The sequence below is a fragment of the Primulina eburnea genome, chromosome 11 (genome assembly GCF_022965805.1).
Source record: "Primulina eburnea isolate SZY01 chromosome 11, ASM2296580v1, whole genome shotgun sequence".
Classification (NCBI taxonomy): domain Eukaryota; kingdom Viridiplantae; phylum Streptophyta; class Magnoliopsida; order Lamiales; family Gesneriaceae; genus Primulina; species Primulina eburnea.
Genome location: NC_133111.1, coordinates 36,823,118 through 36,967,296, shown reverse-complemented (window position 1 = coordinate 36,967,296; position 144,179 = coordinate 36,823,118). Strand labels below are relative to the sequence as shown.

The 144,179-nt window shown below is 35.1% G+C and overlaps 8 protein-coding genes and 1 pseudogene across 18 annotated transcripts in view; 2 read left to right on the top strand and 7 right to left on the bottom strand.

Annotated features, from left to right (window-relative positions):
* LOC140805726 (protein LEO1 homolog) overlaps positions 1-11,343 on the top strand; it is a 17,139-nt gene extending 5,796 nt beyond the window's left edge. The window contains exons 3-6 of one of the 8 annotated variants that reach the window (XR_012112320.1): positions 5,484-5,932; positions 6,019-6,145; positions 6,274-6,438; positions 8,184-10,999. Coding sequence is in view for 2 of the 8 variants with exons in the window: in XM_073162005.1 (XP_073018106.1) it covers positions 5,553-5,648; positions 6,274-6,438; positions 8,184-8,420 (498 nt within the window). In the remaining 6 variants the exon portion in view is untranslated. The other 7 variants (XR_012112318.1, XM_073162006.1, XR_012112317.1 and 4 more) reach the window with 7 other exon arrangements.
* A 13,410-nt stretch (positions 11,344-24,753) lies between these two features.
* LOC140805597 (uncharacterized) lies at positions 24,754-29,238 on the bottom strand. The gene is made up of 4 exons (XM_073161859.1): positions 27,458-29,238; positions 26,578-27,109; positions 25,649-26,385; positions 24,754-25,459 (listed from the first exon to the last, which is right to left on the bottom strand). Exons 1-4 carry the CDS (start codon positions 29,236-29,238, stop codon positions 24,754-24,756), a joined length of 3,756 nt encoding a protein of 1,251 aa, XP_073017960.1.
* Positions 29,239-51,969: 22,731 nt separating this feature from the next.
* On the bottom strand, positions 51,970-72,584 carry LOC140805723 (uncharacterized). 4 transcript variants are annotated; one of them, XR_012112315.1, is made up of 19 exons: positions 72,385-72,584; positions 72,160-72,264; positions 71,020-71,106; positions 70,801-70,885; positions 70,622-70,708; positions 70,234-70,295; positions 69,930-70,111; positions 69,779-69,839; positions 69,263-69,440; positions 64,566-64,604; positions 64,400-64,461; positions 64,242-64,278; positions 63,122-63,171; positions 62,938-63,007; positions 52,928-53,003; positions 52,758-52,837; positions 52,605-52,673; positions 52,082-52,252; positions 51,970-52,051 (listed from the first exon to the last, which is right to left on the bottom strand). XR_012112315.1 is itself a non-coding variant. In XM_073162001.1 (18 exons), the coding sequence occupies exons 1-18, from the start codon at positions 72,448-72,450 to the stop codon at positions 52,193-52,195; spliced, it is 1,452 nt and encodes a 483-aa protein (XP_073018102.1). In that variant the 5' UTR covers positions 72,451-72,584; the 3' UTR covers positions 52,069-52,192. The 4 variants fall into 4 exon arrangements, 1 of the variants encoding a protein (XP_073018102.1); XR_012112314.1 differs by having other exon boundaries at positions 51,972-52,051; positions 71,024-71,106; XM_073162001.1 differs by lacking the exon at positions 51,970-52,051 and having other exon boundaries at positions 52,069-52,252; positions 71,024-71,106.
* Positions 72,585-77,436: 4,852 nt separating this feature from the next.
* On the bottom strand, positions 77,437-78,360 carry LOC140805596 (uncharacterized). Its single transcript, XM_073161858.1, has 2 exons — positions 78,136-78,360; positions 77,437-78,069 (listed from the first exon to the last, which is right to left on the bottom strand). The coding sequence occupies exons 1-2, from the start codon at positions 78,358-78,360 to the stop codon at positions 77,437-77,439; spliced, it is 858 nt and encodes a 285-aa protein (XP_073017959.1).
* A 20,155-nt stretch (positions 78,361-98,515) lies between these two features.
* LOC140805595 (uncharacterized) lies at positions 98,516-100,380 on the bottom strand. Its single transcript, XM_073161857.1, has 2 exons — positions 100,368-100,380; positions 98,516-99,054 (listed from the first exon to the last, which is right to left on the bottom strand). The coding sequence occupies exons 1-2, from the start codon at positions 100,378-100,380 to the stop codon at positions 98,516-98,518; spliced, it is 552 nt and encodes a 183-aa protein (XP_073017958.1).
* A 2,171-nt stretch (positions 100,381-102,551) lies between these two features.
* Positions 102,552-104,201, bottom strand: LOC140805722 (NAC domain-containing protein 100-like). Its single transcript, XM_073162000.1, has 3 exons — positions 103,769-104,201; positions 103,396-103,673; positions 102,552-103,309 (listed from the first exon to the last, which is right to left on the bottom strand). Exons 1-3 carry the CDS (start codon positions 103,953-103,955, stop codon positions 102,770-102,772), a joined length of 1,005 nt encoding a protein of 334 aa, XP_073018101.1. The 5' UTR covers positions 103,956-104,201; the 3' UTR covers positions 102,552-102,769.
* A 1,479-nt stretch (positions 104,202-105,680) lies between these two features.
* On the bottom strand, positions 105,681-106,737 carry LOC140804194 (uncharacterized; annotated as a pseudogene).
* A 15,036-nt stretch (positions 106,738-121,773) lies between these two features.
* On the bottom strand, positions 121,774-122,133 carry LOC140805594 (probable calcium-binding protein CML46). The gene has a single exon (XM_073161856.1). It carries the CDS (start codon positions 122,131-122,133, stop codon positions 121,774-121,776), a length of 360 nt encoding a protein of 119 aa, XP_073017957.1.
* Positions 122,134-136,119: 13,986 nt separating this feature from the next.
* On the top strand, positions 136,120-139,996 carry LOC140805721 (uncharacterized). Its single transcript, XM_073161999.1, has 4 exons — positions 136,120-136,575; positions 138,657-138,695; positions 139,372-139,456; positions 139,591-139,996. The coding sequence occupies exons 1-4, from the start codon at positions 136,180-136,182 to the stop codon at positions 139,671-139,673; spliced, it is 603 nt and encodes a 200-aa protein (XP_073018100.1). The 5' UTR covers positions 136,120-136,179; the 3' UTR covers positions 139,674-139,996.
* Positions 139,997-144,179: the final 4,183 nt, after the last annotated feature.

Here is a 144,179-nt window from a genome sequence, read left to right as displayed (position 1 = left end):
TATATTAGTTGGTATCATCGCATTTGACATATATTTCTCTATCCAACAATGATATCTTCTAACATCATTGGCTATCATCATGTAGATGCAAACTACGGACAATTTATCGTAAGACATGTTCAATTTATCTACATATGTAAATTTGGATGCCATCCTGTGAAAGCACTTTCGACCGTATGACCATCCACATAAAATTTTGAACTTTGTATTTTGGGCCTTCAAACCATGTATAGATGGTTTTCGACATTGTCGCAACATAATCAATGTAGACTGTACCCATATGTACACCAAGTATAAGCACAAACTACTCATAACAGTAACTTTGATGCCAATAACCAGGTTTTGCCTCTAGTATTTGCGCTTGTTGATGAAGAAAATTATGAGTCTTAGCATTGGTTCCTAGGTAATGTCGCACGACATGTTACAAGAGGGTGCAGAGGTGTGTGCCTTATATCTGATAGACACGCGGGTATAACAAGTGCAGTGCAAGATTTCCCTGACTTCAAGCCTCCCCGTGGTGTTCATCGTTTGTTTGAGGCATGTTTGCTATAATTTCAACAGTAAGTTCAAAAACATTCATTTGAAGGACTTATGTTGGGAAGCAGGGATGCAATACTAAAATAAGAAAATTTAGTGCCACAATGGAAACAACTAGAACAAATAATTCAGCAGCTTTCACTTATTTGTCACACCCCAAAGGAAAATTGTCATTGGCTCATGATGGTGGATGAAGACGAGGGATAATGACGACGAACATGTCTGAGTGTATTAATGGTGTGTTGAAAGGGGTTCGACATCTCCCAATAACTGCAATAGTGGAGTTGATCATACGACGATGCGTGCACTATTTCATGCAACGCCGAACACGAAGTAATAAAATGATAGAAAAAAATCAACTATGGACTGATTATGCATACTCTAATAACTCTGTCCACGACCTAACATCTCCTCAACACACAAAAAGGCCTTCTAATAACTCTATGTCCACGACTAACATCTCCTCAGCATCTCCATGTGTACGTGTTTGTGCTGCAGATGTACTGGTATCTGCAATGTTCCCACCAACTTCATATCCTTCTGTTTCTGAATATTCTTGAAATGGTATGGGAGACGTGTTTAATGTAGGGCGACTCTCATTCATAAACGGTCGAAAATCACTTTGTAGAAAATGTGTAAAACTACCGGCAAATGGGGTGTGGTAACCATACTCATATGATGGAAAGCTTGAAACTCCAGGCGAAGTGGTGTATGCAGTATTTGAAGTTGATGGTCCGGGGTCATACTCATTTTGTGTCCACGTTGGTGGAGGTTGCATATGATATGGGCGTGTCTATGACATAGATGCATATATTATGTCAGCTATATTTAATACAATTTATGTCTGGTCTAGAATTACACTTATTTGCCCTGATAGAGTGCAACAAGTATCTATGTCAGCAGAGCTGGCTGGAGATGTGCTTCAGGGTCTACCATCCCACAATACAGCGCACCGTTTATGAATGAGAGTCGCCCTACATTAAACACGTCTCCCATACCATTTTAAGAATATTCAGAAACAGAAGAACATGAGGTTGGTGAGAACATTGCTGATACCAGTACATCTGCAGCACAAACACGTACACATGGAGATGCTGAGGAGATGTTAGTCGTAGATATAGAGAGATGCTGAGGAGATGTTAGTCGTGGATATAGAGATATTAGAAGACATTCTTGTGTGTTGAGAAGATGTTAGGTTGTGGATATAGGGTTATTAGAATATGCATAATCAGTCCATGGTTGACTTTTTTCCATTAGTTTATTACTTCGTGTTCGGCGTTGAATGAAATAGTGCACGCATCGCTGTAAGATCAACTCCACTATTGCAGTTATTGGGAGACGTCGAACCCCTTTCAACACACCATTACTACACTCAGACATGTTCGTCCTCATTATCCCTCGTCTCCATCCACCATCATGAGCCAATGACCATTTTCCTTTGGGATGTTTGACAAATAAGTGAAAGATGCTGCATTATTTGTTCTAGTTGCTTCCATTGTGACATTAAATTTTCCTATTTTGGTGTTGCATCCCTGCTTCCCAACATAAGTCCTTCAAATAAATGTTTTCAAATGAATATTTTTTGAACTTATTGTTGAAATTATAGCAAACATGTCTCAAACAAAAACGATGAATACCACGGGGATGATTGAAGTCAGGGAAATCTTGCACTGCACTTGTTATACCCGCATGTCTATCAGATATAGGGCACACATCTTTGCACCCTCTTGTAGCATGTTGTGCAACATTACTTAGGAACAAATGCCAAGACTCATAATTTTCTTCATCAACAAGCGCAAATGCTAGAGGCAAAACCTGGTTATTGGCATCCAAAGTTACTGCTATGAGTAGTTTGTTCTTATACTTGATTTATATATGGGTACAGTCTACACTGATTATGTTGCGAAAACCATCTATACATGGTTTGAAGGCCCAAAATACAAAGTTCAAAATTTTATGTATATGGTCATACAGTCGAAGGTGCTTCCACAGGATGACATCCAAATTTACATATGTAGAGAAATTAAACATGTCTTACGATAAATTGTCGGTAGTTTGCATCTACAAGATGATAGCCAATGACGTTAGAAGGTACCACTGTTGGAGAGAGAAATATAACTGAAATGCAATGATACCAACCAATATAATCCATTGTGATGTCGGGTGTACCCGGTATGACATAATCCCCACCAATCACAAAATTATATCTATCGTTCCACATATCTACAAAATGTTTGTGATATGTCGCCCAATCACAATTGTTCCGCCCTTGTCGCGTCAATTTATGGAAATTATCGAAGTTAGTAGCAGGTGGCAGGATACCCGGACACATTCCAAATTGTCGAAGACACCGCTCTGGTCTATGCATCTCAAATGTATGAAAATTGATCAATGTACATGCCGAACGACATAGATGAATTCTATTTCCATCAAGAATTCTAGCAAACTCAGGTGACTCCATATCATAAACGGTCCATATAAACTGTAGCTAATAAAATAAAAAAAGGATTATCGACTTGTCAATATAACATTTAGATTATATTTTTAAAGCATTCAAAAATTTAAAGAACTAAATAATTTATCTTTCTACCCTCTGTCAAGCATATATCTCATGATACAGACCGAATGATGGACCATGTGTGTCGAACAGAATCCACGTCTCCACTTGCAATTTTAAAAAATACACAATATAGTCATTAAAAATACATAAAAAAAATAATATTACAAGTTAAGTATTTCTGATTAGTACTGTGCGCTGTATGGTGGGAATAGTAGATCCTGAAGCACATCTCCAACCTGCTCTGCTGACATAGATACTTGTTGCACTCTATCAAGGCAAAGAAGAGTGATTCTAGATCAGACTCAAATTTGCAATAACATACAACATAAATTGTCACATCATAAGAAAAATTAAGTATAATAAATATAATGAGCGTAGAAGTGCAAACATAACTGCAGTATCTGAACAGGCATACACAAATCGACCTTTAAACCCATTGATGTGTCGCACAACTCTCTGTAAAGATATGCCAATATAGCAGAACCCCAGCTTAACGTATTCACTATTTCAATGTTCTCGAGAAACTTCAAATACATAAGTTTCACAGCAGCACCTTCCGAGTCCGGAAACATACAACCACCAATGATCATTAATGCCACACAACGAGAATGTTGTGCCACGTCCTCTTTAGTGCTGTGATCATTAATCATATTATTTAGGCAATGGTCTCGCAAAGCGGTCAGATAAAGGTGTGCACCTTTAATCTGAGAAGATGTAGGCATAAAACCTAACCAAGTTGCGCAACGCTGTTGTAACGTATGTTTGTGGTACGCAGTATCTACACCAGTGATGGGTATGCCATCAATATTCAACCCCCAAATAAGTGCAACGTCCTGTAGGGTGATCGTTGCCTCGCCAACTGTAAGGTGAAATGTGTGTGTCCCGCGACGCAATCTCCTAACTATGACTGTAAGCAAGTGATTATCATAATTATTAATAGGACCACACTGAATGACATCTCATAAACCCATGCGTGCTAGACATAGGCGGACACGGAGGTGAATCTCACCGTTACGCAATCTCCCAAGTCATTTGTCAGACCGGCGTGGGGGTATGAGTGCATCCATGTTTTCAACGTTGATATTATTCAAAATGTGTTTACTCCACAAATACAACACATTATCCGTATTTTTAGCCATCCTGCAAACAAAAAATCAGGATATAACAAATATTATATTTTTTATTAACAAAATGTAATTACATATTTTATATTAAATAAAATTATTTTGTTTCTCGGTTGTAAATAATAAATGTAGATACTGATGATGAATTGATGTGATAAAGGTGAATATTTTATATAATTAATAATTCTTAATACGTAAATAAGTTAATTACTTTAAATGATTAACTTGTCTTTACTAAAGAATATTAGTATATAATATTTCTGTAGTGAGATGATATTATATGATAACAATATTATTTAACGAATAATAAATAAATACTTAAAAAACATTTAGTTATGTTATTATTATTACATTAAGCAAATATTAATTGGTTCAATAACATTTTTAAAAAATATATGAAACTAATAATTATTCCACTTTAAAGCATACTAATTTTAACTAATATTAATTAAAGAATATTATTTTAAAATATTTTTTTAGTATATCATACTAAAATTAACTAAAGAATAACAAAAAAAATATTAAAGAAATTTAATGTTGTTATTATAATTATCTTGTGAAAAATTTAATTCAGTCAATCAAAATTTTAAAATTGTATATTAGATAATAATATATTAAAAAATACTATAGATATTAAAATTAATCTCATTTATAAAAAAATATATATTTACGTTTATTCCTAATTATTATTGACAAATATAGTATGATTATTATACCTTATCTAAATATGCTATTTTAAAATTACTATTATTTCATAAATATTTCACGATACCACTTTCTATAATTAAAAATATGTATCTCTTCAATTTATGGTATTTTTTTAAATATAAAAAATATATATCAATTGTTTTAAATAAAAAAAAACTTCCCAAAAAAGTAAGAAAATTGGGATATATTAAAAAATATAAGAATTATTCATTTCAATAAAAATATTATAACGAAATTTCAAACAATTATAGTTTTAATTTGGTGTACCACAACATAACAAATAATTTATTTACTAATAGTGTAAAAATTAAAATCACGGGTGATAGAGCCATACCAGTATATTGGTTAATCCAAGTCAAATATTATTATGCTAGAATGATGACGATGGACATCCTGAGTCTGAGAAGGAAGGCAAAACCAAAAGTAATGGAGACACCAAGCTCGAGAATGAAGCTAGAAGCTCAAAGTGTTGCACTGAAACTTGTTTTGCACTTTTCGATTATTAAATTTGTTCCATGGTTCAAGATCTGACTACTCATATTTGGTTGAACCAGGTTGAGTTCTCATGCTAATGCACATGGCTCAAGAACTGACTACTTTCTTCTGAACCGGGTCGATTTCTCATGCTAATGCACATGGCTCAAGATCTGACTACTCATATTTGGTTGAATTCTCAAATAAATTTCTTACAGAGCATTTTCGGTGTGTTGCAGTCAAAGGTAACATAAGTTGTTATGCTTGATTTTCCCTTGTTGACACCAGAGGGCAGAGGCCATGTGCATCCTACTTTAATTTGTTATATTTGTGTTGCATTGTGCTAATGGAGGCATGATTTCTCCAATTATGCTCTCCATGTTTACAAGCATGAACATATTATTCAACTTGCTCTTGATGCTGAATAAATTTATTGGCAAAAAATCAGAAAATGCAAAATGCAAATCTTGTACAAGTGCAAATTTCCTGGTCCTGGGATCCATTTTTCCTGAAAATAAGATGATTTAAGGTATTCTTTTTCTCCTCGGGTTTATATGTCAATACCACGGTTTGTCTAAATTTACTTTTTGATTCTAATCTTTACTTTCTACATAGACTGCTTGGAACTGAGAAAGACGAGGATCTAGATCTACATCTTGCAGCTGTAATTCGTGATGTTTTTGGGGATTCAGAGGATGATGAACAAGCAGATTATGGAGTTCAGAATCAGATTACCCTAGGGGTAAATGCATAATGTTTAAATGATATGTTAAAAAAGAGCTACATTTTTGTTTTTGTTGTTTCTTATGATGTGGGTAAATTCAAATATATACCTCCTACTATCGGTTTCACATTCTGCTCATCTAATAGATTTGTTCTGAGAAAGAATTGAGGTCAGGGATTGTTGAAACTGATGGAGAAGTGCCTAAGAAGGCTGCAGAAGAACATGATGAGACTGAACTCAAGGGGAAGGAAGCTGGAAACCTGCTGGTGTTCGAGATTCCAAATTATCCTTCCCTCGCTCACCCAAATCAGGTATAAATATCATGTTTTCGTCACGCAGTATGTTTCTTTCCAGGTTTTTCATTTCGTCGTTTGGTTACATCGTCATCTAGCGTACACGATTATATCCTATAATCTAATATGAAATGATTTTTCATAACTAGAATTTCATGGCTGCTTAGAGCTTTTTGGAGTGGAACTTGAACAAGAGTAACATCTTTTGCGAGCATTGGATGTAAAACTGAATGAGTCCCAATTTTAGAGCTTGTATTCTTTTAGTTAATCTTTTATTTTGAGTGTATTTGGAAGTTCTTTTCTTATGAAGATTTTTCCTATTTTTTGTTTTTTCCATTACCTTAGGTTTTCTGTCTGTACTATAAGGGCCTTTGAATATTGAATTTGATATGGTAAATAAACCAGTATCAAATAATTCTTTCCATTTAGTCTCTGGTTTCTAAATGTTTTGACTTTTGTAAAGGCAAATTGAAAAAGATTGGTCACATGTGGATATTGACCAAGCGTGTTGCTTGGTGGAGTTTCTGTGCAATTGCATAATAAGTGTGTGAAGTAATATGGCCAACTGTGTTGATGTAAGATTACATTTCTTCGGAAGAACCAATGGAGGTCTATAGCCACAAATCACAATAGGTCAAACAACATTAGCATTGCTCGTAATCGCTAGAATAAAGTATTTTTGCATTGGCATAAACTTCATTAATTAGTGAAAACTAGGAAAACATTTTGTCTACAGTATTTGAGACCAAGATCATGAGAAACATACATTCTAACAAATTCTTTTTGAAGTCTGAGATCTCAAACTAGGAATTGTTTTTTATTCTCTAGGTTAAAGATGAGTAATGAAAAGTAGAATGATTTGCAAATTCCATTGCGTGATATCTACCGGCTAACAATTTATGGGTTTTGTGAGTTTCATAATTATCTTGTTTCCTTTATCTTATATTTTTGTTTTTATGATGGGGGCTATATGTTGTATTCAAATACGCTCAATAAAAAAAAGAAAGAATTAATTCTCTTTGATCTCAGGTTCCAGCGTCGCGTGTTTTTAAAAATTCAATGACATATTTGAAAATATGCAACAAATTGGGTCCTTTGCATTCTCTTAAACATCTATTTTGTTTCTCGCGGATAATGCAAAATTTTACATATCTTTGGGACCAGTGGAAATTGACAATTTCATTTAAGTGTGATCGCATCTAAAATTATTTAGGTCTTGTTGCTTGTGTGATATTTTAGTTTTCTACTTGAGTTTTTTTCTGAATGAGCTATTTTTGCACTAAAATATTAAGGCATGTAAAGCTTGTTTCTCCTCCATAATAAGTAGTGCACTATTGTGAAGTTTATTATCTGAATAGATTACAATATACATGTTCATTTTCTAATTTATGGTATGAGTACCCTCTCTTCGTTTCTTGTTTTTTCTTGCTTTTGACCTAGGAAAATACGCACTTGTGAAAATTTCAGTTACGTTGTGGTTGTGTCACTTATCTCACATCTGTTATATGGTTTATAGATGTTGATTCTCGTAAACAATCTTCTGTCCCTTTTTCTACTAATTCGCGTGCTTTTGTCCATTCTAAGAGTCTGTCTCGTCCAGATAGATCTTCCAGTTTTGTTGGTTGAATTTTAGTTCTGTTCCTGCTGTTAATGACTGACTTGCATACTTGATGTATGCGGGACTCATCCTTCTAGGCAGCTACAAAATATGTTTTTCAGGTTCCTATATATCTGGATATCATGCTTTTTTTAATACTTTGCAGATGGAAAATCTCGACTTTCCCAACTTAATTGCCATTGATCCTTTATCATTTGACCCCGCAACATATGTTGAACAAAATTTATATGGAGAAGATGCTTCTGGATTTAAAAGGTGTATCCCAGTCTCCAATGTCATTCGGTGGAGAGAAGTCAAAAACCCTGACGGAACTACTTCTGTAAGTGAATATGTGATGCTGTCTTACCAATTTAAAATAAAAAACAGGTATCTGATGAATTGATCTCAGCCTTTTGTAAAGTTTCTGTAAAACGAAGCTGAACGGAAGAAGAAAATGTTTTGCATGATAATCGAAACATATTTTGAGTAGATGTTTCGATCTATTAATTAAATGCCTGTGCTGAACGGATGCTGTCATCAATTTTGTCGGTTTTTCATCCTGTACTAAATTCATACCTTGTGGGTGCATGTGTGAGAGAATAGAGGGATCAACATGGTCCTTCTGGTAGCAATCGGAAATGAAAAAATTGTTTTTGTATTCGCAATACCAAAATCTAAATGTCAAAAACAAAATTAAGAACCAGGGAGAAGGAATTGATTCTGTAGAATGGGTTTAATGCGGTGACCTTTTTGATGAACTACTTCCTTTTGATACTTTGTTATCAAGATCCGGTTTTCTGGTCATTCGTGTGGTTTATTTAGTGTTAATCACGCTAGTAATTCTTTGTCAAAAAAATAATTGGTCCGACTTTAATGGCATGCCCATGCTTTTCTGCTAACAAATTAACTGCTGTATGTTTATGCTCAGTTGCCTCCATGATGTCAATCAAAAGATTGAACAGATGACAGAGGGAGCATTAAGTACAAATAATTAGGAGTTAGTTTAATATAATTGAGAAAAAACAGAGGGAATCATCTCTTGGGAGAAACAGTCAAATGTGACACCTCCATCATCAAAACTTGTGGATATGTGGAAAACTACCACTTTCATTCTCCTGTAAGGGATTTGACTTGGACCATATTTGGTGTCCTTTCTCATCCTGATGTTCCCAGTGCATTATCTTGTACTGATCTATAATTGTCTGGTTTTATCTAAAATAGAGTGGTTGATCAACTTCATTTCTTTCAGGTCCCAGTGGCCAGTTTTGCTTATAATTCCATGATTCTCTTCACTCACTATTTTGCATTTGATAATGCAAAGATATTATCCCATTCGGCTAAAATATTGTTTAATGTCATTGCTTCTCAATAATTATGCATACAGTTACGATGAAGAGGTCAACCTTTCTGTACTTGACCTCTCCAATATTTCAGCATGCAGCTACTTTAGAAGTAAGATGGATTTGCATGCCATTTAATAGAATGGAACAAATCGAAAATAGCTTTGTGCTGATCATTCAACCGATGTTACTTATGAAGCCTGAAGGAAATATAGTTCTCGTGAATGGAAGCTGTAGGATCAGAAACATAAATAAAATCTAGGAATCAGATTTAGGCATAAGGAAATGTATGCAGGATTTTTGTGAATTGAGCGAACTAGTAGAAGCTGGGAAAAGTTAATGAAAGGGGGATCTCCTGACGCATCAGTAATTCTCAATATAATCCCCTATCAGAGTGGAGTGTAAGTAGCAAATAAAGAACTCAACTTTTTGTGCTTTCAACTAATGTTTACTTTCCAGGTTTTAATTTTTGATTACACGATATATATGTGACATACAACAATTAAGTTTTAGTTATATTTTTGGTTTTTCTAGTTGCTGTGTGGCTCCTTGATGTTTAGAATTCCATGACCTTGTTTTGACCTCCAGATCTATTGAGTTTTTAGAATTGTAGGTTGAATCAGTAACGAATGCACGATATTGTTTTGACTAAATTCTTTCCAATCTATGACTCGGTAACAGATGCAAGATATTGGTTTGATCTGCTCAAATCTGGGCAATCATTCCCAATGTTGAAGAGCCACAGTTATTGCATATTTTTTGGCCACACATCGTGCATATATATGCACCCGCACATTTTTGCTTGTCCAATGCACGCTTAGTTACATGGTCTGATGAGAGTCTATATAAAATAGATTGCTTGACAGCTGTCAAGTTAGTTACAGTAACTAGACTAGAAGTTAGAGTTACACATCATCTCACGTATATATATTAATATAGACTCTCTGTATAAGTGGCTTGAGATATTTTTCTTCCATTAATCAATAATTGATATCTTCTTGAGCTCAAAGTTCATCAATGGCTGCCATGTATGCACATTCTAACAGTCTACAGTTATTAATTGGAAACAAAGCGGTTGTTGTGTCTGAGCATGACGTACATGAAATTCAATCACATTTGTTCCTTGAACATTGGAAGGTGCCTTTTAAGAAAACCGTCACATCCACATTGTCGTTAAACTAAGTGAAATTTAGATTGGAACCCATAAACCAGTGGCGGTTTTCATTTATAAATGGAACTTGTTGAATATATCCTATTAGAAATGTATCACATATGGGTAAGAAGATAGTTTCTCGATATTGTTCTCTTGCACAATCTGCATCAAGAATAATTGTTCTCTCTCTTTCTTTCTCTCTGAGCCCCCAAAAACAAATGAACTATAGATAAATAAACCAATAAATCAGTTGACGAAATAATGAGAAAAACCAATTGTCATATAAGCTTTTATTTCCTTTTATCATGTTATTTTTTCATCAGAATAGTGAACGACTTTACTTTGTATCCCCACAATCTGCTTCTCAGGTCTAGAGAAGGGAGCCAATGTTGAGAAGAGCATTATTAATGTGGGAAAAAGGGTCATGCTTCATGTTTTTTTTTTTTAAAATCTAAAAATTTAACCTCTTCTACGCGAATTAAATTTATAGCATTATTCTCAGGAGACAAAACATCATCTGATGCATCTCCTGAAGGATCATCTGGCTTTTCTCAAAACATGAACCTAGAGCGTATGAAGATAAAGATGCTCCATCTGATGGTAAGCCTGACGCAATAATGGAACAAGTAGAGGAAAAGTCGAAACTGAAGCTGAGGTAAGTGACAATTTCACAAAATAAATTTTGTGAAAACGACTTGCAGCTAGTTCTGCATTGGGATTCATGTTGGTTTTCGTAGAACTTCCCTATGAAGCCTCGTGAAATGGTTGTTTTTGGGTTGAACCTTAAATTTATCTAACATGATACTAAATCTACTAAAAATTTATGACCATGATATTTTATGACTACAGCGTGGGAGCTCTTGGACACCTTTTGAATTGGTCGTTTTATGATTGGATCATGATTATTCTCTTACAAACATAATCTTCTAATTATCCTAAGAACCCAACCAGCCTGGAATGAGCGGTAATATTATTACAAGTATCTCACTTTCCTTGAAAACAAAGTATTTTGATGGTATTTTTATTATATTTATTTAATTAAAATATCGATCATGTAAACAATCTATTAAACATAATTGGATTGTGTTCTAAATTTTAAAAACTTTATGAAGTGAATTATTTCCTGACGATATTAAGTTGTCGCTGAACCTTTTAAATTATCTTTTTAATTTTTTTTACATGATAAATTATATTTTTTTAAATGTTTTCGATTTAAGAAGAAATAATTTATATAAGGGATTTAGATGTAGGACAGTAGGAGATGTGGGATTTCAAATTTTACAACAAATCGCATTTCTTAAAATGTAAATTTGGAAATAAATCATCACTTCTATTATTTTTAATTAGAGTTCCTGTCGGTTGACCAAAATGAACTACGAGGCATCAACATCATATCAAGTCAGGTACATCATCCACCGGCTCTGCAAGAGAATCATATCTTCCAAGAGTATGTTGTTAATATCACAATTACTGTATATACATGCCACTCAATTACAAATCTCATATAGTTTTACCAACGATCATGGGCATTAGACTGAACCAACAAAGGCTTCGATTCATACCCATGCACCACTACTGGTCATGGGTCGTTAGGATGGTCCAGCATGGGCCTCGGCTCATGCCTATGCACCGCCACTCATAGAATATCTCACTCCCTGGAAAGTGGTTTCTTTCGCCTTCCCCAACACTTGAACTCAGGACCTCCAGGATAAGTACCTAGATTCCTACGTGTTGGTACCAGTTGACTATTCAATTTCTGTCTATACAATACTTTTATTGGCGAAAATCCTTACATGTAAGTAATTTACTGTACTAATCATCTATGCTCATTTTTTTATAAAAGGTATGTGATATAAGGATGATTAAGATATGTGATTAAAAAATGTGATATAAGGATTTTCGCCAATAAAAGTATTGTATAGACAGTAGCATCGGCGCACATGCGCGACCAGGTGCGCGCACATGCGCGAGAGGTCCAGAGAGGTTCGCGCACATGCGCGACTTGGATTTGCGCACATGCGCGAGGGTACCCGAGACTTGGCAAATTTGAGCAGTGGCCTCGCGCATATGCGTCGAATAGGGCGCGCATATGCGTGAGTCTCCGTGAAGCTACGCGCCGAGACATATGGTCTCGCGCTTATGCGCCGAGATAGGTCGTGCATATGCGCGAGACGTGTTTTACAAAGAATGCGCCACTTGCCCTTACATGCATGTTGTATATATAAATATATACATATAACATTCGTAACTAAAGGAAAAAGAAGAAGGAAACGGAAACTTGAGGAAAGAATTGCCTTCGATTTTAGATTTTGATTTACAATCAATCCGTCCGTCCAAACTTGAATCCGAGTACTGACACTGTGTTCCTAGCAACGACAGCTACAACAGGACGTAAGTTTTGTTACGTTTTGTTAAGATCTGAGATTATGCTATGTCCAGAATTAGATACGATTCATATATGGCGTTCTTGACATAGTAGACAGCGTAGAATCGAAGTCAGATTAAGAAACGGATATCATATAGAATTGTTATAAATTTCAGAGTTGAATTGACTGAGATGTGATGTCAGATTTATACGGTGGTCGATTATAAATTAATGGAATTGGTATAGACTGATATGATATTACCAGTATCGCAAGATTGTACTATTGTACTGTCAGAATTTGATAAAACAAAGATGTCGTGATTTGATTAGAATATTGATACAGTATATTTATATTGTCATTGCCAGATTGAAAAGTGACAGACTTTGAGTCAAGACTTCGATTGTAGTAGAGCGACATCAAGAAAGGTATAAATAAATGTTGATTCGAGATTGCACAACTCGAGTTAGGTTTGACTTGAGTTTTCCAAAATCACATACTTTATTTTATTGCATTGATATTTGCAAATTATCAGATTGATATGCTTAGTCTATTGAATTATAGCAGAGCCAGAGTTTGAGTCTAGGGCAGATCAGATTAGATAGGGCAGAACCGCCGAGTCTTTGTCAGAACCGCTGAGACTCTAGACTTACGGTGTATCGATGAGCTTAGATGTAGATCGACGTCTATTGTAGACATTCGATACATCATACCAAAGTCTAAATTAGATCGGGATCCCTAGATTAAAAATGAGTCTTAGATTTAGGTACAGATTTATATCGATTCATGTAGTCAGATTGGATGCATGTTGTTATGTTTGTTATGCTTTTATATATGTTTTATATGATTGCATTAATACATTGTTTATACTGGGATATTTGTATCTCACCGGAGTTATCCGACTGTTGTCTTGTCTGTATGTGTGCATGACAACAGGTGGGACATGTTCAGGGTCACAGAGGTGAAGAAAGATCGAGTAGAGTGGAGACTACGGACTTGGACTAGAGATAGGGTTTAAACACTTGATAGTTAGTTGTTGAACCTGAGATGTGTATGATTGTTTATTGTATCAGATTTATACTTTTATACTGATATGTATAGGAGTTTGATTCCATTACCTTCCGCATTAAAAAAATAAAAAATAAAAATTTTAGACCTTGTTTATTCTAATTGATTAATTTAGTCCCAATGACGATTAAGAAGATGATTAGCATCCGGGTCCCCACAACAGGTGGTATCAGAGCGATAGATCCTTTAGATTGAGATAGAAGAGGCTAGTGAGCGGGGTAGATTGAGGTTTTCTTTCCTGCTTTTGAATGCTAGCATGTCTTACTGCTTTAATACATGTTACTTTCTTATCTGATTTGATACAGTAATATGTTTTATTGAGATTGGATCAGCACCGATTCTAGATTAGCAGTAAGATGATCAGAGGAGGATTGAAACATAATTGGGGTATTTGTTACTAATCTATTTGACTATCAGATATGCCTCCGAGACGAGTACCAGAACAGGGAAGTACATCAAATCCTCCAATGGATGTCACCCCGACTCGAATGGAAATGTTACTGAAACGATTTCAATCGTTTCATACGCCAACCTTGAAAGGAACGGAGAACGCTGTGGAATGCGAGAGTTGGCTTGATGATATAGAGATGCTGTTCGAATCCTTGGAGTATACATATGAGAAGAGAGTGAAATTGATTGGAGACCAGTTACACGATGTTGCAAAGGACTGGTGGATTACGAGAAAGAGAGTCTGAGAGCATAGAGGTACGACTATTACCTGGAATATATTTAGAACTGAATTCTACAAACGTTTCTTTCAAGTGTCGTACCGAAAGGACAAGGGGGCGGAGTTTGCCAATTTAAAGCAGGGACAGATGAACATAGAAGAGTACGTGTCAAAGTTCTCCTCCTTGCTGAAATTTGCTCCACATGTGGCTGACAGCGAGGAAGCTACTGCTGACCAGTTCATCAATGGCCTGAACCCCGACATTTTTACATTGGTGAACACAGGGCGACCGAATAATTTTACTGACGCCCTGAACAGAGCTAAGGGAGCAGAAGCCGGTTTGATGAGACAGAAAGGGGCTTCGTTTGTCCCTCCAGCACCGGGACCACACCAACCATCTCCCAGATTTGAGAGTAGCAGCAGCAGTGGAGGTAAAAAGGAATTTTTGAAAGCCAAAGAAAAGCAATTTAAGAAATCGGGCAGCAGTTCTTCTAGCTCCGGTGGTTCCAGACAGAGCCAGAGTTACACTGGAGTTTATTGCAAGACTTGCGGAGGAAGACATGCAACTGAGAAATGCCAGGGACTGACTGATAGTTGCAACATCTGCAAACAGCCAGGACATTTTGCTAAAGTATGTCCACAGAGAGATTCCCAAAGATCTCAGGGAGTCGAGTCATCGGGATCAGCAGCACAGACTGAGAGACGATCAGCTGCTGTTCATACATTCCAGCCAGCGCCAGCTCAGTCACAACAGAGGCCAGGAGGAAGCCAGACGGGTAGCCAGCCTCCTAGACAGCAGGCCAGAGTATTTGCTTTGACAGAGGAGCAGGCCCAGGAAGCACCAGATGACGTTGTGGCAGGTAACTGTTCTTTATGTGGTTACTCTGCTTATGTATTGATTGATACCGGTGCTTCACATACATTTATTTCTGAACGATTTGCATTAAGTCATGCATTGCCTGTAGAGTCTTTCGCTACTGTAGTGTCTGTCTCTTCGCCTTTGGGAACGAGTTTGATATCCGTAAATTCTGTTAAGCATTGTGTACTACAGTATGACGGACATGAGATTGAATTAGATTGCATCGTACTTGGGTTATCCGATTTTGATTGTATTATCGGTATTGATATGCTGACCAAGTACAGAGCTACAGTTGATTGTTTCCACAAGATAGTGAGATTCAGACCAGATATGGCTGAAGAGTGGAAATTTTACGATAAGGGTTCTAGATCGAGAATTCCTTTGATATCTGTATTATCTATGACTCGATTGTTACAGACAGGAGCAGAGGGATTCCTTGTATATTCAGTAGATTTACTGAAGTCGAGTCCAGCATTGGCTGATTTGCCAGTGGTACGTGAGTTTGCTGACGTCTTCCCAGATGAGATCCCGGGATTACCTCCAGTCCGAGTGATAGACTTCAACATTGAATTGATGCCAGGTACAGTGCCGATTTCTAGAGCACCGTACAGAATGGTACCAGTTGAATTGAAAGAATTGAAGAATCAGCTGGAAGACTTACTGGCCAAGGGGTACATCAGACCGAGTGTTTCTCCTTGGGGTGCTACAGTACTGTTTGTAAGAAAGAAAAACGGTTCGATGAGACTCTGCATCGACTATCGGCAACTGAACAAGGCAACGATAAAGAATAAATATCCTTTGCTTCGTATTGATGATTTATTCGATCAGTTGCAGGGTTCTTCCGTATATTCCAAAATTGATTTAAGATGGGGATATCATCAACTGAGAGTCAGAGATTCTGATATCTCAAAGACGGCATTCAGAACCAGGTATGGACATTATGAATTTATTGTCATGCCATTTGGTTTAACGAATGCTCCAGCTTGTGTTTATGAGATTGATGAACCATGTCTTCCAGAAATATCTCGATGATTTTGTGATTATTTTCATCGATGATATTTTGATTTATTCAAAGAATATGAGTGAGCATGCTGAGTATTTAAGAACGGTGTTGCGAATTTTAAGGGCTGAGAAATTATATGCTAAACTGTCGAAATGTGAGTTTTGGTTAAGACATGTAGTATTTCTGGGTCATATTATATCCGGAGATGGGATATCAGTGGATCCCAGTAAAGTGGAAGCCGTGATTTCTTGGCCAAGACCGACGTCAGTGCCCGAAATTCGCAGTTTCATGGGTTTAGCGGGATATTACCGTCGTTTCATTAAAGATTTCTCGAGTATAGCTAAACCAATTACTCAGCTGACTCAGAATGCTCCATTTGTTTGGTCTGAAGAATGCGAGACCAGTTTTCTGGAGTTGAAGAAGAGGTTGAGCAGTGCCCCAATATTGACTATTCCATCCGGTACTGGTGATTTTGTGGTTTATTGCGACGCTTCTCATAGAGGGTTGGGATGTGTGCTAATGCAATGAGGGCATGTTATTGCTTATGCCTCAAGACAGCTTAAACCACATGAGACCCGTTATCCAATTCATGACCTAGAATTGGCAGCCATTGTCTTTGCATTAAAGATATGGTGACATTACCTTTACGGGGAGAAGTTTGAGATATATTCTGATCATAAGAGTTTAAAATATCTGTTTTCACAATCTGAATTGAATATGAGAGAGCGAATGGCTGGATTTGCTTAAAGACTTTGATTGTGAAATCAAATACTATCCAGGAAAGTCTAATGCAGCAGCTGATGCACTAAGTCGAAAGGTATGTTCCTTATCCTTGTCGACGATCAGGTGTTTCAAATTTTATAGAAGACTGCTGTTCATCTGGATTAGTATTTGAAATAGATTATAAACCGTTGAGACTTTATACGTTGCAAGTAGAACCAGAGCTGATTTTAAGAATTAAGGCAGCTCAGAAAGTTGATCAGAATGTACAGAAATCAATATCGATGGTTAGAACAGGACATCGATCGGAGTATCAGGTACGTGATAACGTCTTGTATGTGAATAATCGTCTGGTTGTGCCGAATGTTTCAGATTCGAGACGACAGATATTGTCAGAAGCGCACAACAGTCGATTCAGTATTCATCCTGGTGGCAGAAAGATGTATAATGATTTGAAAAGACAGTTCTGGTGGAAACAAATGAAGACTGACATTGTCGAATTTGTTTCCAAATGTCTGAATTGCCAGCAGGTGAAGGCAGAAAGAAAGAAACCATGAGGATTATTATAGAGTTTATCCATTCCTGAATGGAAATGAGATCACATCTCCATGGATTTTGTGACGCAGTTACCGCGTTCCTCCCGAGGTTGTGATGCGATTTGTGTCGTGATTGACAGATTGACCAAATCCGCATGTTTTATTCCGTACAAGATGACGTACAGATTTGACCAGATGGCAGAGATCTATGTCAGAGAAGTGGTCAGATTACACGAAGTGCCGAAGTCAATTGTATTAGACCGTGATCCTCGATTTACTTCGCACTTCTGGCAGAGTTTGCAGCAGGCTCTCGGTACGAAGTTACATCTGAGTACCACATATCATCTACAGACCGACGGACAGTCAGAGCGGACTATCCAAACACTGGAGGATATGCTGAGAGCAGTAGTGCTTGATTTTAGCACTAATTGGCAAGATGCATTGCCACTTTGTGAGTTTTCGTACAACAATAGCTATCAGACGAGTATTGAGATGTCACCATTTGAAGCGTTGTACGGAAAGAAGTGTCGATCCCCTCTTTATTGGGATGATATCTCTGAAGTGCCTGGGATTGGACCTGATATGATCAGAGATATGACAGAAAAAGTGAAGCTAATTCGAAAGAAAATGAAGGCAGCACAAGACAGACAGGCCAAATATGCCAATGTTCGACGCAGACCATTGGTATTTGAAGTAGGAGACCGAGTATTCTTGAAGATTTCACCTTTCAGAGGAGTTGTCAGATTTGGCAAGAAAGGGAAACTGTATCCACGATACATTGGGCCGTATGAGATTCTCGAGAAGATAGGAGATCGTGCCTATCGACTCGTTTTACTGCCTTCATTATCCGGGATACATGATGTCTTTCATGTATCGTTATTAAGGAAATACGTTCCTGATGCTTCACATGCTATTCAACCAGACGAGGCCGAACTGGATGAGACGTTGAGCTATGTTGAAAAACCGATTCAGATTATTGATCGTAAAGAAAAACAGCTCAGAACGAAGACTATTCCACTTGTAAAAGTTCAATGGACTCGTCATGGCACTGAAGAAGCCACCTGGGAAACTGAATCAGACATGAGACAAGAGTTCCCAGAGTTATTTCGATGATGTAAATTTCTTATACAGTTTTGTATATATACTCCTTATTGATACGATTGATGGGTTGTGATTTCGAGGACGAAATCGTATCTTAGGAGGGGAGAAATGTAATGTCCAAGAATTTGATCCTAATAATCTGTAATTATTGATTTATAATTTGACATGATTATAAGAGGATTAATCGGGACACGGTTTGAATTCGATATAAAGATATGTATGTGCGAGGACAGTAGCATCGAAGCACATGCGCGACCGGGTGCGCGCACATGCGCGAGAGGTCCAGAGAAGTTCGCGCACATGCGCAACTTGGATTCGCGCACATGCGCGAGGTACCCGAGACTTGGCAAATTTGAGCAGTGGCCTCGCGCATATGCGCCGAATAGGGCGTGCATATGCACGAGTCTCCGTGAAGCCACGTGCCGAGACATATGGTCTCGCGCATATGTGCCGAGATAGGTCGCGCATATGCGCGAGACGTGCTTTACAAAGAATGCGCCACTTGCCCTTACATGCATGTTGTATATATAAATATATACATATAACATTCGTAACTAAAGGAAAAAGAAGAAGGAAACGGAAACTTGAGGAATGAATTGCCTTCGATTTTAGATTTTGATTTACGATCAATCCGTCCGTCCAAACTTGAATCCGAGTACGACACCGTTTTCCTAGCAACGACAGCTACAACAGGACGTAAGTTTTGTTACGTTTTGTTAAGATCTGAGATTATGCTATGTCCAGAATTAGATACGATTCATATATGGCGTTCTTGACATAGTAGACTGCGTAGAATCGAAGTCAGATTAAGAAACGGTTATCATATAGAATTGTTATGAATTTCAGAATTGAATTGACTGAGATGTGATGTCAGATTTATACGGTGGTTGATTATAAATTAATGGAATTGGTATAGACTGATATGATATTAGCAGTATCGCAAGATTGTACTATTGTACTGTCAGAATTTGATAAAACAAAGATGTCGTGATTTGATTAGAATATTGATAAAGTATATTGATATTGTCATTGCCAGATTGAAAATTGACAGACTTTGAGTCAAGACTTCGATTGTATCAGAGCGACATCAAGAAAGGTATAAATAAATGTTGATTCGGGATTGCACAACTCGAGTTAGGTTTGACTTGAGTTTCTCAAAATCACATACTTTATTTTATTGCATTGATATTTGCAAATTATCAGATTGATATGCTTAGTCTATTGAATTATAGCAGAGCCAGAGTTTGAGTCTAGGGCAGATCAGTCCTAGATAGGACAGAACCGCCGAGTCTTTGTCAGAACCGCTGAGACTCTAGACTTACGGTGTATCGATGAGCTTAGATGTAGATCGACGTCTATTGTAGACATTCAATACAGCATACCAAAGTCTAAATTAGATCGGGATCCCTAGATTAGAAAATAGTCTTAGATTTAGGTACAGATTTGTATCGATCCATGTAGTCAGATTGGATGCATGTTGTTATGTTTGTTATGCTTTTATATATGTTTTATATGATTGCATTAATACATTATTTATACTGGGATATTTGTATCTCACCGGAGTTATCCGACTATTGTCTTGTCTGTATTTGTGCATGGCAACAGGTGGGACATGTTCAGGGTCACAGAGGTGAAGAAAGATCGAGTAGAGTGGAGACTACGGACTTGGACTAGAAATAGGGTTTAAACACTTGATAGTTAGTTGTTGAACCTGAGATGTGTATGATTGTTTATTGTATCAGATTTATACTTTTATACTGATATGTATAGGAGTTTGATTCCATTACCTTCCGCATTAAAAAAATAAAAAATAAAAATTTTAGACCTTGTTTATTCTAATTGATTAATTTAGTCCCAATGACGATTAAGAAGATGATAGCGTCCGGGTCCCCACATCATTTATCATTTAACAAAAAAATAAGTTAAGTTGATGTTAGACACAAATTAATAAACTCTAAAATTATCACGGCATTCAAGTTAAAAAAAACAAATTGTTAGGATCGTAAAAGATTTTATAGTAAACTATTTAATTTTTTTTTCTAATCTTGGGCTAGCAAAAATAGTTGTTAGATATTTGTATGTATTTGTCGACCAGCTAGACACAATTTGACCATTAAATTTGAGTTTTTCAAGTGCGGAAAGGTTCGAATGGACTAGTGAGTCAATATATACTTGTGTAAACAAACTTTAACAAGATAACAGACAAATAATATAATCAGACAAAAAGTAGGCAATTGGAAATAAATAACACAAAATATATGGAAGTTCGAAGGTGATATCCTTCTACATCTCACATTCTTCCACTTAAGGAAGAAATTCATTAAAAGACTTGGTTTTACAACACTTTGTCACAATCCGCACCAGTTAGAACCTATCCACTAACTACACTGAAACTCCTAGTATCTCTACAACACAATAATATAAACACCAATGTCTATTGAACTCTATGTTTAGACAGATATACAAAACACTCTAAACAAACATATTAAAAAACTTGAGTGAATGTGCAACACAAGATGATACTTAGTGATTAGATATGAACACTGTATATGTACTTTGGAGCATCTTGAAGATGGAAACAATGAAGTGTAGTCGAGATCTTTGATAAGGCATCTTATGATAGCTTTGGTGATCTTCTCAAGTCTTGAAACCACCTTTAAATACAAGAACTCCTTCAATAGTCAAATATTCAATAATCATATACTTGTACTGATATTCAACATAAAATCAAGATATCTTTTGTCTTCTTTCCCTTCATGGTATGTCAAATTAATGCTCCTTGACATGCATCCAAAAATAACAATAAATGACTTCTGAAAAGTTGATTCATAGGAGATAAAAGCTTGCACTATTTTATCTCATTAGGAAACATTCTTGGACAATTAGAGATGTGGTTAATTTGTATCGATTTCTTCACTCATCTTTTGAAATTTGTAACGGACGTGTGGATGTCAGTCTTCAGGTCGGGGTGCCCCACCAAATTTGAGGATCCATTCTGGAGAGTTAAGAAAGAAGCAATAAGATCCATCCATGGAGTTTAATTAGAAATCAGATCCATTCTGGGGAGTCAAGCCAGAAAATATGAGGATCAATTCCGAGGAGTTAAGCTAGAAGATTTACGACCTTAACAGAAAATGCATGAGCCACGTTTTGCATAAGAATTTGAAGTTTTGAGGTACATGTTAATTTTATGTGTCGTGTTATATTAAATGAGTTGAGCTGATGAGAATAATATTTTTATATGATGAGGTTTGAGGTATATGTTTAATGCATGTTGCCTTTATTTAGTATTATTTGTTAATTCACTTGATTTCATTGATGCAGGTGATAAAGACCGAGGAGATGCTAGATGGTGAGAAATGGCGGGCTGGGGCTAGGTCTGAGGAGGAACATTTATCCGAGCCTTGACGATTTCCGCAAGAAATTTTAGTTCGTATTTGTTTAATCTAGTCAATGAAACCTTAAGATTTGGGTCATTAACTTAAAGAATGTCGTTGTGGTCATGTTGAGTTTTTTATTTTCTTCCTATGTTGTTCAAAACAGTTGCATGATATGGTTAATGGTTGATATTTTTTTTTGTAACACAGTGTGTCCGACAATGTAGAAGTCTAAAGAAATTACAAAGCGACGTGCCTACGCATTGTGCTTAATGCAAGGTTGAAATTATCAAAAGAAAAGGCCACCCAATGGAATGCCCACGCCTTGTTCTTAGTGCATGAATGAAATTTTTGAAAGAAAAGGTCACCCAGTGATGTGCTCACGCCTTGTGCATAGTGTAGGGCTGGATTTTTTTTTAAAAGGAAAAGAAATGCACAGAGGGGTGCCCACGCCATAACTTTTGTGATGAAATGGAATTTTCCAAAAAAAAAAAACAAAAACAAAACTTTTCGTATTTCATACTTTTAATCAAACTTAAGACGTTCTTCTCTACTCAAATTTTAGGGCATCACATCATGGTATCAGACAATGTTCCTGAAAGATAAGTGCTCGATTCCAGTCTGTCGCAAACTCGCACAGCTTCGCCACTCAGTCTATAATTTTTTTTTATGAATGCTAAATAAGCTAATGTCTAAGTGATGCTTAAGGTTTTCTAAAGTTAAAGTTATGCTAGACGTAATGAATTAATTTTTTATTGCGTGTTGGTCATATGGTGGTCATGGGCTGTATATTAGAGGTGCTTAACGGTTCCAGGGTTCCAGTTCCGGTTCCGGTCCCCACCAGTTCCTGATTGGGTGATGCCAGAACCGGTCGGAGCCAGTTCCAATATTTAAATCTTGGAACCAATCCAATCTTGGACTAGTTTGATGATTTTTAGACCGCTTTTGTCACGTCCCGATACCGGGGTGAGTTGACATCCGGCGTTGTTTTACAATTATTCAATCGTAAATCAACAAGCCTCGTAGTACAGTATACAACCAAACCAGTCTTTTCATAAAACATACATTGTCTTTACAACATAATCAACTTAATAAATGAGTGCGGAAGCGAACAACGTAGAAATAAAAGATAGTCAAATTCCAAAGTATGTCTTGATCAACTGAAACCTCGTTACCATCCCCAGAAATGCATTTGCTCTTCTTCTTCAACTTGTTTTTCATTCTTATCTGGGAGTGAGAGGTGTAAGGGTGAGTATTTTGTGAAATACTCAGCAAGTGGGGGCCGATCGATCACAATAACACAAGGATATACATATATAGATCTTTAACCATTCGAAATTTTCCGTGTCTCAACAAACGTCGGAACAATAAAATGATAGATACGACATAACTTATATATATTTATGTAAATATTAAATGAATTTCATGTCACAATAATTATTCATATCAAGATATGATATTAACAATGAGCAAACATAACTTAGCATATGCATATAGACATAAATTATTCGTATTGCACTGTTATTTCATCTTATTATCCATGGTGTTACTGATCAGTCCCCTATATGTAATTCCTCTAAGGGGTGAGGCCATATATCGGTTATTATTACCCACCGCATCAGGGCCATAAACTTGTCATATCTTATCATGTTTTAGGAAAATTTTCCTTTTTACCATTTCTAACTTGAATCATAACAGTGCCTTTAAACATAATTCTTAGAATACACCAATTTGGTGTTTAAGAATATATATTAGAATATAACATGAAACAAAGACAACATAATTTTGAAACGAAAAGAACATTCACTTGAAATTGATTTAAACATGCTTAACAATATATTGAAACAAAATATTCATATATCAAATCGAAGGAATATATCATGTCGATCGAATTTTCGAAAACATACTTAAATACTTTAAAACATAAGCCCACTTACCGAAAGGTGCTCCTAAATTATGGAAGAAACAAGCTGGAATTTATCGTCCGAAAATCCGTAAATTAGCTAAACTCGTTTGAAATCCGAGCAGTTTTCTTGCCGAAGGGTTTCACAAAATTTGACCGTATGGATGAGGCTGAAATTTTGATATGATGTTTAAAACATATGAAAGTGTATTATGAACGGTGAAGATCGGATTCTGAGGTCGGAAGTGATGGAACGAATTTTCAGAAGTATAACAGAATTATTGCTCCTAAATTTCACTTCAAGAAAGATTGATGATTTCAAACTTCAAGCTTGCTCTAGATGGAAAGGTTTTGGTGTGATTTCTCTCAAACTCAATACATCTATTTATAGGCAAGATTTTAAAATAATTTCCACAATTTGATGCATACTTTAATATATTTTATTTATTTTAGTCAATTTTGGCACATTTGATTTTCAATGTTTTGCACTCATGTTTTGTCAATGTTTTGCACTCATGTTTTTTTTCAATGTTTTGCACTCATGTTTTTCAATGTTTTGCACTTCATGTTTTTCAATGTTTTGCACTTTATAATACCTAATAAATATAATACTAATACTAATAATTAATAATAATAAATCATATTCTTACATTCCTCCCTCCTTATTGGAAGTTTCGTCCCTGAAACTTGAGTTTTCTAGATTTTCGAACAGATAGGGATATTGCTCGAACATCTTCTCTTTTAGTTCCCAAGTAGCTTCTCTTTCGGTATGATTAGACCACTGTATCTTAACATAGGAAATGTTGCGTCGCCTTAATACTTGTTCTTTGGTGTCCAAAATTCGAATTGGAACTTCTTCATATCTTAGTTTTTCATTCAGATTATTTTCCATCAGGAGCGGTCCAGTTTCAAGAACATGACTTGGATCTGGAATGTATTTCCTCAATTGTGAAACATGAAATACATGATGAATTCTTGACATATCTGGTGGCAATGCTAGTCTGTATGCCAATGATCCGATTCTTTCTAAAATTTCAAAAGGTCCTATGTATCGAGGATGTAATTTCCCAGCTTTATTGAATCGAACAACTCCTTTCATGGGAGAAACTTTTACGTAGGCTTTTTCTCCAACTGTGAACTCCACTGGTCTCCTCTTTAGATCAGCCCAACTTTTCTGTCGATCTTGAGCAATTTTGAGTCTTTCTTTAATGATTGTTACTTTGTCCACGGTTTCTTGGACAAGTTCAGGCCCAGTTATGGATTTCTCTCCTACCTCATCCCAGTACAGAGGTGATCTACATTTTCGACCGTATAGAGCTTCGTATGGAGCCATTCCAATACTGCTATGATAACTGTTATTGTAAGCGAACTCAATTAAAGGTAGATGTTCACTCCAATTACCCCTGAATTCTAAAGCACATGCCCGTAGCATATCTTCAAGGGTTTGTATTGTTCTCTCTGTTTGGCCATCAGTTTGAGGGTGATAAGCTGTACTGAGAGTAACCTTAGTCCCCATAGCTTGTTGAAAACTTTTCCAGAACCGAGATACAAATCTTGGATCTCTATCAGACAGAATGCTTGCCGGAACTCCATGTAATCGCACAATATTGTCCATGTATATGGTAGCCAATTTTTCCAGATTATAATTCATGCGGACAGGTAGAAAATGTGCAGATTTTGTGAGTCTATCTACGATTACCCATATTCCATTATGACTTTGCCTAGACTTGGGTAAACCTACTACAAAATCCATAGAAATATGTTCCCATTTCCATTCTGGAATTTCCAAGGGTTGAAGAAGTCCTCCAGGCCGTTGATGTTCAGCTTTAACTTGTTGACAGACCTGGCATCTAGAGATGTATTCTGCTACATCCTTCTTCATTCCGCTCCACCAGAAATTTTTCTTTAAATCTCTGTACATTTTTGTACTGCCGGGGTGGACCGAAAATTTTGATTTATGTGCTTCAGACATTACTTCCTGTCGAAGATTCTCGATGTTTGGTACACACAATCGTCCTTTCATCCACAGAACTCCCCTCTCGTCTATATGAAGATCTTGTGACTTCTTTTCTTTGACTTGTTCTTTAAGTTTTGTCAAAGTAGGATCTTGATTTTGTCTTAATTTGATTGTTTCTTGAAGGCATGGTTGTGCAGAAAGTGAAGCTAGGATCACTTTACCCATGTTTTTCCTACTTAAAGCATCAGCTACCTTATTTGCCTTGCCCGGATGATAGCTTATTGTTAAATCATAATCTTTTAACAATTCAATCCATCTTCTCTGCCTCATGTTCAATTCTTTTTGTGTGAACAAATACTTAAGACTTTGATGATCTGTGAAGATCTCGCATTTGGCGCCGTAAAGATAATGCCTCCAAATTTTTAAGGCAAAAACTACCGCAGCTAGTTCGAGGTCGTGAGTAGGATAATTTTTCTCGTACGGCTTCAATTGTCTTGATGCATATGCGATTACTCTTCCTTCTTGCATGAGTACGCATCCTAAACCCTCTTTTGATGCGTCACTGTAAATGGTAAAGCTTTTGTCCTCAGTGGGTAGAACCAATACTGGTGTAGATGCAAGCTTTTCCTTGAGCGTTTGGAAGCTCTTTTCACATTCCTCACTCCAGTTAAATTTTGAGTTCTTTTGTGTAAGTTTTGTAAGAGGCGTAGCTATTGAAGAGAAACCTTCAACAAATTTTCGATAGTAACCTGCCAATCCTAGAAAGCTTCGAATTTCAGTTACTGTCTTAGGTATCGGCCAGCCAGTGATTGCTTCCACTTTTTTAGGGTCCACAGATACTCCTTCTTTTGAAATGATATGGCCTAAGAAAGTCACACTTTTTAGCCAGAATTCGCATTTCTTGAATTTCGCGTATAACTCTTTTTCTCTTAACATCTGAAGAGTCAGGTGAAGATGTTCTTTGTGATCCTCTTCACTTGGGGAATATACGAGAATGTCATCGATAAATACCACCACAAATTTGTCGAGAAATGGCTTGAATACTCTGTTCATGAGATCCATGAAAGCTGCTGGAGCATTTGTCAATCCAAATGGCATTACCGTAAACTCATAATGACCATATCTTGTTCTGAAAGCTGTCTTTGGAACGTCTTCTGGTTTGACCTTCAGTTGATGATATCCTGTCCTCAAATCAAGCTTGGAAAATATTGTGGCTCCTTTGAGTTGATCGAAAAGATCATCTATCCTTGGAAGAGGATATCTGTTTTTGATTGTGATCTTGTTGAGTTCTCTATAATCGATACACAATCTCATACTTCCATCCTTTTTCTTTACAAATAAGACTGGAGCTCCCCAAGGAGAGACACTTGGTCTGATTTGTTTCTTGTCTAACAACTCTTGAAGTTGTTCTTTTAGTTCATTGAGTTCTGCTGGAGCCATTCGATAGGGTGCCTTTGATATTGGTGTGGCACCTGGTACCAAGTTAATCTCGAATTCTATCTCACGGTCCGGAACCATTCCAGGTAGCTCTTCTGGAAAGACATCCGAAAATTCTTGTACCACTGGAATATCTTCTATCTTGAGCTCGACTCCTTCTTTTACTTCGTTTACCATTGCTAGATAAACTATTTCTCCAGACTTCATGGCTTTCCAGGTTTGAGATGCAGAAAGGAGGGATTTACGTTTCTTAGCCTTGCCATGGTATGTGATTTCTTTTTGGCTTGGAGTTCGGAGTTTGATAATCTTATGCCGACAATCTACTATTGCATGACTCTTGGATAACCAATCCATTCCCAGAATAACGTCGAACTCCACCATGTTAACTTGAATCAATTCAGCGTTGAATGTGTGTTCATTGATATATACTATGCAGTTCCGATGTATCTTATGTGTTTCAATTGTTTTACTGGTGGGAGTAGCAATTCTAAAAGGTTCAACAAGTATCTCTGGTATAAGCCCTAACTTCTTAGTGAATCTCTTAGAAATAAATGAATGAGTGGCACCACAGTCAAACAACACATAAGCTGAAATTTTATTGATTATAATGGTACCTGCCACGACATCGTTTGCATCATCTGCCTCTTCTTGAGTTATGGCAAACATACGAGCATTGGTCTTATTCTCCTTTGGCTTGTTGGGGGTATCATTAGTGTTTGACCATGTCATTTTCTTTAATGGTTCAGGACAATTAGCAATTCGATGTCCCATCTTCCCACAATTGAAGCAAGCACCAGTGTTCCTTCGACATTCTCCAATGTGTCGGTAGTTGCATAATGGACACGGTTTTATGCTTGAGAATGTCGTAGTTGAATTGGAAGGAGTTCCCTTGAATGGTCCACTTGATTGGTTTGACCTTTTAACTGGTTGTTTACCTTGAAAAGATTGTCCAGTGAGAGGTCGTTTATTTTTATTTTCATCTTCTCGGCGCTTGATATCAGTCTCAGCTCTAATGGCTGCTCCCATTAAATCATCAAAACCTGTGGGTTGGTAAACTGCCAGAGCTGATTGGATACGGCTGTTCAGACCACGTTTGAAACGATGCATCTTCAGGATATCATCTGCCATGATGGCAGGAGCATAGGTTCCAAGGGAGTTGAATTTAGAAGTGTACTCCACAACAGACATATCCGGGGTTTGAGTAAAATTCTCAAATTCACTCAACAATTTTAATCTCAACTCTGGTGGATAGTATTGTTTCAAGAATGCTTCTCGAAATCTTTGCCATGTGATTGGTCCGACTTCTGTCATATTTGCTGAGATTGTCTCCCACCATTTGGCCGCCTTTTCTTCTAGGAATGGTGTCACCACAGTCACTTTTAGTTCATTTGGCACTTCAAGCAATTGGAGTTGTGTCTCAATATTCTTGAGCCAGCCTTGACCAACTTCTGGGTCAGGGTTGCCGTCAAACGTTGGGACTCGATTCCTCCGAAGAGATTCATAATGGTGTTTGATTCCATTCGGTGGTGGAGGTGGTGGTGGCTGATTAGTGTTGGTATTTACATGGCTCATTCCTTGGATGGTTGTTGCCACAATGGTTGCTATGGCCATTAAATCTTCTCTGCTAAGGCCAACTCTTGCTGCTGGTGGTGTATCTTCGTTGTTATTGTTGTTGCAATCATTGTTGCGATTGGCATATCGCGGGTTGCGGTTGCTACGATAGGGTCTCTCTGCCATTTCCTACACGCATGAGAATTTCTAAGATGTTTGAATAATTATGTACAAAAATATTGAAGATTAACTCAAATATGAAATCAATCAAGGAATAGATCAAATAAACTTTTTATTGATTCCAATGAGAAGGAAAAGCAATACAAATCAAAGTTTTCAGAAGTGTAATGATAAGAAGTAAAAGAAAGGAAATGGATTATCAATCCTTATTACAAATAGTCACGACACTAAATACTCAATCATCTAAAACCTCGCCATCTCCTAATACTTCATCTTCCATCTGTTCTTCTACCGGTTCTACTTCCGGCTCCAATGCCATAATGATGGCATCCTCAAGATGATGAACATAATTCTGTAATTGTTCATTTTGCATAGTCAAATTGTGCACTGAATTCTGTAGTTCTTGAATGGTGGCCTCATCTTGCTGACGACGTTGATTTTCCATCAGTATACTTTGTTGAATTTGAGACTGGAGTGCTTGGGATTCTTCTAGCATTTGTTGGTGTTCTTTGTTCAATTCAAGGACTTTTGTTTGGGAAGCCTCTAGTTTATTTTTGGTCATTTCGTGATTTTTCTCTTCTGAGTTGAGATAGTAAGCAAACCTTTGTACGTCAGCCTGAAAATGGTCTTTGATCTCTTCTAACTCTTGTTTTTCCTTTTTCAAGTTTTCATATGCCAAATCTTTGGCCAACAATTGCTCTTGGTGTTTTTGTTGCTCTTCATAAAGTTGAGCTCTAAGGTTTGCCATCGCAATCTCGTGGTTACTAAGAGCGAGTTCACGCATACGTTTGGGTATTTCAGCACGAGTACGGGAAGCCATTTCCTGAAATAAAACCAATGGAAAGGCTTAGAACAAGGAGTTTATGATATTCACGATTATTACCAAAAACGGCAAAACGTGATTTTGGATGCTTCAACAATAGAATATGGTGATTTTCAGATGTCACGATAAGAACAGTGAATATTGTTCATTGGTAGGAAGTCGCTAGGGTCTTGCCAAAAACTGACTTTGTCAAATTTCCTATGGCAATTTCCCAGCCGGATTATGAACCTGGAGGGCTCTGATACCACTTAAATGTCACGTCCCGATACCGGGGTGAGTTGACATCCGGCGTTGTTTTACAATTATTCAATCGTAAATCAACAAGCCTCGTAGTACAGTATACAACCAAACCAGTCTTTTCATAAAACATACATTGTCTTTACAACATAATCAACTTAATAAATGAGTGCGGAAGCGAACAACGTAGAAATAAAAGATAGTCAAATTCCAAAGTATGTCTTGATCAACTGAAACCTCGTTACCATCCCCAGAAATGCATTTGCTCTTCTTCTTCAACTTGTTTTTCATTCTTATCTGGGAGTGAGAGGTGTAAGGGTGAGTATTTTGTGAAATACTCAGCAAGTGGGGGCCGATCGATCACAATAACACAAGGATATACATATATAGATCTTTAACCATTCGAAATTTTCCGTGTCTCAACAAACGTCGGAACAATAAAATGATAGATACGACATAACTTATATATATTTATGTAAATATTAAATGAATTTCATGTCACAATAATTATTCATATCAAGATATGATATTAACAATGAGCAAACATAACTTAGCATATGCATATAGACATAAATTATTCGTATTGCACTGTTATTTCATCTTATTATCCATGGTGTTACTGATCAGTCCCCTATATGTAATTCCTCTAAGGGGTGAGGCCATATATCGGTTATTATTACCCACCGCATCAGGGCCATAAACTTGTCATATCTTATCATGTTTTAGGAAAATTTTCCTTTTTACCATTTCTAACTTGAATCATAACAGTGCCTTTAAACATAATTCTTAGAATACACCAATTTGGTGTTTAAGAATATATATTAGAATATAACATGAAACAAAGACAACATAATTTTGAAACGAAAAGAACATTCACTTGAAATTGATTTAAACATGCTTAACAATATATTGAAACAAAATATTCATATATCAAATCGAAGGAATATATCATGTCGATCGAATTTTCGAAAACATACTTAAATACTTTAAAACATAAGCCCACTTACCGAAAGGTGCTCCTAAATTATGGAAGAAACAAGCTGGAATTTATCGTCCGAAAATCCGTAAATTAGCTAAACTCGTTTGAAATCCGAGCAGTTTTCTTGCCGAAGGGTTTCACAAAATTTGACCGTATGGATGAGGCTGAAATTTTGATATGATGTTTAAAACATATGAAAGTGTATTATGAACGGTGAAGATCGGATTCTGAGGTCGGAAGTGATGGAACGAATTTTCAGAAGTATAACAGAATTATTGCTCCTAAATTTCACTTCAAGAAAGATTGATGATTTCAAACTTCAAGCTTGCTCTAGATGGAAAGGTTTTGGTGTGATTTCTCTCAAACTCAATACATCTATTTATAGGCAAGATTTTAAAATAATTTCCACAATTTGATGCATACTTTAATATATTTTATTTATTTTAGTCAATTTTGGCACATTTGATTTTCAATGTTTTGCACTCATGTTTTGTCAATGTTTTGCACTCATGTTTTTTTTCAATGTTTTGCACTCATGTTTTTCAATGTTTTGCACTTCATGTTTTTCAATGTTTTGCACTTTATAATACCTAATAAATATAATACTAATACTAATAATTAATAATAATAAATCATATTCTTACAGCTTTCATAGAGCAGGATACTGGTATGAAGCGGAAAAAAGGCCGTAAGACCACTTTTCTGAATAGTAGCTGTATCCGGTTATGGAGCCATCATCGATTAGTATAGCATGTCTGAGTTTCATTTTATCACTCAGACGAAGCGACCATAGTGGTCCGATTCGGTTTGGACCAGTTCCAAGTTCCTTGTTCGAATATTATTATTTTTAATATATAATTACTTTTATTAATGAACATTTTTTTATTTAGTTTTTTTTTTTGAATTGAAACAATACCGATTAATCATAAAAATAAATAATTGAAATATTGATTTCACAATTGAAAATCTAAAATTCATCATGATTTATTAAAATATATTTTGAATATTCTGGATCTTCATCAGAACTTGAGCTTTGAAATTTGGTGTGCTGTCGTTGACCCACCAAAATTAAATTCCTACTCTCTAGATAAAATTAGTGTAATGATGAGCAGGGTCGAATCCACAGGGAACGGGAGATTTATTTCTTTCGAGTAAAATGCAAATAAAAGGGAGATTTTGGATATGAATTAAATAAAATACTAGAACTAATTTAACATGCAAGAAGAAATAACAAATCAAGATGAATAACTAATTAAATGTAAATTAATATTACCAAGCTAGATTCAAGGGATTTCTACTATTCAATTGTATCACTGTTCATCGGCTAACATATATTTATTCATGCAATTACAAGCAATTAACTTTAGAATTATAGGGATAGCCGCTAAAATTCTTGCGTTTTCCTAATTTAATTGACCAAACCCAGCATCCAGTCAAAACTTACCAATAATTAACTGGGCACGATAGCGTTCCATATTAATTAAAAATAGCATTTTGGTTTCGTGAAAACAGTTAATTCTAAAATCTAACAACCGAGATAGCTGCAATTGAAAGATTTAGTTCCGTCGATTTATTTAGATTAAATATATTATGATAGCACAATACATCTAATCTATGCTACTCATGTACCAATCATTCATGACAATTACGGATCAATGAATTTATGGTTAGCGGTAGAAAATTATATATCAAATTAAATTGTCAGATTAACCGAGATACAACTTTCATAGAATTAAATATAAATCAACAAATACTTGAATAAAACACGAATATTAAATTAAATCACAAAAGCCTCACAGTGATAAATTGAAATAGTAAAAATCCCCTGAATAGAAATAAAACTTAGCCTAAGTTGTGGAGAGAAGTTGAGAGAAAATCTTTGCACTTTCTTTTCTACTCTTCACGTGTGATGAGGGTGGAATTGGTTGGAGAAGATTTTTTATTGTGCCGCCTCCTTCTCACGTTAGTGGTTGGTGAGAGGTTTTCCAATTTTTGGGTCTAAATTTTGCTAAAAGCCCAATAATCTATTATTAACCCTAAACATAAAATATAAAATAATAGATACTATTTTATTTAGATTTCCCCTTCTTGTAATTTTTGACAGCTGAAGTATCGTCATAAAGCGTGGCCACGCCTTATTCCAAGACTTCTTCTGGTTTGGTCATTCACTTTCAACTCTATCTTGGAAACTTCAAATGTGATAAAACATCACCTTTTTAGCTCAAATTTGCTCCAAGACCGTAAAAGTTCCTCCTACAATAAAAATACACAAAAATGTGTCAATCAAACATATCGGAGGTTAAAAATAACGGGAAATATGAAAATAAAATATTAACTATTACTAGCCTATCAAAATCTCCCACACCTAAACGATGCTTGTCCTCAAGCATAAAATAGATCAACTCATTATCTCAATTTTTCGTCCTCCTTCCGCTTCCTCTACTTATCCAAAATTTTTTTTTTTTTCATGCAACAAGACATTTTAATTTCAGAGCATCTCACAAAATAACATCATGAACAATCACTGTAATCAGAATATGTAGAGATTAAAATGTGTGGGATTTAACAACTCCTCACAAGATTCGCTCATTCCGCTCATCAGTGTCTAGGATATATATCAACAAACTCTCATGTCAAATGCATTGAAAATTCTTACCATAGGCTTGCAAATATATCACATCCTTCCACTAAATGAATGAATTAAAATACACAAACAAAAAGGGCTATAAATGGGTTATAAAAAGAAACAATCAGCTAAGGAATTGGAGAAACCATATCAAACTTTTCTCACCAAAAATAAAAATGTATCCAAAAACTCTTATATCTCATTATAACAATCAAGAGCATTTTTTTTTTCTCTTTTTTTTTTTGTTTTGTGTATTTTTTTTGCTCTTTTTTTTTTCTTTCACTCCGTCTACTTTTCTTCTTTCTATTTTTTTTTCTGGTTTTTTTTTGTAGACGGCGACTATGAGGTTTCGAGATTGAATAAATCCCAACAATTCACACTATTTTGGATTGAATGATGCTATTTATGAAAATTTTATATGATTTTTCAATTCAAGGTTCAAAAAGGGGGATAACCAACAAAAAGGATTTGACACGGCTTGTAATGTGGCTATTTTCATTCAAAGAAAAAGGCTGAGGCTCAAACTTGGTTAACTAGGGGTCTAATAATCAGGGTAGGCTCAACGAACGGCTCAAATGATGCGAATGAAAATGGTTTGAACCTATTGCCCTTATCGTTTTGTTTATGCACCTAATCCACCACAAAGTGTTGACAAAGACATGTATAACAATGCAAGTTCTAGAAAAATTAACAATGCAATGACAACACACAATCAAAGAAAATGGAGCATGATATCATGATTGCTCATAGGCTCAAAGCTCAGCAAAGAAAAAATATAGCAATTGTGTTAAATCCCACACACTTGTCATCTCTAACTATCATCAAGAGCAACTTATTCATAATGCAAACGTGAGAATGCAAAAACATTTGCACACAAAGAAAACATCATTTTTTTTTTCGCATCGGAAGCAATCAGGATTCAGAAGAAAGAGATAACAAATGAACTAGATGCTAGGAACTAACAATGTCACTATTTATTTTTTTTTACTTTTATGCAAAAAATGAGAAGAAAAAAGAAATTAAAACGAGAAATAAGGCAATATACCCTCCCACACCTAAATGTGGCAATGTCCTCAATGACACAAAATTAGATGCACAACATAGACAGTAAAAGCAAGCAAGGGAAGTTAGAGAACTCCCCTGAAAATTTTTGGGCATCATAGAGCAAGGTGTCCTATTGCTGTGGTGGACGCTGCTGTGAGAGAGAGAGAAAAAAAAAATAGGTTAATTTTTTTTTTGAATTTTTTTTTTTTAAGGAAAAGGAAAAAAAAGAACCTCCCAGCAGTAGAGGTATTTGAATAAGGCGTGGCCACGCCTTATGTGAAAACCTCTACTGGAATTTTTTTTTTTTTTTTTTTTTTCAGTAGAGGTGTTTCAACAAGGCGTGGCCACGCCTTGTGTGAAAACCTCTGCTGGAATTTTCGTTTTTTTTTTTTGTTTTTTTTGCGCAGAAGTGTTATTCTTATAAGGCGTGGTCACGCCTTGTTAGAAGACATCTTCTGGACAAAGGTAATAAAAATTGTACTATTTTTAAAAAATAAAAATAAAAATAAAAATAAAAGAAATTAAATGTAATAAGGAAGGGGAAAAAAAAAATTGGGTTGCCTCCCAAAAGCGCTTGATTTTTAGTCGTCGGCTTGACCCTCAAAAGCACTCATTCAAAGAGCGGCTGCCGCCCAAAGTACGTGTCATATGACACCATATATGGGTCTTGGTTCCATGTGCCCTCAAGTTTGGCTTGATGTATGCAATATAAGCTCGTTTTCTCAACAGAACGTGACTTTAAATAATAGGCATGAGATGAGAGTATCATCGTTGGCTCTTGAAGAACAAAATCTGTTGAAATCGGCAATGGAGAAAAACAAGGATCCCCTAGATGTATGTACGATAATATTATCGACGAGCTCAAATCGATAGTCTCAGGAGCTTGTTCATCTCTCAACTTCATTGGTGCCTCATCTTTGTGTGATATTTCTTCCAAAACTTCTTCAGACTGAGGTTCAACAGTTTCCTCATTCAATGCCACGCGCTTGTTTACCATAGCATTCAATCGACTTATGATTATTTCAAGACTATATCCCTCATCTTCTTGATGCTCGAAAGGTTGGTCTGTAAAATCAGATCGGCTAATTTCTGGAGGGTATTGGTGGCTCCAACTCTGCAGCGAAGGATTCCAATATTGATGGTAGTCAAAGTCGGCCATATCATTTTAGCAAATATATCACACCGTCTTCATGTCGACTAAGTAATGGACTACCAGTTGTCAGTGCTCCATTAAATACCCATCTTCGTGTAACTGCATCCAAACCTTTAAGAAAAAGTCGAATAAGAACATAGTTAGAAAAATCATGATTCCTGAATGTTGTTATTAAATTATTGAATCTCTCCCATGCTACGTAGAATGGCTCTCCGTTTTGTTGAGCAAAAGTTGTGAATACTTGTCGATGAAACATCTCAAAGTATTTCACAACAAAAATTGTCAAATTCTTGTTTTCTTGATGAATCACCTGTACAAGAAGAATGAGACGTAAAACAAAAAAAAAAAACAAAACTCGAAAAAACTAACCTTGCACCGTTCCCCGGCAACGGCGCCAAAATTTGGTGTGCTGTCGTTGACCCACCAAAATTAAATTCCTACTCTCTAGATAAAATTAGTGTAATGATGAGCAGGGTCGAATCCACAGGGAACGGGAGATTTATTTCTTTCGAGTAAAATGCAAATAAAAGGGAGATTTTGGATATGAATTAAATAAAATACTAGAACTAATTTAACATGCAAGAAGAAATAACAAATCAAGATGAATAACTAATTAAATGTAAATTAATATTACCAAGCTCGATCAAGGGATTTCTACTATTCAATTGTATCACTGTTCATCGGCTAACATATATTTATTCATGCAATTACAAACAATTAACTTTAGAATTATAGGGATAGCCGCTAAAATTCTTGCGTTTTCCTAATTTAATTGACCAAACCCAGCATCCAGTCAAAACTTACCAATAATTAACTGGGCACGATAGCGTTCCATATTAATTAAAAATAGCATTTTGGTTTCGTGAAAACAGTTAATTCTAAAATCTAACAACCGAGATAGCTGCAATTGAAAGATTTAGTTCCGTCGATTTATTTAGATTAAATATATTATGATAGCACAATACATCTAATCTATGCTACTCATGTACCAATCATTCATGACAATTACGGATCAATGAATTTATGGTTAGCGGTAGAAAATTATATATCAAATTAAATTGTCAGATTAACCGAGATACAACTTTCATAGAATTAAATATAAATCAACAAATACTTGAATAAAACACGAATATTAAATTAAATCACAAAAGCCTCACAGTGATAAATTGAAATAGTAAAAATCCCCTGAATAGAAATAAAACTTAGCCTAAGTTGTGGAGAGAAGTTGAGGGAAAATCTTTGCACTTTCTTTTCTACTCTTCACGTGTGATGAGGGTGGAATTGGTTGGAGAAGATTTTTTATTGTGCCGCCTCCTTCTCACGTTAGTGGTTGGTGAGAGGTTTTCCAATTTTTGGGTCTAAATTTTGCTAAAAGCCCAATAATCTATTATTAACCCTAAACATAAAATATAAAATAATAGATACTATTTTATTTAGATTTCCCCTTCTTGTAATTTTTGACAGCTGAAGTATCGTCATAAAGCGTGGCCACGCCTTATTCCAAGACTTCTTCTGGTTTGGTCATTCACTTTCAACTCTATCTTGGAAACTTCAAATGTGATAAAACATCACCTTTTTAGCTCAAATTTGCTCCAAGACCGTAAAAGTTCCTCCTACAATAAAAATACACAAAAATGTGTCAATCAAACATATCGGAGGTTAAAAATAACGGGAAATATGAAAATAAAATATTAACTATTACTAGCCTATCAAAATTCATCAATCGAGCCAACAGTCATATTCTTTTTCTCGGCTGCAAACCAATCTTGTAGGCATGTAAAGTGTTTCTGGCTTTAATTAGTTCTTTGTTCACCAATGATCCTTCCACATATTGAAAATGGTGATTCCGAAGTAACACTTGAACTTTGAATGTGTAGGACTTCTCTTGCAATTGCAGCTAACACGGGATAAATTTTAGAATTTACTTTCCACCAATCGAGAACATCGAAATTCTCCGTAGTCTCAATATAATGGCTTAAATTTGGATCTCATTGTAATTAGTTGTTGTCATCGATTTTTCTTTGAACTTTTGTCGTTTCAAACTCTGAAAAAAATTCAGTCTCCACTTTTGCTTTTATATGTCGGCATCTCCTCTTGCTGCGCACTCGGTTATCACATTGTTCACTAACATACAAATCAAACACTTCTTGGAGAGAATGCATGATTGAATTCTTTTGATCGTCAACGTTATTTCGAAGAATTTAGCATAATATTAAAAAAAAACACGTCTAATCCTCCTTGATTTTGAGTAGGATCAAATAATGTTTCCAAACCACGCACAATTGGATGGTTTCCCAATTATTTTAAAATTTTGTTTTTCACATTTGAAACAAAATCACGCATAACAGAATCATCACGATATACAATAAATTTATAAAACATATTGAAAAGCAAATGTAGAAACATGGTTGAAGTAGGGTAGTAATGCCCGAAAATTTATCGGTTTCTTCTTTAAAATTTCTAATAAAGAAACACATTTACTCAAAATATTCCAACTATCATCAGGTAGCATTAAAGATTCTACCGCAATATTATTGTAATAGGGAGTAACTAAATCTTGAAAACGTAATAAAGTATGAAGCAAGTGATATAAAGAATCCCATCTAGTTTCAACAGGAAGATGAAATTTTTTAAATTTAATTCTGTTTGATTCGACTACTGTTTTCCAGTCACGTCCATATTTTCTTTCACGTAATAATTTCCCACATAATTTGAATTTTTCAGTTACAGTGGACATATACTCATCACATGCACATTTAACATATAAATTGATAATATGACATGCACATCTAAAATGAAGCAATTACCATCTAAAATTGGTTTTAGTGAATCTTTAAGATATTAATTGCAAGAGTATTGACACTCGTATTATCTAACGTGATCAACATTATTTATTTTGTATGCCATAAATCTTAACTACATTTTATCATATCTAACTATAGTGTATGCATTGTATGACGATTCTAAATAATTATTTTTTGAATAGTCTAAGTTTCGTCAATCCAATGACATATAACAACAAGATAAGATTCATATTTTAAATTAATTCAAATATCAGTTGTCAAACTAACTTTACAAGAAATATTTGAAAGATGCGATTTTAGTGTTTCTTTATATTCTTTAAAATTATCAAAACAATATTTCTTAATTGTGTGCCTAGAAATATTGTGAAAATCATGTTGAATAATACTAGTAAATTCAACAAAACCTTCTTGTTCAGCTATTATAAAAGGTTGACAACATTTGGTAACAAAATTTACGATAGCTTTTCGAGACATTTCTTTTTTAATTATGAAAGCTTTACCACTTGAAGGATTAATTTGTTGTTGTGTTGGTTCTCTACCGAATGGTAATAGCGTATCAGGGTCAAGTTTATATACGTAACTAGTTTTTGTCAAAGTGTTGGTACCACCGGAACCATCGGAATCACCACCTGTTTTGTAAAAATATCTCGTTTTGAAAATTTTACATAAGGAAAAAGAGTTATTCGTACCTTGTTGTTCAATATCGAAGTGATCCCAAACTTTGCTTCGCTTGGGTTGTCGTCGTGCTCGTTGAAATTGAGTTGCTTGCTCGGGTAGACGATGACGTCTTTACATCTTTATTGGGGAGTTCTATGGCTTCTTCTTCCTCGTGGCCAGGTTCGACTTCATCAAAGTCGGGATGTAGCCAAAATGTTCACCAAAGTCAAAACATATTCTCCTCCACCACCACCACGGTTTGACGATGATGTCATTGAAATTCGAATTATTTATGTGAGTAAATTGCGAAATAGTAAATAAATAACAATAAAAAATATTGATTATAGATAAAATTATAGCACAATTATTGAATATATTTGGAGAAATTATAGCAAAAAAATGTATTGATAGTAGAGAAATGTAAAATTTAGAGAAAATTTATGTTTGAAATATTAAAAATGACATGTATTTATAGGTGATTTTGGGTGGGAAAAAATTATATATTTGCAATAAGGAACCCAAAATTGGGGCCAAATTGCAAAACACAAATTTGTAGATTTCAGTAGCCGTAGAATTTGGGCCAACGGCTGCATTCGCAACCATTGGCCCAAAGTCATTTTTTTAAAAAAAAAATTTCAAGTTCCGAGTCTGGTTCCGGGTTGGATCCGATTACGGACTGGAACGAAACCGGTTCAGAACACGCTGGACCAGTTCAACCAACCAAAGAATGGATTGTACATGGTTTCGGGTCTGGTTCATCATACCGGATCCGGTTCCGGGCTTAACGGACCGGTTCCGGGTCGATTCCGATCCGAAACAGGTCCGTTAAGCATGCTTACAGTACGATCCTCAGACGCTGACTGTGTTCTTCTCTGCTCTTTGAATAAATCAGTATGTCATCTTTGAAAACTATGAGCAACTGAAACACGCGATTCATGAGATCCATGAAGATCGTTAGCGTGTTTGTCAGTCCGAAGGGCATCATCATAAATTCATAGTTCCCATAACGCATCCTGAAAGCCGTCTTATGCACGTCAAACTATCTCACCTTCAGTTGGTGGTATCCTGATCGGAGATATATCTTCGAGAATACTGATGCTCCCTGAAGCTGATCGAATAGATCCTCGATCCTGGGCAGTGGATACTTATTCTTGACTGTGACTCGGTTCAGCTCCATGTAATTGATAGGTGTGGTTTTTACGCGTTTTACTGCATTGGTTTTGTGTGTGTTTGCATTGTGCATGCATACATTTCATTTACATTTTGTTCATTTTAGAGTAAGCTTATGCATGTGATCGTGTCTCACTTGGCGTGGTAAATCTGCAGGAAAAATGACCGGAAAACTGAAATCAGAAGCAAAATGTACAAAATTGTGCAGAAAGGCTGGCGCTCGAGCGGTAATTTTTTACCGCTCGAGCGCGAGAAGTGATTCGCGTAGTCAATTTCCAGAAAGTGTGGCACTCGGGCAGTAATATTCTACCGTCTGGGCGCGAGATTTGCTTTCTGAAGAATAAACATACAGAGAACTCGGCGCTCGGGCGGTGATATCCTACTGCCCGAGCGCACCTATTTTTGGAAAGATTTTTGGCCGATTCCTTACATTATTTTCTGGATGGGCATGATGTGAAATGATATTGGACGTTTTTGAGGATCGATTGATCATTATTCAGAGCCGCCACAAGCCTTGGAGAGGAATTCGCGCTTGGATTGAAGATTCGAAGATTTCCGGACATCGTATTCGTGTTTTTCGTCTAATCTAGTATTTCTAATTTAGTTTAGCCTTTAAACATTGTTGTATTTATTTCTACCATAAATTCTAGTAGCTAACTTTAAAATATTTGTTGGGATTGAAGGGGATCCTACCCCAAACTTTGATTTAATTAATTTAATTTCGATTGTTGCGTTATTCTTGAATGTGCTACTGTTTTTCATTGTGTTGTTAAATCATAACTAACTTTAACAACATTTTTATATTGCGAGTGAGTTCGAGAGAATAGCTTGTGATAGGAACGAGTAACATAATCCGTAGATCTACAATTTACATAGACATATGAAATTGGATACGCGTCGATAGTCATAGTCTGGTAGGACGGAAACTAGGGGATTTTATAGATCCACATGCGATTCACTCTTGATAAATAATTAAAGACATTTAATTACTTCACGGAGTAGAATTAGTTTGGCATAGCTCGAGAGAGTGCGTTTAATTGAATAGGAAATCATGTCGGAATCATACAATCACTATCGAACGAATTAATTAATTAACGAGTGGTAGGTGAACCATATTCCTAACAAATTAATTTCAATCAACCATTCTAGATATTATATCTTATTATTTAATTCCCGAATCTTTTATTTGCATGTTTATTTGAGCATAGTAGTAATAATAAATCAATCAAATTTTCGTTGCTAAAGATTTGATAACTAGAAATAATAATTGTCAAATACAGTCTTCAGTGGAATGATACTCGTACTCACGTACATTATACTATTACTTGACATCGTGCACTTGCGATTAATTTTTGAGCATATAAAACCATATTTTTATTAAGGATTCCACAGTGCAAGTTTTGTTCGATCAGTAGTCAATGCAAAGTCGCATGCTGCCGTCCTTCTTCTTAACAAACAGTACCGGTGCGTCCCATGGAGAAAAGCTCGGGCGAATTAAACCTTTATTTAGCAATCCTGTATCTGATCCTTCAACTCTTTCATCTCTGCAGGTGCTAGTCGATAGGGTGCCTTAGAGATCGGCACTATACCTGGCATCAGCTCTATATAGAAATCAACCTCTCTGTGTAGTGGAATGCTAAAACATCGTCCGATAAAATGCTGGGGAAATCCATGACCACCTCAACGTCCTCTAGCCTCTGGCTGACTGGCTCGGGCACTGTCACAATACCCGCCAAAAATTCCTGACAGCCTCTCCTCATAAGCTTCCTCGCACAGATGCAAAAAATGATGTGCGGCATCTGCTGGTGTCTGGCTGCCTAAAAAATAAATGGCTGAACGCTGGCCGGTCGGGCAGATACTGACCTCTGACGAAAATCTATAGCAGCCCCCGTCATAAGGAAGCCAGTCCATACCAAGAATAATATCGAACAGTAACGGTAGCACAATCAAATCTACCTGCACCGTATTTTTTTTTCCCGAAACTCCAATATCCTCACTATCCGCGAGGTAAACATCTGATCCCTGGACTGAATCGAAACTCTGAATCCCAAATCCATAGCCTCCAGTATCATTCCTAGTCGCTTAAGAAATGACTCGAATATAGATGAATGTGTAGCTCCGGAATCTAGCAATGCATGCATAGCTACACCTGAAATATATATCCTTTATGCGACAAAACATACCATCAAATCTGATCGTGTTGAAACTTAAGAGATTTTCTATCAGTAATTAACCCAAAATCATCAAACAATCACAGACTAAATCTAACGTCCCATAATTTTTTTTGAAACTTACCCAATTTTTTCCATAAATTGCAATTTGGTCCTTAAAGTTTCGAATTCTTAACAATTTGGCCTTCAATTTTGATCGAGCAAAACTTGCACAGTAAAATCCCCAATAAAAAATATGATTTTGTATGCTCAAAATAAATCGCAAGTGCACGATGTCAAGTTATAATATAGTGTACGTGATTACGAGTATCGTTCCACTGAAGACTGTGTTGAACAATTATTATTTTAGTTATTAAAACTTTAGCGACGAAATTTGATTGTTTGTTTTATGACTAATAAAATTCAAGAAAATTTAAATAAACAAGCTCAAAGATTAAATGATGAAATATGAATGCCAAATCAATGGATTAAATTTCAAATGATAAAAGAATTTGTTGGGAATTCTGGTTCACCTACCCCTTATTAATTAATTAATTCGTTCGATTGTGTTCTACGCTTCCGACAGGATTTCCTATTCAATTGAACACACTCTCTCGAGCTATGCCAAACTAATTCACTCAATGAAGTAATTAAATGTCTTTAATTATTTATGAAGAATGAACCGCATTTCGATTGATGAAATCCCCTAGTTTTCGACCCTAAGGACTATGACTATCGACACGAATCCAATTTCATATGTCTATGCAAATTGTAGATCCGCAGATTATACTACTTGATCCTATCACTAGTTATTCTCTCGAACTCACTCGTGATATAAAATTGTCGTAAAAGTTAGCTACGCTCAACGACACAATGAAAATCGTAGAATAATCAAGAATAAATCACAAACCGAAATATAAATTAACCAACTGAAAGTTTGGGGTAGGATCCCCTTTAATCCCAACAAATTATAAAGTTAGCTACTAGAATTCATAATGAAAATAAGCAAAACAATATTTAAACAACGGAAAATAAACTAGAAATACGAGACGTGACGAAATCTGCGAAGAACGATGCCCGGAAATCTTCAAATCTTCACTCCAAGCGCAAAGTTCTCTCCAAAGCTCCTTGACGGCTGTCGAATTATGTCTGAATGCCTCTCCAATTCGTCCCCCTCGCATACCATATCAGTCTTGTTCAGAAATTAAGGAAAGAATCGGCTGAACAAATCTTGCCAAAAATAAGTGGCGCTCGGGCGGTAGAAAAGTACCGCTCGAGCGCCAACTTTCTGTAAGTTCCCTCGGCTGATGCGGCATTCGCGCTCGGGCGGTAGAAGAGCACCGCCCGAGCGCCAAGATTCTGTAAGGCTGACTTCGGAGGCATTTTCTCGCGCTCGGGCGGTAGAAAAGCACCGCCCGAGCGCCAACTTTCTGTCTTGGCCCTTAATTTATTCACTTCTCGCGCCCGGGCGGTAGAAATGTACCGCTCGGGCGCCGCTTGTTCTGTCCAATATTCTTGAGCTTTCCACCTTTCGCTCTGATTTTCGTTCTCCGATCATTTTTCCTGCAGATCCATCACACACAAGTGAGACATAATCAAAAGCAATTAATTACTATAAAATGAACAAAAAGTAAATGAAATGCATGCATGCGCAATGTAAACATAATTAAAAATAATGCAATAAACACGTAAAAACACCACTTATCAAATTTTCAAAAATTGCATCTTAGTCCTCATGAAATTTCGAATTTAGTCAATTTAAACATTAAAAATTCTCGAAAATTATTAATTTGTCCCAAAATTTTTGAAAAAGCGAAAACAACACCTAAATTATGATTTTTGCAATTAGGTCCCTGAGATTTCAGTTATTGCAATATTGGTCATTAAAAATCTTAATTACCTGTAACGTCCCGAAAATTCGAAGGTCCACGTGAACCACATGCATGCAATTATTAAATTCTTTGTATTTTAATTAAATTATTTTAATTACATTAATTAATTATGTTGTGCATATTTACATGTTTAAAATATATTTTTTTACATGGTTGCATTAAAATGTATTTTTAAATGTTATTCGAGTTGCGATCGAGGAACGGAGACCGATGACTGAAAAATAGAAAATGTTCTTATTAAATAATCGTTTTTAATTATTTAATATGGTTGATGACTTTTCATATTTTTGAAAATAAGGGTTTTTGTGGTGATTTTATACGTCGGGACGTAAATTTTATCGGTGTTGGTTTTTCAACAAAAATACGAACTTTTTGGCAACCCAGCTATTAAATTCACAAACTTATTTTTAACAAAACTATTTTAAGATTTTAATTAAATTCTAACCAAGCATTAATGAGCCTAATTTGGGGGCTTAATGGGCCTAAGCTTAATTAAAGAAATATTTAACTATTTAATATGCTAATCCCACCCCAAACCCAACAATTCCTACGCCTCACTTTTCAGAATTGTTGCATACAAAACTCCTCATCATACACGACACACACACACATCAAAAACTCAAGGAGAAAGTTCAAAAGTTTGCTAGGAAAAATTCAAACCGTCGTCTCCTCGTCGTCGTTCTTCAAATCATCAACGATAATTCATGCGTTTTACACGCAAAGGCACGCCATTGTTCCTTTACTCATCATCACACCATATTATGTAATTTTATGAATTTGCATGAAAACAAGTTGCATCATGATATATTTTCGGATTTGCATCTTAGGTGATTATTAAAGCTTGTATTTTCCTTCAAAAATCATGTTTAATTTGTGTTAAGGGGCTGCCATGAATTAGGATATAAATAAGCATGTATTTCCACAAGTTTAAAGGCCAAAAAATGCACCTAAAGGCAGCATACCAGTAATGTGCAAGCTGGAATCGAATTAAAAGTTTATTGATCTTAGAGGCTTGGCTTTTTGGGTCTTGTAGCTATGCTTGGCTTTGGTTGGGACCAGGGCCTGGCTAGGGATGTGGTTGAGTCAAGGGAAGAGTCTTAGCCATGCTAGGACTCGAAAACCAGGGGCTGGGAGGAGTCCTTGCCAACAAGGACTCCACCCGAGATCTTCAATGGGGAAGCGCAGGATGTGCTGTTGTGTTGTGCAGGGAAGAAGGGGCTCTGCCTGGGGGTTCTGGGCTGCGCTAGGTCAAGGGGTTAGGGTCCTAGGAGAGTGCCTGAGGGGTTGGTTCAAGGGGTAGTTCGTTGGTCAAGTGGCTAAGCAAAAAAACATGGAGTCCTAATCTAGGTGGGTTTTCTCGGCCATGCTTGTGCTGAAGTGGGGGGCTTCGGTTTTCAAGCTTGGGGTTGAGTCCAATGGTTCTAAAGGTCCAGGAGAGTTCCTAGAAGGGCTGGACAGGGGCTGGTGTGGCTTGGTTGGCTGCTGGCTCAAGAGGAAACATGAAACGTGAGGGAGGCACCATGCAAGGACGCGAGAGGCTGCTGTCTAGTGCAGGGCTTCGTGCGCGCGGTAAGGGGCTGAGCTATGTCTGGGCTTGGTCTGGGCGTGCTCCAGGGATGGTTAGGGTCAGGTAGGCTCAGCTGGGAGAGTCCTAGTTGGGTTAGGTGTCCTAGACAGACAAGTAGACTCACACACACATATGCAGATTTTTGGGTCAAGTTCTAGAACGTTTTGGTCGGGCCACGGCTAGTTATTTGGGCTGGGCTTGGTCAGTAGGGTCCCTAGGTGGATTGGCTCAAGGTGGCTCGGGCTTAGCTTGAGTAAATTGAGAGATGGCTCGGGTGGTTCGTTAATGTGTCAAAAACGAGATTGTAAAGACTAAAATTGGAACCATGGGTCAACGGGTGTGTCCGCCTCCTCTGGGCGCATCACATAGGCTCTGCAGTAGTGTGGCCCTTGTTCCTAGGGTAATCAGCTATCTCGTGGCCCTCTTCCTGGCATATGAAGCATTTGAAGATTCTCCACATACACTTGTTGAAGTGGAACCTGTTGCACTGCTTGCATGGCTGCCTGTCTGTCGGCTTAGGAGCCCCTGGTGCCTGTGGTGGCCTCTGCTGTTCGGGTCTCTGAAACTGTCCCTGGGGCTTCTGCTGCCCTTGATGCCTTGGTGGCCCGGTGAACCGCCTCTTCTGTGGCTGTGAACTAAGCTGGGCCTGATGCATCTTCCGCTGTATCTCGGCGTCGATATCCCGGAGAGCCTGCTCCATCTGAAAAGCACAAGAGGTGGCCTCATCATAACTCGCCAGTCTCATCAGCATCACATCCTATGCAAAGTGGGTCTGAGGCCATCCATGAAGTGCCTCAACTTCTTAGCGGCATCCTTCGCAATAAGGGGCACAAATTGACAGCCCCCGTCAAACTTCCTGATGAACTCTGCCACAGACAAGTCCCCCTGTAGGAGACTAATGAACTCTCTCGTCAGGCGACCCCTAACATCCGTTTGAAAGTATTTGCTGTAGAATACCTCCTTGAACTGATCCCATTTGAGGGTAGCCAAGTTCACCTTGTGCACTGCTCCCTCTAACCAAAGGGATGCATCGTCCCTCAGCATATATGCGGCGCATCTGACCGGGTCTCTATCTCTCATCTCTAGATACTGAAAGTGCAGCTCTAGAGACCAGATCCAACACTCTGCTAAGAACAGATCAGTAGTACCCATGAACTCCTTCGAGTTGAGCCGTCTGAACTGCTCATAGACGTCTTTCTGGGGCCTCGGAGCCTGCTGTGACTGCTCCATCAGTCTAACAATACCCTCAAGGAATCGGGTAGTTGCATCTCCTGGCGGTGATGGTGGTGGAAGCCCTCTACCGCCTCCAGAAATATCATCCCGACAGTCAGTGCTGAGAGCGCGTCTAAGAGGCATGATATCTGAATACAGTCCAAATTCTAAACGTAAGCAATCATGCAATTTAATCTAGTTTTAAAACATATAATCCTTAAATCGTGTAAATCGCTAAAAACATGTATCATGTAAACATGCATGTGATATCTTTAATACATTTAAAACATTTAAACTTACAGACTTGAGGCTTGAATACTGAGCTGCAGAAGCTGGTGGTGGTACAACCCTATATAGGACCTCAAAAAAAAAACTAAATATCAAGATATACATTTACAAGCATGCATGCAATAACTGCTGTAAAACCCACATTTTTAAAATAGGAGGATTTCAATAATGGTAAAAATATTGCAGTTAAAAATTTTCCAAAACGTAAAACCCTAGACAGTCGAGCATCGTGATTCAAAAGTGAAACATACAAAAATCCTGACAACCATCAACATATAAAAATGACAGAGTATGAAAATATTCACGATCTCTCCTAACTCATAAACATGATGTGCGAAAAAATAAGGTCATCAGGTTAGCGTGCACACACCGAACCCACCTACTCAGTCTTCGGTGCCTCCAGTCTCCTCATTGATATGCTCACCTGCATCAATCACACCTAATGAGTCTAGAGACTCAACACATCATTAACATTATAACAAGTACATATACATAATATGCAACAGTGAAAAGTATTATAACCAACATACGATTCATGATCTTAAAAGCTTGAGCTTAAACATATCGTAATAAAGCATAACGTGTCAAAACATGCCTCAACATATCATCATATACGTATTCGTTTTCTTTATTTTAATTCAATTTATTAGTTGTGACTTTCATATCAGGATCTATTGTATCATCAATATTCAATGGATCCATCTATATATAACCATCGTACCCGACAGTGGGGACATCAGCGACAGTATTATCCATCCACTGAGCTTGGCTTTATATGTCATCGTATTCGTATTGGTATTACTCACAACCAACTCTCATCCTTCAAAACATGACTTCATATTCACCACTTATAAAAATCATGCATGTACATAAATTTCCTTAAAATCAAGCATGCAACATATTTTTCATATTTACATATAAACTCATGATCATGATAAAATATACATAAAAAACGTGTAGTTTTGTAATCAGGGCGCTGTCAGGACTGCTAACTCGACTCGGTGCAAAATGACTATTTTGCCCCTGAATACCCTAATTGACCATTTTGCCCATAGACCTCAAATATTCGACCCGAAGCCAACCAAGCTTTACAATCTTAAACCATGACTTATCGACAACTAACTAAACCTCGTTCAGACCACACGAAGCCCTCGGTAAAGCGAGCGTTTCTGTATGTACACCACTTCAAACCCTACTCAGCTATTAGGTGCTAACCCCTCGGTCCAAGACCCAAACCACCAAGACTCGACCATAGCTAGTCACCCTAGGACCATGAACGACCACTTAGAACCCCCGCTGGACTAACCCTAACCACGCCGAAAACCCCAAGCACGCACAAGGCTCGACCTTGCCAATGAAACCCTAGCCATCTCAAACCAAACCGATCGGCCCTCATCCAAACCAACCACGACTCGAGTCCAGCACCATGTCCCCTTCACACTCGTCCTAAGCAGTCCCTACCACCATTCGACAGCCCCTTGCACAAGTAGCAACAAAACCGTGAGTTACAAGCCAAAAATGTGCATATTTCATGTCAACCATTACAAAAACGATACCGCATGCTTGATTACAAACACACACACACATCAACAATAAGTAGCGTGAATTATGAGCAGAAAAAAGATTTATGGTCTGCCTTTTCGTTTAAACGCTCGAAAATTTGAAGGTTTATGCGTATGACGAGCACCAGAGAGACGGGGAAGGATTATTCTTGAAACCTTGAAGAATTCGATGGCTGCTGAAGAAGAAATTTCAAATGAGAGGCTGCTGAAGTGAGGGAGGAGGCGACCGAGTGTTTAGATTAGGTTTAGGGTTTTTAGGGTAGAGTTTAGGTTAAGATATAATACGCTAATGGGCCTTTTATAATAATTAAAGTAGTGAAAAAGGGTTTTAGGTTCATTAAGATATAAAATAAACCCGTTAAAGCCCAAAAACACTCCCGAAAAATATTTCGTTTTGGCACACTTTTGAAAATCCCTCAAAAAGTCCTCCGACTCGCTGAAATTTATGTACCGGTTAAAAATATGACCGGACGAGTAAAAATACCCAACCAAGACTCGTTTTCGAAAGTCACACTTAAATACATCATATATTAAATAATTAACAATAATTATTTAATAAAAACATTTTTCCTGGATATCCTCGGTCTCCGTTCCTCTTTCGAGCGCAAAATACAACTTAAAGTCCTATTGCATTAAACTTTAAATGAAATATGAACTAACTCACAAATCATGCAATAAACATGCATTAAATATAATCAAATACATATTTTAGTAAAACTCTAAATTGCATGCAGTCGGGTTATGTAGTACGAATTTTCTAAACTTTACAGGTATAACTTTCTGTTTTTGGTATATTTATTCTCTGGTTTTTTATCAATCGATTTCATTTTGTTGAAGTATTGTGGTATAAAAAAAAGAGTAGCTCTCTTGTCAAATGGTCTCACGGATCTACATTGATGAGATGAATCGATCCGGTCTATATTTAGAATATAAAGTAATATTTTTGCTATAAAAAGTAGTATTTTTTTATGAGTTAGGTTAAGTAGTAGATATGTCTCACAAAATTAATACATATGACGATAGTCATAAGAGGTTTTGAAAAAAAAAATGTTTTACTAAAAGAAAAACATCCACAAACAGTCATTCATCAGACAACGAGACTTGTTTTCGAAATAATTTTTCCGACTAGTTTAAAAAATGGTCGACACTTAACCGAAGAGCTTAGAGACACGAAATCTCGTATTCATTTTGTTTTTTCTCATGTTTCAGAAAGTCTAAAGTCGTCTAATTTTTAGGTCGAGAGTTCGGGTATCGATATTTTGAATTTAGCATCTGTGTGTGAAGAAAAGTAGAATTTTAATGGTTTTACTCCACTAGCTTACTCTTTTTTTTTTTTTTTTAAATTTTAGTCTTTTTTCACCGGATACCATGTCAACGGTGTCTGTCACTATATCATCATTTGTCGACTCTACGTCATTACTCTAATAAAAAAAATACTAAAATGGGGAAAATAAAATGAAAATTAGTGGACAGAGACTACACATTGACTAATAATATGAAAAAATAATGTAAATTATAAGACCGAAAATGTAATTTTCCCTCAAAAATTGTTAGTTTAGCTCGTGAAGTGCAATTTACCGCCAATAAATGTTAGTTTAGCTCGCGAAATGCGTCAAGTGATTATGTTTTTATATATTTTTTATTATATCTTGTATAAATTTTATTTTATTTTACGTTAGAGACAAAAATATTAACTAATATAGATTGAAATCAAAATTAGAAGTGTTCAATTACGGTTTGGTTCGGTTTTAGATAAAAATTTAATCCAAATCATATATTATCGAATTTACAAAATTTCAAACCAAACCAACAAACCATAATATTTTTATAACCAAACCAACTCAAACCATGAATTACGGTTTGGTTTTATTTGTTTTGATTTGGATGACACTTTTAAGTTTCATAGTGAATTAATGTATGAAATATTGCAATTTAGAAGAAAAAAAATAGCAACTGAAACTTGATAAAAGTTGAGTAAATACTTTATTTGATCATGAACTAAAATTATTATAAGTAAAAATCATATATTAAAATACTTAACTTGTTTACAGAATTTGACAACTTATTTATAAAAAAAACCTAAACTTTTAGCATTGTAGTTATGCTTATTTGTGGTAAGATCTTCAGTAAATAAATTCTCAATTTAATTTAATGGTTACAAAGCTCACTAATAATATATACGAACTAAAAATTAAATAAAATATAAATATATCTAAGATAAATCACACTAAATTAATAGAATGTATTACAAGATTTTTTATATCAATGTAATCAGTTTGGATCGGTTGATTTGGTTTATTTTTATCCAAAAGTGAACCAAACAAATTTTTTACGTTAATTTGGTTGGTTTTAAAACTAATTCAACCCGTGATTACCTGAAAACTGAACAAAATCATACGGTTTGGTTTAATTTTACATTTTGGTTCGGTTTCTGAATACTCTAGTTCTTTATCGTAAACAATAATATAACATAAAACGACGTGGTTCACACTTTTTATTGTTAAAAAATAAATTACTTTGTCCATTTATTTTAAAATAAATACACACGCAGTATATAGGGAACCGAGAGAATGCGACTGACATACGGTTGACATGTGTAGTTCCACATCAACGTTTTTAATAACAATAATAATAATAAATACTAAAATTATCAAACTTTGAAAAATAATTTGATAAGTAGAAAACCAAAATCGCAAAGAAACAAACATATATTACCAAAATTGCAATTTTCCTTTAACTTCTTAAATTCCTTTTAAGAAAGTATATATTATAACATGGACACGAGCAGAGTTTTCTCTATTGGACTCTTCGTCTTTGCTCTTCAATCTTCATGTAAAGCAGTCCTCGTCTAATTCTCTGCATAATAATTTCCAAGCTCATCCATTTACCAAAGATCAAGGGGCAAAGTGTACACAACTTGTTCTGCTTATTGACTTAACAGGATTTGAGATTTAGATGAGCAAAAGTTAATAATGTTTCTAATCTACCTGCATATGGGATGTAAAAATTATAATCAAGAACTCAAATTACGAAATCTTGTTTTTCTCGCTAATGTTCGCCTTACAGATTAGACTTCAAAATGACTCTAATAGATTCTATCCAACATTTGTAGTAAGATGATAAGCTGTACGAACATGACACTTAGATTTATGTCCTAAAAACAGCATGATTTAGGAAAAAGATAAATCGAGAAGCGAAATAGCAATACCTCCTTTGCATCTCTAATGCGAAGGAGATCTAATCTTTCCGATGTCCTTCGATCAGTTAATTGCACCAGCTGCATTTGAGCAACGTGTCATTTAACAAGCTATGAGATTTAGTCTTGACTATGAATGAGAATGCATAGTAACGAAAAGCATACCCAGAAACTGAAGCACTCCGGATCCTTTGTTGAAGGCATTGATGCTTCGATTTTCAAAAGCTCTGCACTCCTTGTTCTATCTGCAAGCAAACACTTTATCACAAACAAGCACACTTGGGAAGAACTAGCAAAGGAAAAAATATTGTGAATTAAAAGAATGAAGGTTACACCTTCTTGTGACTCTTCTTGCATCTCTTTTAACCACTGGCGAGCGTATACTGCTGCTTTATTTGTCATCTCCAGTAACTGCAATAAATGAGATATTAATCCATGAAAATTACTGCGAAAATTTTAAAGATTTGGAGAACCTTATGCTTTATGCATGGCAACACAGGATGTAAAATTTCTAACTGCAAGGTGACTGATTTTGATAGTTGCAGAAAAAGGATATAACATCTAAAGTATTGTGAAACGTTCATTGAACATTTTAACCAACCCTGGTGTGTCCATTTATATTACTACTCCGACTGCAGGTTTCTATTATACTTTGGCAGGATGATAATAAGACAGATGCTTGGAAAATGAAGCACCGGAGTGCACCTACAAAATCACTAAGCTTTGCGTTTAAGATAAATATGTGAAATCGATCTGGACTTCAAAATAACTTGAGTGAAGTCCTAGTCAAACTCTAATAGAGCAACCACAATCCTAGTAAGTCATATGCATACCTCCTCCTACCTCAATAATGTTAGAGTAGATGTCCTATAAGCCAACAGTTGGCCAAAGAATATATCGACTCAATTGTAATTAACAGTTTTTATTTTAATATAATTTACATTTCATGGTTTACGTTTTCCTTTATCAGTATACCCATGCAATTAACATAGATAAACACCTTAATTATACTTTAATACAAATGAATCGTATTTCGATCTTGAAACTCATTTGTAAACACTATATATTCTAAATTCGTTCCTAGTCGATTCAACCGCTTAAAAGAAGGATAAAGACCGCTTGAGCTTGAGAATAGCATCTGTGATGTTGTGTACCGTGTTTCATAGTAAGGGCATAGAGATGTCCAATCATGCAGATGAGTAATCATATGATGATTGTAACGAACAACCCTCTCTCGGACTTTCCAAGTGGTTATCATTCATCGAGAGGAAAAGTCTGTGGTTATGATTGTACATAATTGATTCTTACGACCCGGGACAACACTGAGTCTCTTCATACAAGGATTGTACTTTAATTTTTTTATCAACTCCGTGAGGGTCACAAGGTGGTGAGATTGGGTGCAATTGCGACATATGTAGGAGACAATGCATTGTAGTCTGGAAATCACTGCTCACCTACGGGTGTGGATATCCTATGTAATCTAACGAAATAGTGGTGCATGAAATATCTCTTGCCATAGTGTAAAATGTACATTAAGGACAAGGGTTCTCTAGTTGTGCATGTGATGACACTATGAATATTTCGTGAATGTATCATATGGCTATTGAATCTAATATGCTACCTTCGATGAACCAATTGTTGCATAATCGATCGGGATATATGAGATGAGGGGACAATACTATACGTTAATCATAATAGGTTCTTGCAGGTACTATCAAGATACCTAGGGAATCATGGGGTGATGCTACTAGACGATCTTACCATGATTCGACGGGTTTATTCGAAAAATGATTTCTGAAATTCTCATGATCAAAATTGGTGTATGGAATATGACAAATTAGGGTAAGCTCAAATAAAGGAAAATGTTCAGAATCACAAAGAACACACGGCTAGCCGTATCCTTAAACCATTAAGGGTCACACAAGCACTGGATCATTTGTTCCCGTTGAGAGAATAAATTCAAAGAGTTGAATTTATATAAAATTATGAGATAATAAATTCAAGGAATTGAATTTATGATAATTAAAATTTAGAAAGAATAAATTCAAGAAGTTGATTTATAAAAAAATTAGGATTTAAATTATTAAAATCAAAGGTTGATTTTATTAAAGATTAAATTATATTTAGTGGGAAGTATGTGCCATGAGTTTGTATGAGTACAAGTCCAACATGCAAAATAATTAAACTTCTTAATGGACTTTAATTGTAGAACCCGTAATTAGACTACGTATAAGCCATGCATAATTCTAGTATTTTAAATTAAATTGACTTCATTGCATGAATATTTAAATGCTTTCTTTGAAGTTAATTATTTTATTCAGTAGTGTAAATTTTATTCTTTTCAGTTCTTTAGGTGAGGTCGGACCGTAGTTGGAGTAAATAGATAAAATCTATTTGTAGGAAAACATTTTTCTAAAATTTATTTAAGATAAATAATAAGTAAATTAATTGTAAAAGAAGGTTTAAGGAATTATTTAAATAAGTGGAGATAAGTAGTAAATATAGTTCCATAAGTAGTTCCTTAACTCTTTTAAATATTTAATGAGTAGATAAAACACTAAAGAAGAAAAAAATACAATATTCATGAAATATTTTCCCTCCTCTTTTATTAAATTTTCGGCCCTCTAATTTAAATTAAAATTTGTTAACAACTCAATTCCATTGATCCCTTCCTTACCCATTTTTGGGAGATAAATTCCTCACCATGTTTAATCCACATTTAATTGATAACTAAGCAATATTCCATCTCATTTGATTGATAGGAAAATCGGCCCTCTCTCATTTTTAAAAGATTTAATTGTGATTGTCAACTCATTCTTTAATTATTCCCCTTAAATTTTTCTAGATAGATATCCTCCCCATCTTTGAAATCACTAGCAAGATTTAATTAAACCATTTCTCCCTTTGCATCTAGACCTTAAAATCGTCCCTATGCACCTCTAGAATCCTCAAGAAAAATCTTTGATATCATTCCATTTCCTTATCACTCAAACTAGTAGATAGAAAGAATATTTCCCTTCCCTTTTATCTTGTATCTTCCCATTTAATTTCCTAGACTCCCTCCCACTCCATAATCTCGAAAATATCAGTCTCCTTCAGCACTAAAAATCGTGAGAGGCTAGGGTAAAATTGAGGAAGAAAAACAAGAAAGAAAACAAGAGAAGCGCTCCGTCTCCTCCGCGCCGTATCGTCTATTCTTTTCGTTTTTCTTTCAAACGAAAACCAAGGCATGTCTTTATTTCTTTCAAACCTCAATCAAGCCATAGTAGTATTTTTAACACACATCAAACTCATGAATTTGCTGCATGAAAACCGAAATTTGTTCAACCCATTTTTGAAAATAGTGTGTACAGAATTTTCTGTGTTCCCTTGTGCTTCACGTTTTCTGTGGTGTTGATGATTCAGGTGGTTGGCTCGACTCCAGGGGCTCGAGACTGCGTATAGACACGTACTAGGGTGTGTCAAGACCATGTTGTTCCATTCTTCCAGTCCCATACATGCTGGAAACTCACATGTGACAGCAACACCCCAAGCATGCACCTTCTCCATTCGATTTTTTTGTTTGCTGTCAAAAAGGGTGACGTTCTGCTTGTGGCTGCCCTAGGGGCTATAGCCATGGTTAGAACATCTCCTTGTTATGTCTAAGACGTGACCAAGTCGTCCTTTCAAGGCTTGGTCCATGGTTGCATCGGTTTTTAAACCCAAAGCAAGAACAGCCCCTTCGCCCCTTTTTAATTCTGCATGTGTCCCTCGGTTTTTGATGGTGTGGTGTGAATCTTGGTTGGCCTATGGCCCTTAGCCACGGTTCATACCCTACCACTGGATGTCTAAATCGTGCCATGGTCAATAAAATGGCCACTGGAACGACAAGAGACAACGAACGAAGCGAAACCCCCCAAGCGCGCAGATTTCATTCTCGGCTAGGAGCGTGGCCGTGTTTCTGGTATGGTTCGGATTGTGGCTGGCCTAGGGCCCTTAGCCATGGTTCAAATCATTCCTTGGGATGTTGTTGAGAGGCTATGATCGGTGGTTCAAGCCCCAATGGCCAAAAGTCTCGCAAACGACGCGATGCAAGCGAAGTTGCTGCTGCTGGAATTTGACAGCAACTTGCTGTGACGGTTTGGAGACTCGTTTGAGTTCTTGGTTGGCTTTTAGCCTATGGCCTTGAAATGGACAGTGCCGCGTCGATTTAGGAAGGTCATGTTTTTGACCGTTCGTGATTCGGATCATTTTTGAGGTCGTACGAGAATTTACGGTGCGATGTGCCAAATTGACTCTCGAAAGAGCGTTTCATGTTTTGGCCTCCATTTCACCTAGATTTCGACCCTCATCATTTTAGGAGCATTAGTTTATAATTCTAAGCGTATTTTAAATCATGACTATACGTCGGTTCAGTGTTGGTTCGGGTTGGTTCGGAGTCATGATTAAATACGAAGTCGTTAGACGTAATTGTCGCATTTTCAAACTTAATTGCATGGTTTGGTCAAGTAAAAGCTATTGCATATTTAGGTTGCAGCGAGCCTGAGAGCGATCCAATCCAGTTGGTAAAATATACAGGATATTTTCATTATGCCATTTAATTTTATTACATGCATAAAAATAGAAAATACTTATTTTGGAGATTTATGCGATATTGCTTGTGGTCAATTCACTATTATGGGAGCATTATTTTACCCGGTCGCCAGTGACCGATCAGTTCAGTTTGGTACCACCCGGTCGCCAGTGACCAGTCAGTTCAGTTTGATACTCCCCCGGTCGCCAGTTACCGATCAGTTCAGTTCAGTGCAGGGGCCACTTGCGTCGACCATAATCTCACCAGAAAATTATTATACTTTATTTCAGTACAGGGCTCCAAGTAGCAAACATTTTACTATGAGTTTTCAGTTCAGTTATGCACGTATTAAATTGCTCAGTACAAGTTATTTTCAGAATGCCTCATGACATGATATTTCATCCATGCAAATTATATTTTTCTCGTTACCTACGATATATGCATGTTGAGTCTTTAGGCTCACTAGACTTGATTGTTGTAGGTACCGATGAGGTCAGGGCCGAGGGCGGGGACCAGTGAGCCAGCTTAGGTCGGCAGTAGTGGCACCCGAGGACCTCAGTTCAGCATTTATTATTTTATTCCTCAAACAATTTTTATCAGTTGTTGGATATTCTTAAATTGTTATTTCGCAAACAAATATTTTCTTCCGCTGCCATTTTGAATATCAAACTTTGTTTATCGGTTTAATTATGAATGAGGCATTTTAATTAAAAAAAAGAAGAAGAAAATTTTTAATTTTCCGCAAATTTTCAAGCACGGATTTTCGGGCTTTCACATTAATATTATAATTAATTAAACTAGTTGGACTAATCAACTTAATTCACTAAGCTCATTAACTTTAATTAAGGAACCACTGAACCATAATTAAGGAAATTAGGTTAAGATTCATAATTAAGTGAGAAGGCCACAAACCTTAGCCCCCACTTGAGCAAATTTTGAAATTCTCTCCTAAAAGCTCTCCAAAATTTTCGGCCACCTTCAACTGGTTATGGTTTGAGCCATCTTTCGTTCTTCGCTCTCAACGTTAAAATACTTCTAAATTTCTAGTGCAATTTAGAAAAGGAACAAACGATCCAGTCATGGACCAGATTAGGAATTAGGAGGAATGAAGAAATGAGTTCAAAAAGATTGTTCGTAACGAATACTACAAGAGCTATATCCGCTAATCCCGGATTAGTTGGTGACAAGTGATTAAATCACCAAAGGTATCTTCAAAAACGTCCTATGAATGTTTTTATTGTTTAAACCATATGAGTGTCCAAAGACATTATTTGAGTGTCAAATAAAAAAATTTAAAACTTCTGTTGCGTTATAGATACGAGAAAACCGATTACTCCAACAATGGTATCAGAGACGGGTTTTCTTTATCGTATAGTTTAATTTATGTTAAGTAATTTATTTCTAACCACACAAAAAAAAAATTCAGAAAATTGATGCACACTTAAAATTTTGATTTTAAATAGAAAACCAAAAAAAAAAGTTCGAACTGCCTGGATTTGGTCCAGACGGACCGTGGGCGCAGGGCCACGCATGGCCTGCACACCGCATGCGCGCACCTGTGCATGCAAGGCGTCGTGTCTGCCAGCAGCGGGGGTGGGTGCCTGGGAACGTCTCGGGCATCGTCTGATCGGGCAGCAGGTGGGTAACGCGACCAACTGCCCGGGAACATCTCGGGCACCATGTTGGTTCATGAGTTTGAATTGTTCGGGCCTAGTGTGCGATTTTCGGATTTTACAAAATTTTGGATAAAATTGATATTTTATGAAAAATTGTTCAATTTTTCCTTAAATAAAATTTTGGTAAATTAATAATTTTCTTGTAAAATAAATAATTAGAACGTGATTTTAATTATTTATGGTAAAACTAAGTTTTACAAGAAATCAAATTTGTGGACAGTAGGATCTCACAAGCGAAACCAAGTTCTCTTTGTCTTTTCTGCAAAACCTTATGGCTGAAGCATATAGATTTCTTGTTCAAGATCTCCATGAAGAAATGTAGTTTTCACACCTAGTTCTTCTAGATGTAGGTCAAACACTGCACACAATACCAATATTACTCTGACTGTTGTAAGCCGAATCACAGGAGAAAATATCTCATAAGGTCAATGCCTTCTTTCTGAGCATACCCTTTTACTACCAATCTAGCATGATACTGATCCACTTGGTTATTGCCATCACGCTTGATCTTATATGCTCATCCGTTATCAATGACTCTCATCCCTTGTGATAGTATAACAAGATCCCGAGTTTTATTCTTATCTAATGCCTCCAACTCTACTTGCATTGCTATCATCCACAAGGATACATCTGAGATGTGAGTAGCCTTGTGGAAACTCGATGGCTCACCATCCTCTGATAATATTTCAGTGACATAATCTGGAAGCCAACCTGGTAGTCTTATGTCTCGAATTGACTGCCTCACACTGGAAACCTCACATTCAACACGTTCTTGTTCTTCGTGCTCTAGTACTGCTTCACATAAATTTGAAAGTCTTCCGTCTTATTTTCCACTTGAAATATAGTAGTTTCTGAATTTGGCATGCCTTTGTCTCCCTTTACTTTATCTTCCTCGAAGATAACATCCCCGCTGATGACAAGCTTGTGAACAGTATGATCCCACAAGCGAAACCCCTTTACTCCATCAGCATAACCCAAGAAGATACATTTTCTGGATCGAATCCAACTTCGATCTTTCTTGATCATTGTACAGAACGTACATAGAACTTCCAAATGTATGCAAATGAGAATAATCAGTCGGCTTACCAGTCCACGTCTCTATAAAACAAGCAGTTTTAAATGCTACCGCACAAAACGACTCATCTAGACCCGCAGTCTTCAACATAACTCTTGTTCTGTCTAACAAGATTCTATTCATCCGCTCTGCCACTCCATTCCGTTGAGGTGTGTAAGCCGTCGTGAATTGTCTTTTGATGCCCTCATGTTGACAAAATGAATCAAATCCTTTACTTGTATATTCTCCTCCATTGTCAGTCTTCAAACACTTGATTTTCTTTTCAAAATCAAGTTCAACCTGCGCTTTGAAATCTTTGAAGATTTGGAAAACATCTAATTTTTTCTTGATTCGATACACCCAACATCTCCTAGATAAATATCAATAAACAAGACAAAGTACCCCGCTCCTCCTAGGGATACAACCGGTGCTTGCCAAACATCCAAATGAATCAGCACCACTATGATTTTGCTTCAGGCAGTAGACGTGCCAAACTTTAATCTGTATTGTTTACTGGTAACATAATGCTCACAAAAAGGTAATGACACTTTTGTAAGTCCCGACAGCAACTTCCAATCTGAGAGAAATTTCAACCCTTGTGCCTGAGCTTTCTATGCATGATATCGTTAATTCTTCTCCGGAACCAATTGATACAACAGCTAGTTCCGCCTCTTTGTGTAGTCCTCCCAAAAGTACATACAGATTTGCAGCAACATTTTTCGTCTTCATAACCACAAGTGTAAACTTCACAATTTTCATGATCATGTTCTCGATACGGGTTTTGCACCCGATATCATCCAATACGCCCCAATGACAAAACATTTTTTCTCAGTCCCTTCAAATGTCGTACCTCCTGTATGGTGCGAATAGTGCCATCAAAATTTTTTATTTTTTGATAGTACCGACCCCAGCGATTTCCAAGGCATGACCATTTCCCAGGAATACAGATCTTCTTAAAATTGGTTCATAATGATCAAACCATTCTCTCCAAGACATCATGTGCCACGTCACTCCTGAATCCATAATTCATGTGTCACAAAATTTGTGTCTGTCTTCTACAACTGTTGTCGCTTCGTTAAATAATATTTCACCACCACCTGAAGTACTGACCATATTTCCTTGAGAACTCTTCTCGATACTCGTACACTCTTTCTTGAAGTGCCCTTTACCGCCACATTTAAAGTAGCAAATATTTTTCTTCTTACTTCTCGAATTTGATCTACCTCATCTTGGCTCTCATTGAAGTCACGGTCCATAAATCTTCCTTTTACTATCGGTAAAGTCTCTGCCTGCTTCAAAGTTACCAACCCATCTTCCTTATTCTTGCGTCGACTTTCTTTTCCGAGAACCGCAGTTAAGACATCATCGAATTTTAGAGAACCCATAAGAATATTGTTGGTTAAGTTGATCATAAGAATCTGGTAGACTTTGAAGTAGAAGCTCCGCACGTTCATTTTCCTCTATTTTATGCCCCATAGAAGTGAGTTGGGCAAATAGAATATTTAGTGTGCTAATATTGTCGGTCATCGATAAGGATTCCGACCTTCTTTTTAGGAAAATCATGTTGTGCAGTAACTTAACCTCGTACATCTTTGTCAGAATATCCCAAATAATTTTTGTTGTTTTTATCTCAGATATATTTGACAGTTCTTCGTCTGCTATAGCCAAGTGTAAATTAACAACAACATTATCATACATCTCATTTCGCTTTCCATCGTCCATCATTTCCAATGGTATATATCCAATAGACACCAAACAATTCTCGTTTCTTAAAACTGCTTGTTTCTTTATTTCCACAGCATAAAATTGCTTCCATTAAACTTTGTTATCTCGTACTTGCCCGCCATTATGTCTACAAAAATTTAGTAGACTGGACAAAATAATACCACCTTAATAAAAAATCTCAAAAAAACTTTTCTGATGTGGAAAATCAGTCTAGGCTCCAACCATAGAGCATACTCAAAATTTTAAAAAACATTAAACCAAGGCTTTGATAATACTTGTTGGTCCCACGTGCGAAAACTTGAGATAATAATATGAAAATAAAGTATAAAACTGGACACAAAAATTTACATGGAAAACCTCTAAAAATTATTAAGGTAAAACCATGGACAAGATGGAAAAAATTTCACTATAATATTTTATGATGTACAACCACTCATTGTGTTTTCAAAGAGAACACACACTCTTAATATAGGAGAACGAACACCTCATAAATATTATAGAACTAAGCAGTCAAATGATATAAGATGAGAGAAAGAACTTGATGAAGGGATATTTGAATTTATGAAGGAATGATGCAATTCCTCGTCTGGTCGCAAGAACCTTCCGCACATTTTCATTATCTGAATCAATATGCCAATTTCGCTTTTCCGCTGCAATAGATGACCCAACTTTTCCTTACAATTAATGCATGTCTACCTCTACCGACATACTTTAGACCATTTCCCCTTGACCTCACCAGGAAACTGCTTTTGTTACAGCCACTAGAAAACTTCATATTCTCATTCGAAATATTATTAACAACAACAAACGAGCCTTGGGGTCGGCATAATAAATCTATAAAAGTTTGTAATTCTAATATATCTATTCATCAGAGCAAAGTATGGCCTTTAACATACACCTTTTTCTCTCGAAACTTTATGCACTCATACATCTCTTTTTTCTATTAATCAAACTTGAAGTAAGAACACTCTATTCATAGCCATAATTGTGTATTGCAAGCATCATTGTACACTATGCCACTATCAAGAAGTCTCATCTTCCTAGTCATCTGTGTCACATTCCCACTTCGCAATCATGTCTTATAAGTCGATAACATCCTATGATCCTCAAAAATTTCAATATAAACATTTGTTAATCAGTCTTATTCACAAAGGAAAATTGAATCACCACTACTTCATGATTGAAGCTTAATGTATTATATTCTTTTAACTAATAAATAAATGATCACAGAGACATCCATGAGATTTTTTCACTTCAGATATTATTAATAAGGCTTCAGAAAAGCCTAGAAATCTGTTCACTGATCATTATAAGCAATCATATAGTGTCTGTACTTACATCTTCTTTCTCTTTAGTACCTTCTTGTGGGCAAATATCCTGCAACCATTCAACTTCAGCAATGCGATACCTTCACGTCAATCATAATGTGAAGAAAATTATTAATTGATGAAGTTCGTGAGCACAGAATGAGAGTCATGTAAACATCTATCATCAAGACACTAGATACTAACTTAAAACCTACCCATCTTGATCCCAATGTCTAATAATCCGACACCTTCGGCGACTTTCAACCTGCATCAAATAGCCAGTCAAACTAATCAAGAATTAAGGTTTTGTTAAAGACGACCAAAAAAAAAACATTGTTTGACAGAAGCAATTTTTTTTATTTAATGGGGTGATATTAATATTTACTAATGTTGTATACATATGCAATTCAGAAGTTCGTATTTTATTCAGAAGTTCGTATTTTAATTCGAATGCTCATATTAGAAATGGCAATACAGCTTACAAGAGATTGATGTTCTTCCATGCAGAGCATAAAACCAAAACCCCAGTTACTTTTTGTCCTAGATAAATTGTAGTATTTTTATAGTTGGACCAAATCAAATATTATTCATGGATTCAGTTCCAAACAACATTTGTAGCGGTCAGAAGAGTGTCCAAAATGGTTTTGACTCTAAACAATTGGGAGAAAAATAAGTAATTATCTTGTTTGGAGAACTGCCCAATTTTGAGGAAAACTGTGCTCTTTTTCATTAGTTTCTAATGCCGAATTAATACGAGGGACCAAAGGTGTAGAAATGATAAAAAAAAAAGGGATCATTTTGGAACATTGCAAATAAAATGGACGAAAATGGTTTTAGGCTCAAACATAATTACATTAGTAATTACCTCCTACAATTGGGAAAAATTGTTTTATCAAATTAGGTAATTTAATATAATTATATTTGGATTAAAATCAGAACCTGAGCCACTCATTTTGTATTTCAGTGCAATGTTGATTTCGTTAAATGGAGGAGCAAAATAGAGATATCACAAACTACATTGATTTTTTTTTATTAATTATTCGATTTGGTTGAGGTGTTTTATTGAATTATTTATCTAACTTTGATGAGTTATATTATTAAATGAAGAGTTCATTTGATTTAATCCATTCATAATTAAACCCATGGAACCAAAAGTTGGTTTTTCTGCTGTGTAAATTTCATGGAGCAGGAAACTCCAACAATAGAATAGATAAAAAAAATCAGAGTGAAACAGTCAGATTAAGTGAAATTAGATGACAGAATGAATATAAACATTCTAACTCCAAGCAAAAAGATCATTATAGCATAATCGCGTCATGTTCAACTACTTTTTACCTCTAAAAAGAAACGACCATCCGGAAGTGCCTCACAACTGCATGAATAACAAACATAATCATCATCTATGCGCTAGCATGGAAATAAAAGTATCCAATGACAAAATACAACTTATTTAGTTAAAGCAATGATCAAATAAGTTACAAGAGAGAACCTACTCTGTTATCTCCACCTCACATGCATGATCAGCTATTGAACCTGGAATCGAATCATTTATAACCTACATCATGAAAAAGAATGCGACATGTCGGAACATCAAGAAGTTATAAAACCACTAATATTGTAAGATAAAAACAAGAGCAAACTATAGCACTATTAAGTTACCATTCCCATGCGGCGATTTCCTTCCATTATCCTCCTCACCTGCTCCAACGCATACAGAACTTAAATCTCAACAACAAGGAACAAGATGAAAATTACTCAAGTGGGAAATATTCAACAAGTGGACAGAACAACTAAACGACAATTCTTTATGCTGATAAATATGATTAAATTTCGGAAGAAATTTCAGACATATACCATAGATATATCATATCTTTAACCAGCATCAGGTGTTCTTTTTCTAGCTCTTGGCCCAAGTCATGGTTGAAAGGATTTGATTGGGGAAAAGACTTTATGCATGGACCAATGCTGGTTATATTCATATATTCATCACAAATATTGATGCAAGAGTATTTTTTTTTTTTTTTGATAGGAAACATAATTTTATTGATAATAATAAGTTCATATTACAGTAAGCGGACTAGTGGTCCACTAATCGAATCTACTAAAACTTCTAGCAGTACACATAATACCAATCTTTCAAAATATCAGAAATAGATAATCCATGAAAGCTTTTATCCAGTCGAATCCAATTCGCTGTGGTGAATTTTATTTTTCCCCAAAAATCTTCTATGGTTTCCTCAAGATCTTGGAAGATTCTCCTGTTTCTCTCCAACCAAACCTGCCAAGTAATTCCATGAATCACCATTTTCCAGAAAATTCTCCCCTTTTTCCCAAGCAATCGACCCAAATCAGTATGAAACAAGTCTTGCGTTGTCTTCGGTAAAGCCCAAACCAACTTCAATTCTTTTAAAGCCCTTGCCCACAAAGCATAAGTGAATCTGCAATGAACGAACAGATGATCTTGTGTTTCCTCATGCTTATGGCACAACACACACCAACTTGGTGAAAGTGACCAAGTAGGTAATCTCTTTTGCATGACCTCGGCTGTCGGTAATTTCGAAAGGATAGCTGTCCAAGAGAATATCTGAATTTTCGAAGGAATTTTTATTTTCCAAATGACATTGTAGAACCTGAAACGATTTGAAGCAGTAATATTTTGGAAAAAAGAATGGTAGAAAGATTTGACAGTGAAAATCCCAGAATTATCCTCTTCCCACTTTCTGAAGTCATCGACTCCTACCACCAATCTCACACCCTCCAAGATGCTCAGAAGCGAAGTTAATTGATTGATCTCCTCCTCGCGGAGAGATCTTCGAAAACGGAAATCCCAAGATATAGAATTTGATGAAGAATCAAATGAAGCAAAATGAGAGACTGAGTAATTATGACACGAAGATAGCTGAAATAAAGAATGAAACGACTCCTTCAGAGATGACTCCCCCAACCAAATATCCTCCCAAAACCTTATTCTATTCCCCTCTCGAACCACTAGTTTAGTAAGTCGGTGATAAGTCGGGTATAACGCTGAAATAAACTTCCACGGACATCTAAAAGTCACATTCTTAGCCAACCCCGCATCCCACCCATTGTCTTGTAGCCCATACTTACTCTTGATTATTCTTTTCCATAGCGTATCATTTTCCACATTGAATCTCCACCACCATTTCACCATTAAGGACATGTTTCTCAAGCATAAATTCCCAATGCCCAATCCTCCTTTTTCCTTGGGTCGGCATACTTTTTCCCATCTCACCATATGACAATGTGAATCTCCCTCATTTCCATCCCACAAAAAATTTCTCATGACTTTCTCCATTTCCACCGCCACTCCTTTGGGTATCTTAAAAAGAGACAAGAAATATATCGGCAAAGCAGACAAAACCGAAGCAATCAGAGTCACTCTACCTCATTTTGACTAGAACGCCTTTTTCCAAGTTGACAATTTCCTAGAGACCTTAATCATGATAGGCTCCCAGAATGAAGCCTGCAATGTATTTTACCCCCTAGAGGGACTCTCAAATATTTTATCGGCCAATTTTCCTTTCGGCACCCAATTTCCGAGGCTATATCTTCCTCCTTCACTACCTCGTGGTTTAAACCCAATAAAGCACTCTTGTCCCAATTAATCCTCAATCCTGACATATCACAAAAAGCTTTCAAAATCAGTACCAAAAACCGTATGTGTTCCTCCGTCTTCACAAAGAACAAAGTATCATCCGCAAACTGTATGTGTGAAACCTCAACCTTGTCTCGGCCCACTTCATATCCTCTTATCAAGTTTCTTTCCTTTGCTTTGTCAACCAATCTTCCCAAAACATCGACAACTATATTGAACAGAAAAGGTGATAACGGATCTCCCTGTCTAAGTCCTCGATACGCTTTAAATTTCCCCCTCGGTCTCCCATTGATCATAACAGAAAACGAGACGTTTGACGCACATCCTCTAATCCAACCTCTCCATTTCTCCCCGAAACCCTTTTTTTGTAATACAAAATCCAGGAAATCCCATTCGACATTATCATATGCTTTTTCAAAATCAATCTTCAGCACCCAACCTTTTTTCTTTTTCATCCTACCCTCTTCCACCAACTCATTAGCAATTAAACAACAATCCAAAATCTGGTTCCCCTCGGTAAATGCATTTTGAGTTTCTGAAAGTGTATGTGATAACACTTTTTTCAGCCTTGTAGCCAAAACTTTTGCAATTATCTTGTATAAGCTTGTTGTCAGACTTATGGGTCTAAAATCTTTCACCTTCAACGAGTCATTTTTCTTTGGTATCAAGCATATGTATGATTCATTTGTCAAACCATTTATGACCCCCCCTTCATGAAATTCTGCGAAGACCCTCATTAAGTCGCTCTTCACCGTATCCCAGCATTCTTGGTAAAGAGCCAAAGTATAACCATCAGGCCCGGGTGCTTTGCAATTATCACAATCAAACACCGCCTTCTTAACCTCGTCTACTGAAAAGGGTTGTTCCAACTACTCTCTCATCTCGTCGTTAATGTTTCCCCATACCACTCCTTCAATCCCAAATCTATTCTCTGGTTTTTTGCTGTACAATGCTGTGAAATGCGCACATTCAAAGGACCACGCGAAGATTGAGTTATCAAAGAACTGTTAATGAATCCCCCTTCTAATCCCACCACTTTGATTTTAGCAGCTGCCAAATCCCTTAGGAAAATAGTATCTTGACTAATATCCACCAATCCTCCACACATATCCCCCACGATTTGGAGCATTTCCCTCGTCCACATATCCCATGGTAAACCCACAATCCTGATCCAACTGTTACAGCATTCGTAGACTTCCTCTGTGGTATTGGTATCACTCCTTCCTTGTTGAAAAGACAAGGAAATACCCTTATCCAAAAAGCACTTTCCAATTCGCAAGTAAAAATCGAAGTCTTCTCTCCTAGTTGGCCACCACAGTGCCTGATTTGCCTTGAACGGGAAAATCTCAATCTTCGTATCAACCGCCTTACCAAGTGTTGATTTTACCATTTCCCAAGAAGTATTAACGCATTCCTTCGTGACAATCAGTGCTTTGTTCCAATCTTTATTCACGCACTGTCTAAATTCTTTATGTGCGTCGATCTGCTCTGATCCATTATGCCTTGGATTTGTCTTATCACTGAGCACAGGTTGACGAGATTGTTGTTTACCCTTCATATAATTTGCTCCTTCCTTTATGCCGCTATTCAGAATTTTCCCGACAAAGAACACCAGAGATTTCCAGCCTTTCTCATATATTCCACTTGGAATTATAATTCTCTGCTTCTTACCGGACCGCTCAGTTTTGGAAACTTCAAGATATCTTCCTCGTGTGTTGACAAACTTTTGCACTGATATAACTACTTCCCCCCTTCTGATTCTGTTGAACGTAATCTGCGATTTGGGGTTGGTAATATGTTCGCCCATAATTTTCCTCAACCAGTAGGCACTTTCCCGACCAATTTCCAGCGTGTAACTCGCATTCCGAGTTCTTTCCGTGACGCAAATAGATTCTCCCCTCTTACCCAGTGAAATTAGAAAAAGTTTTTGTTCTATTTTGACCTCTAAAGCCCTCGCATTACGGTAAAGTTCTCTCATCATCGTTTCGACGGAAAGTAGAATGATTGGGTATATGATAAGGAAGAAAACCGAACACAAATCCACAGACGAGAAGCTTAGCGGAAACGACGACGATGAAAAATCGCCGTCGGCCACCGGCCGTCGCCGGTGAGTGGGAAACAATTTGATCTCCAATGGCTCAGTAGGTGAAGGTGCTGGTTGGAAGAAGGGAGGAACAGGTTGTTTGGACGTTAGGGAGGAGAGGGAGCATTTTCAAATTTTTTTCTCTCTAAAAACGTCACCTGTTTACGAAAGATATCTCCTCTTCCTATGCAAGAGTATAAATTGATAAGGGATGAATTTGAAGTACAACTTGCTCAAAATCATCCTAACATTTAAACTGTATAAATCATGGATTTTGAAATTCTTCAAATCAAATACAACTTAAAGTCAGTTCTCTTAATGAGAATACATACTCCATGAAAGTAGATGGTTTGCATGTATCAGAAAAAAAAACCCCTATGTGAAACTGGTAGACATGATGCTCTTTGGATGCAGCACCAGGGTTTCTTAGTTCAAACCCCACTCATTTACCATATTGGAACACACGGACGTTTAATTGATGGGAAGCTACAAGACTGGAACTGAGTTTTAAGGTCCTTTACCTATGTCTAACACCAGACTAAATAGTTGCTTCATTCAAATGTTTAAGCTCATCGAGAACGCAAATCTATCCAACACATCCAGGGCTTCAACAATAATTGTCAAGTAAGTTATCACCAAATAGTTAGATCAACTCACCATAAGTCTATAGCGAGGTTCAAATATGTTAAGCTGAAACTTCTGACATGGCAAGATAACATCCATGACAAAAAGAGGCAACAAATCAACAGCAAGTTTTGTCAGACTCTCATGCTCCAACTTCCTTTCTCCATATTCCTCTGGAAAGTTTCTCTCGATGATATTTTTCAATGTAACGCTGGAAAAAAGCCAAAAAACATCAACTTCAGCTGTCATACGATATAGGAATCCCTTCTGTTTCATGTTGATAATAAGCCAAGGAGAGTGAAGCTTTCTTTGACACATATTTACAACAAACATCTTGATGGCACACAAAACTACATCTAACACCGAGAAAATCACTAGCATACTTAACAGTTCAAAATTTACTAGAATAATTTTCACTCCTGGTGCCCAACGAAGTTAAGAAATATCTATGATTTCTTCTATCATATCAATTTCTGGTCACCATGTTCTGCATAATGTATTATATAATTTTGAGCATATCATATGATATTTCAGCTTTGCAAAGGTTACCTGATTGCGCATGTAACAGGACTAATTAACAGAACTGTACGACACAGGGGGCAACGGTTGCCTGAAATTTATATCAAAAAGACGAAGTAAATGGATCTTAATAGGAGACATTACAAAATCAATGGTAGCAAGTATAGAGAGTAAAGAACACCTCTGTCCGTGGTCTGAAACAGGCATGAGCGGCAAAAGGAATGACCACATGGAGTTGTAACAGGTTCATAAAGTAACTTCAAACACAGCGTGCAATCATAATCATCTGTACGCTGTGGTTTTATATTGCTTCTCCTCATAGATATATCTGGTATTGATTTTTGCAGTTTCAGAAGAGAATTGCTGCACAAGGAGACCTTTCATTGGTAACACAATTCATACATGAAAATAAAACTGTACCAAGTCCAGCCAATACAAGATTAATGTTGAAGCACAAAAGTATTATGATTATGTTCTTCAATCACCTCTGAGGATCAATTTGAAGGCCTTCAAGAATAACATCGCAAGCCAGCTCATACTTTTCCAACTGCTCAAAACATCAAGGTGAGCATCATGGTTAAAGGCTTTACTTAGCCAAGAAACATAAGTGAAGATGGCATGCATGATACGAAGTACATAAATCATGAAATCAAATAAACAGACAGAAAAAATAACAATAGCACAAATATCAAAACACAAAACTCTGAAATTAAACAATTATTGATGAAATTTAAAATCACCATGAGTTATTTAAGCATAACTGTGATACAAATTATCCTTTACCAGAACCTTTCGGTCATTTTCAACCTTACACAATCAAAGGTTCACAGTATACAGATGCTAAATAGTAATTCAATGAAAAGGCAATCTCACCAGGATTAGAGCATTTGCCTTAAGAATGTATGATGATACAGAATTACTTTGCAAACTCAACAACTTTTCAGCATCCTTCAGGGCAAGCTGCAATCAAGAACAAAATATCGAGGTACTGTAACTTGTCTAAAAGGCGTGGGGAAGGAAAATCAATTATATGGATCCAATAATGGTCAAACCCCTGCATGAGTTATTGGATCCAACCCGCTCAATGGCCTGTATTCAGAAGCAGATGAAGGCCTGTGTTTGAGGAACTGGCTCATCCTGGTGACAATTCACCATTTAAGAAACATGAAACACAAGATGAATATTATGAAACAGCTGCAAAGTCCATTCAACTAGATATCCTGACTAAAAACCAAATGAAAATATACAATAAATCACGTCTAAAATCATACTGACAGAAGATATGTAATGCATCTGTTGCTAAGAACGACAGAGTCACTTGGTTTAATGTTGTTGGCTCTCGTGTAAAAGTCAATTGCCTGCATAAAAACAATTTTTGTCATCGCACCATAAAAAATAAGCATCAATAAACAAAGTTCTGGTACATCTTATTCACAAGAATGTCAAACCGGAATTGTCCAGTTGTAATTTTGAGGTTAATAAATAATAACACAGCACATTTTAAGTTTCTTAATGGAAACAACAATGATTTGCTATCAAATGCTCCAACCAATTTCCTATTCCTTGCTCAGACCATCCATTCCAACAGCCATACCAAAATGTCATGATGAGCCAATACTGAAAATAAATGGCAGCACGTACAGTACTTATTTACAAGCAGCACAGGACAAAAAAATTTTACTCTTACATTTCACAAACAAAATGAACATTTTCATCAGAGTCATATCCATCATTATCTCTAGTAGAAGCTTATATCTACAAAGTTTTATCTTAATATTAAACTGAAACACAAACAAAAACTAATCGAAGAAGGGCCAACGTGAGCCACAGAAAGGAAAACTTGACACATTGGTACCACCTCTCAATCACGCTATTCATAAAACCTCCACACCTTTTCAGCACACTCCCACTTCTCAGATTCACAAAGCACTTCTTGGCATTCCATTCAAACATTTGAACTCATTGATTTCAAAAAAACAAAGGGATGAAAATAAGTGGACCTCTCCGGCCATTCAAAACAGTATTCCGTCATTGACACGTCAATTCCTCTGCCCTAACACTGAGTGGTGATCATTCCACCATGTACATAATTCAGACGTGTCCCATACTGGCACATCGGGATAGAATCCATCGGCCTTAAACCGTAATAAAACCATTATAAAATCCAAGGACATATCAAGAAGTTAGTCAAAGGTGAATTTCGCATAAATTCTAGGACAAATGGCCCTGCTTTAGAGTATCTATCTAGTCGGAAGAGAACATTGAATCCAAAAATACCATACAAAATGATGCTTCAGAAATCCCATTACTTTTGACGATTTTCATTACCGAAGAAAACAACTAATTCTTCCAAGGAACAATATGAATCAAGAACTTTTCGGGTAAACATCGACAACAAAAAGATAAGCAACCTGATCCAATATGTTGTCCCGGAATGCCTTGTTTCCCATCTGCATGAGATGATAGAAAGATCGATATCTCTCCGACGACATAGATGAGAATTCTTCTTCATTCTCCTGCATGTACCATCCAGTTGCATACGTACATAACCACAAATTAAGCTGAAGCAATGCATACTCACACATATTAACGAATCAAAGAACAAAAAAAAAAAAAAAAGAAACGTGCAATCTCACCCATGGATGATCCTGGACATCTTGAACACCTTCCAGGGTAAATCCGGCTGCAGAAGAAGTTGACATTCCCGAAAAAAAAGAAGCCAAAGATCAGAAAAATGAAATTTGACGCTGAGAGGTGGTGACAAGTCGTGGGGTGGGATTGTGTTCGTCCCTGGATTCCACTTGGACCCAATTCGTTTACGTGTTTCTATATAATTCCACAAACAAAAAGTCCACTGTCTACGGGAAATTTAGGGAAAAGGGAGCTTATTTTAAAAAAATGGTCTATTAATCAATTTACATAAATATTTTTTTGTTTTAATTATAAATACACAGTTAAATTTGATTAAAACCCTAACATTCATTCTCATTATTCAGTCGACTTAAATCTCTCTTTCATTTGTCAACGCAAATCTTCCCTACTGTCGACGTAGATCGATTTTTATTCTCGGAAATTTCCTTCCCTCAACGCGACGCAAACTCAATCGAAGAAATGACTAACCAAAATCTAGTAATTTTCACCTTTATTTTATCAGTTTCCTAAGTTATATCTTTTAAAGAGACGGACCATAGTATCAATTATTATATCATACCGCATCAGTGCCATATCAAATCAAATGTCGGAATTTCTTTACCATTTCAAATGGAAATCATAATAGTGCCTTCAAAAATATTTTTTTCAAACATACTTTCAAATATCATTTAACAAATTAAAGGAATAACATATGTCGGTTGAATTTAAAGAAATGTACGTTTTTTTTTTGTGCAAACATGGACAAACTTATAAGAACAAGTATGTCAATTATATATCAAATAGTGCACTTATGAAATGCAAGGTGTATTCTGAACGGTGGAGATCGGATTTGGACGTATAAAACTGTCATGCCCCGAGACTCGGGATTGACACCGGCGTTGTTAACAATCACACCATCGAAACAACAAGCCTTTGTAGTATAGTGTAAACCGAAACCAGTTTATAATTCATAATTCCAATTAAATAAACATTGGTTTTACAAAACCGAAATCTCAAAAGACGACAGAATTTAATGCGGAAACGTAAAACTGCATAATAATAAACTTAAACTTAATCCAATTTCTTGAGCATTCACCGTCCCCAGAACTGCTCAGATTTTTCCTCCTCAATTTCTTCTTCAAGCTTATCTGAGAAGGGTTGTAAGGGAGGTGAGTATTTGGGAATACTCAGCAAGTGGGGAATATCGAGCACAATAAAACAACATGCATAAATTTCGAAACACATGGCTTGCATACATACTTCGTAAACATGCATAACATTTATCAGCCACTGTGATTTATCTAATTTTATATGGTTTACTGACGTCAGTCCCTAATTTTTACTCCTCCTAGGGGGCGAGGCCGTATAGCGGTTATATCCCCCACTGCGTAAGGGTACGTCATGTTTGGGATTCCCACCCATATACAGTCGACTCCTCATAGTGTTTAAAACCGAATGACAACAACACAAGAAGGAGTAGGAAAAGAATTGTACTCAACCGAAGTTTTTATCCAAAAGCCGAAAAGTCACATATGCATAAACCGAAATTTTAAGATTTTAAAACATCCCACTTACAGTATTTTAATTTCTAAAAACGTGGATGATTGGCTTCGGGAATTGGATCGCTTCTCGTTTTTCTCGGACTGCGCTTAGGCTTCGATTTCTTGGACGACTTTGAGACGATTTTCGGGCAGAATTTCGACTAAGGTGGCTGCTAGAATTTTCGAGAGTTTCAGCAAGGGGATTTTCAAAATTGTAGGTGCAAGAATGCCTAGGTTTGATGGTGTATTTATAGGTGAGGGAAAAGGGTCTAAATTTGGTACTCAAATCCTACCAAAAATCATGCCAAATCTCACAAATTTGACTCCAATCTCTCTTGCCAATTTCGAAAATTCATCTACCTAATTTGTGAGATTTCTTGATCTCATGGCCCTTGATTTGGCTTGAAAATACGGTCGCTAGATCCAACGGTTTTGGTGCAAGGTTTTGATGATTTCCTTCCAATTAACCCAACATCTAACCATCACAAAAATCTTAGCATTTAATCTAGGATAATTTCGAAATTTCTTGAAATATTTATGCCTTAATTCCTTTAAACTTGTATGGTATTCCAATCTCACAAATTCTCTTCCCAAATTTCGAAAATACTCATGCCTTGGTGTAGATATTATTATCTTTATACCAAAGATTTCCCAATAATATTTTTCCCATAACATATCTCATTTAATATAATAATAAAAATCTTATGCTATATTTCCTTAAAAATATTAATTACATAGTGCAATATGTTCTCACATCCCTCCCTCTTTATGAGAAGTTTCGTCCTTGAAACTTGAGTTGGCTTGTTCACCAAATAGATAGGAATATTCTTTTCGCATCTCCTCTCCGACTTCCCAAGTTGCTTCTCGCTCCGTGTGGTTGGACCACTGTACCTTGACGTAGGGAATGATACGTCGTCTAAGAACTTGTTCCTTGGTGTCCACAATTCTAATAGGGACTTCTTCGTATTTCAATTCTTCTCCCAAGTTCCCTTCGACCAAGAGCAGTTCTACCTCTAATACGTGACTCGGGTCTGGAATGTACTTAGTTGGGACACATAGAACACGTTGTGGATCCTTGACATGTTTGGTGGCAGTGCCAGCCTACATGCTAGCATGCCCACATTTTCCAAGATTTCGAATGGTCCAACATAACGAGGGTTCAGTTTCTCGGATTTACTGAATCGGACAAGTCCTCTCATAGGCGAGACTTTTACATAAGCTTTCTCACCCACATTGAACTCTACAGGCCTTCTTTTAAGATCTGCCCAGCTCTTCTGTCGGTCTTGAGCTGCCTTGAGCTTTCTCGGACAATTTTAACCTTGTCCACTGTCATCTGTACTAGCTCGGGTCCCACCACGGCTTTCTCTCCCACTTCATCCCAGTAAAGTGGTGACCAACATTTCCTTCCATAAAGGGCTTCGTATGGAGCCATTTCGATGCTGCTGTGATAGCTGTGATAGCTGTTGTTGTATGCAAACTCAATTAAGGGTTGATGAGTGCTCCAGTTGTTACTGAATTCAAGAGTGCACGCTCGCATCATATCTTCTAAGGTCTGTATGGTTCTCTCCGTCTGCCCATCGGTTTGGGATGATAGGCCGTACTTAGGGTCATTTTCGTTCCCATGGCCTCTTGGAAGCTCTTCCAAAAGCGCGAGACGAACCTCGGGTCTCTATCAGATAGGATGTTCACTGGCACTCATGCAGTCTCACAATGTTGTCCATGTCCAGTGAAGCCAATTTGTCGAGATTGTAATTCATGCGGACGGGTAAGAAGTGTGCGGTCTTCATGAGTCTGTCCACGATCACCCATATACCGTCGTGGCTCTGCCTAGTACTTTGGCAATCCTACCACAAAGTCCATGAAAATATGCTCCCACTTCCACTCGGAGATTTCCAGAGGTTGCAGTAATCCTCCAGGTCGCTGGTGTTCTTCTTTGACCTGCTGGCATACCTGACATCTGGAGACGAATTTAGCTACATCTCTTTTCATGACATTCCACCATAAACTATTTTTGAGGTCCATGTACATTTTCGTACTGCCTCGATGGACTGAGAATTTCGACTTGTGTGCCTCTGTCATTATCTCTTGGCGAAGGTTATCGCTGTCGGGCACTCACAGTCTTCCTTTCATCCTTAAGATTCCCTTGTCATCAATTTGATGATCCAGAGACTTCCCTTCTCTGACCTGCTCCTTAAGTTTGGTCAGTACCGGGTCTCGATCTTGGTTTAACTTGACGGTCTCCTATAGACATGGCTGGGCCGAGAGGGAAGCTAGAGTTATCTTGCATGGGCCCTTCCGACTTAGCGCATCAGCCACTTTGTTTGCTTTACCCGGATGGTAGCTTATGGTCAAGTCATGATCCTTCAGAAGTTCGATCCATCGGCTTTGCCTCATATTAAGTTCCTTCTGGGTGAACAGGTACTTGAGGCTCTGATGGTCTGTGAAGATTTCACATTTACCACCATATAGGTAGTGCCTCCAAATCTTTAAGGCGAAGACAACCGCTGCTAGTTCCAAATCATGAGTAGGATAGTTCTGCTCATACGGTCTCAATTGCTTTGATGCGTAGGCGATCAATCTTCTTTCCTCCATGAGTACGCATCCTAGACCTTCCTTAGAGGCGTCACTGTAGATAGTGAAATCTTTATTTTCTGCGGGCAGGATCAACACTGGCGTGGATGCGAGTTTCTCTTTCAATGTCTAGAAACTCTTCTCACAATCCTCATTCTAGATGAATTTAGAATTCTTCTGTGTGAGCTTTGTCAGTGGCACGGCTATCGAGGAGAACCCTTCGACAAACATCCTGGTAGTAACCTGCCAATCCAAGAAAGCTTCTGATATCAGTGGCGTTCTTCGGTTTTGGCCACTCTGTAATTGCCTCTACTTTCCTTGGATCTACTGACACTCCTGCTCTCGAGATTACGTGTCCTAGAAATTACACACTCCTTAGCGAGAATACACACTTGTTGAACTTAGCATAGAGCTTATTCTCTCTTAAGATCTGCAAAGCAAGGTGAAGGTGCTCTTCATGGCTCGTCTCGTCAGGAGAATAGACGAGGATATCATCGATGAATACCACTATGAACTGATCCAAGAATGGCTTGAATACTCTGTTCATCATATCCATGAATGTTGTCGGTGTGTTGGTCAGACCAAAAGGCATCACTGTGAATTCATAATGTCCATATCTGGTTGGAATGGCTGTTTTGGGGATATCTTCAGCCTTGACCTTTAATTGATGATAACATGTCCTCATATCCAGTTTAGAAAAACGGAGGCTCCTTTAAGCTGATCAAACAGATCGTCTATCCGAGGCAAAGGGTACATGTTCTTGATTGTGATCTTGTTTAGTTCTCTATAGTCGATGCACAATCTCATACTCCCGTTTTTTTCTTCACGAAGAGTACTGGAGCTCCCCACGGGGACACACTCGGTCGAATTTGCCTTTTATCTAGCAATTCTTGGAGTTGTTCTTTTAGCTCATTGAGTTCGGCTGGTGCCATTCTATAAGGTGCCTTAGAGATTGGTGCAGCTCCGGGAATCAGATTGATCTCGAACTCCACTTCGCGGTTTGGGACCGTCCCTGAGAGTTATTCTGGAAAAACATCTGGGAACTTTCCTTGCTATAGGGATGTCTTCCAGTTTCAGCTCGACTTCCTCTTTTATTTCACTGACCATTGCTAGGTAAATGTCTTCTCCGGATTTCATGGCTCTCCAAGCTTGAGATGCGGAGAGCAGCGACTTCCGTTCCTTGGATTTACCTTGAAACATGACTTCTTCCTGATCTGGGGTTCGGAGTTTGACTCTCTTTCCCTTACAATCTACTATCGCACTGTTTCTGGCTAACCAATCCATCCCTAAGATGATGTCTAAGTCGACCATGATCAACTGTATCAAGTCGGCACTAAAAGTCTGATCATTAATACTGATTTTACAATCTTTGTAAATTTCATGAGTTTCAATGGCCCTACTTGTAGATGTGGCTATACGAAAGGGCTCATTTAGTTTATCGGGCTTACAGCCTAACTTCTTAACAAATCTCTTAGATATAAAGGAATGGGTAGCACCACAGTCAAATAATGCATAAGCATGCACTTGCTGAATAAGTATGGTACCTGACACGACTTCATTGGCGTCGTCTGCCTCCTCCTGAGTCACGGAAAAGACCCTGGCATTAGGTTTGTCCTACTTTGATTTACTAGAGCCTGCTCATGCGTTTGGCCCAGTTCCTCTGTTCGGGCCTGCTGGTTGAACGGCGGCGGTAGGACACTCTGCAATTATGTGCCCTGATTTTTCACACCCAAAGCATACACCGCTGGCCCTTCGGCATTCTCCTGCGTGCTTGAAGCCACATGTTGGGCAAGGCTTGAGTCCTTGACAGCTACTGGCGGGGGATTGCCCTGTGGGAGGTCCACCTGGCTGATTGGGCCTCTTGAACATTAGTTTTCCCTGAGAAGGATGGCTGCTAGGGGGTCGCTTCTTCCTGTTTTCCCCTTCTCTTCGAAGAATGTCAGCTTCGGCTCAGATAGCCACGCCCATCAGGTCTGAAAAGTTGGCAGGTTGGTAGACTGCTAGAGCTGATTGGATTCTGCTGTTCAACCCCTTCTTAAAGTGGTGCAATTTCAGAACTTCATCCGCCATGATTGCTGGAGCATATGATCCAAGGGCATTGAACTGGGAGGTGTACTCCACGACTGACATGTCTGGAGCTTGACTAAAATTTTCAAAATCACTCAGTTTCTGCAGTCTGACCTCGGCTGGATAATACTGTTTCAGGAATGCTTCTCTAAAATGATGTCATGTGATTTGTCCTGCAGCTGTCATGGCTGGCGAGATTGCTTCCCACCGCTTGCATGCTTTATCCTCTAGGAAAGGCACTATCACGTCCACTTTCAGTGCATCCGGGACTTCCAACAGCCGCAGCTGAGTCTCCACGCTTTTCAGCCAGCTCTGGCTAATTTCGGGGTCGGCATCCCCACTGAAGGTTGGACACCTGTTCTTGCGGAGTTATTCATAATGGAACTTGACTCCGTGATGTGGTGGAGGTGGTGGTGGTTGATTGGTGTTCGGGTTCACTAACCCTTGCAGTGTTGTCGCCACGATCGTGGCTATAGCCATCAGGTCTGCTTGGTTAAGACTTAACCCAGGTGGTGGTCCATTATCGCCTTCGTTGGCATTGTTGTTGATAGCATAACGGGGGTTGCGGTTTTGTCTTTGTGGTCTACCGGCCATTTCCTACAATTCAAACGCTTCTAAGAATTTGATGTGTATAACGACAAGATTGAGTAAATAAGTTATGCTGGAACAACTGAGATGAGTAAATAAATATAACTTTATTAAATTTGAATATCGAGGAACAACTGAATGGAAATAAATTGTACTGAATGAAAACAAATCGTACTGAATAACATAGCAACAATGATAAAATAACTCCTAATAATAAAGAGAGATCACTAAGGAACCCTAGTCATCTCTCTCTCCGTCGCCAATTGCTGCTATAGGCTCATCTATCTCTATCGGCTTCTCCTCTTCCGGTTCTTCCTCTGGCTCTTCCTCTTGAAGTATCTCCACCATATTGGTGAGTTGTGCGTTCTCTTCCGTGAGCTGAGCCACATGTGCCTTAAGTCCATGTATCTCTGCCTCAGCCACGTCCATCTCGTCATTCCAATGCTGCTGATACTGCAGATGGTACTGTTTCTTCTGCTTGAGTTGGTCCTTTAGAGCTTCCACCTGTTGGGTCAGACGTTGGTTTACAAACGCGAGGCTGTTCATGGCCTCACACGAATTTTCCAGTCTCCTCTTATCCTTGGCATTCTGCTGTTTCTCTTCCTCCAGTTCCTTGCGAAAACGCTCCATATCCTCTTGTAACTTGCGATGTTGATACTTGCCCAGTTCTATGACGTCTCTTAGGTCCATGTTATCACCTCTAACTAGCTCACCCTGATAGATAGACTGGTTAAGGCGGACGCGAATCTCCTCTTTCTCAGCGGCTAAAGTCTCGACCTCACTCCTCCTCTCACTCAATCTGGCTCTAAGTCGCTGAATCTGACAGGACTGATAGTGAAGGGCAAGCTCCTTCAAACGAATTGCAGCTTGGGCACGGGTGTGGGGTCGCATGGAAATAGATGGAGCCATTTCCTGAAATCAAAAATGGAAATGCTCAGAATCGGAAAGAGACAACATATAACAAGGGACAATATACAATATATATGAAATTTTCGAAAATTACATAAATATGTTTTTCTTTCCAAAAATGGAAAGTTTGGAATTAGACATATGGGTTCGAGGCATATGTCGAGAGGATTCTAGAACAATCGACGGAATCGAATTCGGAATTTCCTACGAGAAGTTATAGGGTCTACGAATATTTCCTAAAACGGCAAAAACGACGTTTCGGAGGCCTAAACGGAGGAATTTCACGATTTTAGCCGTTTTTCTTTCCACTTTTTGGACCGTTTTAGAGGGGATAGCATCGGCATTTCTCGAAAATCTCACAGAATTTTTTTTTCTTTTGTAAAAATTTTCTCATTTTCCCCAACCGGATTATGAACCTGGCGGCTTTGATACCACTTAAATGTCACACACCGAGACTCGGGATTGACACCGACATTGTTTAACAATCACACAATCGAAACAACAAGCCTTTGTAGTATACTGTAAACCGAAACCAGATTATAATTCATAATTCCAATGAAATAAACATTGTCTTTACAAAACCGAAATCTCAAAAGACGACAGAGTTTAATGCGAAAACGTAAAACTGCATAATAATACACTTAAACTTAATCTAATTTCTTGAGCATTCACCATCCCCAGAACTGCTCAGATTCTTCCTCCTCAATTTCTTCTTCAAGCTTATCTGAGAAGGGTTGTAAGGGAGGTGAGTATTTGAGAATACTCAGCAAGTGGGGAATATCGAGCACAATAAAACAACATGCATAAATTTCGAAACACATGGCTTGCATACATACTTCGTAAACATGCATAACATTTATCAGCCACTGTGATTTATCTAATTTTATATGGTTTACTGACGTCAGTCCCTAATTTTTACTTTTCCAAGGGGGCGAGGCCGTATAGCGGTTATATCCCCCACCGCGTAAGGGTACGTCATGGTTGGGATTCCCACCCATATACAGTCGACTCCTCACAGTGTTTAAAACCGAATGACAACAACACAAGAAGGAGTAGGAAAAAATTTTACTCGACCGAAGTTTTTATCCAAAAACCGAAAAGTCACATATGCATAAACCGAAATTTTAAGATTTTAAAACAGCCCATTTACAGTATTTTAATTGCTAAAAACGTGGATGATTGGCTTCGAGAATTGGATCGCTTCTCGTTTTTCTCGGACTGCGCTTAGGCTTCGATTTCTTGGACGACTTTGAGACGATTTTCGGGCAGAGTTTCGACTAAGGTGGCTGCTAGAATTTTCGAGAGTTTCAGCAAGGGGATTTTCAAAATTGTAGGTGCAAGAATGCCTAGGTTTGATGGTGTATTTATAGGTGAGGGAAAAGGGTCTAAATTTGGTACTCAAATCCTACCAAAAATCATGCCAAATCTCACAAATTTGACTCCAATCTCTCTTGCCAATTTCGAAAATTCATCTACCTAATTTGTGAGATTTCTTGATCTCATGGCCCTTGATTTGGCTTGAAAATATGGTGGCTAGATCCAACGGTTTTGGTGCAAGGTTTTGATGATTTCCTTCCAATTTTTTTTTTTTTGACAGCTGAAATCTTGTAATTTATTAAGAAGAAGATAGGTCCGCAATTACAAGTTTAATCAACCACAAAGGAAAAGATCCATGCTCCCAAACAAAATGAGAGGAGGATGAAAAAGCAAAAGCAGCAACCGAGTGAGCCACCCGGTTAGCCGATCTCCTGACATGAAAAAGATGAGGGCTCTCGAGTGCCTCCATAAGTATGCAAATATCCGCCGCAATAGAACCCACATAACTAAGATCCTCTTCTGGCCTTGTGACTGCTTGCACTGCAAGAAGAGAGTCCGAGGTGATTTGATGAATCTGAATGTTGTGCTGCCTAGCGACTTTCAAGCCAACCTGGATGGCAAGAAGCTCGGCCATTGTAACAGATTGGGCCTTTTCAATCAATTCTCCGAAAGCCAAAATCGGTTGTCCCTCATGATCACGAATAACTCCACCGATTGCGCAACTAGGATATCCCTCTTTATAAGCTGCATCCACATCCAACCGGAATTGGTGAACTAACGGGGCAGACCAAGTGTTTTGAGAGCTGATCAAAGTTGACTTTGTGCCGCTCATAAGTGAATCACGTGCCGCACGAAATTCCTGGAGCAGATTTTCACACCAATCGGCATCCAATTCTCGAGCCTTGCCATTACATTCATGAAGATAGCGAAGCCTCTCATTCCAAGTGGCCCAAGTACGCATGATAAACAGTTCGAACTCAGGTTTACTCAGCTTCTCCTTCATCCCCAGAAATATATCAAACACGTCTAAGTGGCGAAGCTGCTTAAGAGACGACCAAATCCAGCTTCTTTTCCAACAAGATTTCACGGCCGGGCAAGAAAATAGGGCATGACTGGTAGTATCCAAGTTAAATTGACACAACGGACACCTTCCAGTAACCGGAACATGATGTGTAAGTAGGTTTTGTTCCGTTGGGATAATATTATTAAGCGATCTCCACCAGAATATTCTCACTTTTGGAGGAATCGATAATGACCACAGGAACTTCCACCAGCCCTTTTGGAGAGGGGCCGAGCACGAGGGTGGCTGTTCATAGAGGCCCTGGGCCGCCTTATACCCATCTCGTACCGTATATATACCTTTCTGGTCATATTTCCAAAATCTCGTATCCTTTCTACTTGTCAGAGTGATGGGAATGGAAGTGATTTTCTGAGCAATAAGTGGAGAGAAATTCTTTTGGATCAGAGGCATGTTCCATCTACCATCCACCATGAGAGACTTTACTTTAGAAAATGAGGCATAGTCTGGAATCGGTGCTAGGCAGGTTCTAGGACCCGGAAGCCAAATATCCTCAAACGTATTAATACGAGCCCCATCTCCCACCTTCCAACACAAACCTTCAGCAATTAAAGGCCTGCTCCACATCAACGCTCTCCAGATGGAAGAAGGGTTGCTGCCCAAATCGGCTTCCATAATATCCTGATGGCGAAAATACCGGCCTTTCAAGACTCTGGCCACCAAAGATTCAGGTTCCGAGATAATGCGCCAAATCTGTTTAGCTAGTAAGGCCTGATTGAAAGTCTCCAGCTGTCTGAACCCCAAACCACCCATGCATTTCGGCTTACACAAGGCTGCCCACGATTTCCAGTGCATTCTCTTTTTCCCTGCGTCTATTCCCCACCAAAAATTAGAGCATTCACGCTCTATTTCTTCACACACCGATTTGGGAATACGGAAACAGGACATAGCAAAAGTGAGGATGGACTGGAGCACCGATTTGATCAATGTTTCCTTACCCCCTGCCGAAAAAGTTTTGTTTCCCCATCCTTGAATTCTCTTCGCTACTCTCTCCACCAGGTATCTGAATTGCAGTTTCTTACTTCGTACAGAGACGGCCGGGAGGCCCAAATACACTGAATGGGCGTGAACCACTGGGATAGCTAACACAGACTTAATATTCTCAGCCAGTTGCTCATTTGTATTCGGGCTGAAGGAGAGGGAGGATTTTTCGAAATTAATAAGCTGTCCTGAAGCCTTCGCATATGATAACAGACAATTATGCACCGCCAAACAGTTTGCCATTGTAGCTCTGAAGAACAAGAGACTGTCATCAGCAAAGAACAGATGAGTAATAGATGGGCAGGAAGCTAGCTGAACCCCAGAAATCAGACGTTGGTGTTCAAGTGAGACGAGAGCAGATGATAATCCGTGAGCGCATAAGACAAATAAGTAGGGAGAAAGAGGGTCTCCCTGTCTCAGTCCTCTACTCGGAACGACGTTCCCAACCAGATCACCATTCAGCGAGAAGGAGTACCTAACTGTTCTGACACATCGCATAACCTTCTCCACCCAACATCGTGAGAATCCAAGTTTGATCATAATGTCTTCAAGAAAAGACCACTCAACTCTGTCATAAGCCTTACTCATATCAAGTTTTAATGCAGCATACCCTTTTTGTCCCTGTTTTCTGCTTCTAATCCAGTGTAGAGTTTCAAAACTCAGTATAATATTGTCAGAGATCAGTCTGCCTGGGATAAAAGCACTCTGAAACTCATTCACAGTATGTTTGAGAATGGGGCGCAATCTATTCGTGAGAGCGCGAGCAACAATTTTATAGCAGACGTTGCACAAACTAATAGGCCGATAGTCCTTCATAGTCATTGGAGACACTACCTTAGGTATCAAAGTGACAGTAGTGGCATTCCAGTCCTCAAGAGGGGCCCCTCCATTCAAAATATTTAAACACTCCATCTTGACCTCCTCCCCAATCACTTCCCAGAACTTCTGAAAAAAGAACACCGACATACCATCCGGCCCTGGCGCTTTATCTGGATGCATATCAAACAGAGCCTTCCTAACTTCGTCTCCCGTAAAAGGGGCACAAAGAACAGAGTTTAATCGATCATCAATCATAGGGCAAACTTGATTCAATATCTGTAGTCTGTCATCCTCCGAAGGGTTACTAGAGGAGTACAAGTCGGACAAATAATTTTGAACGATCTCCGCCATACTCCTAGTGTCAGTGCACCAATCCCCGTGAGAAGAGACAAGCCCTCTTATATGGTTCTTAGCTCGACGCGCTGACGCACATGCGTGGAAATATTTGGAGTTTCTGTCACCATGTGCAAGCCAATTCACCCGACTGCGCTGCTTCCAGTATAACTCTTCCTTAGTTGCTAGCATCTCCACCTCTCGTTCCAACTGCCCAATTTGATTCCCAGCTAATGCCCATTGGTCATGGGTCCGTAGAGCATTCAGCTGCCTGCGTTTGTTTCTGATCTGTAATGGTAACTTTCGAAACATGTCCCCTGCCCAAGTCCTGAGGAGCTCCAAACACTTGGCCAACCTATTTGGGAGTGACAAGGAAGTATTCTGCTTATTCCATCCCCTCTTAATAACATCGGAACAGTCTGCTTCTGTAGCCCAATGTGGTTCGAATCTCATACAGGCAGAGGTCCGAACTTGCAAGTGTTGCGGTCCTCCTAGCTCAATAAATATTGGTCGGTGATCTGAGTGATAAAAATCCAGATTATGCACCCTCGCAGCAGGGTATAGAATTCTCCACTCAAAAGTAGCCACATATCTGTCAATCCTTTCAAAGATAACATTGGGCGAAGCACGACGGTTGACCCAAGTAAAGAATTCTCCCTCAGCATGAAGATCTTGGAGGTTGGAAGCATCGAGCACATCACGGAATGCCCTAGTTTGCCCCAGGGGACGTGGGTTACCCCCAAGCTTTTCTGAGTCAAAACAAATTTCATTAAAGTCACCTCCCACAATCCACGGTAACATGCTCAAGTCATGCATGCAACTCAGACGACGCAGGAGCGTCCAAGAGATATGTCTATTATTCGCCTCTGGGTGGCCGTAAAAGCCTGTAAATCTCCATCTCTTGTCCCCATGCTGCACTATACTGTCAATATGCCCAGAATAATAGGAGAATACTGTGACATTCAAAGGCTCCTTCCACAACATAATCAATCCACCACTTCTGCCCTCACAATTAACTACAAATAATCCAGAGAAACCCAGAGCCACTTTCCAACGCTTACAATTAAAGTCCCTTAATTTTGTTTCACAAAGAAATATGAGGGACGGGTTCTTTTCAGCGATAAGCCGCTGCAATTCCCGGAATGCCCGTTGGTTCCCAAGCCCCCGTGCATTCCACACCAAGCAACTCATTGGATTTGGTGGGACTGCAACGCAGTCACCGCCGGAGTTTGTAAATTTGTTGTTCCAGAAATCATCGATTTTCGTGCTCGTTTTGAACCCTCAACTGAATCTACTTGTGTATGCATGGCACGTTTTCCTTTGTCCTTGTGGGGAGAACTCTCAGTATTATCGGTGCTGAATATTGATTTGTCTCTAGCCAATCGTTTCCACTGTTTCCTGTGAGGTTCTGTCCTGGTAAGAGTATCCACTTCTTGAGTCACAGAGATTTTCTTATCAGTACATAACTCCATCACCCTGCTCTCAGGATGCAATTCGTGCAGAAGATTCTCATGTTGCAAGACAATAGTGTCTAACACTAAGTTATCATCCGTCACACTTTTGTCCCAGGATGAATCGGTACCAACATGTTTCACATCGGATCCAGGCCTAATGATAATATCTTCTGATCCTTCCTCTTGAGAATCCCCGGTAGGTGAGCCACTACTGTAAGTAGTATTGGGATTTGAGGTGTTTATTTTCTTATCCCCAGAAACAGATGATGCTTTAAGCCAATTACCATATTTAAGAGTAGGACCAACTTTCTCCTGAGCATCACAGTCTCTTTGAACGTGGCCAAGCTTACCACATTTAAAGCAAAAGTTGGGTAGCTTTTCATAAACAATAATGATACAAATATCATCAGACCCCTTCAGCGATTTGATCCAAAGACATTGTTTCAAAGGATGATTTATATTTAAGGATACACGAATACGAGCATACCTGCCTGAACATTTACCCTCTTCTCCTTCATCCACCTCCAAGACCCTTCCAATTCTCGAGCCAAGATTTCTAATGATAGCGGAGTGCATAAACGCTAATGGCACATTGTGACACTGTACCCACATAGGAATTTCATCGAATACCAAGTCTGATGTTTTTTGAAGACCCTCTGGAGCTTTAAAAATTGCCATATCCTTAAAGAAATGCCAAGGTCCATCTAAAAGCGCATGTCTACGATCAATTCCAGACGCAAAATCTAGTAGGAAAGTGTTTTCCCCAATTACCTCAATCTGCACGGATTTCTTCGATTGTAAAATACGGGGCATATGAACACGGAAAGTCTCTCGATTCACGGCTCTAGATGAGAACACCTTACAAACCAAGCACAAATCCAAACGATGTTTACCGTAAGCAGCCAAATCCGAAGGGATAGAGATTGACTCCCCAGAATCGTATGAAGAGATCTTGAGTGAGAGAACTCTTCGAGCGATTTCTTCAGAATCCATAACTACGAAACTCCTTGGAAGATATCCCAAGAAACAAACCTATCCCAAGATAGGAATTACCTCACATCGAAACCCTAACAGAGAAACGAGAGAGAAAGCTTGGTGTTTTTCTTAATATTTTTAAAATTTATCTTGAGAGTAATGATTTCCTTCCAATTAACCCAACATCTAACCATCACAAAAATCTTGGCATTTAATCTAGGATAATTTCGAAATTTCTTGAAATATTTATGCCTTAATTCCTTTAAACTTGTATGGTATTCCAATCTCACAAATTCTCTTCCCAAATTTCGAAAATACTCATGCCTTGGTGTAGATATTATTATCTTGATACCAAAGATTTCCCAATAATTATTTTCCCATAACATATCTCATTTAATACAATAATAAAAATCTTATGCTATATTTCCTTACAAATATTAATTAGATAGTGCAATATTTTCGGTTCTCACAAAAACAATGAGAAAACTTTTCTGAAATTGGACGGAATTTTTGGTACTCTAAAATTGTAGCTTTTGAAGATGACTTTTGGTTTTATTTTGGTGTGATTCCACTCATCCATTTGGGACTATCAAATAGTACGCTTATGAAATGCAAGGTGTATACTGGACGGTGGAGATCAGATTTGGACGTAGAAAACAATGAGCAAAATTTTCTAAAATTAGACAGAATTTTTGATACTCAAAAATTGTAACTTTTGGAGAGGATTTTTTGTGTTATTTTGATGTGATTTCACTCATTCCTTTGTCATTATTTATAGGCCAATATATTCAGCTGAAAGGTCTGTCATTTACAGGCGCCATTAACCAGTACTCTTTAAACTCCATAATATGACTTTAATGTGGTCCCCTTCAATTTTCGAAAATGTCGCTTGAATTGGTTCTGAAATTGCCAAAAGAATGTGGTCAACACCACCATTAAAATGATGATAAATGAATAAAATTATGATTGTTTGCACCATGTATCCATTTCTAATTCTTGGCTTGGTGTATGGTGTACACATTTTTTATACAAAGTTTACCGTGAATGCATGTAAATAATCTCATGAAATAATTCCTCATCAATTCCAAAATTGAAATCAACTTTCACTTTGTCCTTTGGTAGAGTAAAATTTCGGGTCTTAACATTTATGACAAGAATTAATTGGAAGTTCTTCATTCAAATCATCCCACAACATATGATTTTCCCGTGACAAATTCTTCTTGGAAAGTTTTCTAGGGAATTTTCTTCAACTTGAAACCCTTGGCGCATTTGGTTGATCCGACTGATGTGGGTGGTGGGATTTATTTTGCATCGACAAGCCCTATTCAATGGCCTGAATTAAATATTGTTTGACGGACTCCTAAAGCCATGCACCACATTAATCACCAGTCATTTACTCCACTCAATAGAATACAATATACATAAATAATAAATGCAAGAACATCCATGTAAATTTATATTTATATGTATATTTATATAGATTTATATTTAGATTATATTTATATGTTCTTGAATTAATGAAGAAAAACAAACTAAACGATACAAAAGGATATTATTTGATTATTTAATTTATAAGAGAAAAACATTTGTCTATTTAGATTAGATTATATTTATATTTATATATTCTTGAATTAACTAAAATCCATTAATTAATTAATGAAGGAAAAGATTTAAAAGAAAAATTATGATATAGTTTAATTATTTAATTTATTGGAGAGAAGGACGTCAATATAAATTCACAATTCAAACTCATATATAGATTATTTAATTTAATGAAGAAAATGACATTAATTTATATTTATATGTTTATTTTATATAGATATTATTTAATTTATGAAAAGAATGGCATTAATTTATACTTATATGTATATTTATATAGATTTAGATATGATTTAGATTAATATTTATATATTCATGAATTAATTAAATTCTATTAAATATAAAGAAAAGCAAGCTAAAGACTTAGACAATTCGCAAGTCTCAAACGTTGGTTCTTCTATATAAGTAATGTATTTAATTTAATGAAGAAAATGACATTAGTTTATATTTATATGTATATTTGTTAGGTTAAATGTGTATGAGTTAGAATAATATTGGTATGAGTGACCTCTTGGACTGTTTCGTGCGCCAAGCTGCTGACGTTACGCTGCTTGATCTCATTGGCTAGGTGGGCCGTAAAAGAGTGACACCAGAATTTAATGGGTAATATTGTCCCTAATGAAGACAAGGTCGACTGTAAGGAAATGGTAAGACTGATCTCAAAAAAATATGAGAGAACATCAGCAAATAGACACGTACCTCCCCGAACTCATAAGCCTAACAGCCTGACTCATTAGCACGCAAGTAGGTGCACTTTGCACAGCCACAATATTAAGAAAATCAAGTTGCGTCTTGTCTAATAACTATAGTTTTTCGTCTAGTCATAAGCATTTGATCTTAAAAATTAGTTTCAGAGGGATGTCATGAGTTCAAGTCTCTCAAAAAGCATATTCCTATACTTCATGGAGGGAGAATATTGTGTTAAGCGTGCATTAGTGAGAGTAGTATTGGGATGAGTGATCTGCTGAAAAGTTCTTGTGCGTCAAGTTACTGACGTTGCGTCACTTGATCTGCTTGGATAGGTAGGTCGTAAAAAAGTGACTCAATATCTTAATGAGTAATACTGTCTCTGTTGGGGATATGACTATCGGCATGAAACTCAACTTCAAATTTTCATGGAATACTGTCTCTGTTGGGGATATGACTATCGGCATGAATCAAAATTTTCATGACTACGTAAAGGTCTAAACTCTTTCTCCCACATTATACACAACTCTCCAACCATTGTTTGAATTTGTCTATCGTTAGACATGTTGTACCTGCAAGAAAGTTAGTAGAAATAATATATTTCACACCCAATTCTAGATAGTCACTCCAAACAAAAATCATTCAAACTCTTTTTTTTTGTTCTCACCACAAATACATCACAAGTCAATCCAAAGAAGAACTACCGCACTCAAGTATTTTTCAATTAAATTTGAGAACTCTCAATTAACGGTACGTTTAGGTTTTGTAACTTGTGTGCATCAAACTTACAAGTTAAAACTTCACGATACTTGAAAATTGACTCACTTGGACGACACGGAAACGAAAGACTTTGAAGATTCGAATTTGACTCAACACTAAAAGCAAGAATTTTCGATGCTAAGATGCAAGCAAGAAAATTTGGCACAATCTTATACACTTTTTGTACTGATCGATCTCTTTCCTTACTTTTTAATCGATTCCCTTCTTTTATATTTTCGACCTCCCTTTGCTTTTCTGATCGAAAAAAAAAAATTGTTCTCACAAATTGATCAACCACAACAAAGAAAATTGTGCGACAACAAACAATGTAAGAACGACACAAGAAATTCGAAAATCGCGAGATTTACAAACACAAGAATATTAGAATACAAGACTCCTAAGAGAATTCTTGCGACACAAGGAAACAAAGAACACAAACAATAGACGAAGAAAAACTGATAAATAAAACAAAATAACTTACTTGTTTCAAAACCTCGCTCTTGATTATCAAATGATACAATCAGAGCAAGTCATAGCTCTGATACCAAATTATGTGAGTCTAGTTATGCATGAAAGGTAAACACGAACTAGACACAGTTGCGTCCTCAATTCAATGAACAACAAGAATTTTCGTAACTCTTGATCTTTAACTTTGAAACAAGCAATGTGATATTTACCCCTAAACGGCGTGGTTTAGGAACAAATAACACAAACAAGAACAATTTATCTCAAATGAACCTTCTAAAATTCGTCTTTGACAATTTTCGTGAAGAACAATTCACAAATGTTCCATATTATTCAGTTCTAATAATGTTTACAATTTTTTTCTATAAATAAGAAAGACAATATTAATGTAAATCTCGCAAGTTAGGGTTTCCTTTCTAAAATCTGTGTCGCAGCGCGTGGATGGGCATTGAAATCGCTCCGGTTCGCCCATTTCTGTTCGGATGGGTTTGACCAGCATAAGGTGCACGGGTGCGCGGGTCTGGCGCCTTCTTCTCGGTGCCCGAAACTCTTATTCCGAGCGCGCAGCTGCTTGTTCGTGTTGCGCGGATGCGTACCAGCTGATGTTCTCCTATGTGGGGACCCAAACCTAATTTTTTTTCTTAATCATTATTACGATCATTTAATTAATCTGGGTCTAATTTTATTTTTTCAAAAAAAATACAGATGCAGAAACATAATAGAATCGATCTAATATAAATATTAACATAAAGTACAAGTCATGTACAACATATGGTTATTGCACACTAAAGTTCAGTCACTACATCAAGTACTGAAAATCAATCTACTCTACATCCAGATCTCCAGGCTAATCTTGAATCTCTCATTCTCTTCGTCACCCTGATCATGTCTCACCTGTTGTCATGCACACATACAAACAAGACAACAGCCGGATAACTCCGATGAGAATATAATCTCAGTATAAACAATGTATACATGCAATCATATAAAAAATATAAAATCATGAAACAAATATCAATAGCATGTATCAAATCCAAAATACATGTATCAATATAAAGGTGTAAATAAACTCTGGACTCGTCATCTCAGACTCGACTCATCTCTAATCTAGGGATCCCGATTGAATAAGAACGCAACGTTCTACCACCTACTTTCCCCAGCTAAATGGTGGTACGTTCTTATTCCCAGACTTTGGCTATCTATATCGAATATCTGCAATAGAAGTCGATCTACTCCTAAGCACATCGATATATACCCAAAAGTCCAGTGACTTGGCAGTTCTGCCAAAGACTAAGCAAATCTGCCCAAAATTCTAACTCATGCTTTACTATAAATAAATAGACTAAGCATATCAATATCAGGAATTGCAAACATCAATGCAATAAATAAAATATGTGATTTTTGGGAAACTCGAGTCTAATCTGACTCAAGTCGATCTCCCGGTTAACATTGATTTATACATTTCTTTCAGCCGATCTGCTGAAGTCACAATCTCTAATTCAAAGCCTGTCAAAACCCAATCTGGCAATGACAAAATCGAGGTATCGTATCAATATACAGCTCAAATCAATACTGGATATAATCGGAACTCAATCAAATCTGTTTTAACAGCATAAAATCATAATCTCAATATACCCAGCCGTACAATATCAATTCCCACAACTCATAATCAATAACAATGCAATTCTGATATTAAATCTCAATCAAATCAACTCTGAAATTCATAACAATTTTATACGGTATCCGTTCTTCAATCAGGTTTCAATTCTACGATGTCTAATATATCAGAAACACCATATATGAATCATATCTGATTCCTTCAATATCAAAATTTCAAAACATACAAAAAACGTAATAAAACTTACGTCATGTCAAAGCTCTGTCGATAGAAACTCGGTATCGAAGTCGGATTGAAAATCTAACGGACGGATCTTTCGCAAACTTCAAATTTCTAACATAAAAGGCGTAAGGATATTTCAGCACTTCCTCCGTTTCCTTTCTCTTTTTCCCAATGAAATGAAAGTTTATATATAATATAAAATATATATATATATATATATATATATATATATACATATATATATATATATATATATATATATATACATGCATTGCATGAGAAGGCTAGGTGGCTCACTCAAGCAACACGTCTCGCACATATGCGCGACCTCTCTCGGTGCATATGCGCGAGACCTACTGGTCTCCGCGCTTTGCTTCTCGGCAGCTCGCGCATATGCGCGCACTTCTTCCGCGCATATGCGCGAGGTTCTCTGGAATTGCACTTGGCTTCCCGTATGGCTCGCGCATATGCGCGCACTCACATCGCGCATAAGTGCGAGGTCCTCTGCCCATCTCGCGCATATGCGCGCATCGGTGCTGCGCATATGCGCGAGGTGTTCTGTCCTTGCACATACAATCTCACCTGTAATCTCATTTGGTGTCTCGGAACGATCCTTCATAATCATATCAATTCATCAATCAATAATTGCCGATTAACAGATAAACAAATCCCGAGCATTACATCCTAGGTCACAATTATGAAGTCGGGAAAAAAAAACGAGACAAGTCAAAATTTGAATGTCTGGTGCATAGCAATGGCTTAACAGCACCCTTATCCCATCATCCACCAAATGTGCACGAAGGCCTTTATCCATGTTGAGAATCCATGTCATGAAAGTGATAAATATGAGTACGGTAAATGATAGGTAAAGAGGTACAATTAAAGGACTCTATCAGAACAAAAAGAATCGCAAGACCAAATCTGTGGCAAGGCTTTTGATCTTGAAAAAAAAAATTTGAAAAGGATTTCGAATTCCAGAGAGCAAAGAAAGACATAAAAACCAAGATCAAACATATATAATACACGGGTTCTCTAAAAGTAACCCCACTGATTGAACAAATATGAGCACATGCAGAGTCATTGACTCTCTGTTCCTCCATCTTCATAAAGAAGAAACATGACAAACAAGAAAAATATAAAAAAACCAAACATGTTGCAATACGCATAACCACAATTGCCAGTATGACGATAAAAGTTGAAACTAATCAATCTCATTGTAAATTTACAATAAATATCAAGTCTTCAGCAAAAATCATGGCACATGGTGCTTGTTGGAATGTTGTTTTTGTAAATAGTTTAATTAGTTCCATAGGTAAACTTGCAACTAATCAAACATTAGTGGGAAGTCCACCAATTTAGTTCCATACTCCATGTTTTTTTACTACTTGATCAAAGCAAAGCAAATATCTGCTTGAATCAGGTGCAGTGCCTTGCAAATTATTTGCTTCATAGCCACCAAATCCAGTGATACATAACTGATGATACGAGTTCTCCTGATAGCTGTGTAAAATATGAATCACTGCAATTTTTTCTTGCTTCCCAGTCACCAAGCTTGGTTCCAGTAAAAAACACGTGGTTTGAGTCTTGAGGCATCAACTGACATAAGCTCATAAATAATATGTATTCAACTTCAAGTTTCTTAGTTTCAAGCACTATTCGTCTCACCTAATAATCATAATCATTCGTGACAAGGCCACAATGGAGAGCATCTGCAGAAAATGTATGGTAGCCTTGGAATCTGGCTACCTTATGTGATATCATCGAGAACTTCATAGATCAAACATGCATGCTCATTAGACCTGCCACCAACCAGAAATTCATAATGCTTCCCTCTATCTGAATCCAACTTCTACCAGAGGGCTTCCTTGTTTCAATATCGACCATCTTTTGCCTCACTGTTACAACATCCTGCCACCTCTCATCGGCCGCAAACACATTGGACAACAGCACAAGGTACTTCGGTTTCTTCGAGTGAAGAATCCTCTTATTTTTAAACCCGGATGGCTTTTAACTCGAGCTCGACCAATCGGACATATCAGAAGCAAGCTCGACATTTTTCTAAATCCTACATCCACCAAGAAGGGCACCCCAAACTGTGTTGTTTGGTCTCGTAGGCATAGATTTCACCAGCTCATAAGCTTCATCTAGGAATCTAGCTCGACTCAACAAATCAACCATGCATCCAAAATGCCGAATGCTTGGTTCAATTTTTCAAGTCTCGGTCATTGTTTAAAGTAATGACGCCCCACATCAATATATCCAGAGTGGCTGTAGGCACACAAAACATCCAAGAATGTGATTTTATCAGGTCTAACATCATTATCTTGCGTGTTTTCCATCCATTTAAAGACACTAAGAGCTTCATCACCATAACCCTATTTAGCAAAACCAGTGATGACCTTAGCCGACATGTTATATATTGCTTACGATCGAGATAGATTTGATATCATTTTCCATGATTTCAGAACTAATTGTCTTATTTATTTCGATTTTGCAGTAAATCTAAAGATGAATTTTTATCTTCAAATGTACATGGTGGTGTTCACATTTTTCTGTCGAAATATTCATTTCTAAATGCAATATTAGGATATTGCCGTAGGGATGTAAACTAACTAATCTTTTCAAGTTATTCAGAGCTCGGCTCGACAAAACGTTTGTTCGAGATAGTTCGTTAAGTTTATCTAACCGAGCTCGAGCTAGATTTAGAGTCCGACAATTTTATCGAATCGAGCTCGAGATCAAGGATATTCGACTTGTAAGCTCTCGATCTTGTTCGCGAGATCGACCTCAACTAGTTTGTTAGGCCTTGAATATACAATGATAACTTGTATTGTCTTATATTGAAATTTGAGTATAAAAAAAGCGGCAAAAAGATTATAAAATGATAAATATACCCCTTAAATTTTTATATTATAGTTGTCCTTTTGAGTGAGAATGTTTGACGAGCTCGAATATAATAAACAAGCTATTAACTAGTTGAGCTCGAGTTATTCACAAGCTTGATAATTTTAAAATGAGTCGAACTCAATATTTATGATAAAAACGCTCGAACCGAACTCGAGTCTATATATACTTTAAACTTGTTTACATCAAGTAGTTTCAAATTTCTAGATTCTGTGATATGCTCCGTATATCTCTAAATTTAATTCTGGAACTATCCAATCAAATTTAATGTTTGGATATGTTACAATTGCTTCCCACGATTACGGGCCGACGCCGTACAGGTGTTTTCTGGTTAATGAGATCCTACCCATGTGGGCATTGCCCCCATGAGAGGATGGATGGCTAAGATCTTGCCAAACATACAATTTCAAAAAAAAATTGTGGGTCCTACATATGCATGGACAAATCTTGACCATTCATCCTATCATGGGGGCAATGCCCACATAGGTAGGATGAAATAAACCGTGTTTTCTTCTGGCCTCCATGTGGGCCCCCACATGCTTACGTGTCGATAGTTGGAGAGGCACCTAAACTCTCGCCTCACTACCCGGTCACATACGCGCTCAAATGACACAATTGTCCTCGCAAATCTCTTGAATTACGTGATTATCCTCGACATAATTTTGCATCAAGAATTTGGACGAAAAGGTATCACAAGTCATTTAGGATTGAAACTCTTGCATTTTATTCTATTTTACCCTTCTATTAGTGGAAAAGAAAAGTTTTACTGTCTTTGAAAATTTCTAACTCTAGTATAAAGACTCCTTCGATTTTGGTTGTGTTTTGTATAAAATTCGACACGTTTATTAACTCTTGTGATCACGTTTTTCTCAGATATAAAAAAATCATATGAGACGGTCTCACGAGTGAATTTTATGATACAGATATTCTATTTATGTCACTCATTGCAAAAAATATTACTTTACATGCAAAAAATATTATTTTTTATTGTAAATATGGATATGGTTGAATCGTGTCATGAATAAAAATCTGTGAGACCGTCTCACAAGAGACCTACCCTTCCTCGAGGTTGTGTCTATCCATCCAAAATTTACGGTTTGAAATAATATTTCAATCGGATGTGAAACCGGAATTTTAGTATAGCTTTAAATATTATATTACATCTAATATTATTTAGATACTTGATCTTAAATAAGAATAACTATATGTTTTTATTTTTATTTTTTTTAGACAAACTATATCTTGTAGATTATATTATATATCTACAAGTTCTAATATATAGTAATATCACATAAAAAAATAGTTTGCTTAAGAAAACCTTTCATGTTGATTGTTACAGCGTTGCTATCATAATAATAATAAATTGAAATAAAATTCATTATCATATCTTCGAAACATTGTATGAAGACATCTTCGAAACAATCGGATAGAGCTTTATTCCCGACTCCACCATTTAAAAAAAATTTATATTTAAATTTTTTATTAAATTGATATCAGTTCGAGTAGATCATTTTAAAATATTAAAAGATTATAGAGTTTAAAATTCTATCCGGATACAGTCATATTCCCGACTCCACCACAGTATATGTATAATACAACCAAAAAAAAAGTTGTGTGTTATCGAATCCGCCATCCAGCTAATCTCCTTTTATCCATTTTTAGGTAAACCTCATGCACATACATTCCCAAAATGTGTGAGTTGTTGTATTAGCAGTACATTGTTTTGTAAGTATTTAGGAATAAATGAATGAAAGAGCAATGTTACCTAAACTTCACTATTTATTTATTTTGTCCATACACGTGGACATATTTAAGAATATTGATAAATCTGACAAATTATTATACCAAATTAAAAGGAAATGTAGTTTTAATTGGATTCAGATTCCAAATTTTCTTAATCGCGTCATCCATTATCGTTAAGACTTGATATCGATATCAGAATTCTTTACCAAGCAAACATTTTTTGGACGAGTTTGTTGTAATTAACTTACTCAGTGTAGTTTACATAGCTTGCATTATCTGTATGATATTGTGTTAATTCTATTGATTTACCCAGAACACATCTACGAGTAGCAGTGACATATTTCCACGTCATAAAAAAAATCTAATTGAAGTTAGTTCACTAAAATGAAAATTCAACTTATTATAATGAGGCCAAATTATGTCAACTTACTCGATTTTTTCATTTTTTCCTAATAAATATATCGTTCTCTGTCACGATATTATCTCATGAATATCAATCAAAACATGATCTGATAAGTGGTGTTTTTAATGAGAATCAAACATCTAACCTTAGCTATGATATTAATTTTAGGATCGAAAGCTTATCATTTTACCATATGTTATAGCTAGTGACAATGGTGTAACTCAAATCATTTAAATTATATAGCAACTCAAGTGTCACGTTTCGATTGTTATAAGAAGAAGGGACAATTATTGCACATCAACATATAAATATAGTTATATTTGATTATATGTATGTTGTTTTGATTTTACACTTTGATACATTATTATTATTTATATACATATTTAAGATTTTAAAATTTTAATATATATTATATAATATAATAATTTTGTAGTTCGAACCGTTTTATAAGATAAACCGGTTCAATCACAAATCCGATTATAAAACGTCCTAAAAACATTGAACAACTAAACAAAAGCTTATTTAATTTGACACATGCATTAATTAAAGCGATATATCCACTAAAAATAAAATAAACATATATTTTTAGCTCTTGAAACCATTTCTAAATACTCTCTCCAAAACTTTATAGAACACTAAAATAAAGTCAAATATTGCTATATATTATAGTATCATATGTTCTATTTTGAAAAGAAAATTACGATAGAAGCCATTTAATTCAATTTTTTTTTTACCATCTTGAATTATTTCTCATTTAATTCGAAATTAAAAAATAATTAATTACACGTATATTTCATATTATCGCAAAAATATGTGTCGCTTATCCAAAAGTTGGAATTTAATTTAAATTTAATATAATAAATGGATTGGGTTGCGACGCGTGCATATGATTAGTGCTTATTCTGACGTGCATGGTTACATTTTACTTAAAAACGTTGTTTCAAATTTCATAGGAGTCTGTCTTATCTGTTGATATAATTGGTATATCCATTTTTATTTTATTTTTGGAATTTAGCAACTTTATTTTTTCAATTTAGATACCAGGAAATAAAAATTAAATGGGACTTTTTTTTTTTGAAGGTAAACACTCATAAATATATTGATTAAAAATCATCCATTACAAGTCGAACCAACCAAGAAGAGAATTCACCATTCACCCAAACAAAAGGTGAAGGAGAAGAAAAAGAAAAACGAGCCAGATTATGAGCAACTTTATTCGTCGAGCTACGAACATGAATGATCTCGGAGATAACTGGGGTCTTCAGTCGCTCTCTAATATCCGCTACACAAAATCCAATATATCCAAGATCCTCCTGATTAGTAGTGACTGCCTGCACTGCCAATTGGGAATCTGTAGCTACTTGAACATCCGAAAAGCCTCTGTCGTATAGAAGAATAATGCCTTCCCGGATCGCCAGAAGTTCACCATATACTACTGATATGGGCTGGTTAATCTGTTTACCAAACGCTAGCAGCAAACGACCTTGGTTGTCTCGAATTACTCCACCAATGCCAAACTGATGTCTAACCTCGTTCACAGCCACATCCACATTAAGCTTTAAAGCACATGAAGCTGGTGGTTTCCATACCTTTTCCGAATTTTGCCTCAGTGAAGCTTCCTCTATCTTCTCCTTGGCCCGAGCTTTTTGGAATTCAGGGAATATGACTGAACTCCAGGAGACATTCTCTGCTATTGGTTTTTCCTTATCGCTGTGAAGGAACTTTTGCTTTTCTCTCCAAACCGCCCACGTGTGTATTGCAAATCTCGTATATTTGTGATTAATAAGGGAGTGTACTTAATTACAATTAACTATTATTCGATTTTATAGTCATGTATGGCAGGTTGGATCGATTCGATGGGTCGAACTCAAATTTACGGCTCTCTTTGATTTCATTCGGTTTCATATATCTATATTTTTTTGAATTCGTTGGCATTTCTACGAGATAGTAGTCTATCAGTGCCCGTAATGGTTGCAGACTCAAATGTTTACATAAAAAATCTTGAAAGGTGTGTCGAGCTGATTCGAGTCAAGCTTATCCTATGCGTGTTTAGAACTAGAATGACTCGAGTTCAGGATCTAGGCAACAAACCGGTTAGATGACCTGGATTACTACTCAAAATTTAGGTCGGGTAGCTTGGGAGTCAGTTCATTGCTAGACGATTATATTTTAAAATGAGTTGTTATGAGATGATATTTCTCTACAATACTTCTAAGATGTTAAAAGTTGACTTCCACCCATAAGAAAGTAATCTCAGACAAGCAGTAAATTTTTTGTAAGACGGTCTCACTTATCTATTTTCGTAAGATGGGTTAACTCGATCCACATTTAAAATGAAAACTAATACTTTTAACATAAAATATAATATTTTTCATAAATTGGATCGGGTTGGAGATATTTCTTACAAAATTGATCCGTGAAATAGTATCACTAACGATTTGGTGTCAAATAAATGATTTTAGAGAATCGTGCGAAGCGATAATATACATTATATTATGCGCTGATGGGGATATTAAACTTTATTTAAATCATGGTATTTGGGTGTGATATAGATACAATAATAATTTATTATAATTATTAAATATCAATAAAATGTATTTTCAAATATAATTTCTTATTTGTTTTTGATTGTGACCATTTCAACTCTATACTAATTCAATGAATATATTGGCTAGAACTTGAAAAATTGTAAACCGTGTCGATAAATATTTATATTGTTATAAAATATATTAAAATTAAAAATATATATTGCTAAAAAAATTTAAAATAATAGTATAATATTAAATTTTTTTCTTGATAATAATGAAAGGTAAAATTGATTTTTTTATCCTAAAACTTGCACGATATTCTCCATTTTTTGTCATACTTTCAATCAATTCATAATCTTACTCTATTATTTGATTTTATTTTAATTTTAATCTTTTTATTAGAGTCCTGACGTGACATCGAACATACCAACAATGTTCATCTCACGTCTGCAAAATTTCATGCATCATCATTTCTCCGATATCATGGCAATATTTTTCGACTTTACATCAGCGCATTAGTTAAAAAGAACTAAAAAATATAAATCAGTGAACAAATATTTTGAATTGTAAAAAATAAAAAACATACAAGTTACATGATCAAAAATATAATTGTTTCGAAATAAAAATATTATCGCGATTCGTGTTGAATATGGCTTTAGCTCATCAGATGGATCATTATTCTTGGTCTGATGAAATTTGTGACACAATAACAACGAAAACAATAAAAATCGGATGGGCATTTACAGAACACCGAGGCGTATAGAATGTGAGAAAAGAAGAATGCTGACTTTTTTTCTCGTTTCAATTGTCTTGACGTACACAAAAACCAACTCTATCTCCAATTTCTCATTTATTTAAACTAGCTACTTTGCACACGTGGTGTGTGTGTACAGTTTTTTTTATAATTATCGAGATATTAAAATGAAATTTGACAAATTATCAAAGGACTAAAATGCAATTTGAATTGTTGTAATTAAAAAAAATAAAAAAATAGTTTGTTGAAATTAAAAATAAAAAAAAAAGTGTAATATTAGTATATCATAAGAGCAAAATTGGAAGAGTAAAAACAGAGCTAGACACCATTTTTGTCTCTATTACAGATATAGATAATAGATAAATACCGAATGATTAATATCATACTATTTTTAAATATATTATATATATCAGTGAAAATTGATACACAATTCAATAATTTATTTCAAATTTTAATATAAATGATTGTGTTAAATGTATTCATTTTCAGGTAAAAAAAATGATTATTTTTTAATAAAAATATGCATACTATGAGAGAAAATATTTGGCATAGATCTAAAAGATCAAAATTGTTTATTACTTGATTTCTTCTTTATTAATATTATATAAACAAATAAAAATATATAAAACATCGCAATAATTTTAAATATTTGAGATTAAAAAATAGCAAGAAAATCTTGCTCAAAAAATTAATTAATTTTAGATATAAAGCTCGTATTTTAATGATGTAACAATGGAGACCTTTACCATTAGATAAAAATTTAATCCTTTTTATTAAAAAAATAATTAAAGGTCTAATATAAACAAATTGATATATCAGCTAGCCGCCAACCTGATCCTCAATGTCATCCAAGAATATTTTATTTGTTATTTTTTCAACTCTTTTAATAATTTTTATGTACGACGGGACACAACTATGTATATGTATATAGGCAAAAACTTGTGTGAGACGGTCTCACGGGTCGTATTTGTGAGACGAGTCTCTTATTTGGATCACCCATGAAAAAGTATTACTTTTTATGCTAAGAGTATTACTTTTTATTGTCAATATGGGTCGGATTGACCCGTCTCACGGATTATAATCCGTGAGACGGTCTCACATGAGACCCACTCATGTATATATACGCACACACATGGTCGTACAATAAATAATTTTAAAATAAATACATATTTCAAACTCTTCTAATTGATTCAGTACAACTTATTTTTATAGCGTGTATTATTAAGTAATAGCTTTATTATATATATATATATATATATTTTATTTTGTTCTCTATAATACATAATTACAATATATATACAATGTATTAAATTTAATCAAAAATAAAAGAAGAGAAAAGAAAAGGGTGATCAAGAGGAGTGACTTTCGAGAAATACTCGAATTGTTTCTGTCAACAATAAAAAACTCCATGAGTAGATTATGCATTAAAATGATCAAACCGATCTACATATATATATAGCGAAAAGTAATTATTTTGAAATCAGAAGTAATACTTTCCACACAAACAAAATTATATTACAAAATATTTCTCCATAACGTAACTAGCAAAATTGATACTAAAAATAATATTTTGGACATGATAAATAATAATTTTCGTGAGTTAGGTGAGAAATCAATTTTACATAATTGACACATGAGACGGACAAACTTGATTTTTTTAAAACCGAACAAAAATTGCAGAATACAAATCTTTACAGATAGATATGTTTATTAACCAAAAATCTATTATGATACAAGAGTCTTTATTTAACAATAATTTCTTAACATACCAAGAGTTTCTTGTTTTTTTTCCCTTTTTAGCATTTGTAATAACTAACAATATATGACCCGATAATTTCAACAAACAAGATACAAACAAAACATAACAAACCATTGTAATAAAACCACAGCAAAGATTACAATGTCATGACATAAATCAGATAACAATATTCTGTATTTTGATCTTAGGTCATTCAATTCTATGCACAGACAAATCATTCCATATAATTTAAGTGGTAACTCTAATATAATATAATATAATATAATCCCTTCTTCCTAACTCCCTATTATTTCTCCATTTCTTCATCAGATTTTCTTCAGTAGCTCCAAATGCAATCAATATCCTGTTCTCCAACTGAAGCAGATGGAGCTTCTTGATCTCCAAATGATTTCTTCACCAATTCGAGATTCGACGGGACGGAGGAATTTTCACGGTTTAATCCAGTTTCTTGGGGCAAACTCACCATTTCTTTACCAACATTCTGCCTATAATTTCCAATCAAACTCCTTAAAATAGATGGATCCTGAAACGGGGTCGAGCCCGGGATTTGGAATCCCATTCCCCCTTGAATGGCATGGAGTTGTCCCAATGAGAAAGTATCCATGGGATGGTTGAAAGGAATTGCCAGATTTTCTTGGCCTTTCTGGGAGGCCATTGGATTGGAGAAGCAGTGCACGTGGTTTGGTCCCGATTCGAGGAGCTTTCTGTTGCCTTGGAAAGGTGAAGGATCCATCAATGGTGGCAGAGTCGAAGGAGCCAAATCGTTCCCTTTCGGGTTCATTCTCATTAGCCCTGATATGTGGACCTTTTTCCCACCAGAAGTCTTGTGAAACACCCGGCTAATCACCCAGTCATTCTGTAAAACAACAAAAAAACACAAACCTTTAATGATCCAAAGTAATGCAAAAACAGAGGAAAACAGGGGAAGAATGATTTTTCTACCTTCACAGATTTTGGAGGGTCGTCAAAGGATAATTTTCCCTCCAATCTATACTCATGAGTAACCCAATTTGATTTTTCCCCTTTAGGGGCTCTCCCCTTGTAGAAAACCAAGGTCTTTTTCATCCCCACGAGCGTCTTCCCCCGGAAAATCTCCTTATCTTTCCCGGTAGCTTTCCAGTAACCGGAAACCGTAGCTCGGTTCGTTCTTAATCCAGTCGGGTACTTCTTGTCCCTTACACAGAAAAAGTACCATTCCTTCTCACCCAATTTTGCTCTCCCTTAATGAGAAAACATAAGAAACGTAACATGATCAGTATTATAACTTAAAGTATGAAATGAAACATATCAGCACAAAGTTCTCAAGCTTTCTTACATGGCAATTCCCATGGCTCAATTTTGTTCATGTTAACATCACCAATAGCTATACATGAAAAACTGCTGTCGAGAACTTTCCGGGACAAATAATGAGTGATCAGCTCTTCATCCGTCGGGTGAAATCGGAATCCCGGAGGCAATTCCATCTGATAATCCCTCTTGACAACTCGATAGTCGTTTTCCATGGACACAAAAGAAATGATTTTTATACAAGTTTCTCACTTCGTAAAGGGCAAGAATCAACTTTTCCTCTGAAACAATGGATTCCCAGATCAAGAAATGCAAAAAAAAAAAAAAAAAAAACGTTATGGGAAGGTGATCGAGAGAAGGGGAAAATATAGAGAATTTGAGAGAGAAGCCATTGATACTAAAGTCTAAGGCAAGAGTTATATTTTTCAAGAAAAAGATAAAATAAGTGCACGTGGAAGAGAAGGTCTGATAAATATTACAGAGATACGTGGATTTTAAGCAATTGGGAGGTTGTTTTAACCCACCTAGTTTAAGTTCATCGTTACTTTAAATTTGACTAAGTGCAGCCCATTTGAAAAATGAACATTATTATTATTACTCAATAAATGTAAGTTCACATTCAATTCTCTTTTAGATTTTCATGGTGTGAAAATACTTTGGGTCATTGGTAATCTTACGGCCATTGATTATATATATATATATATATATATATATATATATATATATATATATATATATATATATATATATATAAATATATATATATATATATATATATATATATATATATATATTTATTTTTTGATTGTAAGAACTTGTAATATTATTAAGAATGAGGTATATCGACAATAGTATGTTATAAGATTTAGCAACCAAAGTGAAAAATTCTCTTGCCAAACAAATGGGAAGGTGGAAGAAATAGCAAAGTTAGCAAGTGAATGTGCAACTATATTCTATGTGCGAACTTGATATGAATATGGACTCTAAGTTGATAAGAGATTCAGTTAGGCAGTGATAAGTCATGCTGAAATAGGTGATTTCAAACTATTGTAATTACCAGATTCTTCTAATAAAATCCTCCCGTAAAGAAAAATAGGTGAAGTAGGAGAATTGAAGTCTCTGAACAGCTATTTACATTTCAGTTAGCCTAGTTTAATCTCCATTTCATAGCTCAACTGAATTTAATTTTAAGAATTTCGTGTTCAAACCATTTCCGTCATTCTATTTCCACGCAGTTTCCACTGCTGACTTTATGAGAATTCAATTGATAATAATTCTAATTTAGTGTTGTTAACTCAAACGAAATATCTTAATTTAATAAGTGGTTTAAACATTTAAGTGCTTTTTTTTTAAAAAAAAGTTGAAATTATTTAATATTCAAACATAAGAAAAATTGAAATATAAGTATCAGAAAGTCTAAGAGGGGTGTATTCAATGTAGAGATTTAATGACTTTCAATGACTTTTTTAAAATGATAGATTTCCATGGATTTGGTAGATTTTTATTGACTTGTATAGAATCTCACAGATTTGTAAATATAATTCCATGGAATTTTGTAGACTTTTTGCAAGATTTTGATATATATTTGTAGACTTTTGTAGCCTTTTTGCAAAAAAAAAAAATTACAATTCAATTAACAAAATCAAAATTTCAATATATATTATTTCTTCGAACTAGTAATTATTTAACATAAATAACATCTTCACTTTGAAATAAATTTACTTATTTAAAAAGTAAATATGTTTAATATATGAAAAAATCAAAATTCAATTTAACAAAATTAAAATTTCAATTCACATGTCTATTCAACATGCATAAATAATTAATCAATAAAATTTTAATTTATAAGCATATATAAATAAATTTAATCAATATAGATAAATATCTAATCAAAACATTATGAAATTTGATAAATTTTAAGTAGTTTTTTATGAAAAAATCTAAGGTTCGTTATTGTGAATATGATCAATGTCACTCCACATTCTGTTTGCTATAGTATCTCTCCATGCATTTGCATTTGCTCGTTGTTGTTCTTCAGTGCCAAATATTTGATCAAAGTTGTTATCCTCGTAAATTTGTTCTGATGAAGGTTGTGGAACTTCATTCTCTGGTTCAACTGGAAATTCATCAGACCGACACTCCTTTCGAAGAAAATTGTGCAATTCAGCACAAGCCAATACAAGCTCCGCCTGTGTTGTATATGGAAATGGAGGAGCAGTTTTGAATATTTTGAACCGCGATTTAAATATACTGAATATCATTTCAATGACGTTTCTCAAAGAGGCATGACGAAATTGAACAACTCTTTTGCATCTTCAGGATGACGACCTTGGCCAATGAATTCTTGGAGATGATAACGAACACCTCTAAAAGGAGCCAAGAATTGACATCGATTTGCATATACACAATCCACTAAAAAGAATTTAACTATCGAACATTATTTGTAGAATCAAGTAACCAATGAATAACATATATAATCTTGAACAATTACAAAATTTTTAGATGTATAGCAAATAGAACAAAAAACATACCTTGTGGAACTTTAAGCCCGTTATTTCTTGATAAAGCATCTGCCAATATGTTTAAATCATGGGCAGATCCCTCCCACCCACTGAGCACATAAATAAATTCTAAATCAAAGTTACAAGCTGGCTAAAATATTTTGAGAAATTGTCCTGTGACGATTACGATAACTGTTAGTATCATGCCCAAACACTGTTGCTGGAATATGAGTGCCATCAATAGCCCCAATGCAATCCTACAATAAGAAAAACATAATAAAAATTGTGGTACTTATAATAATAACTAAAAAGAATTTAATCACTTACTTTAAAATAAGGATAAAATCTTGTACTCTCTCTTATTTTTTCTAGAACTCCAGATCCAGGTTTGACCATCATATCTGCTGCAATTCTATTCAATGCTCTCAACACTTTGTTGAAGTTTTGGCTAGTATTGTATTGTGATCGACCAAATATTTTACGAATCAAGCAATATAGAGTATTTTGACCAACAACAAGTAAAAACATGGCAAGCATTTCTTCAATACAAATATATCTAGTATCTTGCAATGGTGTTTTTTCTCTAAGCATGTTACACAATTTTAAAAATACGTCAGGGTACATTCTATAAATTTCTTGAAAGTTTGTTGAATTCTCTTTTAATATTTTATGGATATAATCGTATCCACTTGAAGTTATTAGTAGTCTATTAAAGGGATGATGGACACGTTTGTCATTCATGCTAGTTATATGCTTAGTTAGCACATAGAGGATCCCAAGAATTTCCCTCAATCAATACCTAAAAGTTTCGTGTAATTTTTCTTCAAATTCCTCTTCTTCCATTTGATCTTCTACATCATGTACGTTGATATATGACATTTTAATGAACCACCTGATATCAGACAAGGAATTAGAATAAAAACTGATAGGACATAAAAATTGTTACTATCATTCAAAAACTGATAGGACATAACAATTGTTACTATCAAAATTTCACATAATTATTTGAGATATAAAATATCCTAACATAAGACGAACTATAACATATGGATCCCATTTTATTTTCCCATCCGTAATAAAAATCGTTAAGAATTATTGAGAAGATAGAAAACCAGATATTTTCCCCTGATCGAGTAATGTCCAGTGGCCCCGACGTTATTTCCCTCCAAGAAATTAGTATACCAACGACCAAAAAGCTTCTCATAACTTTTCAAATCTTTGTTGTTTTAGTATACAGATGAGGTGATACATTTTCAAGTGTTCTTTCAAATGGCGCCGTCTTTTTTTCTCTTAGATTCGTGGAAAATTCATCAACTCACCATGATTTGAACATATAGAAATCATAATATATTTTTTATCAAATCAATAACGATTCAAGAAAAGATTCATACATTTGAAATTTGGAGAAACCCTCGATTTGTCTTTAGAGAGGAGAAAACATCGTCTTTTGAGTGAGAAAGAGAGATATATGAGTGAGAATAAGAAAGAAAGAGAGATATATGAGTGAGAATAAGAAAGAAAGAGAGATATATGAGTGAGAATAAGAAAACGCTGTTTTTTATTCTATTAAAAGTCTACCAAAATCTCTAGGGTGAGTAGAAGACAATTTTTGAGTTTTTATAGTTGTACATAGAGTTTTAAGGTTTGAACATAGAGAATTATATTAGAATCATTATTAATCTATGGAAATATTGGATACCTATATATTTTTATAGATTTTTAAAAAGTCAAGTTTGAATAATACTCTACTTTTCATTACTCTAGAAAAATCTAATTTGGATACCACAAAACTTTTATAGAGTTTATAAAAGTCTATGTTCAATAACTCTAGACTTTTAAACTCTACAAAAGTCAATAAAAGCAATTAAATTTCCAAAGTTGAATACACCCCCCTAAATGTGTGTAGTTAGACAATACTTTAAGATAGCACTTGAAATTAAAGATATAATAATAATATAGAGATAAATAATCTAATACAATAATAAATAATTATAGTTAATATAGTATTTGATTTGATTGATAAATAATAGTTTGTTTGATTTAATGGATTAAATTTGAGATAAAATGATAAATTATTATTTTGTTCTTTTAATAATTAATAAAATATTAATAATATTATTTATTAAAGATAATATTGTAATTCATATTAATGATTTGATTGATTTAAAATAAATAGATAGTAAATTGATAAATAATATGAATAAATAAATATGAAATGAGATAAGAAAAGATAAATTATCAAGAAATTAATTATGTATAACTTCAAAATTTTCCTTAATTAAAGTAATCCATCTCACTAGCATTTTAGCTCCAAAAAGGTGAAATCGCTCACCTTAGGCGCCCTTCACCCTCGGCCCGACTGGATTATGAGATGAGGCAGTATATTATAGCAGTCACTAATATAGGTCTCAAGAATATTGAATGTCTTTAAAGAATTATTTGAATTTTAACATTTAATCAGGATTACCGTTGACATAATTCAATGTATGGATGATAATGACCAAAATAACCTCTGTTCACACCAAAAATCAAACACACGCATATTGTTGGAACATTTCATGTTCTCAATCCTGATTTTGATGTTAACAAAACTTGTTATTATTTTTCAAATATATTTACTCAAGTGTGAAGTTATTAACACAAGAAAGAAACTGAAACTGAGTTTAGTCAAACTGAATTTCTGACGAGCTTCGGTCTAGTTGATGATATATCTCAACTAGATGATTCAAATGACAATCCGTCAACTTGATCAATCAAACAATCAATTTGAAACAAGTTGTATATCACGTCAGTTGGGCAAAATCGAATAGTATCTAGGTCAAACCGGTTGCTGAATGACCAAACTGATTGCACGAAAACATCAATCAGTTGGGTATGAGCAGTTGCAGTATTTTGGTCATATCTCTCAGCTCGGTTATTGAAATGAAACGATTCAGTATACGTTGGAAATATGAGACGATGATCTACAAATCATCTTCAGAAATTTAAGATGTTGATAAATGACGATGAAGCTACTGGTTCTGCACAAACTGAAATCGCATACCAGATTGAGTTGCTGACCAGTTCAGTTTCAACCGCTGATCAGTTTTCAACTGCTGAAAAGTTCAACCGCTGACCAGTTTCAACCGCTAAACGACCAGTTTAAGCTCGGGAAAATGTCCAGCAAGATTAATTTGATCGTTTTAATTTCAAAAATAGTACAGAAACTTTTCAAACGGTCATATTCTTGTATCTAACATATATATCATTTTCGGAGCCTATAAATACATCATCTTGAAGATCAAACAAGAGCTTTTGAAGGGGATTCAAAGCATGGACAACTAGCATGAAGAAATCTGCTTTTTGGGAGCACAAGCTCTTGTGTGAGATACATTTGAGATGTACACTTTAAAGGATAAATTCCTCACACACAATCACTCACACATATACAAGAGAGTTGAACTTCAAAGTTTAGTTGAGTGAGTCTTCACACAAAGACATTAAAGATTGTGTTTGTAGTCTTGGCATAAGAGACCTTAAACATTATGCGAATTGTGAAGTTGCGGCTTACAATCTAGAGTGTAATAGGAGTTTCAATTGGGCAAGAGATAAGTCCTAAGTTGAAATGTGTTTGTATAAGGTAGTTGTATAAATCAAAGTTTTGTAGTGAATCATTCCCAAGATGAAGAACGCGTGGCGTAGGAGTTGTTAATCTCCGTACATTTTATAAACAAATTTGTGTCTATTTGTTTATTGCATTTACTTATCATTTCCATTGCTTTTAAAGATGCATTGTTGAAGTATTTTATGTATTCTTCAAATACCAAAATATTGCGTACCAAGTGTTTGCTAAAATGCTTCTATCAACTTGCATATATCTTAAATGCTTTACAAAAATGTTTAATCGGTTTCTACCGATGATTATTTTGAGTGCCTTCTGCTGGATTTGAAAACCAAACTCGATTTCATTATCAGTGTTCAACATTTCAAGACTGCGTAACTCGCTAGTTTTTATTTTTTTTAAAATAATTCAAATCACGTCGTCTAAGACGAAATTTACACAGTAAACATCAGCTATCCAAAATTATCCTGTATTCCATCTTGCCCCAAGTCAAAAGACCATTTAAACCTTATCTAGGAAGGACTAGAAAGCATATTTTAATTTTAATGCTGTATTTATTTAAAATATATATATAAGCTGTTTGAATATGTTCCTTATCTTGCTTCAATTTATCATGTCACTCGTATATACAAATATTGTGTGGTTTTATTCGATATATATCGAAATTTTCGGTTATCTCGATCTTTATATATATAACTTAAAATCTCCGAGAAATAGGCACAAAATTAATTTGCTGTTATTTTGCATTAATTTGGTACCTAGGTTCCCGTATTATTCTCTATGATGCGTCTACATAGACGTGGACCCTTCCAATGGAATTAAATGGTTCATCAGCACATCTTTAATCCATTAAATTAATCTTAAGCTTTTTTTCTAATCTTACATTAAATGGCATTTGTGAGAAACAAAGCTTTGAAAAATAGTAACAACAAGATGTAATTTTGTTACACAAAAACTCCCCTGAGACTGAACCCACGAGTCAATTTTACGAGAAATATATTTTATTTGAGTCACACGTGTAAAATATTAATTTTTATGTCAAAATATTATTTTTTATTGTAAAATATCGATTTTGTTTATTGATTAGACAGCTATTGAAAAAAAAAACAATGACGTTGAGTTCACTTTTTTTTTTTTTTGACATAGACACCTGAAATGTCCATTTTGAGTCGAAGATTTCCATATTTTCAAGCTATGATTCAAGATTTTTTGATAGAGATTCTAAAATCAATATATTTTGCAAAAAGTCATGCTCACATAGGATTTGCTTTTCTAAATAATGATTTGAAAGTTATTTTCAACCCAAGTTAAAATAATTATATCTATTTTAATATATATATAGTACGAAATCAACATGTAACTTTTCTGTTTTCTATATCAGTTAATTTTTATTTTTATTTTTCTGTTTTCGATCGAGATATCCGAATTTCATCCGACTAATCTTGGAACGGTCTTGTTCCTGGTTCTTCTTCCGGATAAATCTGGATACCATCATAATTTATGCACTCTCATAGTAAATGTTTGAAATATAATCAACAACGATTAAGTTAATGACAAATAATTATTCGTTGAATTCTATTCATTGTTTGGTATTTATTGGCACTTTCCGAATAATCCATTTGCGTGGTAAGATGCCTAACCTAGTTGAAACCAAGACAATTTCAAGAGACTTTCATTTATTTATTCTAGTTACAACATTTTTGTTCCACGTGTGTTGGAAAAAAGTTTAAATGAGTTCATAAAAGATATAATGAACTCGTATAACAATTTGGATCAATCATTTTCGTAAAACGAACACGGATACAAAATAATTATTATATGACTCATTGAGTAGGCTCGAGCATGACAGAATAATATCATCTATTGAACATGTAAAATTTGGAGAAAAGTACAATCTTTTATAAGATATGTTTGTTTTACGACGATTTTGTTCATTTATATATTTAAATTTCAGTCATCGCAATCGTATTTAATATATTATTTTCAATTTTAATAATTTTTTACCAAAAGTAAAGTAGAATAATGAATGTACGATAAAGTCAAGTTTGCAATATGCAGTACGGATATCATATTGTAAATTAATATGTATGAATAATAACTAATATTTAAATAATAATTTATGTAATTCACAACCCACCTACCATATATATTGCAATATTTTGACGTTGATTTAGCAAATAAAATAATATAAATGATTTAATGTCGAATTTTGATTGGTTGAATAGACTTTAAAAAATACAATTTCTTCTTTAATTAATAATTAGTCAACACCCGTAAGTATCTCACTAGGCAACTAGCTATGTATTATGCTCCAATTATTTGTGCAGATTTTGTTTACTGCTACGAAACGACCGACACCTCTGTGGAATAAATTATAAATATTGTTAATTCTAATAATTTATTATATAATATTGGAGTAGGTCTCATGTGAGACCGTCTCACGAATCTTAATCCGTGAGACGGGTCAACCCTACCCATATTTACAATAAAAAGTAATACTCTTAGCATAAAAAGTAATACTTTTTCATGGATTACCCAAATAAGAGATCCGTCTCACAAATTTAACCCGTGAGACCGTCTCACACAAGTTTTTGCCATAATATTGTGAGATAAGAAAATTGAAACATATCTACCTCAAAAAAGGACAATGTCCCACTTTGTTATCCATTGATAATCACAAACTTTACTCTGGTTTAGTTAACTAATCTAGACAAGAAGGCCATGTTTCTTTTGTTCCAACATGTATTTTTTTCCATATATTCATACTAGTTGGCAAATAAATTAGTTCTTTGTCAATAATATTATTAGGGATGATAGTCAAATTAGGGATATCAGTCAAATTAGTTTTACAGTTTTTACTATTTTATTGTTTAGGATTTTTTTTTTACGGATGTTGAATTGGTGTCAGATATGTCAGTATTCTCTCGTGTCATATTAGCATGCCTCTTGGCCATATTTAACTGTGACATTGCTTGGGTCCTTTATCGGATGAACAGTTTCGACGAGGTCCAACTGTAACCGGACCGATCGTGTTTTCTTAATATATTATTTTGTACTATACAGTATATTTTAATGTTTTATTAATAAAAACTAACTTTGTCAAATATCGAATTCTCTTTTTCAAATATCCTTCTACATAATTCTATTATTTTTAGGGGAAAACAAAAATGTAGAAAAAATGTTATTCAAACATTAACTTAAAAAATTTCTCAGTATTATATTTCATGTACAAATTTAGTACATAAATTTATTCATATTAAATTTAATCTATATGTAAACATGTCGAATTTATTATTTTAGATTGTTCAAATCTTATTTACTTTATATTATTTATATAATCTTATGCGTGAAAGAAAAAAAAAGAGATAAATATATATATATATATATATATATATATATATATATATATATATATATATATATATTAGCAAATATATATAGTCAAACTGCTTAGCAATGTTTTTGTATCAGTTTTTTAAAAAATTGTAAGTTTAATTTTTGTTAAAAAATAGAATAGTCAAACTGCAACTGTTATCATCGGTTAACCATAATCGCAACCATAACCGGCGGTTCATGAACCGGAGTTGGAACCGCGAAAGAAAGTTATAGTTGAAGGTCAAGATATTCAGAATCGTCGGTTAACCGCAATCATGTATATTTATAAGGTTGCTTAAATTAAAATCCTTGTTTTTTTTATAAACTTTTTTATGTCTAACATAACCTATTTTTTAATTTTTTTTATATGATTCCAAAAGTTTTATAGGAAATTTTAAATTTATAAAAGTCATTAATGAATGAAAAACAAAATGGATATATACATACATATATATATATATATATATATATATATATATATAATATAATAAATAAATAGGTTATGTTAGACATACAAAAATATGAAGAAAAAAAACAAGGATTTTTTTAGCAACGTTATAAATATTTTTGAAACATATGATTCAAACCATACATTTCAAACAACATAAAAATATCTTAAATAATATTAAAGTTAGGAAATTTTTGTAAATACCTACATTTTTTGTAAATACCTTAAAAGAACTAGACCATTAGGATCGGAAGATCGATTTAGAAGACGGTGAATAAAAATTCTCAACAAATTCTCAAATAAATTCAGTTGGTTTAACAACACTGAATTGAAATTCTTGTCAGTTAAATTTCAATAAACCAGCAGTTGAGTTATGTGCGAAAATAAGCTTACTAAAACAATTGAATAATAAAAATGGCAATGGTAAAAAACAGTTTGGTAGCAAAACTGAAGATAAAGCTAAATATACAAACAATTATTTATAGATGTTCGGAGATTTGAATAATTAATAGGTCACCTCTAATTACATCCAAGAAGGATTTCTCTAGAAGACTTCGGTAATTACAAGTAATTTTAAACAACGCACTTCATCATGACTTCTCTCTGGTCTATTGCATCTCCTAGAAAACTCATATTTAATCAATATGATCAGTAATACTCTTAATGTCAAATACAACTATTTTCGAATGAAACACAATTATCACAAATTGATCCCCAATGATCAAATATAACTTAAGCGTGTGCATGAAATATGCTTTATCAGTTGGGCTCTGAATTTTTTTAATTTTTTTTAAAAGGCCATTGTCACACCTGAAGAATCCCCCCATCCAAGTCAGCAAAATAGCTGAGCAATGACTCCATGTCATTATTTCTCAAAACTTTTGATAAATTCTTGAATAAGAATCACTCTAACCTTCAAAACTCTTATATAAAGAACAATTATAAGAAAGAATCAAATTCTTCAGATCAAGCTTGTTTTAATTGTGTCAGAACAAGCTACTTCATTGTCGATTGCACTAGATCAAATAAAGATGACAAGAAATCATATGATAAGAGAAAAACCAAGGACAATAAGAATTCCTTTAGAAGAAAGAGATAACAAAATGTGTTGATAGCATAAGAAAGTAAGAACAAGTGGGCTGAGACAGTTTCATAAACCATCAGCTCAAAGGATGACTGTCACGCCCCGAGACCGGGGTTAGTCGACACCGGCGTTGTCTCACAATCATATAATTGCAAAACAACAAGCCTCGTAGTAAATCAAAATAACCAATCTTTTTCATAACCAATAATCGTCTTTACAATGCGATAGAAATAAAATGCGGAAGCGGAATACATGATGATAAAAATTAAAGACAGAATAAATTCGACTGGTCTCAAATGGAGTTTTCTTCATTACCATCCCCAAAAGTAATCTTGCTCTTCACCCTCGATTTGTTCCTCGTTCTTATCTGGGTGGGAATGTAAGGGGTGAGTATTTTGGGGAAATACTCAGTAAATGGGGGCCGATCGAGCATAACAAATATCGAGGATATACATACGAATAAATTATCGAATTTTCAATATTAAGCATGTTGAATCAAATAATAACAAAAATACGAATATAGCACTGAAAGTCATTTCATTTTCTATGGTTTTACTGATCAGTCCCCTATATGTTACTCCTCTAAGGGGCGAGGCCAAAGGAACGGTTATTATAACCCACCGCATCAGGGCCTAAACAAAGTATATCAAAGTTCGGAATTTCCTTTACCATTGCTAAATCAAATCATTACAGTGCTTTTAAATAATTCAACATGCTTTCGAATTTTATAACCCATATCGAATCAGTGAATAATTCAAGGGAATTTTACCGAATGGAAATGAATAAATTATGCCGATCGAATTTTTAAAATCGTATTTAAATTATTTCCTACATATATCATGTTCACAAAATAAAAGGATTTATTGTGCCCAAACATTTTATATAATAATATATATTTTCAAAAGTCTACCTTAAAACAATTAAATAATGAATCACCTTAAAACAATTACAAAATGAATCATATTTATAAATACTAATAGTCACTTAAAATAATCATATTTGTGCAATTTTTTTTTTTATAAACAAAAGAAACCCACTTACAGTTTTCGGTGGAATTGAAATGATAGAAAGTGTGCCAAAATAATTCCGCTCGGACAAGGTTGCGACAAGGCTTCGAATTAGCTGCTGCAATGCCTCGATCTTGGCTGAATTCGGCTACTGTCACCTTCGGAAATGGACAAGATAGTGGTCTGGAAAAAGGGCAGCAACCTTGCTTCGAACCGTTGCGGAATTCTCGGGTTTTTGGATAGCTTGTCTGATCAAGCTCCTCGGCTATTCCTGGACCAATTTCGAGCAGCAACTGGTCTCGAAAGAAACAGCAGGAACTTGGCTAAGGCTGGGTTGTTAAGAACGATAGCAACTGGACTTCGAAATGTTACAAAAATGCCTCGAATTTGGGTAGGAGGTTGGGCCAAGAAATCTGTTTTCCAGCAACTGAACTTTCGAATTCTGCATTCGGGATGAAGCTACAGATGTAGTAATCGGTTCACCTGATATTTAGGCTTGAAGATCACTCCAAGGCAAGATCCCATCCCCAAGATTCTGCTGAGCTAGTCAACGGTGATACGCTTTCCTACAAAATGTGCCCTTTCTGTTAATTCACGTCCAACTTGCAGTGATGATTTTGATTTCCATGCAGGTAACGGTTGCAGATTTCTTCCAAGATTGGTCCTTAATTTGCATCGGTTCACAATGACTTCAGTGATAGTGATGCGAATCAGTTTCAATGTTTCTAAGGCTGGATGAAGATCTTGAATCCAACCTTGATGAGGTACGCGATTTCACCTTCTGATGAATTCACATGAGGACGATGTGATCCCATGTACTAAATGAGATCATAATAGATTACAAAAGACTTTCGCAAACATGTGAATAGTCAAAGCAAGGAAACAATATCGGACTTAGGCAGTTCGAGCTTAAACAAGTCAATGAACTGGACAGTCTTAAGAACAAAAGTTAATATGCTCACAACTGAAAATGATAATATGCGGTCTGAAATATAAGTAATAATGATTGAAAATAAAAAAAGTTAACAAATTTAGTCAACACTTGGACAAAGTCTTCTATTTCTTCTGAAAATATATATGTAGGTCAAAAGCAAAGCTAGTGACAGATCAGACTTACAAGGCTTAGGCTTTGATCATAATGAATGCAAATTTTCCAAAATAAATAATTATTAGTATCAAGATAAAGACAAATCTAAAAGCATAGATTTTGTCAGATCAAGCACAATATATGAACATTTAGAAGCTGAAATTCAAGTTTATAAACATGTCTAAAAAAAAACAATTGAATGCATCCTGGATTTGGATATATAGAACCTGAGAGTTCTAAATGAGGTTGGCTTAGAAACAAACTAATCAATAATGAATATAACCATCATTCGAAGTCAAGCTGGTCTGGTAAAAGTTATACTAGAGAGGATTCTATTTAGGATAAAATAATTATTACTACAATTGCAAACCAATTCATAGAATGAAAGTCATTTGTTCAAGTTAATTGAAATCATATCGATAAATATTTAAATTATTAAAATATATATTTAAAATAAAAATATATTAGCGAAAAATAAATTTTAAAGAATTTTAAAGCATAGTATAGGATTAAATTTTTTTCTTGATATTAATGAAAGGAAAAATTAACTTTTTGGGCTTATAAAATAAATTTCTTGATAATAATATAACCAAAAACTATTTTTTTACAAAAAAAATTCTTTAAAGCTTATAAAAAATATTAAATATGTAATTTTAATAAGAACTTTATATTAATTATTGATTTATTTCAAACATAGCCCAACTCGTGATAGCAATCAATACGATTGATTATGAAAGGTCTAATTATTAATATAATAAATAAAGTACTGCTTATTTATTTTAAAGTCACCATTTGACTTGAGTGACAATTGTATGGAGTACGGTCTAATGAAAGATGTTTTGGGCTTTATTTGGTTCAATATTTATTAGTGTTTTATAAATGAAAATGATTTATGATCATAAACTGCCGTAGAAAAGACATCAACCAAAAAATATAAAAGCATTGATACATGAGCTAAAAGATAGAGTCCGATGTCAACAATGTAGCGATGTTTTCGTTCAACAACACCATTTTGTTTTGAAGTATAAGAGCAAGACACGCGACGAGTTCTTCCATTATCATGAAGGAAAGAACTCATAGCTTGACTTCTGTTCAACATCATGTATGTTAATTGGCTACGATGACAAGCACAAAAGATATAAATACATTAGTGCTTTTGGTCGTGTCTTTATTTCCAGACATGTCAAATTTCATGAACAAAGTTTTCTTTTCTTCAAGTTTTCTTCTGCTGAGTTTGCACAGTACTTGAGAAAAGTTCTTGCTTCTACATATTCCTTTATTCTTTCGTCTTCAATCACTCCATCCGTCGAATCCTCACATATTTCACATCCTTCGCAATCGGGACAAGGCAAAAACTTGATGACTCAAATGTCATGATATTATTGTGTGGATATCATATATAATATTTCTGATTTGTTGAGAGGTCAAACTAGAAATAATAAAACTTGTTTAATTATAAAACAATGGTTATGGTCTCAATCTGCAGAATAACCTGTCAAGTTTTGTATCTTATCAACAAAATCATATGCCGATTTCCTTTTTTTTATACCTACAAAAATTCTTTGGCGTCATTTCCTTTATCACATTTTCTTAAATTATATTTATCTCGAGTTTAATTCTCACAAAATAATTTTTAAGACAGATTGTTTTGTTGATGGGATACAAAACTTGAAATTTTATTCTGCTGATTCAGACCATAACCATTGTTTTATAATTAAACAAGTTTTATTATTTCTAATTTGGCCCCTCAACAAACCAGAAATATTATATGGTATCCACACAATAATATCATGAAATTTAAGTCACCAAGTCAATTCTTATTCTAAATTATACCACATAAATTTATGACTTATTTAATTGATGACATACAAACATTTATAATTACATATATGGCCCCAAAAATTCCAACACACATAAGAAAAATTAATTAATATTTGATCCTCTACTTTTGCTTCTTTTTTTTTTTTAAAAAAGAATTAATCTTTTGGATTGTTTATTATCGTTATTATGCGTTCAATGAAAGTCATGGAGCTAGTGATTCCATGTCATTTATAAATCTTTGAGGATTTTTTTAAAATTCCTGAAATATTCGGGCGATGATGAAGATAATATCTCCATCTCCAATCCCGCCCAGAAAATAATACTAATAATAATAATAATAATAATAATAATAATAATAATAATAATAAGTTTTGGTTTGAGAATTCGATCGCCCTATCTCATTAATATTTTTGAAATACGGATGAGGACGGGGATGATGATTTGATCCCCGTGCTTTCGGATTTGGAGATTCCGCAACCTGAAAAAGGTGAGATCGAGGCAGGTATTGGCAAACTAGCCCCTCCCCGTCCCATTGCTATCCCTAGAATGCATAAACAAACCTTTACAAAATTTCTTCAAAGAAAAGAGACTGGTTATGAGATATATTGTTTTTTAAAGAAAGTTTTTGTACATGTCTAAATAATTTTGCTACCGATCCATCCGTAGAGTGGTTCGATCCATAACAAAATCCATTCACAAATGTGCTCGGAAGAAGTGTAAGTATTTGTGTGTGTGTAAATATATTGTTGAAAGAAATAATCAAATATATATATATATATATATATATATATATATATATATATATATGATATATATCCAAGGATAATGTAGTAAAGTACACACAACAAATCAAGGACCCAATAAACCTTAAAAAAATTGTTTGTATAATTCGCCCCCTCCCCCTTAAATAATTTTTTTTTTTTTTTAAAAAAAGAAAATCCTACAGCCTTTAACCATTCCTCTCTTCAATCCCGGAACATGGCCACATGCACACTTCTCAAGCCATGCCTCCAAAATAATCCTCTGCAAGTACTAGCAAAACCAGATTTAAATCCACTTTCAAAATCTGAAAGGATATATTATTACAACAAATTTTGTCCCATTTCTTACATGTTTGTTTGATTAAATTTCGGTTGTTTCTCGATGCAGCTAAGGTAATGATCGAGTTCAAGGTTTGGTAATGGGGTGCATCAGGTGAATAAAAACCCATAATTTTTTCTTCTTATATACACGGGATAGGATAACAAAGGATGAGATGATAAATTGGAAAATAAGGATAACATGAAAACTTAAGTACGAGATGACACAAGAATGTTAAATCTCATCTTTCGCCTGGAATGGTGCTAAGTTTTGGTCTCTAAAGTGAATTGTGTCTTTGTTGGACTATCTGGTAATGTGATAGCCCCTTGTTGTTAATTTTTGGTTTTCTAAATGAATATTGAATGTGGAGAAAGCAACGTGGTGTAAAGAATTACAGTTAATGATTTTCCAAGTTGGCCATTAATGGCAGTCATGGTTGAACACATGGAAGGAAAAAGAGACCTAATCACGCACAAATCAATTGCAAATCAATTTGGCACCTAAGTGATCAAGCCATGAAGAATATTTGAATGTATTAACTAACTAATTAAATATATATAGCACATGCCCACAAGACATTAGTGATCATATACTACAAACTTGATTTTTCGTGAGCGATGAGTGCTTCATAATTTAGTCGAGGGAAGCCTGAAATTCGAATACTTTAAGCACGCTAAGAATCCGGCAGCCGCTGAGAATCGGACAGGCTAGAAACCGGAGCTTGGCTCCACTGGTTTCACCTGAGATTATATTCCCCGTATGACGGATCTAGTTCTAGCCTCTCCGACCCCTAAATTTAGGAATTTCAAAAAATAAAAAAGAATCGGGCAGGCTAGGGTCTTCATGATACACAACGTATGCAAACAAAATTCTCAGACTTTCCCAACTTGATCTAGTATTGTCACACGATCTTTCTTTGATGTATAGATATGTTCTACATCATGTTCACAAGTTGGGGATTATGCGATTTTTCTATCTTTTTTTTCCTTATAAAATTTAGCTGATATTTCATTGTTTCACCAAATGGATCATGGTTTAGGATCCATATTATCATTCAGAACATTGGGTCTATGAGACGGTATTGATTTAATTAATATCGTCGTTAATTTGAATTAGTTTTGGTAACTTTTACATATAATGTTACTACGTGTGGAACCTAATTATTGTCCTAGCAAAAATTTGAACATGTTGTATTCACAATATGGATTATTGCTGCAAGAAGAGCTTGAAGAATCAGCGAGATCGGAGCTGTGGCACGAGGAGTTGATCGAAGAGATTGAGCAAAGAGTTGGGGGTTTGAGAGAGTTGGAAGAAGCAGGAAAGAAAGAAGAGGATCTCGTTAAATGATCAATTATGTACCTTCTCTTATATACGATGTATATATTTATAATTTACTAGGAAAGTGTACGTGCGTTACACGTGGTTAACAAAGGATCGAACCATGGTACAGATCAAGAATTTCGATGGACGCGTTAGCGAAACATGGTAACCGATCGGTCTGGATGAATCGGAGCTGTTGGGCTCGCTTGGTCAGATTTCAAGAAATGCAATGCCAAATTCATCTGAGGATGGTAATGCGAACGATTTGATTTCTGAGAGAAATGCTGAGCGAGTTGCCTAGACTTGGAGATTTAACCATGAAGAACGTCGAGTTTAAGTCGTGGCGCAAGTCGCTCTCAAAGGCGCAGAATTTACCTGGAGATTTTTTAAAAAACAGTTGTAGATGTGTAGAACACATGTTTTGATTTTATTCTTAGTCAGGATTTAATGTGGGAATAGAATCTCTTATTTGTTTAGTTATCCTACCTTGTTTGTCTTGCCTTAAAAAAGTATAACCAAATGTGAACAAAGTAATATATATTAATATTTCCCACAAGCTTTCAACATTTTTAAGGATATAAAAATGGAATCTACCAAGTAGTTTACTACCTATATAGAAGACCATTTGTACAATATCATGCAATAATTCAAAATGTTGAAAGATTTAAGAAAGAAAGAAAGACAAAAAAAGCCAAATTTGATGGTCAAGTTAATAAGAGCAATCTTCCATGAGCTTTACAAATTCCCCAAAATCAATCATCCCATCACCATTATAATCAAAAGCCATTATCATTCTTTGGTATTCTTCTTTAGAGAATCTCATGAATCCCATTGAGTTTATTACTTTCTCCAACTCATTTGCATCTATGAAACCATCATTGTTTCCATCAAATATGTTAAATGCTTCTTTAACTTCATCAAAACAAGGCTGGACCTTATCAAACACACTTCCCACCTCAATATTTGACCTTTGTCTTCCCATTTTATGGTGTCGGTTTACCTTCTTAGCGTCGCAGTCCATTCCCAGTGTCTCGAAGACTATTTCAATATCTTCGATATCCACATTCATTGGCGTGTTGCGGGCAACTATTTTTTGAGATTCTAGGAGTCGGAATTTTATCGTTCGCAGTGAAATATTTGGAATAGATCCCGGAAACAAAAGTAAAAGTCTTGGAATGCAAATATCCAGCTGAAGAGTACACACCATAGGATGAAATAAATAAATGAAATGAGATTTGATGCAATGTTACCTATTTTTGCTGACATCTTCGAATTCATCACATAGAATAGATAGATATACGCTAATTGAGTTGTGTAGATATATGGATTTGGGATGCATGACGTGCTCTTTTATAGTGGAACCAAATGTGAGAAATATTGGTGAAGTTTCTTGAGAAATTTAAAAACTTTCTTGTTGAAAGTTGGTGGGCAATAATTCGAGGAGACTCACCAAAAACTCCGGAGTCTAGCATCCTATGATTGATCATGGTCACAGAACATGTACAAAAAAAGCACATTTCCGACTTGCTGAAAGTGGATGAAAACTTACTCTGTTTTTTTAAATAAGCTGTAAATGAAATTAACTTGCTCCACTATTGCTAGAAATTATGCCGATTGACCTATTTATAAGCGTCCTAAAGATTAAAGTATTTAAGTCGTGAGGTTAATTTTAATTCGGTACGACACATCAAGTGTAATAATACCTCTAGTCACATGTCGTTAGATAAAATAATTTATCATAGCTTACAAGTGACTATTAGAGTAACTTGAGTTCATTTTCGTGAAGCGAAGACATATAAATACACAATAATTAGTATAAAGGGCTCATTGTGTAGTCGTGCTTGCACGAGTGCTTGCACGAGCTTAGGTCTGGGCTGTGACAAAATGATATTAAAGACAGTCACCAATAGTAACATTGAGAAATAAGTGCAATATAAGGCAAAGTGTTACATGAGTGTGAGTCACTTCTTGAACCAAGTGGGGTGAGGTACTTACTATGTCCATAGAAGTCATCTCTAGATTCGTGGTGACAGTGAATCGAGGGTCAGGCCACGACGAGGACTTCATGATCTGAAGAAGAGGTGTTTGTAATACTTTTGTCTCACATGAGTTAAAATAAAGTGGAAACGGAACAAAATAATTGCTATAAGGTTCATTGTATAGTGGCAATTGCATTGACCCGAACCATGACATCAACCATCGATGAGACCTTACACACTAGGCTTGCGAATGAAGAAAGTTCCATTGGGACAAATTAAGGTTTTTTGTAATAATATGTATTTAAAAAGATTACATACTAATAAGTATATTTTACACACAAAAAAAGTATTTGATTTACCATAAATATTTATTAATAGCATATATAGATACATCCAAAAATCTACTTATAATAAGGAAAATTTTCAAATTATTAGGCACGAAAATTCGGAGGGATGTGTATTATTTCGATGTAAAGTTGCCAGTCTTCATTGACCTACATGGCTATTTATCATCGACACTTCCAGGGACGTGGTAAGTAAATTTCTTAGGAATTTGAGGTTGGAAAAAGTTACCATGTGCAGCACCGGTGATGGGTTATCAAAATATTTTGTGTGTTTTTGGTATTTTTTTAAAAAATATTATGAATATATATTAAGAAAATAAATTGGGGAACTTAAATGTATTCATCTGTAATTTTCAAAGAATATTTGGAACTTAAAATGTATTCATCTGTAATTTTCAAAGAATTTTTTTAAAAAAAATTCTCGTGGATTTCTTTTAAGAATAGAAACATGGGTAAATTTGATTTAAATTCGCACATTTAAAATTAAATTTGTATTTATTTCTTGTCAAAAATTATGTGTATGCATTTGATTCACAACAAAATATGTGTTTACACTATCTGACTTCACATATATTTTCTCGAATGAAAATCGGTACAAAAATTTTAAATATGGTATTGATATATGATATTTGAATATCAGCTATTACAGATCTGTCTATTACAGATCTGTTAATTATATATATATATATATATATATATATATATATATATATATATATATATATATATATCAAATACTGGTATTAATGACATTTGTTATTTCGGATGAAAATGAGTATAAAACATTGAAAATATGATATTAATATATGATATTTTTATATCAATTGTTTCAGATCTAGTACTAATGTATTATTTTTTAGAACTCAAACATGTGTAACAAATGTTGATATTAATAAAATGGTTCCATTTATATACTCAAAACATGTAAGTTTTAGTGATTTAACAAGGTTGTTGATCCAACAGATAATTACAGAGTCTGAGCTAACTTAATTCAAGAAAAAACTGAATATTCATGAGCAAAAATTTTCTATGAGTCTAACTAACTACCGAGCTAAACTGATAGTGTAAGAGAACTGATAGATAAATTGATCTAAGGATTTTCCACTCCATCAGTCAGTCCAAATCCTAATATTCTATGAAGAATATTAATATAATCTGTGATTAAGAGTCAGAGCCCTGCTGAAAGTATCGGATAACTTTTTCCGTTCCAACAGTCACTGATTCTTAACATAATGTTAGGATTCACGCACACTACCAGAACATGTTAGAAAGTACGATGACATGACAAAAGACATCTGTATTTGGAAACAGATATATGATTTATAAAGATTACTGTTGCAGATGAAATCTATAAATAGATCAGTTTTACAAACCTCTTAAGCTCTTGAACTCACTGAATATTTTGAATTAACTGGTCTATTGTATCTTCTTGAAAAAGCTTTATGTGAGCCAAACAAATAAAAGCAAGCACATGTTGATAAGTGATTATTTGCTAATTTGATGATGAATTCGTGCTTAGAATTTCTATGTGAAATCTATGTAATTGAGAGTAAGAAGTCTTATTGTTTTATAATTAAATAGTGTCAAGTCCTACTGAAGTGAGTGATTTCAAATTGATTGTAATTACTAAAGTATTTTAGTGTTAACCTTCTACGAGGATGAAGATGTGACATAAAAGTATTGAATTCTACAAACATTCACAAACAAACTCATGCCAATCTACTTTTCAATTTCCTATTTTAACTTTCATTCGATAACCCAACTGACAAGTTATTTTGTTCAAACAAGTCTAAATCACTCTATTTTTCGTAAAGTTTTTATTAGTTAACGTACTGAGAACCCAACTGACAAGAATTTCATTTTAGTGTTGCTAATCCAACCTAAATAATTGTTGAGATAAATTTATTCACTTTTTCCAAATTTATTTTCGATCATAACAAGTTGTATCAGAGAGAGTTCATGAATTCAAATATCGCAATAAACATATTTTTATATTTCTTGGGTAGGGAATGTTGAGTTAAGCGGGTTGGCTAGATAGGCGTAAAAGAGTGACGCCAGAGCTTAACGGGTATTATCTCTACTATGGACATGGCCCGTGGTAGGGAAAATGTAAGAATTCTTTTTAAGGGTTATGAGACAGTACTAGAAAAATAGACACGCACTTCCTCGGACTCATGAGCCTAGCAACTCAATCCATTAGCACTCCATTAGTTGCACTTTGCGCTGCCACAAGTATAATGAAATAAATTTGCGTCTTAACTAAACACTATAAATTTTGGCCTAGTGATAAACATTTGATCCTAAAAATGGATATCAGGACCAATGTTATGAGTTCAATTCTCATTTATACAATGAGTGAAATTATTGAAACAGAGATTGGTGGAGTACAATAATTGTCCTTGGTGGGTATAACGATCGAAGTATAGCGTTTGAACTGCAGTACGATTTAAAGATTTTAGTTCACCATCGTCTTTTATTTGCATAATTACTACCAGCTATAATTTTTGGTAAACCAGTAAGCTTTGGGTCTTACATTTTATCTTTTGTATCAGATATAAAACATTTATATTCAAATATAATTTATGGATACAATCTTTTTATTGTTTTGTACCCATTTTCATCCGAAAAGACTAATTTATCTTCAACACCAATATTTGTTATATATGTTTTGGTATTCAAAGTCATGTGTAAGTACTAGATCTCAAATAATTGATATTCAAATATCATGTATTAATATCATATTTTTAATGTTGCGTACCATTTTTCATCCAAAAAAAGACATGTGGCTCAGAGAGTTCCAACACATTTTTATGTGTATATTTAATATACATGTTTGAGTACTCAACATCATATATTAATACTAGATCTGAAACAATTAGTACTCAAATATCTTATATCATTATAATATTTTTAATATTTTATACTGATTTTCATATTAGAAAAGACATGTGATTCATAGAGTTCAAACAAATTCTTCTGGAAACAGAGATTGAAAATAAATTTTTGTTTACTTTTGAGGATTTTTGAGCAATTTACAGTCGAAACATCTATGATTGTTTAGTTATTTGAAAACTAAGTGATTATTTTTATTTTTAAAAATATTTACTGTTCTGATCAATCGATGTGGTCACAAAACTTTTTTAAGCATGGATGAAAATTTGAACACAATTACACTAAAGTAATTGTATGGGGGAGTATCAGAGTAATAAAAAGAATTATTGAATATTAATGTATATATTTGCTATCTTTACTATTTTACACTATATTATTAGGAATATTGGACACATAAAAACTGTTTTGGTACCAAATGAAAATTACATATATAGCTCTTTCAATTTACTAAAACTTCAAATGACTGCTTGCCAAAAAAATCCTATCACTTAGAGCCGTAAACATACCGAATCGAGAAAAATATGTTGAAAAATTTTAAGCTCAAGTTCGGCTCGAAATAGATATATTCATGCGAGCGGCTTGCTAACAATCGAACAATATAATTTGGACACGAATTTGATTCTAAAAAATTTCAAACACATTCGAATTCTGTTCAAATTGGATAAATTCGAATGCTAATAAAATGTTTTTCGAACCAACTCAATTCATTTATATTCTCGATTTCACGGAACCCACTCCCCCATGGGGGATTTTTTTTTTAAATAATTTAATTTTTAAAACTAAATTCAAAAATAATATTTTTAAAAAAAGGTGTGCAAGAATACCTCAATCCTGCGCTTACGAAGCACGGACGCTGATATACGAAGCACGGATGCTCGTGGAGCAGCGTCCGTGCTTCGTAAGCACGGACGGTGCTCCACGTCCGCGCGATGGAATATCTAGCGACAGAATATATATCAAAACCATCGCTAAAATTGAATCAACGACGGTTCCACAACCGTCGCTCTAATGAGCGACGGTCGTGCAATGTACGCCGTTAATGAATATATCAAAATTTCGGCATAGCGCTAAAATTGGCGACAATTTTAAACCGTCGCTAAAATTAGGGAAGGTTTTTGAACCGTCGCTGATTCAGTTTTAGCGAAGATTTTGATATATATTCTGTCGCTAAATATTTCGTCGCGCGGACGTGGAGCACCGTCCGTGCTTACGAAGAACGGACGTTGCTCACGTTGAGCAGTGTCCGTTCTTCGTAAGCGCGGATTGAGGTATTCTTGCACAACTTTTTTTTTAAAATTATTTTTGAAATTAATTTTAAAAATTAAATTATTTTAAAAAAAACCCACTCCCCCATATTATATGTAATGCGCATTGAAATTGGTGTCAAGAAACTCGCCTTTAAAAGATAATGAATGGAAACACATTATAGAATCCTCCATTTGATGCTATAATACTCGAGTGAGTCTCATATGAGACCGTCTCACAGATCATAATCTGTGAGACGAGTCAACCCTACCTATGTTCAAAATAAAAAGTAATACTCTTAACATAAAAAGTAATACTTATTCATGAGTGATCCAAATAAGAGATCTGTCTCACAAATACGACCCATGAGATCATCTCACACAAGTTTTTGCCAAAATCATCTAGATAAGGTCGACCTTTCTACTCTTTGGATGGATTATTTTTTACTCTTTTTTTTTACGTATCATCTTTACCGTTTTGCATATTTGAACTTTATCTTATTTTTTTGGTCAAAGTAATTATTTTATTATCCATTTTCAAAAGTCAAATTCAAATTCAAATTCAAATATAGATAATGGGTTAACTACTCCTATTATATTATTTTATTTGTTTTTTCACTATTATATTATTTATTTATTTGATTTAATTATTTCATTCATGCATAACTATTGATGATACTTTTTCAAAACATATCATTTTTAATGCAATTTGAATAATTATATCGTATTTCTCATTTGGAATTATAAATAACGCAACTAACCTAAGTACGTACGTTAAGAATTACAAATATATTATTGTGAATATCGGTAGGATTGACACGTCTCACAGATAAAAATCCGTGAAACCGTCTCACAAAATATCTACTTTTTTTTTCAAGTATCCTCTTTACCATTTTGCATATTTGAACTTTATCTTATATTGTTTTGGTCAAAGTAATTATTTTATTATCCATTTTCAAAATTCAAATTCAAATATAGATAATGGGTTAACTACTCCAATTATATTATTTTATTTGTTTTTGCACTATTATATTATTTATGGATTTGATTTAATTATTTCATCCATGCATAACTATTAATGATACTTTGTCAAGACATATAATTTTTAATGCAATTTGAATAACTATATCGTATTTCTCATTTGGAATTATAAATAACGTAACTAACCTAAGTACGTACGTTAAAAATAAAAATTATATTACATATATATGAAACGTAATTTGAATTATCATAATGTCATACGCGTTATTATATTCCCTAACCTTAATTCACAATATAATAATAATAATAAAAATTATTATTAAAATGTTATGGTTTGATTTTGATGAATGTGTTGTGAAAAAGTAAAAATTTATGGTAAAAAGTAAAAATCTCAAACTCTCAAAATTTACCAAACTACACACTTTATAATATTTTTCTCTCTACTCAATTGTGATTTTCTTCACAAATGAGAGATCTATTTATAGAGTTTCATTACACATAATCCAAAAATAAAATACATCATTACCTACATCATCAAACACAAATTTCTAACTTTACAACTCTTATTTTCAACATTCAAATATTCAACTATTACTTTTTCCATATTAAAATATATTATTTCAACACTCCCCCTTGTGATGATGATCATGATACGATGATGTCTTCATTACGTGTTTTGTACTGCCTCGTTAAAAACCTTACTTGGAAAAACCCATTGGGATAAAAACCATAGTAAGGGAAATAGAGTGCAGTCACGTAAACTCCCCCTGATGTTGACATGAATAATTCTTCACAGATTTCGTAGATTGCGCATCCCAATATTATATATGTGCTTTCTGAATATTGACGTAGGAAGTGCCTTTGTGAAGAGATCTGATGAGTTTTCACTTGATTGAATATGACGAACATCAATACATTTATTCTTCTCAAGCTCCTTGGTGAATGCGAAGAACTTAGGAGGAATATGTTTAGTTATGTCGCTTTTTATGTATCCTTCTTTCATTTGAGCAACACATGCAGCATTATCTTCATATAGTATCACAGGCTTCTCATCGAATGATAATACGCATGAAATTTGGATATGTTGGGTCATTGATTTTAACCACACACATTCACGACTTGCTTCATATAGTGCAATAATCTCGGCATGATTTGATGAAGTTGTTACGAGCGTTTGTTTCTGTGAACGCCAAGATATTGCAGTGCCTCCACGAGTAAATACATATCCAGTTTGGGAACGTGCCTTGTGTGGATCAGATAAGTATCCAGCATCGGCATAACCAATTATACTTGGATTAGCATCTTTTGAATACAAAAGTCCCAAGTCTGTCGTTCCTCGTAGATAACGGAATATATGTTTAATTCCGTTCCAGTGTCTCTTTGTTGGATATGAGCTAAATCTTGCCAACAGATTCACGACAAAAGATATATCAGGCCTTGTACAATTTGTAAGGTACATAAGGGCACCAATGACACTTAGATATGGTACTTCTGGACCAAGAATATCTTCATCATCTTCACATGAACGGAATGGATCCTTTTCTATGTTTAATGATCTAACAACCATTGGAGTACTTAATGGATTTGCTTTATCCATATTAAAACGTTTAAGGATCTTTTCTGTATAATTTGTCTGGTGAACAAACATTCCACATTCTTTTTGTTCAATTTGTAAACCCAGACAATACTTGGTTTTTCCAAGATCCTTCATTTCAAATTCTTCCTTCAAGTATATCACAACTTCTTGAATTTCCTTATTCGTTCCAATGATGTTTAAATCATCAACATATACAGCAATAATTACGCATCCGGATGTTGTTTTCTTAATGAAAACACAAGGGCATGTTGAATTATTTACATATCCCTTTTTGATCAAGTGATCACTTAGTCGATTATACCACATTCGACCTGATTGCTTTAACCCATATAATGATCTTTGTAATTTCACAGAATAACATTCTCTGGGTTTTGAACTTTGTGCTTCAGGCATCTTAAATCCTTCAGGGATTTTCATATATATATTACTATCAAGTGATCCATATAAGTAAGCTGTAACAACCTCCATAAGACGCATTTCTAAATTTTCAGATACCGCCAAGCTAATCAAATACCGAAACGTAATTGCATCCATCACAGGAGAATACGTTTTTTCATAATCAATTCCAGGCCTTTGAGAAAAACCTTGTGCAACAAGTCGAGCTTTATATCTTACTATTTCATTTTTCTCATTTCGCTTTCGAATAAAAACCCATTTGTATCCAACAGGTTTTACAACTTCAGGTGTAAGGACTATAGGTCCAAAAACATTACGTTTATTTAGCGAATCCAATTCAACCTGGATGGCTTCTTTCCATTTTATCCAGTCCTGCCGATTTTTACATTCACCAAAAGATTTTGGTTCATGATCTTCATTATCATTTATGATGTCGATTGCCACATTATAAGAAAATATATCATCAATTTCATCTATATCTTTTCGGTTCCATATTTTTCCAGTATTAATGTAATTGATAGAGATTTCATGATTCTCGTCAGTTTGTGGTTCTGACAGAACATTTGCATCATCATATGTTTCTTCAGGAACATCATTCTCTATTTTGTGATCATCATGTGTTTCTTCAGAAACATCATTCTTTATTTTGTGATCATCGTGTTTCTCTATGAATTTTCTTTTTCGAGGATTTTTATCCTTGAAACCGACTGGCCTTCCACACTTCAGGCGTTTAATGACATCATGAGTATCTTCCATTTGTTTCTTTGGAATTTCAATTCGAGCAGGGGCATTTGCAGCATGTATATATGATTTAGTTACCCCTTTTGTGTCTGCAAATGCATCTGGTATTTGATTTGCTATTCTTTGCAAGTGTACAATTTGTTGTACATCTTTTTCACATTGTTTTGTTCTTGGATCCAGATGTAACAATGATGATACATACCATGTAATTGCTTTTTCGGTATGTTTTTGTTCTCCCCCTAACATTGGGAAGATTTCCTCATTAAAATGACAATCAGCAAAACGTGCTGTGAACACATCTCCTGTCTGAGGTTCAAGATATCGAATGATTGATGGACTATCATAACCGATATAAATTCCAACCTTTCTTTAAGTCCCATTTTCTTTCGTTGTGGTGGTGCAATAGGCACATACACCATACATCCAAAAATTCTCAGATGAGAAATGTCTGGTTCTTTACCAAATGCAAGCTGCAATGGGGAGTATTTATGATATGCACTTGGTCTGATGCGAATTAATGAAGCAGCATGTAAAATTGCATGTCCCCATATAGAAATAGGAAGCTTTGTTTTCATAATCATTGGTCTAGCAATCATTTGCAGACGTTTAATCAATGATTCAGCCAATCCATTCTGTGTATGTACATGAGCAACATGATGCTCAACAATGATTCCCATAGACATACAATAATCATTGAAAGTCTGGGAAGTAAATTCACCAGCATTATCAAGTCTAATTTTCTTGATTGTATAATCGGGAAATTGATTCCTCAATTTTATTATTTGAGCAAGTAATCTTGCAAATGCAACATTTCGAGTTGACAATAAACATACATGTGACCATCTGCTGGAGGCATCAATCAATACCATAAACTATATGAATGGTCCACATGGTGGATGGATTGGTCCACAAATATCACCCTGAATACGTTCAAGAAACATTGGTGATTCAGTTTGTATTTTGACTGGTGATGGTCTTATAATAAGTTTTCCAAGAGAACATGCTTTACATTGAAACTTATTATTCTGAAAGATCTTCTGGTCTTTCAGTAGATGACCATGTGTATTTTCTATAATTCTTCGCATCATTGTTGAACCAGGATGTCCCAATCGATCATGCCAATTGGTTAATATCGAGAAATTATCAACTACCATGTTTGATTCAATGGGACTTATATGTGTATAATGCAATCCAGTAGGGAGCATTGATAGTTTTTCAATCACATATTTCTTTCCTGATTTATATGTGATAAGACACATATATTTCTCATTCCCTTCATTCATTGTTTGAGTATCATACCCATGGGAATATATATCATTAAAACTCAACAAATTTCTTTTCGATTGTGGTGAATATAAAGCATCATTGATCAAAAATTTTGTACCATTAGGTAACAAAAATTGTGCTTTACCACATCCTTTAATCAAGTCTACATGACCTGATATTGTGTTCACCGTTGTTTTTGTTGGTTTTAGTTCCAAGAAATATCTTTTATCTCGGAGGATAGTGTGCGTTGTACCACTATCGGGTATGCAAACTTCAGCTTTGCTCATAGCATTTTCCATATTTGTACTTCAAAAAAAAAATGCAATGAAATAAAATTACTGACAATACATATATAAATATAACACATATCATAATTGTACAATAAAACATTATTATATGAATACATGAAAAACAAATTATTGTACATTTATATTCTACCACTATATTGTTCATTTTCAGAAAAATCATTGAGAAAATCTGCAGCATCAAAATTGTTCATTTCTATCCTACCAACATGTTGATCATTTCCAGAGAAATCATTCATAAAATCACCAGTATCAAGATGAGTTGAATCACTCAAACGGTCACTGCGTTCAGTGAAGTTGGTCTCCTTTTCTTTCCCCTTTAACGATTCTTTATAAAGTTTACAAAGGTGCTCAGGGGCTCGACAAACTTTGGACCAATGTCCTGGAGTACCACATCTGTAACAAGAACTTTCATATCTTTTTGAGTGATTCTCATTAATACTTGTATTCTCATGATGCCTTTTCTGTGGATGGTTTGAGACGCTCTTTTGAGATGAGTTATAAAAATAACTATCTCTATTATTTTCAAAACCACGGCCTCGACCACGACCACGGCCAATTCCACGTCCACGTCCACGACCTCGACCTCGACCTCGACCTCGACCTCGACCAAAATCTTGTCTATGAATTTGATTTTGGTTCCGAGGTTTATTCATTTTTACTTACAGCATTTACTTCGGGAAATGATGTTGATCCAGTGGGTCGGGACTGATGATTTCTCATTAATAGCTCATTGTTCTTTTCCGCCACAAGAAGACAGGCGATGAGCTCAAAATATCTCGCAAATCCACGTACTCTATATTGTTGCTGTAAAGTAATATTTGATGCATGAAATGTGGAAAATGTTTTTTCAAGCATCTCAGATTCTGTGACCTCATGTCCACAAAATTTTAATTGCGAGATTATTCTATACATCGCCGAATTGTAATCACTGACTTTTTTAAAATCTTGGAATCTCAATGTATTCCATTCATCCCGGCGGTCGGAAGTATAACTTCCCTTATATGTTCAAATCTTTCTTTTAATCCCTTCCACAAAGCCATGGGATTTTTTTCAGTCAGATATTCACATTTCAATCCATCGTCGAGATGTCGACGCAAAAATATCATGGCTCTTGCCTTTTCTTGTGACGTGCATATGCCATTTTCTTTAATGGTCTCGCTTAGACCCAATGACTCAAGATGCATTTCTACATCTAGAGTCTATGGCATATAATTCTTTCCCGTGATGTCGAGCGCAATAAATTCGAGCTTTGTTAAATTTGACATGGTGGTACTAAAAAAATTACGATGCATTTTATTAGTTAATAAATATTGCAATACAAAGTAACGGATAAACAAAAAGTACAAGTATTTGTAAAAATAAAGAAAACGCACGAGGAGGATATTCTCCGATAAATACAAGACTCGTGAGTATGATAACCAAAATAATTAAAAATATCCTTGAGAAAGCCATCTTCTTTTTTCTTCGAAAAATTTAATGATGAATAATTTTTAGAGAAGAAGAGAAAGTTGGAGTGATTGAATGTGTTTGTGAGATGATATTTATAGGGCAAAAACTAGCCGTTTGTTACCGTTTATGACCGTTGGTGTACAAAAAAATAAATGTATGTATTTGTATAATTTTATGGTAATAATATGATGTATATAATATTAGACATGTTTAAATAATTATGTATATCATATCATAATATTATAATGAGTGTCATAATTTATTTTGTTTAAAAACCTTATAGGCTTTTATACTTGTCGTATCCCTTACCGGGAGTGTGGGATGTCGTCTTAACATCCTCCCAGGATTTATAACAAGTTTATGAAAAATTTATTTTTATTATTTCTAATAATAACATTATATTGTATATTAAATAAATACACAATAAATAAATAACAGTAAAATAAATATAATTACTTTTGTTACCTTTTTCTTCTGTTTGGAGCTTGGAAAAGTATGTAGGACTTTTAGAGCTTCGTGCTGATAACGTGTTGTGAAAAAGTAAAAATTTATGGTAAAAAGTAAAAATCTCAAACTCTCAAAATTTACCAAACTACACACTTTATAATATTTTTATCTCTACTCAATTGTGATTTTCTTCACAAATGAGAGATCTATTTATAGAGTTTCATTACACATAATCCAAAAATAAAATACATCATTACCTACATCATCACACACAAATTTCTAACTTTACAACTCTTATTTTCAACATTCAAATATTCAACTATTACTTTTTCCATATTAAAATATATTATTTCAACAGAATGTATTTATTTTTGGATTATTTTTATGGTGTATTTATCAATGTCAAAAACTTGCGTGAGACGGTCTCACGAGTCGTATTTTGTGAGACATATATCTTATTTGGGTCATCTATGAAAAAGTATTACTTTTTATGCTAAGATTATTACTTTTTATTGTGCATATCAATAAGGTTGACCCATCTCACAGATAAATATTCGTAAGACCGTCTCACAATAGACATATTATTTACCAAAATAAGATACTTGTTTGATGATTAATGTGTTTACAGGGTCCATCCTGAATAGGACCGGTCAAGTTTCGGGTCATCGTTCATTTTTTATTTTTTCCTTGGATTTTGTGATTGGTCAAATCTGTTCTAATTTCGCCAAATTGTCATTCCAATTCCTACATGAATGAATACTATGATTCACATTTCGAACATGCATGAATATAGCATCGATATGATAAATTCCATCTTGAAAGTTATGTGGTATTTTTATAAGATATTTATATGGATTGAATCAAATATACAGTATTTACGGACAAAAGTATTCGGTTATTAGAGAAAATTCAATATTTTGGATGCAGTGAGAAAAGTTATAAATGAAATCCAGTCAGACTTAAATTTAAGAAAACAAACTACAACATAATTATATATTTATTAAGTTGTCAAATTGGTATATTGATATTATAAAGTTAGCAAATTGGCTGAAGTAATATTATTTTATTGATGTCGACAATAATTTATAGATATTTTAGATTAATTTATGAAAAAGTTTAGAGTAAATTAATAATCGAAAAGATTATATATATATATACATATATATATATAAATCATGATAAACGGATTTGATTTTTAAACATATTTTCTGATTTATTATATTTCATTATTATTATATGTTGATTTTTGAGTCATTAAAATATAAAATTTTGATATAAGATAGACTATGATAAGTTAGTTTTATGGTGTAATTATTATTTGTAATAATAATATATAGAAGTTAATCTAAATGTGAAAATATTGAATTAAATATCAATTTTACATTATTAGTTTTATTAAAAGATAAATTGAGAAATTCCCCACCAGAAAAAATAAGCCATCTGGTTCAGAAATGGCTTTGGCAACTTCCAAATGAGGCCAGCTTCAGATACCGCAGATGACAGGCCCGGGAACAGCAAACGTTTCCCCAAATCGACCCCGCTACCCGGGAGGCCTCGCAGGTCGGCTTCGCGTCGAACCCGATCCGTTTCCCCTCCGCCTTCAGCCGCATCGCTTGTCGACGGTGGCCTCTTCACTGATGAGCTCTCACTGTTCGAGAGCCTGCAAATATCTCCGAACCCGGACCCGAACCCGAGAATCTTCCCTTACAGCGTGAAGCAGCAGTGTTGGGAGAAGGCAGAGAAAATCAAAGGCCGTGACCCGGACCGATGGCGCCGTGACCCTTTAGGCAATGTTCTGTTCAGGAAGCTCGTGGGTTGCCCTGGTTGCCTCTGCCACGATTACGACCATATTATTCCTTACTCTAAGGTATTTCGTTTTTCTTTTTGGGTGTTAACTTTTTAACACGTTCCCATATAGATTCTTATTTTTCATAAGTAGTTCAATGTTGGAGTGCGGTGCAGTGATAGAAGCTTAGTCTTTTGTTTCTTATTCAACTTGTTCTTGTTTTTATTTTTTTCCCTAGTTGGATTTTCTTCTGGTTTATGTATTTATATCTCGCATTTAAAGAAAGTTCAATGATTATATTTGTGAAAATGGGAAGGATGCCATCTGCACAGATGTAAGGGTAAATGAATCGTTCACGATTTTTCAAGCCGGCTAGATAAATATTTGATTCATATTCGATTTTATCGAACTCGAGTTGAACTCAAACATGATCGAACTCGAGCCAAAATTATTTTGTTCAATAGACGAGTTTTCGAACCTTCATTCTCGAACCTTACTATCTAAACAATAGTTCGAATAACTTACAAATATTATTGAACATTTCTAGTCGAACTCGAAATTTCATTCCAGCCGAATTCGAGCCAAAAATTAAGAAAATTTGAGCTTCGATTCGAATTCGAACTCGAAAATACTTAATTCGAGTCGAATTCGAGCCTTCAAAATTTAACTAATATTCAGGTCGATTCGGTTCATTTACACCCCTTTATTGCCATATACCTCTGCTGTAATTGATGCAAATTACCACCCCTGGCCCTTATCTTTTTTGTGATGTAGCTGATTCAGCTTAGAGGTAAAGAAGCCTCTCCGCTTTTGCAAATTTTTTGCTTTAGTGTGCATTGGTAGAGGTCTGAGTCTTGCCCAACCATATCATTTGATTACCTTTTGGGGAAAAAAAAGGTACATCTTGATGGGATTCCTACCTGCACATTACTCTCCATGCTCTAACCAGCACACTATATGGCTTGACACATTCAATAAGTTACTAAAATTCTAGTTACCAGAAGCACATATGCGATGAATATTTTCGAATGCCTGAAGTGAAGATGAAGTAAATACTTTTTTTTTTTGATAGAAACTAGAATATTATATATTAATTTTGTTTTTGTTTACAATAGATTACGGATAAGAAATCCGCTCCGAACTAACTCCAGCGTTTTCATATTCTAAAATGTAACACCTTTGAAGCTATTGTCCCGGCCTAACTAAATTCCAATCTCTAACTACATCTGTTACACATAAATGACCGAATTTTTGCATGCTCGTCGTCCATATTGCAATTCTGAATTTTACTTTGTCCCATACATGATCAACCGACTCTTGTTCATCTTCAAAGATTCTTCTATTCCTTTCCAACCATAAGGACCAAAAAACTCCATGAATAATCATAAGCCAGAATTCCTTCAGTGATGATGACTCAGTTTCTCTTATAATGGGTCGTATTACCTACAAATGTAAGCTTTGAGCCTCACATTTTCAAGTATTATTGTGTCAGGATCATGATGGTTTATTTTGGCGGTGCTGATTAGCCAAGTCTAATCTTTTTCATTTAGATTCGAACATAGAATTTAAGAAGGGTTGTCGGTTATGATGATATAATATTAATTTGAAAGTATCATAATTTGAAAAACTATAATAATATATGTTTGCTCAACAAGGTATGTTATATATTTTTGGCTGTAAAATGCACGGGCAGGAAAGCTAAACCTAGAAAGGCCTGAAAAGGAGCATATTCTCATTAAGAAGTGGTTTTTACTTGAGACTAGTTGGAAAACCATGCAAAACTATAGGATCTTATGTGATGCAATGAAGAATGAGATGTGAGTGAGAAGAGGGGGCAGTCCTGTGGAAGACCTGTATTTATAGGGATGTAGATAAACATTTAAGACTACCTAGGATGGAGATGACTTCAGTTCTATTTCTTTGGTGGATCTTACTGTACAAAACAAAAATCTATAGCAGTTGTCTCCGTTCTCCCCAACCATGTTGAAAGGATTTTACTTCCGACAGTTTTCTGCATCTCTTGCATTTGATGTTCTGATAGTGGGTTTATCTTGACAAAAGCAAAAGAAATAAAATGAATCATGTACTCTTGTTGCAGTGTTTCACCATGTTTCGAAATTCTTGTATGATATTCTTACAAATTCAGTATTTTATTTTTGCAGGGAGGTAAAAGCACGTTAGAAAATTGTCAGGTGCTTCAGGTAATCTGCTGGCTTCTGCATAAGTTAATGTGAACACCTCTAAAGTTTGTATCATGTTTCCCTTCACCGTTAGTTGAAAAGATAATTGGCTTCGCCAGTTGGAACGTGATTTTATTTGGTAAATAGGTCGATAGTTTGTCGTGGAAGTATTATTATTTTTACTTGTAAACTAAAATGTCGTAAAACCTAATACCAGCAATATTTTGGATGCCAACTCATCTGTCAAATTGTTCAGCCCACTGAGTCTAGTCGGAAAACTATGTTATGCGTGGATGCATATATATTGGCTACGAGATCGTCATTTCCAACAACTTGAAACTGATTAAGTTGCTATATTGCATATTTTTGTCAGTTTATGGTTTTCAAGCTACATGTCTGGTGAAGGTTTATCCCTTCTACTTTTTCGACTGTAGCTTTTTTAATGCCACTCTATTCCTTTACAGTTACCACATATATGTGTCCCTTCATGGTTTCTGATAATCCTCCGCCACCATTTTGTTTCTATTTAAAATATTAGATTGCACATCACTGTTCTAATAACTCCTCTGAGTCCTGTTCCATGAACCAATGAAAAGATCAAACAGAGCTTCTACCGTGGGAATGGCAATGTGATAATAGTAAAATTGAAATATCAAGTTGCTGGTTTGCTTATATCTAGTAACCCTTTCCAATTTAGGCCACTGTTAACCGATCCAAGGGAAATCGTACTGAGTTGTCCAAAACCGAGCTTATCCAGAAGAGCGCTTACTGTCGAGTTTCAGGTAAACATAGATTATTCTAATCTTTAACACTGATGGATAAGGAAAAAAGAACTGTCTGTCAATAATAGTAGTAAATAATTTCTGATATCAACTACGAATTCATGGTGTCGGCTGCTTTCTATTTGTCCGTGCAGGTCGTGATATGGACCTTCTAGAGTTATCAGCTTATGGTAATGTACGTCACGGGCAAGATTCTGGCGGATGTAAAATTCAATAATCTATTTCGTATTTACCCCTCCATAATGAGAGGACGCGACGAGGAAAATTCAGATAGATGGTAAGTAAACTTACTACTTTGATTCGTTGTATCTTCAACATCGGTAGCTTGTTTTCCGTTGGTTGAAGGGAAATCAACTCTTGAAGTAGAAGCATGGAAAATTCAGGACAAAAATTTTTCATCACCAGTTATCAATATGATCGGTATGTCTCTAAAAGTACTTTCAATTATTGTTACATCAGTGAGACAATATGATAATTTCAACTATGATTGATTCATGACTTTTCACTTTAATGATCAGTTTTGTGTTTCTTAATTCCAAATTATCTATTCTGTATTTAATTTGTTATTCCGAATTTCCGATTCCTCGAAACTGATTTTGTTTATTTAGTAAATTAATAGAATTTTTTTGAATACTCGTCGTAAATATTTTTGTCTAATCCAAAATGATACGACATAAAACCACATATTTTATAAACACTTCAGTATTATGATCATTTATTTATCAAACATGCTATCCTAAAAAATTTCGTTCTTTCATTTTTATTTCCAAACACAGCAAATGATTATTTTTTTAATCTAGAAATTTTACAAAATATCAATTTCATCTATCCGACATGCTTGATGTTCATACAATGTTGTGTTTTTGATAACATAAAAGTAATTAATATCCTATCCTCAGATCCGATGGTCTGAAGTCGATTTAGGCATATGAGTTTTTTTTATGGTTGAGAGAACCCACGGCAGCTGTCCTTCCGTGTGCATTAGGTAAACTCTCGAATTAACGCAATAATTTGGAAACCAAGTTGGTTATGTTAATTACAATGGGCAAGTTATGTGTGATGAACTCGTCCGAAAAGGTGTTGGTTGGAGGAATCGAACTCTTAATCATTGGTCAAACGTTCACTTATTTTACTAACTCGGACATCCTTAGAAGTGACATGTGAGTAAATTTTTTTTTTTTGGGTAGTCATCCCAAGACACTAACAATATCCCTTTAGAAAACCAAGAAGGTTTATTTCATAATTGATTGATCATTAAAAGAATTTTATTTATTTTTCAAAAAATAAATAAATGATATTGAATGACAATTTAAGATATAATGTGAATTTTTAAGGGAAGAATAAGCCCACAAACATTTTGGGCTCAAAGTGAAAAAAAAAAAAAAAAAGGAGACTTCTAGAAGTTCTACATGTCAATTCTATTTATTGGTGGGTTGACTTGATATTCAATTTGGAAACTCTTCTTCTAACAATATATAATCACATTATATATTTTTTTCAAAAAATATATAAATCATTCCCATAAAAAAATTTGAGTAAATAGCCTTTTGTTATAGGCTTTAGAAATGAATTTTGACTTTTTTTTATAAATGTTAATAATGAGCAATTTCTAAAGAAGCCAACCTTTATCTTTACTTTATCTCCCTTTTCACTGGTCAAGCTTTTTTTTTTTTGTGCTATATTGATCACAAGTTCATCTCCAAAAAGGGGAAAAAAATAGTGAAAAAGCATTAAAATTGCACTTTCTTGACATATGCGCTTTGTCATCCTCAATTCATTGGTTTACTTTATGTGGTATTTTAATGTGTTTTAGAGGAAAATTAGCTGTCACTTGTCAATATGGAATATGGTAAATTTTTTATATGAAAAAATTCACAAATTTTTCTATAATTTTTTTATTATTTTATTTTATTACTTGCCAAGGATAAAAATTTGTGCCCACAAGAACCATATTAAGAGTTATATAATGTAATTTGTCCCACCATGATCCATTTTGAACCGACATGACATCGAAAATAAATGTTGATGAGTTATTCTCCATTCTTCTCGAAAGCATAACTTAAAATTAATTTAAATAATAAATAAGAATGTAAGCAAATCGAGTTACTGGTAAGTAGCTCATAAGTGGCTGGATCAAAGCTCGAGTCGAGCTCGATGATTATCATCATCTCGAATGAGTTAAAGCCTGTATATTTATTATTTTTAACTCTTACTCGATATTTTCAGAAGAACAGACTAAAGATTGTGGTCTTAACACGTTTTTTAGTTGATTCTTTGTATTTTTCCGTTTCATTGAATTTTGCTAAATTGGAAATTTGGATTGATCAATGTTCAATTGATTGGATTATAAATTGGTGGGACTTTGACTTTGGTATTTTTTTTAAGTTATTTATTAATGGCCTGATTAAAATCACCACGACATAAACTTGAAATTTTGCAGCATTTGAATACGAAACTATATTCGGATCGATTTATTTTCTTATATTGTTGTTATATCTTCGGCTACATTTATGCATATCAACAGTAAATGTTTTTCAAACAAATTTAGTACAAGTATTTCATTTATCAAAGGTTAAATAACATGAAATATAAAACGCGGAAATTGTATGTGGCATAACATATCGCAACATGAATCAAGACATGAGATAAACAGAACTCGAAACAAAGCATCAAAACATATAAAACAAGACACTGTTATTCATCTATTTGTTCATGGTATACTGATCAGTCCCTAATTGTTACTTCTCTAAGGCATTGTTTGGTGTGCATGATAAGGGGAGATTGATTTTTAATCATTCGCTTATCATGTGTTTGGTGTGTATGATTAAGATTGTGATAGGATATTATAATTGTTATTAACCATTATTTAATATTCAAATTTGTATTAATATTTTAATTATCACAATAAATGCATTTTTATGTAATTATCAAAATTTAATTATTTTTTATAATATTAATCGATTTTTTTAGTTTTTTTCGTAAATTGGAAATAATGAAAATTTAATAATTAATATAATATTTTAATTTTATTTATAATTTTTAAATCAATTATTTCTAGAAATTTTATTTATTTATTCAATCATTTTAAGAATATATTACTAATTAATATATGATGAGGGCATTTTAGTAAATAATTAACAAAAATAATCAAGCAAGTTACAGTCATGTCAAAAATCATATAATTTTATCATACTGTATTGTTTATCCTTACTTTTTATTTATAATAAATCTTATTATATATTATTTATTTATCCTATCACACGAACCAATCGGGGTGCCTAAGGAGACGAGGCCATATATTAGTTACTATAACCCACTGCATCAGGGTTTTATCTTATCTTATCATGTTTCGCAAATTTCCTTACCACTTTTAATTCGAATCATAACAATGCATTTTCAAGATTTCATAGAATAATAGAGGAATCATGTGGAACGAACATATATGGAATCAAAAGACAGGAAATGAGTAGTGTACGATCGATTTTTCAGAAGCAGAAACGTCGTTATTTTAAAACACATACATAAGCCAACTTACCTCGATCTCATATTCATACAGTGAAAACTATTATGGATCATCCTCTATCATCAACTTCATTGCATAACTTAATAATTATATATCATGAAAAAATCCTTAAATATCCACAAGTACACAATACCCAATGTATCCACTTTAAAGAAGATTATTTTCGGTGCCCTTCAATCTTTATGTCACTACTCTTATTTAATAAAAAGAATGAAAAAATACTAGTATTGAAGGGAATAAGTTGGCGCTGACAATTTGACAAATTGAAATGAATTGGAATAGTATTAAGTAAATTTGATGGTAATAAAATATAAGGTTTATGACTTGTCTCTATTCACTATTGTAAGAAAGAGTAGGTCTCATGTGAGACCGTCTCACGGATCTCAATCTGTGAGACGGGTCAACCCTACCCATATTCACCATAAAAAGTAATACTCTTAGCATAAAAGGCAATATTTTTTCATGGATTATCCAAATAAAGATCCGTCTCACAAAATATGATCCGTGAGACCGTCTCACACAAGTTTTTGCCTGTAAGAAAAGTGAAAAACGAGTTGGGATGCTTGATATACTATAGAAAAGGAACATGAGAGGTTGACAATTTAACTGGAGAAATTATTATCACATTCAAAGGAATTTATGAAAATGAGTTACAACTTTTAAATAATAATAATTTGATATTAAATAGACAAACCAATTTGTAAAACACGCTTTCTTTATAAGCTAAGAAGAAAGAATGAAGATTGTAATTTATTTTATTATTGAATGTATAAAAATGTGCCTACATGGGTCTGTGGGAGGAATTTGGTAGGTCAAGATAATTTATGACTAAGCAGTAATTAGGCTTTAAATATTGAATTGAAACTAATCAATAATTTTATCACATGGGAAATCAATTATATCTATTTTGATAATTTGACATAAAAATAAAGGAGTGAGTCTCATGTGAGACCGTCTCACAGATCATAATCTGTGAGACGGGTCAACAATAATCATATTCACAATAAAAAGTAATATTTTTTTATGGGTGACTCAAATAAGAGATCCGTCTCACAAATAATACCTGTGAGACCGTCTCATATAAGTTTTTGCCAAAATGAAGATAGATTTGAAAAACATAACCAATATATATTTTTCCAAGAGGGAATATAATTTTTCCTGTAATTTAGAAGGAGATGAATCAAGATATAAATTTAAAGT

What these genes read in the sequence shown, in the direction of transcription:
- LOC140805597 (XM_073161859.1), bottom strand. Translation starts at nt 29,238, where the DNA reads ATGGCAGAGAGACCCTATCGTAGCAACCGCAACCCGCGATATGCCAAT. An exon ending in AAAGAACAACTTCAAGAGTT is followed by an intron (nt 27,110 to 27,457) that starts GTTAGACAAGAA and finishes TCTCATGAACAG; the next exon opens with AGTATTCAAGCCATTTCTCG. An exon ending in GATCCAAGATTTGTATCTCG is followed by an intron (nt 25,460 to 25,648) that starts GTTCTGGAAAAG and finishes TTACAATAACAG; the next exon opens with TTATCATAGCAGTATTGGAA.
- LOC140805723 (XM_073162001.1), bottom strand. Translation starts at nt 72,450, where the DNA reads ATGTCAACTTCTTCTGCAGCCGGATTTACCCTGGAAGGTGTTCAAGAT. An exon ending in ATCCAATAACTCATGCAGGG is followed by an intron (nt 70,709 to 70,800) that starts GTTTGACCATTA and finishes TCTTGATTGCAG; the next exon opens with CTTGCCCTGAAGGATGCTGA. An exon ending in GCATTAGAGATGCAAAGGAG is followed by an intron (nt 52,253 to 52,604) that starts GTATTGCTATTT and finishes ATTATTATGCAG; the next exon opens with AGAATTAGACGAGGACTGCT.
- LOC140805596 (XM_073161858.1), bottom strand. Translation starts at nt 78,360, where the DNA reads ATGTTCAAGAGGCCCAATCAGCCAGGTGGACCTCCCACAGGGCAATCC. An exon ending in ACAGAGGAACTGGGCCAAAC is followed by an intron (nt 78,070 to 78,135) that starts GCATGAGCAGGC and finishes TCCGTGACTCAG; the next exon opens with GAGGAGGCAGACGACGCCAA.
- LOC140805722 (XM_073162000.1), bottom strand. Translation starts at nt 103,955, where the DNA reads ATGGAAAACGACTATCGAGTTGTCAAGAGGGATTATCAGATGGAATTG. An exon ending in TGAGCCATGGGAATTGCCAT is followed by an intron (nt 103,674 to 103,768) that starts GTAAGAAAGCTT and finishes TTTCTCATTAAG; the next exon opens with GGAGAGCAAAATTGGGTGAG. An exon ending in ACCCTCCAAAATCTGTGAAG is followed by an intron (nt 103,310 to 103,395) that starts GTAGAAAAATCA and finishes GTTGTTTTACAG; the next exon opens with AATGACTGGGTGATTAGCCG.
- LOC140805594 (XM_073161856.1), bottom strand. Translation starts at nt 122,133, where the DNA reads ATGAATGTGGATATCGAAGATATTGAAATAGTCTTCGAGACACTGGGA.
- LOC140805721 (XM_073161999.1), top strand. Translation starts at nt 136,180, where the DNA reads ATGAGGCCAGCTTCAGATACCGCAGATGACAGGCCCGGGAACAGCAAA. An exon ending in AAAATTGTCAGGTGCTTCAG is followed by an intron (nt 138,696 to 139,371) that starts GTAATCTGCTGG and finishes TTTCCAATTTAG; the next exon opens with GCCACTGTTAACCGATCCAA. An exon ending in CGCTTACTGTCGAGTTTCAG is followed by an intron (nt 139,457 to 139,590) that starts GTAAACATAGAT and finishes TTGTCCGTGCAG; the next exon opens with GTCGTGATATGGACCTTCTA.